General features: G+C 41.5%; 2 protein-coding genes across 2 annotated transcripts; one reads left to right on the top strand and one right to left on the bottom strand.

Moving 5' to 3' along the window:
- Nucleotides 1-34,250: 34,250 nt before the first annotated feature.
- On the top strand, nucleotides 34,251-51,104 carry DLD (dihydrolipoamide dehydrogenase). The gene is made up of 14 exons (XM_048501221.1): nucleotides 34,251-34,466; nucleotides 36,247-36,319; nucleotides 38,315-38,394; nucleotides 39,644-39,712; nucleotides 40,996-41,065; nucleotides 41,794-41,894; nucleotides 43,664-43,807; nucleotides 44,456-44,557; nucleotides 45,712-45,902; nucleotides 46,550-46,720; nucleotides 47,432-47,621; nucleotides 48,323-48,460; nucleotides 50,473-50,562; nucleotides 50,670-51,104. Exons 1-14 carry the CDS (start codon nucleotides 34,428-34,430, stop codon nucleotides 50,733-50,735), a joined length of 1,524 nt encoding a protein of 507 aa, XP_048357178.1. The 5' UTR covers nucleotides 34,251-34,427; the 3' UTR covers nucleotides 50,736-51,104.
- Nucleotides 51,105-54,938: 3,834 nt separating this feature from the next.
- On the bottom strand, nucleotides 54,939-126,759 carry LAMB1 (laminin subunit beta 1). Its single transcript, XM_048500033.1, has 34 exons — nucleotides 126,459-126,759; nucleotides 126,287-126,387; nucleotides 123,251-123,423; nucleotides 118,575-118,710; nucleotides 111,816-111,889; nucleotides 108,065-108,253; nucleotides 107,915-107,978; nucleotides 104,551-104,753; nucleotides 101,927-102,047; nucleotides 100,087-100,275; nucleotides 98,646-98,825; nucleotides 97,888-98,000; nucleotides 96,940-97,019; nucleotides 93,797-93,932; nucleotides 92,763-92,921; nucleotides 91,411-91,538; nucleotides 91,119-91,239; nucleotides 89,922-90,126; nucleotides 87,889-88,032; nucleotides 87,354-87,585; nucleotides 86,357-86,520; nucleotides 84,842-85,066; nucleotides 81,718-81,935; nucleotides 80,669-80,765; nucleotides 71,809-72,178; nucleotides 66,866-67,050; nucleotides 65,585-65,820; nucleotides 63,311-63,514; nucleotides 62,789-62,933; nucleotides 59,699-59,906; nucleotides 59,319-59,460; nucleotides 58,252-58,428; nucleotides 55,538-55,697; nucleotides 54,939-55,244 (listed from the first exon to the last, which is right to left on the bottom strand). The coding sequence occupies exons 2-34, from the start codon at nucleotides 126,321-126,323 to the stop codon at nucleotides 55,111-55,113; spliced, it is 5,349 nt and encodes a 1,782-aa protein (XP_048355990.1). The 5' UTR covers nucleotides 126,324-126,387; nucleotides 126,459-126,759; the 3' UTR covers nucleotides 54,939-55,110.
- Nucleotides 126,760-128,289: the final 1,530 nt, after the last annotated feature.

Below are 128,289 nucleotides of genomic sequence, written 5' to 3'. Positions count from 1 at the left end.
CAGACAAATGATTAACCCTGTAATGAAAAAAGAGTATTTCAGTATAATCTTTATATTGTGAAAAAAAATTGAAAGTTATAATAGGAGTGTTTGTGTATATTTTAGATTGTTGGAAAAGGCTTTCTACCTTTTGGGGGGTGGGGATCTAAAAGACTACTGGCAGCTTGCTGAAACTACCAGCCAGAGCATATTGAGTAATAAAAGGCTAAAGTTTTGCATGAGGGGAGGGAGGCGAAAGAGGAAGGAAAAAAGGTGGCAGCAGCTGAGGTGGGATGGAGAGAAACGAGGAAGGCAGGCAAGAGCCCTGGTTGTTGAACTAGAGAAGCCAGCCTTGTCAATTTCATTGGATTCATTGCTCCAGTCTACTGCTCCTGATGTGAATTTTTTTTAAAGCCAGTGGGGAACTTGATCATCCTGAAATAGTGGCCAATAGAGTGGGAGGTAGTGTGGTGTGGGCAAGAAAACCTAAGAAAATTCTAACATGTATGGATCTCCTTTGCTTTTCCCATGAAAGGAAAAAAGTCACAGTTAAAGAGCTTTAGAAAACCATGGGGATTCTCTGATATGACAGCAGGGTGACTGCTGGAGCGGGGAAATTTGTACATAAATGAGAATCAAACCCAAAGAAAATATATGCTCAAAGCAAAGGAGATTGCATGTGCATAAATGGCCTCAATCTTTAGAACCAACTGTAACTAGGATTTGATCTTGGTTTCTTTTTTCTGTTCTGTTAATTTCTATTTATAAAATTTAAAAAAAACATAGGAATGCACAATTGATGAATTGAGAGCTGTGATGTCACAAAAATGTGTGCATCTACGAAATCTACTGTCAGTCCTAGATCCCAGAATTACCTAAGGACTTATGAACTGCTTCATCATTTATTTAGGAAAAGTTACAATGAATTTTGCACCAACAGTTATGGCTGTTCTTTGCAAAGCAATCACCAGGCATGTGGAGATCCAGTGAGATGTAACATTTTTACTGGCTGTTGTAGGTTTTCTGGGCTGTGTGGTCATGGTGTGGTATTTTTTGCTCCTAATGTTTCACCTGCAACTATGGCTGGCATTTTCTGAAGCATAATCACACAATATTATGCACTGTTATGTAATACAATGAGACACAATATTATGAAATACTGCAGAAGTTAAGCTAGGGTGATAGGCAGAAAGAAGGATTGAGACTGGGGGACTTGGGCTCAAATTCTCACTTAGCCATAAAGTTCAATGGGTGTCCTTAGCAAGTTGGTCAGCCTTTCTCAGCCAAACCTAAACTGTAGAATTGCTGTCACTCTCAATTATAAATATGACAAATGGGATTGTTGAAAAAAGCAAAGATGAGGATGTAAGAAGGAAGAGGTAGATACCCTAATCTTAAACACACAATGGGTGTAAGGTTGCCAGCTGGAGATATCCCAGAATTACAACTGATCTTAGACAATGGGGATCAATTCCTCTGGATAAAATGGCAGCTTTGGAGGGTGGATTGTCCATCCTGTCTCTAGTTCGTTTACTGTATCAAAATGGATGTGGAGGTCTTGAAAGAGCAACAAGACTTTATCCGCAAAATAATTTTCAAAACTTCACCAAATTACTAATATTTTAAGGTTCCATTGTAAGGAATTTAAGAGACCTAATTACCCTGAGTGTGAGCTAGCAGATGCAACAGAGGTTGTTCAAAATTCCTTTTTTGCAGCCTTCACTATCACCTCACAAGATTTCCTATATGTCCTATAAGAAGCTCTTGCAGTTTTGTTGCCAAACTTTCTCTAATTATCTAATGCTCATTCCGCACATGCAGAATAATGCACTTTCAAACTGCTTTCAGTGCTCTTTGAAGCTGTGCGGAATGGCAAAATCCACTCGCAAACAGTTGTGAAAGTGGTTTGAAAACGCATTATTTTGCAAGTGCGGAAGGGGCCCAAGCTTTCATTTCATCATCCACAGCTTCCAGGTATACTAGAGTGCTAGGTTCATGTGGAGGTGAAGAGAATGTTGGGAAGTAATCTCATCAATGGATTCATGACAATTTTGGCAATTTTCTGCCAGCACATCTAATGAGTCACCAGGGGGTATTGGATCCCACAGAGCATTCTGGAAACCAACTGAATCCGTCAGTCTCTCTGTGTGAGCGTAAACCTATTCATTATGTATGCAGGGAAAGGCTGGGAAACCAGATAGCCCTGTGAGGATCGAACGAACGAACGAACGAACAAACAAACAAACAAACAAACAAACAAACAGCCTTCAGGGCAAAATGATCTGACCATGGCACCCTATCAACAGTAATCAGATCTACATCCACACATACCAAAGATCAAATGCAGCGTGTGGTCAGCTTGATGTGCTGGATCTGATACAACTGGAGTCCTGGGCTGCCTTGGAAGACACAAGATCCAAAGCCATATCCACATTGATATTGAACTCTCCCAAAACTATCAGTCTGATAACCTCAATGCTCAGCCTGACAAAACCTCTTGACTGGAAATCCACTGGTACACCAGCAGAATAGCCAGACTCTTTTCAGCATCCTGGACCAGGCCAACACAATGCTGAAGATTGTTGGGACAGGGATTGTCCTAATAGAGAAAGACTCCAGAATGAGTATTCCTCCCCTGGGCCCTTTGCCAGTTGCATATGAATGCTATAGCTCAAGAACAGTGACATATCCAACAATGTATTAATACATTCTTAGAAAACTTCAGGCTGATCAAGTATTTGAACCATTCACTTGTCACTGAATATGGCCCTACAACCAGTGGTGGAATTCAAATAATTTAACCACCAGTTGTTTACAAGCACCATTTTAACAACCAGTTCTGCCGAACTGGTGCGAACCTGCTAAATCTCACCACTGCCTACAGCTGCACTATAGCAATCATTTGGAAAGAAGGACTGTGGGTCAGGCAGGGTCCCAAGTTCAATCCCCTGCATATCCAGTTGAAGGGTTTGGTAGCAGGTGATGTAAAAGACCTTGGTTTGAGACCCTGGAGATCCATTGCAAGTCTGAACAATAGTCTGATTCAGTATACAACAGCTTCATGTGTGTTGACAACTGAAGTGTTTGGTTCACACCGGAAAACTTGATGTTGACAACTAGCCCCAAACTCCAGACTAACTGGGTGAAGGGGCAAGAGGGCACAGCATCCAGTGATGTACATGTGCACTCTAGTCTCCCTTGTCCATCTAGTGCTCTGTTCTCTACTGTACACCAGCTCTGGGATACTCATTTCAGATGTGGACAACCAAAGATCTGCTTTACAAGTATGGTGGTGACAGTCTTTCCCCAGAAAGCTGTGTGCGTGTGTGCACGTGTGCGTGCATGTGTGCGTGGGAGGATTGATTGTAGTTCGTATGGCCATGAGTATCAAGGCTACTCAACCACTGGGGCAGGGGTGGAGGTTAACCATTGCTTCCTGTCCCCTGCTGTTGAAAAAGCTGCTTAGATGTTGCCCTTAGTGTCTTAAGAACACGAGGCACATACATGTGTGAGATGCAGGCATAAGAGAGGGTTTTGCAATGTATGACTATGCAAACAACTTATTCTCACTGTTCTGATCATTGCCTAGCATGGAAATTTCCAGTGAGTGATAGAAACAAAACAGGGCCTTCCCTTTGCCTTCAAGGATTTAGTTCATTTTATAACACGATAGAAAGTAATAAACATTTGAAAGTCTGCAGTTTTGGAACAGCTGATTATAGAATAGGTTTACAGTACAAGGCCACCAAAATTTTATTTGTTTTCTTCAGTGACATCTTAGAAATACTTGCCTTCATTGGAAAATTTTCCTGATGTTTTTGAAGGATAAACCATACTCAGTTACAGCTATAGATGTAGATTTATGCCACTAGAGAATATCTTGCATTCAATGACTTGGTGGTGGTGAAAAGTGCTATCAAGTCACAGCTGATTTTGGCAACCTCATAAGGTTTTTAAGGTAAGAGGAGTTTGGCAGTTTTTTGTTGTTTCCTTTTTCTGCGTAGAGTGAGAGAGTTTTGAGGGAACTGTGACTGGCCTAAGGTGGCCCAGTAGGTTTCATACAGAGAACATGGAATAGAACCAGGGTCGATTCCCCACGGTCAACTAATCGCGTGATACTCATGCGAAATATCCAGGTTTCAGCAAGAACTCCCCACTGCTTGAGTGGCGAACAGGGATTCATCCCATTTCTGGCACTCATTCTCCACCTTATCCCGTGTCCTGGCAGAACCTGCTTACAAGAACAACTTTTTCCCTTAGCACGCTTTCAATCCAGTTTCGTGGGGAGGAACGGGGGTCCAATCTGTGTTTGAAATTCCCGCCGTGGAGCGTGACGCAAGTCTAGCAACCAATCAGCTCTCGGTGGGCGCTGAGTGATAAGCACGCAGCCTCTTCCAAGTTTTGATTTCGCCGTTGGTCTTGGTGAGAGATGTTAGCATAATGAAAAACCACTTAAATTATTAACTGTTCACCCTTCCAAATGAGTGAAAACCCGCTTAGCGCCTAAACGCTTAAACGTTCATCCTTGCAAATGAGCGAACCTCAGGTTAGCAAGTCGCAGGGAAAAATTTCCTGCCCCGAAAAGGTCCCACCCCAACACGGCATGCCAGCCAATCAGGAGAGACCCGCAAAGGAAATTGCGTGGGAGTGGGGATTGCTACATTTCTGGGATCCAAGATAGGCCTACATGTCTTTGCTGAAGACATGCTGTGATGGGGAGGTTGAAACCTCGATGAAAAGGTGCTGTTTCTTTACAAACTTGGTTTGATCTAAATAGAATTTCCCTGTGGGGAATCGACCCAGGTTCTCCAGATTAGAGTCCGCTGCTCTTAACCACTACAGCACACTGGCTTGGATGCAGCAGTTATTGCCACTGAGGGAAAAGCTTATCAGAGCAGGACCCTTTCTGTGCTGCTTTTAGGGGGCAGAGGCCGCACAGGAATAGCATGTGGCAGGTCAAAGATCTACAGCAGGAGAGGGAATCAATAAAAATTGCCCCCCTTTCAAGTGGCAGAAACGCTCTTCTGAATCCAAGCTGTCATCTGTTCTTTCTTTGCTGCCTTTGTCTAGTTTACACACACACAGACGCAAGCGCGCACGCACACACACACACATTGAATGCTGCTGCTTGTCTGCACCTAATCCTCATTACCCACACACCCTTAAAATTTTTAAAAATTGGTGAGATAATCACCAGCTCTAATATTCCCAGCAGAACAGTGCTTTCTGCCAAATTAGATGGAGGCAGAGCAGTTTATAATTCCTAGATTCTCGGTGTCATTTATTAAAGAGGGTGGCTTTAGACATAAGTTACATTAAAGTTGCCCTCCTATGCATATATAAAACTGACTGAACCTCTAAATAAGAAGGCATAAGTTTGGCTGTGTAAAACCCACCAATTTTATATTTAACACCCCCTCCCCTTTAAAAAATCTGGAGTTTATGATAATCTGCCAGGTGAGGAGGACTGTCATATTGGACCTGGGATGCCTTCCTAAGGGAGGGTCTGGCCATCTCTGCTTTGACATGGGCAGTGGCGCACTGACTCCTTAAAAAACTGACTCTAGACTCAAAAAAACTGAATAATTATCATTCAGTCTCAAATGTACTACTCTTGATCAAACAAAGGTGATTCAGTCTTCATGTGGAAAAAAAATGTGAATGGCCAGGAAGGTAACATCGATTCATGACTAGAAATCAGGATAGATGAGAAATGTGTTGAGGGTTTTTTAAAACACTAAATCAAAATAGATTGACTGTTGACACAATGCTGTCAGATTCAGTATCTCAGCATGAGACCAAGTAACAACTACTAATGTAGTTACATTCGCCTTCAGAGGGGGAAATTTCTCAAAGATGAGGGGGACAGTGCGCAGGAAGCTGAAAGGGAAAATCAAGAGAGTCAAAACTGTCCAAGATGCTTGGAGGTTATTTAAAAACACAGAAATAAAAGCTCAGCTGGAATGTGTTCTGTAGGTTAGGAAAAGCAGCACCCAGTCCAAAAGAAAGCCACCATGGTTAACAAAGGAGGTTGAGGAAGCTATCAGAAAAAAGAAAATGACTTTTAGAAAATGGAAGTCCAGCTTGACTGATGAAGAATACAAGAAGGAACACAAATGGTGGCAAAAGAGAAGCAAGTTAGCTGTATGAGAGGCAAAAAAGGATTATGAAGAATGCATGGCTGCGAACATCAAGACAAGCAACAGACAGTTCTTCAAGTACATCAAAAGCAGGAAGGCAGCTAGGGAAGCGGTAGGTCTGTTAGATGATGAAGGAGCAAAAGGTGTGCTGAAGGGTGACAGGGAGATTGCAGATAAGCTGAATGAATTCTTTGCATCTGTCTTCACCCAAGAGGAGATGAGGAAAATTCCTGCACCTGAACCAAGTTTCTTAGGAGGTGAATCTGAGGAACTAGTGAAGATAGTGGTAGACAAGGAAGAAGTTCTGGCAGCCATTGATAAACTAAATCTACCAAATTCCTTGACCCAGATTGCATTCACACAAGAGTTCTTAAAGAGCTCAAGCATGAAATTGCTGATCTTCTCACTTTAATATGCAACTTATCCCTGAAATCAGCCTCCATCCCTGAAGACTGGAAGATGGCCAATGTCACACCAATCTTTAAGATAGGGTCTAGGGGGGACCCAGGAAATTACAGGCCAGTCAGTTTGACATCTGTTCCTGGTAAATTAGTAGAATCTATCATTAAAGATAAAATTATAAAACATGTAGAAAAGCAAGACCTGCTGAAAAAGAGTCAGCATGGCTTTTGCAGAGGCAAGACCTGCCTTACAAACTTACTAGAGTTCTTTGAGGGTGTAAACAGGCATGTGGATGAGGGGGAACCAGTGGACATTGTCTACTTGGATTTCCAAAAGGCTTTTGACAAAGTTCCTCACCAGAGACTATTGAGAAAACTCAGCAATCAAGAAATAAGAGGGGAAGTCCTCCTATGGATTAAAAACTGGTTGAGAAACAGGAAGCAAAGAGTGGGTGTAAATGGGAAGTTCTCACAATGGAGAGATGTAGGGAGTGGTGTCCCCCAAGGATCTGTTTTGGGACCGGTGCTCTTTAATCTATCCATAAATGACCTGGAAGTAGGGGTGGGTAGCGTGGTGGCCAAGTTTGCAGATGATACCAAAGTAGGTAGGGTGGTGAGAACTGCAAAGGATTGTGAAGAGCTCCTAGCGGACCTTGATAAATTAGGTGAGTGGGCTCCAGTGAAATGGCAAAATGCAGTTCAATGTAGCAAAATGTAAGAGTGATGCACATAGGGGCAAAAAATCCAAAACTTCACATACATGCCAATGAGGGACAGCGCTATAGAGTCATAGACCAGGAAAGTGGGATTTTAAGTCTTAGTTGATAGTTCCATGGGAATGTCAACTCAATGCATGGCAGCTGTGAAAAAGGCAAACTCTATGCTGGGGATAACTAGGAAAGGAATTGGTAATAAAACTGCAAAGATTGTCATGCCCTTATATAAAGCAGTGGTGCGACCGCACTTGGAGTACTGTGTCCAGTTCTGGTCACCACATCTCAAAAAGGATATTGAAGAGATAGAAAAAGTGCAGAGAAGGGCAACAAGGATAATTGAGGGACTGGAGCACCTTCCCCATGAGGAGAGGCTGCAGCATTTGGGACTCTTTAATTTGGAGAGGAGATGTTTGAGGGGGTGTATGATTGAAGTCTATAAAATTATGCATGGGATAGAAAATGTTGGCAGAGAGAAATTTTTCTCTCTTTGTCACAATACTAGAATCAGGGGGCATACATTGAAAATGCTGGGGGGAAGAATTAGGACTGATAAAAGGAAACACTTCTTCACGTAACGTGTGATTGGTGTTTGGAATATGCTGCCACAGGAGGTGGTGATGGCCACTAACCTGGATAGCTTTAAAAGGGGCTTGGACAGATTTATGGAGGAGAAGTCAATCTACGGCTACCAATCTTGATCCTCTTTGATCTCAGATTGCAAATACCTTAGCAAACCAGGTGCTCAGGAGCAGCAGCAGAAGCAGAAGGCCATTGCTTTCACCTCCTGCATGTGAGCTCCCAAAGGCACCTGGTGGGCCACTGTGAGTAGCAGAGTGCTGGACTAGATGGACTCTGATCTGATCCAGCAGGCTCTTTCTTATGTTCTTTGACAGGCTCAGTATATATTTTTTGTTTTCAATGGTTTTCCTTGTAAAATAGTTCATGTATATTAATTCACTAAAGTAATATGCATCTATTTTCTTACCAATCTTCCTGTAAAATACTTGAATCTCTTCTACAATTCTAATACTTGTAAATTTGCAGATTATACAATCAAGAAATATAATACTACTGTGTGCTCCTTTTTTACCCTAAGACCATTCTTCAGCATTTAGATGTTAAGCTAATTGATTCTACAGCTAATTCAGAACTGAACTGTAACCATGTGGTAGAAAGGATGCCACCTGCAGAACTGGATAAACCATGTCCCAAGTTTATCTTGAAGGCCATATTATATTATATGAACCTGTTTCCCAATATCTTCTCAAGCCACTTATCAACTCCCTCATTTGCCTATCAGTTTCTGATTAGTTTGCAGAAAGAGAAATATGCAAGACTTCTTTTTTCTCAGAACATTGCTGCATGAATCACTGTATTTTCCTGGAAAATATACCTCCTCTTGCCAAAATTTGTTACAGTGTTAGATGAACTCCTACTAATGTCTAAATCAGTGATGGCGAACCTTTTCGATACCGAGTGCCTAAATTGCAACCCAAAACCCACGTATTTATCGCAAAGTGCCAACATGGCAATTTAACCTGGATACTGAGGTTTTAGTTTAGGAAAAACAGTTGGCTCCGAGGCGTGCGTTACTCAGGAGTAAGCTTGGTGGTAGTCGGTGGCTTTGCTTTGAAGCAACCGTGCAACTCTTCCAACGGGTGAATCACGACCCTTGGAGGGTTTACTCAGAAGCAAGCCCCATTGCCAGCAACCAAGCTTACTCCCAGGTAAAGGATTGCGCTTTAGTTTAACAGCGCTTAACAGGGTGACCTACACTGCTTCCTCAAAACTAGGTCTTAGGTTTAATGCTAATAATCGAGTCCAGCGGCCCAGGTCAGCCTAGATGCGTGGAGGGGGCACTCTGCTTGCGCGTGCCCACAGAGAGGGCTCTGAGTGCCATCACTGGTCTAAATGATCAGGAAATCCAAACGTATCAGAGGCTTACATAAATCAAAATGCTGCTTGCAACTGACTGGCCCAAGATGTATTTATTCTGAGGATCATCACAGGTTCACCCCTAGAACATTTTTCATTCCAATGTTTTTTCAGGATTAAAAAAAAAATAATTAGGATGTTTATATGTTTATTTTCCAATTTAGTAGTTATGCAAAACAAATCACCTTTGACAACATTAACCGATAGGCAGAGTCATGCAATGGTAAACTACCTCTGAACATATCTTGCCTTGAAACATCTCTTGCCTTTGGGGTCACTATACGTTTGCTGTGACTTGAGAGCACAAAAATAGTCTTCTTCAGTGGTGTACCTAGGGACTTGAGCCCCAAGTGTCGTCTAGGTTACACGGGGGGTGGGGGGGGCGTGTTTGGCCACCTGCCCCTTCCTTTCCCTCTGCAGGCCAGGAAGGCAATCCGAGGCACCACAGATTGTGCATTACTGCCTACTGCCACCCCCTCCTCCTGTGCCCATACCCACCAGCTGCCTGCCTGCTCGCTGGCCTATTCAGTCCACCTGCCCAGCTACTCATTCACCACCTGGGCTGCCATTCCTGCTCACTTGCTTGCTTGCTGCCTGCCAAGCATGACTGCTCGCTTTGGCAAGGCTGGTGCTGGCCTAAGTACCTTGTACTTCCTAACAACCTTGGAAGTCTATTAAGGGGTTGGATTGGGGCTGCAGCCCCATAGCCTCCTCTCCTCTCCAGTCACACAATTTTCTTGGCAACTTCCCACTGCTCCAACCTAAGGGGGAAGAGGAGTGAAAGCCGAGGCTGTCTGCGTCTCAACCTCCATGCCTCCCTCCCACCTGTTTGGGCCAAACACTTTGGGCAGGTACGGGCACAATTCAGGGGGAGGGCACAATTCTGGGGAGGTGGGGGTGCAATTTTAGTACTTGCCCTGAACGCCATTTTCTTCAGGTATGCCACTTGCCTTCTTTGATTTTTAAAAGTGGAATAGTGAAATTTGGGGTCAGGTTGATGTTAGCAATATCATGTTACAATTCAGGGGTGCCCAACCTATGGTGCTCCAGATGTTCATGGACTACAATTCTCATCAGCCCCTGCCAGCATGGCCAATTGTGCCTTACTGCTACATAATCTGAGTAATTTCAAAATTTTGTCGTACATCTCTATTTTAAATATAAAAATAAAATAAACACTAAGGTCAAATTAATTGAGTAAATGGGACAGATGACCATGTATATTTTAATACTTTTCTCAAAGCCAAGAATGATGCCCAAAAGTTTCAGCAATAATTGACACATTTGATGCATTGAAACAATATATCTGCTGTTTCCTATTAACTTACTTAAGGACAAAATCTGAATAATGTAGAATGTTAACTGAGTGACAGGATAATCCCCTGAGCCGCAGTGTGTCCTTGCAATCAGGTTGCACTGCAACTTAGGACAGCAAACGCAGGTGTCTGCCTGAACTACAAGGTTTTTATCTCTGTGATAAAATGAACACGAGTCAAGGAAAATAAGGGAAAAGTCCACAAGCTAAATTTAGCTACAGAAGGGAAACTTTCCAGAGGAACAAAGAGTAAAGCAAGTGCCTAGGTTTTGATGTCAAAAGATACTACAATCATTATACATCTTGGAGCTTACTATGCTGGTTGCTTCACAGCAAAATGACAAATATAGTTGTGAGATATCCAATATCAGCACTTCCTCTGCCGCATTACTTTTAAAGGTACAGTAACCTTTTACACATAGCAGTTGGGGAGGCAAATTGATGGACGAGATCAGTACTATTGTGGTGCAATGGTTAATACATCAGACTAGTATCTGTGAGACCCAGGGGCGTAACGAGGCAGCCCTGGGCAAACTGTAGCCCTGGGCAAAACCTGAGTTGGATGCCCCCCCCACCATGGGCGGCCACTCCACCACGACCAATTTTTTTTTGCACCAGGACATTGGTCCCTGCAGGGGGTGCATTTTTAGACATGTCTGGGATGTTCCTGCAGGGGGCGCATTTTTGGATGTATCGGCACCACAATTTCGAAGAATTATTATCCTGGAAACTGTCGCATATGGTAACCCCAAGTTTGAGGTGCAGTTTGAGTTTAGGAGGTCTCAAAGTTATGGACCCTCAAAGTGGGTACCCCATCCCACATTCTTTGCTAAGGAGATGGGGCTACCCTTTGAGGTTCCATAACTTTGGACCCCCTAAACCAAACTGCACCAAACCTTGAGGGTGCCATCATGACAGTCTCCAGATGATACCCTGAAATTTTGGCCACAGCATGATACGTCCAAGAATGCCCTCCCTGCAAGAACATCCCGAAATTTGCCCAAGAATCTTTGTTCTGCATTGAGTTTTCTGCATTGGTGTCAATGGGGGTTGCAGGCGGGGGGGGGGGCACATTTTTGAAGGCACAGTCTCAAAACTTTCAGGGTCTCATCAGGAGACTGCCTCGAGTTGATTCCCTCTCAGGTTTGGTGCGAAGTTTGGTTCAGGGGGGCCAAAGTTATGGACCCTCAAAACTGTAGCCCCCATCTCCTATTAGCTCCCATTGGAAACAATGGGGGATAGGGGCACCCCCTTTGGGAGTCCATAACTTTGGGCTCCCTGAACCAATCCTCACCAAACTTGGGGGGTCGCATAAAGACAGTCTCTTGATGATACGCTGAAAATTTGGTGCCGCTAGCCTAAAAACTGCGCCCCCTGCAGGCCAAAAATGGAAAACCACTAAAATACCCAAAAACGAACCCAGCATTTTGATGCCCCCCACAAGGTGATGCCCTGGGCAGCTGCCCACCTTGCCCAATGGGCATTACGCCAGTGGTGAGACCTGTCAGTTGCAAAAGCTTAAAATATTAATAGGTGGTATGAACCTCCAAAACTAAACCCTTTATTTCTATAACTTAAAAGATCTATCCAAGGAGACCGGAGAGATCACTCCAATCATGTTTACTCAGTGCTGCTCCCAGAAATGCAGAGTTGCCTTAGAAAAAGGCAGCTGCTCAGTGCAGTTCCCCACTCCTCCTTTAAGTTTTGATACAAGTTGCCCGGTACCCTGATGTCATGATGTTGTTTGTGTGATCCTTCTCCCAAGCCAGTGGCAGCCAATGACCTAGAGTGTGAGTGAGGAGAAGCTACTCAAGATACAGGGAAGTTATGGAGATGAATTGAAATATAATACATGGATACAACTTTTGCTGCCACTCTTGTGCTTCTTGCTATATTGAATCAGTCCTGAAATCAATTCCTCGGCAAAACTAACTCAAGCCATTCTAAAAATCTCTTGCCAGGATGTCCAGTAAACAAATCAATACAGAATTGCAAATTTTATTGTATAGGGAAATGACGAGTATCCACTGTACATGTCTTAGCTAACGTTTAATGGCTGTTGCCCCTTCCCATAGTGGCTCCCTTTCCAGTTCCGCCCTTGTCTGGGCAGTGTCAGCTGGGCTCATTCCAATCCCCCACCCTGATCAGCAACTCTCATACCATTGCGTGGTAATTCACATTGAAGCCTTTTTTCTTGTTAATGAGTCGTGAAAAAATACCTAATAAAAAATTGCAAAGTCGATCAGTTCATTTTCTTTGCTACTCTGTATATACCAGTTGCTTGTATGACCGCTTAAATTTTAAAAATGTAAACAATATATTTCTACAGTTTTACACATATAAAGTTTTACACGTATAATATCCACATATACAAACTGTGCAATAAGAGCAAAATATTTGGAGAAAAAAACACTGCAATCATTCTAAAGAAAGTTTTTGTAACAATGTTAAAGAGAATTTTAAAAAAATATAAAGAGGCATCTAATGTACATGTGTTGGTACAAAATAATAACAAATATTAATACTGAAAAATGCAGTAACATTTTACAAGGTGAGAAGCAAACCTGGAGGGTTTTTTTAACCAGACTCAAGACAAGAAGTTTAGCAGGGCAACCCTAAACAATGTTCTACCCTTCTAAGTCCATTGATCTGCCCTCCCCCCACACCTGTGGTCTAGGCTAGTTCCGGGTTTGCATGGGTGTTGGGCAGTAAAGTATTACTGGGCTTACTTGACCTTTGATATAGCTCTCTTCTCCTCTGATAACATCTGTTCTATTTGGCCCTTGTTTGGCTTGGCCTTTTCTTCTTCAACCATTCCTTTTTCCATTTCAGTTTCCTTACTCTAGTAAAGAGAACTCATACAAAATTATTCTTTCTCAGTTACTCCTATTACTTTGTATAAGACCACAGAGAAGAAAATATGGCTTCCATGATTTTGTTTAGTGCAATTTTTTTAAAAAAACTTTTCTATCATCTTGCCCAATGCAGTGCTTGCAGATCTTTTCCTGATGAATCTGTGACATGCAGAAATTTTTTAAAAAATTCTCCTTGTTGTTCACTAATCTTCTGTTAACAGAGGGGGAGTGTGTGTGATTAGTGAGCAAATTGTCCCTTTGCTTCTTCCATCACCATAAATTAATACAGGTGCCATTTTCCACTTTACTATGGGATGAAGTTATTTCACAGTAGGGGTGGGTTTCAGCACCTGCACCACTGTGCCCACTGCTGGTGCTGGCATGACCCAGGTGCAAAGAGGCCTGGATTGGACACGCTGTGCATGGCACCCAACTTGGTCATGGCTGAGGTGGCTAACTGGGCAGAAAAGTTGGTTGCTGCGACCTGGGCAAGTGGTACAAAGGGGAAACTCACCCAGATCAGGTGGCAATGGGACTGAGCCGAGCAGTAATAGTTGTTTTGGGAGTTGGTTATGCAGCAATGAGACCAGGGGGACAAGTACATTACTTGTCTGGATGATGGCAGTCTGGTGGCTTCCCTCTGCCTTGTGGTAGCTCATTTTCAGCCAAGTCAGTCTACTGAACACCACCCCAATGGTCAGATCTGGAGGAGGAGAGGCCTCTCTCCTCCATCCATTGATCCACTGGGACTTAATCTTTCCCTGAGCAATTGTGATTGCTTGAAATAGGGAAATAAATGTGATTGTTCTTATTCATGACTATACTAATATTGGCTGGGATCCATATGCAATAAAAGGCAACCGCACACTCAAAGACTTCGTGGGATTATGGATTAAGAAACAAAATAACACTCTGTGCCATTTTACAATCTGCCCCTCAGTTTCAAATGGGGATTGTCACATGGCATGGAAGGGGGCTTCTTATCAAAAAATGCAGATCCAAGTCTGCATGGGACATGCAGAAATTCTGGTTTGCAGGTCTGTGGATCCCAGCCAACATGAGGTGATAGGACTTTTATCAGAGATTTCATAGCATTCAACAGAACATAGTGGAGTTTTCTTTTTTATTAGCTGTGCAGGAGTTAATTAACTCTTCGTATTGACTAAACTTTGATATGCTGAGTAATATTCTCCGAGATAATATGCAAAGGCATTTTTTTGTGCAGATCCTATTACTTATATTCCAAGTGCCTTTCTAGTCTACATGTGGCACAGGAGTAAAACAATTATTATCATTGGGAACTTCTCTGGCAGCAGCATAAGATACAAGCTACGCTTCTGTTTTCCTTCCTGTAGCAGATAATTAACCTTGAGCATGTCCAGAAGCATGAATCTTTTGGCAGAACCAAAGAACTTTGAGCCCTTGAGTCTGAGCCTCAGACAGTCTCCCTTGGGGAAAAAAGCTACAGAAAAATAAACAAATAAATACTCTGTGGTTGAAATATATCTAACCATCCAAAATTTTTGGAGAAAATTATATTTTTCTAGCACTTGGATGCAATACATTGCAAAAACACAGTCATATGAATTGTGTGGAATAGAGTTGCACTATAGTTTAAAAGTGCTCCAAATGACAAGGTCACGGAGTAGACATGTGCCAGTCATCTTCAGTGATAAGATAGGCCTGAGCCAAAAGGTCTACATGATACTCCTAACAAAATCACACTACTGTGAAGCTACTGAATAATAATAGCATGCGGATTGCACCATAAAGTCATGGTCTGGAAACATCCAGGCCTGATATCTTTATTCTGAAAGAGGCTCTGTCCCTTTCATGGGTGTAAGAGCAACACTCACACAGGCAAAACAATACTTGCAAGTTTCTCCCATTATTGCACCCCTGTTCTCAAGAAAGATCTTGCCATCAATTCTTGTGCAATTGTTAAGGCAGCGAGGCTCTGGGGAGAAGAAAAAGTGGTAACCCCAAACTGTGTTAGGTAAAATCACCAAACTGGCTACTGAGGCCAAGTCCTATACACAATGAACCTGAAGAATCAGTTGCAAAGGTGCCATTTGCATGGAAATAGAGAAGGTCAAACTCTTGTTTACTGTTTGCAATTGTGACCTGATGATGTGGAAATGAGGGTTGCCAGCCCTGAACATGCACTAGGTGGGAGCCTGGGGGTGGGGGCAGGGCGGGGGGAGAAAGACCAGGGAGCAACCTGATTAGCATCATGCCAACCTCATAATTTCACTTCTGGCATAAACCAGAATTGATGTCATTGTGTCTGTGTTATGCTCCAGGATTCAGCAAAAATACTATGGCGGATTCCGCATGGGCCACAGACAGTGGTGTGAAAACGGTGTAAAAGGGTTTTAAATGGTGTAAAAAGGTTTACACCATTTTTACACTGTTTTCACACAGCTGTTTTTGGCCCATGTGGAATCCGCCTATAGTTTCACTGTTGCTGGATTCCCCCATTCCCCTTCATTACCTTTTAAACAGTAGGGAGGCAAAACCAGGAGATCTTCCTTTCCAAGTTGAAGCACTTAGACTATCAAACATCTGTGGAAACTGCAAGACTGCTTCATCTATATATATAAAAAGCTAACAGTGTGTTTGTTAATGACAGTATACCTCAGTAACTGCTGGGCCAATTCCTCTGAAAGTTCCCAGCCACTGAAGTCAGCCAGGTGAGAGTGTTTTTAGATGTTCACATACCTGAAATTCACACCTGGCCCAGGTAAAACACCTTTTTCCTGGCGCTCCATGGTGAAGGACATGCAGCTGCCTGTGTGTAACTGTCACCCTTAGAATGTTCGTGCAGCTTAGAATGTTCACTCAGATGGCCAGATATGAGCAGTGAAAACAGTACATAGGCAATAACTCGAGTGGAAGTGAAACACATACACACACATACACACGAGGGAGAGGGAAGGGAGGGAGAGGGAGGGGTGGCATGCAAGGGAAGAGAGGGAGGGAGAGGAAAGGGATGGAGGGGGAGGCATGCAAGGGAAGAGAAGTGAGAGAGGGAAGAGAGTGAGGGGTGGCATGCAAGGGAGGGGAGGCAGGGGACCCAGCATCTTGATATGACCCACCCACCCTAGCAGAGGGAAAGGAAAGTGAGGGAGGGGGAGGGGTGGCATGCAAGGGAAGAGAAGTGAGGGAGGGAAGAGAGTGAAGGGGAACATGCAAGTGATGGGAGGGAGAGGCCAGGCACCCTAGATTCCCTGAATACTGCGGTTACAGTTAAGAAAACCAGGCACGCATTACTCAGGAGTAAGCTCAGTACAGCAACCGTGACATACTTTGAATGGCTGAGTCGCGTGTCTCAGAGGGTTTTCCCCGAAGTGACACCCATTGCCACCAACCAGGTAAAGGATCATGATCAGCCAGCCTAGATGTGTGGGAGGGGTGCCTTTCCATCCCCCCCCCCACAAGGAATGCAGGCACACACATCACTGACATCGCACAGTATCAGGCTGCGTGTTTGCATGAGCACGTACTGCTGGCCTCTGCAATTTATTTGCTGCTACTGTTCCTTTCCCATTTCACCACAGTAAGCCTCAGCAATGTGTGGCTGGGCCATGCTAGTTTACTAATATGGGGGAAAAGACAGTTGTGCATGATAACTAGAATGGCAGACATTCCTAAATTTAAAGAGTTCGCAACTGAAAGATTTTGTGGCATGGATCAGTCTTTCATGTGTCATGTTTATATTTCATCCAGATCTTTTTGGATATCTGAATATGTTTGCATATTTTTCAAGGGCAGTATGACATTTCCTGAGGTTGAATGTTCATACTTTTCAGAGATTATGATGCTAAAGGATTTTCACAGTCATAAAATGTTAGAATTTTATTAAATTCTTCAGCGGGATAGGATAAGGCAGGGAGAAATTTGTTGAGAAGGAAAGAAGCAATCTTATATACAAATATTAAGAGGTTCTTAATAGTACAGCTCAGATGAATGTAGCTGTCTGATAAGATGTCAGATTGTTACAGATTTCTAAATTATTTGAAATTAGATAGACTTTTTTATACAGCATTGATTCAGGGCTTTTCCACATGAGTCATTTACTACGGATTTTGCCGCCAAATGCTACATTTTTTTCTTTTAATTCTGCTTATTTTTTCCCTCTGTTGGTTTTGGAAATGTTTTCTATTAATTTTTCCTTTGTTGTTTTCCCAAGCACTTCTACAACTAAGTCCCCACCCCCATCTATCTATCTCCTAGCTAGCTTCCCTTGAGCAAGCAATCATGTTGAAATGGTCTTTATTTCTCTGCCCCACCAAACACCTAGTCCTTCTCCATGGCCCATTTGGAGAGGTCTAAACTCCCCTCCTTCACCCATTTTCTCTCCCCTCTCCTTCTCCGTTTTCAAAAGGAGTTTTTTTAATTGTATTGTCAAAGGCTTTCATGGCCGGAATCACTGGAGTGCTGTGTGATTTCTGCGCTGTATGGCTGTGTTCTAGCAGCATTCTATCCTGACACTAGAACACGGCCATACAGCCTGGAAACCACACAGCACTCCAGTTTTTTTATTGTCTTTGTCATATCGAACTAGTGATGTAACATTTAGGTAGAGATACACCTAAGCTGTATAATTGGATCAGCTTTGTCAATTTCATATAGAACTTGCAGTGGAACCTTCAGGCAAAGATACAAACAACCAGGGTTAATTTGTGGGGGGGGGGCTTTGGAGGGGGGCTCTTATGTAATGTTAGGGCATAGACACAAGCCAAATCCATTGTATCAGTTTTGTTAAGTTCATCTCAAGTTAGAGGTGGAAGGTTAAGGTGAAGATTATGTCTGCAGTTAGGACTAACTTAGGAGCAAGTGAAATTGACAAGGGAAGTTGCTTTTGCTTTTGATAAGAGACCATCACAGTATGGATTGTGTGTTACTGCAGCTCCAATTTGGCTGAAACGGTAGTCTTTGTGGGCTGCATGTTTCTGTTCCTTCAGGTGATGGTGGGGTGTGGGGTGGGGGACAGGAATGAGAGACTAGGAGCCAAAATTCCAGGATGTCTGTTCGCCTTAAGATACCCCTACATCAGTTAAGTCATGTGATTTATTTTTATGGGATTTATGGGTTGACTCTGGGTAGTGTGTGTGTGTGTGTGTGTGTGAAAGGGGGGGGGGAATGAAATTTATTTATGGTACTTACTAGTTGTGTTCTCCACAAAGCTGTTCGAAGTGGCTTACAATGTGATCCGTGCAAACATACAAACATATTTAAAATGTATAAAACTATAAGAGATCCATGTTGCATAGGGGCAACATTTAATGGAGATCAGTGGGTTGCAGTGGGAGGAGTGAGCCAGAAAAGTTTCATGCTGCCATTGAAAAATCTTGCCTGGCTCCAACTGCATAACCATTAGCATCAATAAAATTAATAAAATGGCATGATAAAGGAACAGCAGTAGGTGCAATGAACCCTTACCGTTCTGCTTTTCATTGGACTAGTTACTGTGAGAAATTGAATTTTGTATTGTAGTATTCCCCTCATAGTTCTTTTCTGGAATCCAGTGACACATCCATTGACACATGTTGCAACAAAGGCATGATGAGTACAGGAAGGATTATCATCTTCTGAGGATCAGGACGCCTAGATGGTTGGGATTGGAGCTGCTGGAGTTCCATCTCCCTCAGGATGTTTCAATGCTTAAAACTGGTGCCTGTTTCTTGCAATTAATTTTGAGTAAAGAAAGGACCTTTTTTCCTATAATAGTAACCAAAGATGGTTCTTGAATAAACATAAATGCCTAGAAGATGTTTCATCACTAATATTACTGATTATTAGCTACTGGTTACCAGATAAACCAGCATTTCTGCCTATTGGTTCCGATCAGATATAACCTAGGACAGTAGTTTATATTAAACCATGATTTGTAAAACAATTATATGGTTCACAGTGAATCATATGATCAGCTGCAAAATTCTTATGCAGATAGAGTGAGATTTTAAATGTCGAGTCTATGTAAGAGGTATTTTGTCTATGTTCTAACATTTATGATGTCTGACTGGTGTATTTTGGCCATGTCAGTACTGGAACTGTAATAGACTGAAGTGGTTTGCCTGGAAAGATCCTTGCTTCATTGCCTTGGCTCTTTCCCCCTGCAGAAACGCAGCTGGTATCCTGGCATTGCAGCAAGGATGGCACCAGGGAACAATCCAGGACTGAGCCAGAATGATCATGTTTGACCAGTGGCGTAGCTAGGGAAAATGGAGCCCAGGACAAAATCTGAGTTTTGCGCCCCCCCCCCCCCCGCATATGGGTAGCGTCCCTCCCCCACCACGACCAAACAACATTTTTTTGCACCAGGTCATCTCAAAGTCACCATCACATTATAGAACATGCCCCAACACACAAATCTGAACACACCCAGGGCTCCCTAGTTTAAACAACATTGAAAGTGATGCTATTTTTTTGAAGGGGGGGTATCCACCCTGAAACAGCATCACTTTTAATGTTGTTTAAACTAGAGAGCCCAGATTCTCCTTTTAAATCCACCTTAAAGAGAGACTCTGGGCTCTCTAGTTTAAACAACATTGAAAGTGATGCTGTTTCAGGGTAGATTTCCCACCCATCCACCCCAAACAGCATCATTGTCAATGTTGGTTGTTGTGGGTTTTCTGGGCTGCGTGGCTGTGGTCTGGTAGAGCTTGTTCCTAACGTTTCACCTGCATCTGTGGCTAGTGTCTTCAGAGGTGTATCACAGAGAGAAGTCTGTTATACACTGGTCCAGACTTCTCTTATAACAGACTTCTCTCTGTGATACACCTCTGAAGATGCCAGCCACAGATGCAGGGGAAACGTTAGGAACAAGATCTACCAGACCATCACAATATTGTGCCTGTAAAAACTCCACACAACAAGCAGTTGAATCTGGTTGTGAAAGCCTTCAACTATACTTTCAATGTTTTTTTAATCTAGAGAGCCCAGATTCTCCCTTTAAATCAACTCCAAAGGGGGTGGATTTAAAGAGAGAACCCGGGGAAAATTTGAGGGTGCCTGTCAGGAGAGCAATGTTTAAGCTAACAGTACCAACATTTTAGGCTATCTTTACGAGACTCTCCTGATGAAACCACCCAGGTTTAGTGAAGTTTGGTTCAGGGGGTCCAAAGTTATGGACCTTCAAAAGGGTAGTCTTATCTACAATTAGCTCCCATTGGAAACAATGGGGGATGGAGCACCCCTTTTGGGGGTCCAAAGTTATGGACCAAACTTCACCAAACCTGGGTGGTATCAGCAGGAGACTATCCTTATGATACCATCTAAGTTTAGTGAAGTTTGATTCAGAGGGTCCAAAGTTATGGACCCTCAAAATGATAGCCCCATCTACTATTAGCTCCCATTAGAAAAAATGGAGGATGGGGTCACCCTCTTTGGGGGTCCATAACTTTAGACTCCCTGAACCAAACTTTACCAAACCTGGCTGGTATCATCAGGAGAATCACCTGACGATAGCCTAAAAACTGCGCCCCTTGCAGGCCAAAATTGAAAAAATACAGTAAAAAATACAGAAAGCCACAAACGAACCTGCAATTTTTGTGCCCACCACAAGGTGGCGCCCGGGGCACTTGTCCCCGGATGTCCCCATGGTAGCTACGCCTGTGTGTTTGACCCACAACTTACCACAACTAAGACTAGTTAACAAACCAACTTCATATCCTGATTTGACAGATGCTTACTTACAAATCATTGTTAGTGGAAAACCTCACATTCAGACATTCACTAAAAATAGCTAATTTAATTAAAGAACAGGTTCGGAAGAGTTTTGAGAATGGATTCTAGTGTGTACAGGTTTCTCTGGGTGAAATGAATACATATTTAAAGCCTAGCTGGGTTTGCCTTGGTGATAGCCTGCTCTTCCATGCTTTACAGCTATATTTGCTAATCAACAGGTATTACAGTGTCTCCATGGTGCCCTGTATCTCCAGCAAGCCACTACTGAAACTCCTTCTTGGGAGTGGTAAATCTCAACGTAATGCCATAGACAGTGGCATGGATCCAACCCCCCCCCCCCCCCCAAAAAGCCTTCCCTCTAGCCTAAGGAGATTTCATCTGTCTTTAAGTGGCTTTTCTGTTGCAGGAAGAGCCAGCTAAATTGGAGGAAGGTTCATTATGCTTCCAGTTTTGCTTGGCAGAGAGGTGGTAGAGGGCTGAGATCCTCTGCATTGTCTTCAAGCAGAATTGCATAAGCTGTAATGAGTACAGGGCCTTAGTGCTTTGGGAAAATTCTCATGTTCATCTTCTATTGCCTTACATATTTGCGGTGCTGTGTTGAACCCAGAGTCTCATTTTTCTTTTCCAGTCTAGTAGTCATGCCTACTTGAAAGCAGAACTTGCACCACCCACTTACACAGATCAAGCTTGCCTGAACCAAGCACCAAAAGTTTCCATTTATCACCCCTCCCACACTATCGTTAATATGTTAACTATGATGCTTACCGCACCTGCAGGGGACTTGTTATATAACACCATGGGAAGCTAATTCAGTTCTGAGGCTTTTAAGTTTATTGATCTCACTGGCAGAGAGATAATAATTAACATCAGTTCTGTAGTAAAACTGTGAACTGGTGATTGTAGCTCAGCTTGCAGGGTTAACAGCACCTATTATGTTTGTGACCCTTTCTGCTTATTGTCTCAGGGTGGGAAGGAATGTTGGATGTAGAGTCAAGATCAGCCTGATGGTATGAAGGCCAGGTGTATGCGAATTTCACTGTATCCTTCAAGAGGGCTAGTGTGGTGGCTAACTGTCAAATCAGATATAATGGCAGCAGTACTCAGCCCAGTAGAAAGTGGCTATGTAAAACTTTAATAGGGTCACATGAGTGAGTTACTTCCCCTCCAAGGTTGATTTTCCTGAAGTGTCTCTCCTCAAGAGCTTTCCTTAGCAGCTGAGCTCTGGTACCAGACATGATCTCAGCTTGGAATGAGGAAAGTATTTGGCTGAGGAGGGGAGAGCGAAAGGATTTAGCTTGCTGTTATGATTAGTATGCTACTTTACCTCTTTCAACTTGACCGAGGCAGAGTTCTGGTTAAATACACCGGAAGTGCTGTGGCCATGCCTTGCTTGCCCTAAAGCATGTATGCTGGGAAGTCCAGTTTGACCTCCACCTCAGGCAGAAACTCACCTCTGTGGTTTTATTAAACAAGCCACTTTTGGCTCCTGTACCCTCCACATGAAGACTGGCCTTACTGAATAGATGAGCTGGCCCTTTTCTAGCCATTCTGCAGAAGAAGAGGAAAAGGCCTAATTCTTCTGCTGCAAAATAGTTGGCTGTTGATGAAGGAAAGGGACTTTGTGTTTGGCAAGTCTGACAAACTTTCCCCTGGCCATTCCTCTCTTGACCTCATCAATGGCCAGGTATCCTGCAGAAGAGGAAGATGGGAGACCAAGGCCTTTTCAGGGAGCAGTTATAAACTGCTGCTGTTTTTCGATCTTAATAGTGTGGCTTTCTTCATTTCCTGCTATAAGTTGCCTCTGGACACAATAGGTTAATACTAATGATAAGTTAGATGAATGAATAAAGTCTTTCAAGGCTATGGTAAATATTACAAGCAAATGTTATGAATTATTGAATGGCACTCTGGAGAGGAAACATATCAATGTCCTAAATAGCAGCCTAAAAGATACCCTGGAGAGTCACTGCCAGTCAAAGTAGACCATACTGACTTTGCTAGTCCCATGATCTGGTTCAGGCAGCTTCTTATGTTCAAGTATTAAAACAGACATCAATTGACTCAATTCAGGCATTATGTGAAACCAAGGTTTATTTGAGCTATGGTTAGTTTGGATTCATATTGGAACCAGGATTCATATTACAGATAATCACTCATGCCCTGGTTTACCTTGCCTTCTCTCTTTTGCTTGAGAGGGCATCAACAGAGAACAAATCAGGATGTTTATGTTCATGCATTTTATACACAACTATAGTGAAGACTCATTAAACCAGTTTCAGATTTTGGCTTCAAATCCTGATTTGAGAGGCCCTAAACAGTGATTATGGAATTGCCTCCATTCAGACAATTCTGTCACCATAACCATGTTAAAATGTTGTTAAAATATCTTTGATTCCCTGCTTTGTTATGCTCAGCCACCACGGCAAATCAGTTCTCCTAATGCTGTTCCCCTGATTCATCTTTACCATTCATCAAAACTCACTTTGCACAGTTCATCTTCTGCTAATATTTTGATTTGTCACAAGATCTTCAGCTTTTGTGCTGTGCTCTTCACTCCTTGGCTTTTTCTTTTCTTTTCTTTCTTTTTTCTTTCTAGTCTTTTTTAGTTGCTTGCCCTATCTCAATGATCGCTCAATATCTCTCAGGTCACCTCTCTTCGAAACTTTTCTATCTATAACCCAATGTGGCCAAACTGTCTTAATCAGTATGTAGGATAACAAGAGCCAAGTGTGATCCTGAATCAGGGGTTGGATTGTTTCAGCTCATGCTCAGCTCAGGTGCCAAATATTGTTACATGAATTTTCTCAACAATCTGGAAAACAATCTGTTGGGATTGTTGAAGGCTTTCACTGCTGGATTCAACTGGTTGTTGTGGGTTTTCCGGGCTGTATGGCCGTAGACTAATGTTGAATCAGCATTGAATCAGCATTGTTGAAACGCCATTAAGGATTTCGATTCTGATTCAGAAATCATCATTCTCCTAGCAGATACAGGCATTGCCACGGGAATAATGAAAACAGAAAAAAGAAAAAATCAGACAACTTCTGGATCCCACAACATACCAAAAACTGAAACAGGACTCTACCAACAAAATCACCAGGAAAACCAAGACTTTGACCAAGAAACTCCTCAGTTCATCCCAACACATGCCAACATCTATGCAGATCTGACGCTCTCCCTCCTAGAGTTTTTGGACTGCCAAAAATCCACAAGGACTACACTTCGCTCAGACCCACTGTGAGCCCCATCGGATCCCCTACATATTATTTGACAAAGTTTTTGGCTGCACAATTACAAATCCATGTTGAAAACACACTACATTAACGACTCAGCTCATTTCATAGAAAAAAATCAGGAACCTCAAACTCAACTCCAATGACAAACTGATCAGCTTTGACGTGCTCTCACTATTCACCAAGGTCTCCATAGACACCATCACACTCACCAACCAGATTTTCTCTAAGGACATCAAAGCCCTGTTTCAACATTGCCTTACTACAAGCTACTTCCAATGGGATAATGAGTTCTACGAACAGAGAGATGGGGTAGCCAGGGGTAGCCCCTTTGCCATGTAATAGTAAATTTTTACATGGAACACTTTGAAAAACAAGCCCTGGAAACAGCACCAAAAAAGCCCACTGTATGGTTTCATTGTGTGGATGACACATTCACAATTTGGAGCCATGGAGAAGAAGAACTAAATAAGTTTCTGGATCGTATTAACAATATCCACCCAAACACCCAATTTACTATGGAAAAAGAAAATGAGGGGAAACTACCATTTTTAGATGTCTTAATCATCCGCAAACCCAACCAACAATTGTGCCACGTGGTCTACAGAAAACCTACACACACTGATAGATATTTACTTAAAAACTCCAATCATCACCCAGGACAAAAAAGGAGCACAGTACAAACTCTGGTAGACTGTGCAAAAAGAATCTGCGAATCCCACCTCCTTCAAGATGAACTGAATCACCTAAACTGGGCTCTACAAGCCAATGGTTACTTTACAATAGACATCAGAAGAGCTTCAAGACCAAGAACAAACCACAGGAATGAAGATAAACAGCCACCCAAGAGAAGGTACTTTTACCATACATCAAAGGGAATCACTGATCGCAGGGGTGGCCAACCTATGGCACTCCAGATGTTCATGGACTACAATTCCCATCTGTCCCTGCCAGCATGGCCAGTTGGTAGGGGCTGATGGGAATTGTAGTTTATGAACATCTGGAATGCCATAGATTGGCCACTCCTGAAATAGGGAAACTTATGAAGAAACATAACCTCCAAACAATTTTCAGATGCATCAAGAAAATTCAACAAATCTTACATTCAGCAAAGGACATGAGGGATCCCCTAACTTCTGCAGGAGTTTACCGCATACCTTACAGCTGTGGACAAGTCTACATAGGGACCATGAAACACAGCGCCCTGACACAAAACAAAGAATGTGAAAGGCACTGCAGACTAATTCAGCCGGAAAAATCAGCAGTAGCAGAATATGTTATAAACCAAGCTGGGCACAGAATGTTATTTGAAAACACAGAAGTTCTGGACCACTCTGACAGTCACTAAGAAGCCACGGAAATCCACAAGCACATGAACCATTTCAACAGGAAGGAAGAAACTATGAAAATGAGCAAAATTTGGCTACCATTACTTAAAAACACTAGAATCAAAACAGTGGTTAATGAACATCACCCAGACTCAGGATGCCTTTCTGCAGGAAGCAAAAAAATGGATTGTAAATGAGTACTTAAATGCCCAGGCAAACTGCTATGCAAATGCCCTTACTAATTGATTATGCCATTTGTGTTTCATACAAATGCTAAAATGGGGGAATTTTCCACTTAACACATGCAAATTACACTTGCTAAGTGCACCGTTAACACTTCTAACAATTGCAAATTGTTCTTTCTCCCACCCTGGGTATCTCACAGGTATATATACTCCACTTGCTTTACGGCCACCAGATCCTCTGAAGATGCCAGCCGCAGATACAGGCGAAGCATCAGGAGAAAGAACTACTGGAACACAGCCATACAAAACCCACAACATCCTAGGTTGTGTTTGTATATGTAAAACTTAATCTTATTCTTCAGTGTAAGTAATATTGCTCTATAATGCAATTTTGAGGAAGATTGAGACAGATTTCTTTTACACTGGAAATGAATGAACACTGACACCTTGTGGGGAAGTGTGCTATGCAGCTGGAATAAACTAAAAGATGAATGGCAAATAGGTTATCTATGTTTTTGACCATATATTTTAAGGAATGTTCATTCTGTGCTTGGAAGTACAGAATCTTTTTGAGCCATCTATTTCTATGCTTCAGTGTTCCTGAATTGCAAGAAATATGGAAGTAAGCACAGAAATATGAAGCATATTAAAAGATTTCTAATACATATAATGTACACAGTATGCAAGCTGGTTAAGAAAAGAGGACGGAAAATTAGCTTTCTCAAGCTAATTTATAGGAGATTTTACTGTGTAGTGTATGGTCTCCCCCATGATTCTCTAACAGAAGTCAAGAGTTTATAGCACAAATGAGCAGCTGTGTGGCCAGTGATTTTTGGCACACTAGGTACCACATCAAAAGCCTTGGACAGCACTTGAACCATTTACGTATTGATAATCTCCATCTATCAATTACAAAAGGCCACATTGCTTGGATAAGTACATATACAACGGCAATACATTATGACAGCCTAGGTTCTTGGGAAGAACCCAATGCATGCGGAAGGCCAGCATTGACTGATGACCTGGCGGCTGTGGTTTCTTTATCATTCTAGTAATAATAGTGTATTGTCAGATCATAACTGACTTATGGAGACCCCAAGACCAAGATGACAGAAATGATTTGCCATTGCCCTCCTCTGTGTAGCAACCCCAATATTGTTTGGTGGTCTTCTTTCCAAGTACTAACTGGCTGATTAGATTGAACTACTAGGACACTATATATATAGTAACATTTCCTAGAACGATTTTTTAATTTCTTAGAACAATTCTGGTTCTACTTAACACTGTTTTTTCCTCTTCAGTACAACTTGAACTAATGAAGCAATGTGTTTGCATTCATAGTGACTTGCAGTCTGTTCAACTCTGACACATAAAATACATTTGTTGATGGGTTATCAGTGTACCGTTTGTGCTGTTAAGTCACAGCTGACTGTGGCAACCCCATAAGGTTTATGATATAGTACAGTAATTAAAAAGGAAGAGGTGAGCATTCTGTACTCCATAGATGGGAAGAATCGCACTCTTGAAGAAAAAAGCAGATATTCAAACTGTTTCTACTGCTCAGCCAACTTCAGCAACGTCTATTTTGGACAAATTTTATTTGCCAGCAGGTTTGTATGTTCAATGACAGGCAATCCTATGCATGTTTCTTGAAGGAAACAAACTGGTCCTAATAGTCAAGAAATCCTCAGTCTTGTTGAACCTGCTGAGCTCCTTAGTCAAGGGAGAAACAGAATTTCCACCTCAAACGGTGATTCACAATAAAACAAAAGTGCAGTGGCATCTTAATGACTAACGTTTATTCTAGCATGAGCTTTTGTGAGTCAAAGTTCACTTCATCAGAGGCTATATGGAAACATCTGCAGATTTTAAAACGGAAAATTGCTGAAGGAGGGAGAAGTCAGCGCAGAGAAAGGCTTAGTGTTAATACTGTCATAGGTCTTGCAGGTGAGGTTGTCCATGCAAGGGAATGAAACAGATTAGCTTATTGCATATGATGGATATGTCAAGATGTTCAGCCTCTCACTGGAGTTCAAATAAAGAAGGAATAATGAGGAAGGATAAAACAACCAGAAAATAACCAGTAGTCTGAAGCATAAGATAAAACAACCAGAAAATAACCAGTAGTCTGAAGCATAAGATAAAATAACCAGAAAATAACCAGTAGTCTGAAGCACTCCTCTGCCCAAACCGCCCCCATAGGATTACGACAAAAACTAAAAATCCCCATCCCTTCCGGGAGGGCAGGTGAGTCAGTTTGCCCCAAGGCATTGAAAAAAGCCAAGGCCACCGCGTGCTGCCATATATAGGTAGCTTGTTCCACCCTAATGTCCACGTGCGTCAGCACAACTATTGCTGGGTGGTAAGGCACGGCCGTTCGGCTACCCAGGGACACACATGCTCCTCCTCTGGAGCTCTTACCACATGCCCTGCCCCTTGTCGCAATTACGGGCCTAGTTGATTCTAGTGCCATGATTTTTGAACAAAGAATAAATAATTTGAACACTGAAGAAATCATTTGGAACTGGTTTATTTAAACCATGGCAGGCAGAGCCTTGCTCTGTCCTTATCAACTACTATATTTTCAACTAGTTTCAAGATTTAAAAGGATAGTCAAACAGTAAAAGGCATAATAAGCAATGTGAAAGAATTTGAAAAGATGATAACCTAGCAAAAAGAACACTTATTGACACAGAAACGAAACAACTCCTAACTCATCCTTGGCTACATCAATCCCCATTGGAAACCTAGGAAAATTTAAATTTTAATGAAATGACAACCGGTGGCTTGTCAAACAAATATAAAATTGCTTCAACAAATTAACAGACCTTTAATTTAAACAGAACAATTGTATAACAATTAGAGATAAATCATAGCGGGTGTGTTTGTGTGGTGTCATCTTTTAGGAAAGAAAATGATAACTACAAATGCACTGTTTTATTCTTTCCAGAATGTGGATTTCAGCTTTTCTCGGAATAAACAATAGCCCCTCCTTTGTAAACATTTTAGTATTCTGCTATGTGTACAAAATGTAAAACAATTTTTTGCCGGAATTCTAGCTACTGGCTATAAGTGCATTGTTTATACCTAAATATGCCAGTCATTCATGATATGTAGTTGGAAATGAAATGTACACTATAGTCTTGTCTGGAGTAGATGTTAGGAAAATAACAAGAATAATGTATAGTTTAAAGTTTAACTTTTAGGTGCACTGGTTTTTATCCAGCTAGCAGTAGTTTGGGCCTCTGTTGTAAATATGTTTTTAAAGAAAATATCCGGTTAACATAACAAAGCTGTTATTTTAGAGATACGGGTATTAGAATTCACTTAAGCCCTCCTGAGTAACTTACGGAGACATCTTGTCACCTGTGCCTTCCTCCCATGGTATAATAATGCCAATGTTCTTTGATCAGCACTTGATGGATAAGAACCATATATTCTGTTGTCAAAACAGCTCCCTGATTCCGAATAAACCAACTATCACATGGAGTCAAGCTGACACCTGAATGACCCTGTTCCCTCATTTTCATGTAAAATTTCTACCCAGGGGAAGTACGAAGGTGCATCTTTTAGAACATGGGTTGTATAAAGGTTTTCATATGTGTTAGCATGTGCTCTTTTATTTCACCCTACCTCTTCCCTCTTGAGTGAGAGAGAGTGTGAGTATATATATATATATAAAATTTTGTATAACTGAGTTGTGTGTGTGTATATATATATATATTCACACACACACACAACATATATATATATTCACACACACAACTCAATTGTACAAAATCTTCAGTGCCTTTCAAGAAAAGCACTCAAAACAGTCACAATTACCAACAGTGCCCAGTGAATAAAGAAAAGTGAGAAAGTTCAAACAATTAATAATGCAGGGCTTCTTTATCTCATCTGTTCTTCTGCATAAGTTGTAGCTGCTAAAGGTATTTCTTCAGGTTGGGCCTGTAAAAAAATTAGCAATTCCCTCAATTGAGCTGCTCGACTTCCTCCTCCTGTTGCAGGCTGGATCAACTGAGGAGGGTGTGTTCTTGCAGTTGGTAATATGTAAGCAAGCTTACCAACTGCGCATGCTCATTGATTTCCTTTTCCCCTGGGCCCTAAGATCCAACCGAAACACAAATACTGAAATGGCATGGGTTACACATGGTTAGATGGATGCATAGTTTTAAGGAAGAAATGTCTTTCCAACAATGGAGAACTTTATGGACAAAAATATAACATTTACAGCTAGTCAAACATTAGAAGAAAATTGGTATAATATATTTTATCAGTGATATATTACTCCAAAGGATATTGAGAAGATGGATGAGAACTATAAAGGAAAATAATTGGAAATGTAAAGAGGGGGACTTCACTTTTTATTATATAAGGTGGGCATGCAAAAAAGTTTTTAAAACTGAAAACAAATACATGCCAAAATTCATTAAAAAGCTTTTGTGCATTCACCCAGAAAACATTCAAGTATTTTCGAAGGGTTGTTCAGATGCATGATAATGGTGGCCAGAGTAACAATCCCACCAAAATGGGAAGCAGAAGAGTGCCCATGCTAGGACAGTGGGGAAAGTAAACTGAATATGCAACAATTGCAAGATTCACAAATTATGTGAATAAAAGAACCATTTAATAATTTCAGGATAATTGGAAAGCATACTACTTACATTAATTGTAATTTAATTGTAATTGTTGCGATATGGTTTCTATTTTTCCCTTCTGTACTATTTTTACTTTGAAAAATAAAACCTTTATTTTAAATAATTAGCTAACATTAACTAAGGGATATAGAATGAAATCTCTGACCCTGATGATCCTGTCAGAGATGACAAAATGTTGCTTTTACACAAAAAAGGTATCATTAAATATTTTCCTAAAATGTAAGACTATAGTATTTTCACAGATAAATATATTTTAGTGCACAAATATAGGCATTATTTAGAAGTCACAAAGACTATAGTCTTCACAGAATTATAATCTAGTTTTATAAAGTTCATATATAGTGTTTACACTTAAATACTAGAAGATTTTAAAAGGTATTTTTATATTCTTAATATACTCTTATAACATGTTTAAGAAAAGTCTGTAGAACAACTTGGCTTCAGAATAAAGAAAGTCTGTTAATTGGATGGAATGCAGGAGATTGGAGTATCCCTTATCACAACCTATTTGAAATTAAGAGTGGTGAAAAAGAAAGATGGGTGTATGGTACTTACCAATAAATCATGTAAAGTTTGTTGACTAATTGTGATACAAGATAAAGCACACCTGCTCTGAGATCATATCCCATTTAAAAGCTGGTAATGAGCAAGACAGAAGAAGAGGTCAAAAGTTTAGAAGAAAATAGTTTGTAATCAAGTTGTTATATTTGAATGCTTTTATATTGTAGCTAAATAATGAAACTTAAAGATATGTTAATCACTCATGTTCAATATATGTATCCTAATGCTGCATATGTAATGAATCCTGCTATAAATGTTATCCTCTCAGTTTGAAGTGTAAAATAGCTAAAAGAGCTTGCTTCTCTAGACCCTAATCAGTAGGTACTACCGTGTTTCCCCGAATATAAGATAGTGTCTTATATTAATTTTTGCTCCCAAAGATGCGCTATGTCTTATTTTCAGGGGATGTCTTATTTTTCTGTGTTCTGTTCGTCGGGCATGCTTCCAAACAAAAACTTTGCTATGTCTTACTTTCGGGGGATGCCTTATATTTTACACTTCAGCAAAACCTCTACTATGTCTTATTTTTAGGGTTGTCTTATATTCGGGGAAACAGGGTATTAAGCAGAAATTCCATTCAGAAGCTTCTTAAGACCTCTAGCTAAAGTCTTTTTCTAAGATGCTTCTGAAGCCTGGTTTCAATAGTCATAAACAGTAATGGAACATGGGTTCTTGTGCCAAGCAGACACCTGCTGATAAGAGGGCCCCTAGCAAGCTTGGGATAGTGTCTTCAAAGCAGGAGAGTGGGTTGATGAGACCTGAGTTCTTGTGCCAAACGGGCACCTGTTGATAAGAAGGCCCTTAGATGAGCCTAACAACCTTGTTAACTGGTGATGGTGTCTTCATAGTAAGATATATATCATGAGGGGTTGACAACTAAGAAGAACCGAAAATTAATTACAGGAAATGACCATATAGAGATGTATTAATTGAAGGAGATACCACCTGGTATATGACATAGTATGCCTAGATGAATTGTAATAGGCTATGGCCCTCATCTCCTAGCCAATAGAGAAGTGAGGGAGGGATTGGGTGGTCTTGAAAAAGCAATATAAACTGTTGGAGAACAAAGGAAGGGTGTGCCTACTACTGGGTGGACACCCGATCTTGCAAGACCATAAACCAATAAAAGCGTTGTTATCTGCTTCACCAACTTTGTCCAGATTATTTTGAGGGTCCTTGGACCCATGTTTCTAATAATCCTGGTTAGTACTTGGAATGGGCATAACTGGGTTACTCTACCAAGGCAGGCAATGGAAACACATCCTAGACTAAGGCAAGCCTCAGCTTCTACCCTTGCCTTAACCCTAACCCTATTATTTTTATTTAATTTATTTTTGTCACAATTTTGAGAACAATTTATGACTGAATAAATTAAATAAAAATAATAAGTTAGGGTTAAGGCAAGAGCAGGGGCTCAAGCTTGCCTTAGTGTTACGTGGAGTTCTAGGGCGCAGTCCGAGAATAAGGCTGTGGTGAGTTTCAGGTTTCTTGTTTTTATGACAATTTTGGGAGCAATTCATGACTGAAACAATTAAATAAAAATAATGAGTTAGGGTTAAACTTAATGCAAGGGCAGGTGCTCAGGCATGCCTTAGTGTTACGTTGAGTTCTAGGGCTATGGTCAGTTTCAGGTTTCTGCCCTTGTGTTACCGCGCTGCTCAGGGTAACACTTTCCTTGCTCTAGAGTATCCCGCTCTCGGCAGCGCCCAGGAACCCAAGCAAGACCCGACAAGGCTCGGATATATATAAAAGAGATTTATTGAGATGCTGACCTAAGTGTCAGCACCTCCCTTCTGCACCAACACTGCGCTGCCTAGCAGCCTTGCAACCCCTTAAGTACACTTTCTCCCGTCGGGAGCCCGGGAGAACCAAAGACAGCCCACCACCATTCAAAACAACCAATCATTCATTTGCAACATGCAGGAACCAATCAGTGTCCGATATGCATCCTCTTCTCAAGTTTCAAGCGCCAGAGCAGGGCGTAGGCGATGGACGCGGTCCACTGGCGGGGGACACACAAAGGTTTTCTCCAGGTGTCCGGGGTCAGGAAGCCAAGAGCGATGACGTGAGTCCCCTTATCTGCCTGCTGACGAGATTAGGCAGGGCAAGGCGCTTCAGCTGAGGTTTCCCTTTGTCCGTGTGCATCAGGGGACTTTACACGTGAATGGGATAAGTCCGGGTGGGGCAGAGATGGCTCTCTGCCCTGGGCCAAGGAGGTTCCATACAAGCACAAATACAGGGAAACTTACAAATCCTATTTCTACCTAATACAAATCAGTTCCTACCTAAACAAATACAAGACAGAAATAAATTTTCCAATCGTTTTTAGTTCAGACATAGTCCAGGAGCGGGATTCTCTCCTGGCTCCGCTATCACTTGCCTTAACCCTAATTTATTATTTTATTTAATTTGTTCAGTCGAATCGAATACCTTTAATGGCATATAAATAATTCAACATCAACATGAACATCAACACCACAAGGTAACAACAGCCTTTACAACTTTGGGCGATTAAAAATAATGGCATAAATTTTTTTAGCCACGGCTTCCAACAACTCGTAGCTGTGGCTATTTAAAAGATATATAACCTTCTTGTTATCTGTAATACCTTCGTTCCCTTGCAAGAAAGGAAATTTGTTCAGTCAAAAATTGTTCCCAAAATTGTAACAAAAACCCGATGCTGTTTGGGGGGGTGGGTGGAGAATCTTTCCTGAAACAGCATCACTTTCAATGTTATTTAAAGTAGGGAGCCCAGAGTCTCCCTTTAATGTGGATTTAGAAGGAGAATCTGGGCTGTCTAGTTTAAACAACATTAATAGTGATGCTGTTTCAGGGTGGATCCCCCCCCCCCTTCAAAAATAGCATCACTTTCAATGCGGTTAAATCAGGGAACCCTGGGTGTGTTCAGATTTGTGTGTTGGGGCATGTTCTATAATGCGATGGTGACTTTGACATGACCTGGTGCAAAAAATGTGGTTTGGTCGTGGTGGGGTAGGGTGGCTGCCCAATTGGGTTGCGGGCGCAAAATTCATATTTTGGCCCCGGGCTCCATTTTCCCTAGCTATGCCTCTGCAGAATGGTATAATACAGCTGAGGTGGAGGGACAAGCTTTCAAGTGTGGCTGGCTCCAGCAGAGCAAGGATCAGAACTCCTGCGCCAGGACGCTGCCTCCGCCAGGGGGCGATCTTGCAGCTGCCTCACTGAGCGGTTTTCCCGTTTTCGTTTGCGCAGCTCCTACTCCAGCTGCACCCGGAAGTCGCCTCCATCCGGGACGACGAGCCCTGACTTTGAACGGGACCGACCCTCTCTTCCCCGTCCTCCCCTTGCTTAATGCGCCTGCGCGAGCCTTAAGAATCCTTGTGGACGGGAGGGTGGACAAGCGGGAGCCGCGGTCGCTGCAGCCTGAGGCGGTCTGGACCGGGCAAGATGCAGAGCTGGGGCCGGGCCTGTTGCTTTCTCGGCCAGGTAAAGGCGCGGCGGGTCAGCGGAGGCTGGGCGGGAAATCGTACTGAGAAAGAGAGAGGAGTCGCAGGCTTCCTCTCCTCGGGGGCCTACCTGCCCCGGTAAAGCGCTCTCAGGCTGCCTCAGTTGCCCTTCATGAAGGCCTCGCTCCGACTTTGACCTCTGACATAAGTGGTTTCTGCACAGCGTATTTATTGGTTGCTCCGGCTTTTCCGTCTCTCTCTCATCGGCCTGTGTGTCACGCCTTCCTGAAAGGAGGTGCAGTGGCAGCCCGTATTCTCTCTGGGCTCCTGTGCCTTTAACGGCAGACAGCAATGTGACAGGTAGTGCTTTTCATGTTGGGAATTCTGCCTGTCACGCACAGTAATTCCAGAAGCCGGTTGGAGCGCAAATTGAGTGGCATTTTAAAGGCTAACAAGATTATATTTCAGCAGAAGCTTTCCTCGAGTGCCCTTTTAGGTGCAATAAATCTAAAGTATAAATAAATAAATGTAGAGGATACGCTGAGGCAGACCTTGTATGTAGTATATCCCTCCCTCCACAAATATGTGTAAAGTTGCATTTGATGAAATGGTCCCAAGTTTCCCAATCTTTGCTGTGCCAGACTAAAAGTGCAGCTCTGTGCATAGTAATAAGGAGCTGCCTTACTAACCCATTGCAGATGAAATGAATAGGACTTTGAAGAATAACAAGATTATTCCAACAGAGTAGAGGCCACTTGTTCAGATACCAGGAGTGCATCCTCACAATACTGTGTGAAACTGATGAACTTGAATGGGTTAAGAGATTTCATACTTCTCCCTGCACCCTGGGATTTCTGTTTCATTGTAGCTGTTAGGTACCTTAGCAAAAGCTGGGATTCCCCATCCTTTACAAATGTTAACTCATGAACAGGCTCTATATTTTTCTAAACTAGGCTTGAATGTTATGAAATTGAAATTTTATCTTGTGCATTCTGCATTTTATGGTCTCTTGACCCTGCAGTTTGTATTTTTCTTTTCATGCGCCTTGCATAAAATGTCTGCCCAGTGAGGAGCCACTCACTGCATCTCAAGAAGCAGGGTCTAGTCTTTGACAGCTTCTGTTGGAATAAAAAATGCATCTGTTCTCTAAAGTGTCACAAGAATCCTGTTCGTTTTTATTAGGAACCATGCCATGAGAAAGGGGAAGGCAGCTGTTAGTAAAGAACTAACAGTTGGCAGTCACACCAGGTACAAAATATGAGTATGATTCTGCTCAGTGCCTGTGAGTGCCACGGTTCATGCTGATACCATTCCTGATGCCCCTGAACTGTTTTTAGAAATGGGGGGGGGGGGGGCTTGATTGGTAGGACACCTGATTGGCCACTGGAAATCCAGTTGGCTGGCTAGATTATAATAACATTGTTTGAGTGGCAAATGCCACTGCATTATTGGTTTTATTTTCTCTCCTACCCAGTGTTTTCTTTAACCCCCCCTTTCCCCCTACACTTGGTTTGGTCTGCCTTTTATGGCAGAATTCCAAAGCCCTTCACAGGCTTGAAAAGGTTGAGGACCCACGAGTTTGTGTTAAAAGCCAGACCTTGCGATGTGATAAAGAAATAGCTGTAGAGAATTGGACATAATTAATATTTGAATAATGTTGTTCTCACTTAGCTTTAAAAAATTACTTTTGTTCCACAAAATAACATATTTTTAAATTTCTGTAGAATGCATGTAGACTCTGAAGCAGTCAGTTCTACCATATCATGTACAGCGCCTTCCTTTGTTGAGAACTGAGCTTGACTTTCTTCTTTTATCACCAGAGAAGTAATTTTAGTCGGATCCATGGCCTACAAGTTGTTTCCTCAGTGCCTTTAAGGACTTACACTGATCAAGGTAATTGTTATTTAACCTTAACTTACTTGCAAAACTCAAAAAATGGAGTACTTATTAAAATGCTTTTGTTCATAAGCCCACAATTCTTATCCCTGAGGTACGAAAACATCTGTTCTAGTGCATAAAATTGTGGGAAGTCCAGAGATGGCTTCTGAATTTACTTTATATTTTGGAATGCAGATACTTGTACAAAGAAAGTGCACTGTCATTGGCTGAGAAGAGTTCATCCATGTGAAAGCAGCTTTGTTGAAGGCTTGAAGGCTTTCATGGCCAGAATCAACTGGTTGTTGTGGATTTTCCAGGTTGTGTGGCCGTGGTCTGGTAGTTTTTGTTTCTAATGTTTCACACTCCTCTATGGCTGGATGTGGCCAAACATTAGGAGCAAAAACTACTAGACCCTGGCCACTTGGCCTGGAGAACCCACAACAGGCAGCATTTAGAAGTCTAACAGCCCAATCCATAGCAGACGGGTAGGGGGGAAAAGGTGAAAATCCCCCATAGTGAAGAATAGAGATATGCCATGAAAATCATGGCATATCTGTATCTGCATAAGGCAGTCGATGAGGCTTTGAAGGCCGACTAAGGCTGGGCCTATCCCTGGCCATGCTAGTGCAGCATTTTGTCCGGTAGACCTACGTGACAGAGCCAGCTTCCAAGTCTGGCGCAATGGAACAATGCGGCACCCAGCTGCCCAGGTAAGTTTCCCTCCATCAGTGCATTTGTTCATGCATTTCTACTGGTGCACTGTGCGCTGGCTCCAGAGGGTGATTTGGCCTTCCCTCCTCTGGATTGAGCTGCCCGCCTTTCTAACAGATGAATGCCAAGTAGAGATAGTCCAGTCTAAGCCCATTAACTTCTGTGTAAATTGCTGCTTCTGTGTGTTTTGAAGGACAAAAGTGACTTCTAAATACTTTTCTCAATTAATGTGTTGTCTTTGCATTTTGGTCTTGTGTGTATGTCATTGACATTTTCTCCCTAAGACTGTATGATCCACTTTTTAAACATTTTCCCAGCAAAAATTGGCGAATTGACTTTAATATTATAGGCAGGATTATTAAAGTAGTGGCACAGCTCATTATATCAGGAGAGTTGTTGGTTGTAGTTGTGGTTGTTTGCACTTGCAGTAAATTTTTTGTCATTTCAATGAAAGCTGATAAATAAAATCAGTTGCAATTGCAGACCATCAAGTTTAGATCTTTATATTAACTTTATATTACCTTCATATTGGAAAATATGAACATCAGAATGGCTGGTTTTAGGTTCTGAAAGTGGTGGAATTTGATAAACTCATTCATAAAATATTGAAACCTTGTAATTCTGAATGATCTGTCACATAAATAGACTTCTTTTTATAATTTTTGGACTGTGGACTCTACCTGTCTTAATATGTAGCACAATGAGTTGGATTCATTGAGCCTTTTCTGATGGACCAGGTCTCTTAACAGAGCAAGGCTTCACTTAGTGGTTCAGAAGATCTAACCCAATATAACTGTATTCCTTACAAGGCGTAAGGGAGAAAAATGATAACTTGCCATTTGGTGCATAGATGCAAACAATCATCCAACCTACAGTGTTCCTAATCCAGCAAGTGGTATGTGTACATAAACCTGTTTTATTGCACAGAGGGCACTGGTGTGATATTATTTATGTAAAGCATTTGTGCCCTAAAATGGGGTCAAGGTTGCTTACATGGAGATTTAACAGTATCCATAAAATAATATCAAAAACCAAAATAATGCAACTTGTGAAAAAGGTTTTAAAATTGTCAGTAAAATTAGCACTGTTTGGTCTTCTGTTGAGATTTTTTCCTTGATTTAGTTGGAAATAAACTGGGCTTCATTCCTTCTTTAATTTAAAGGCTAGGTTGCATTATTTTTCTTAATTTTTAAATATATCTGTGAAATAAAGTTAAACTTGTAGAAACTAATTAATTCTTTTAATACAAGATAGTTTCCAATATCCTTCGAAAAACATTGCACCTGTTTTTTCTGTTAGTTGATGCTGATGTTACAGTCGTTGGATCTGGTCCTGGGGGTTATGTTGCTGCTATAAAAGCTGCTCAGCTTGGCTTTAAGGTGAGGAAACACAGTAATATACAACAGGTATTGTAGCATTAATCTAGATAATCTTGCCAAAATTTCTTGCTGTTATATCAGAGGGCAAGATATCCGTTACAAGCATGACAGTCTGAATTTGAAAGTTTCAATTGCAATAAATGGAATACAGGAGCCTTTGCATGTATTTGGGAAAGAAATTTTTTTGCTCAAATAAATCTGTTGTGCATCTTAAGGCTAAGTGCCAAATTCCATCATGTAGTGGTGTATTATTTTATAGGCTGTAATGCCTAGAGTGCCTATAATATAGGAGTCCTGTGGCACATAGTGGTAAGCTGCAATACTGCAGTCAAAGCCCTGCTCATAACCTGATCCTGATGGAAATTGGGTTCTGGTAGCTGGCTCAAGGTTGGCTCAGCCTTCCATCCTTCCAGGGTTGGTAAAATGAGTACCTGTTTTTCTGGGAGTAAAGTGTAGATAACTGGGGAAGCCAGTGGCAAACCACCCCATAAACAGCCTGCCTAGTAAACATCATGATGTGGCATTATCTCAAGGATCAGCAATGACCTGCCCGCTTGCACAGGAGACTAACTTTTCCTTTATAATGCCCATGAAGGAGTCTGTCACCTGTTCCCTCAGTAAGGGAGTATGATTAAATTATTTCTGTTTTGCCTGTTCAAAGGAACAGTAAATAAATGGTTATCATAAGAACATAAGAACAAGCCAGCTGGATCAGACCAGAGTCCATCTAGTCCAGCTCTCTGCTACTCGCAGTGGCCCACCAGGTGCCTTTGGGAGCTCACATGCAGGAGGTGAAAGCAATGGCCTTCTGCAGCTGTTGCTCCCGAGCACCTGGACTGTTAAGGGATTTGCAATCTCAGATCAAAGAGGATCAAGATTGGTAGCCATAGATCGACTTCTCCTCCATAAATCTGTCCAAGCCCCTTTTAAAGCTATCCAGGCTAGTGGCCATCACCACCTCCTGTGGCAGCATATTCCAAACACCAATCACAATGAATTTAAATAGCCAATGAATTTAAATAGCTCCACATTTAACCATAAGTGCAACATTCTCTGAACTGTTCTCAGCATCAATTGTGAAAACTTCCTTTGTGATACATAGCATATGGAAACTGCTACCCACAAATAAAATATTCAAAGTGACAGGATTATTACAGGAATGTACTGAGAACCATTTGATCTGAAGTGTGAAGATTATAAACAAAACCATCTGTAATTTTATAAAAATGCCTTCTCTTTTAAATTTTAGACTGTTTGTGTGGAGAAAAATGAAACATTAGGTGGAACTTGTTTGAATGTTGGCTGTATACCTTCCAAGGTGAGTACTGGTTTCTCACATTATTCAGGATCTCCACTGAGGTCTGGATGAAAGTATAACAATTATTGTCCTGTAAGATGTACTACAGGAACTTAGGTACAACCCCCCTCCCCCTTGGATTGAGTTGTGGATTGAGAAACTATATTAAAAATCTCTATTTTTAATCACATTATACCTGCTTTGATGTAAGAAAAGAGATCTAATTTCTGATTTAATGGATGTTGATTTCAGAACCTGGTAGATAACGTTGCTCATAACCATCATTATGTTACAAGTGACAAATACTTGCTGCTCTGAAACCTGCTCCAAGGTGACTTCTTAAGACTGAGTGAATTTGGAGGGGTGGCAGCCCAGTTCTGGGAGCTGCTGTGGTTTCCTTTGTGTCTATTTACATCCTGACATATATGAATTCTTGGCAGTTCACAAGCAGGCTACTGTTGGATGGTGCATGCCTGTGAAAAGCCCATGTGGGTTTTCAACCTACTGCTTCCTGTAATCTCTTATTTTGATGTCCTTCACTTATGATAAGGAGTCAAAGAAGGATTGAATGCTGGCCTGGGAGAGGGAGACTGAATTTTAGAAAATTAGTCACTATGGTTGCCTAGAGTTGCTAATTAGAAAGAAGAAGAAGATTTGGATTTCTATCCCCCCCTTTCTCTCCTGTAGGAGACTCAAAGGGGCTTACAATCTCCTTTCCCTTCCCACCCCATAACAAACACCCTGCGAGGTAGGTGGGGCTGAGAGAGCTCCGAAGAACTGTGACTAGCCCAAGGTCACCCAGCTGGCATGTGTGGGAGTGCACAGGCTAATCTGAATTCCCCAGAGATGCCTCCACAGCTCAAGCGGCAGAGTGGGGAATCAAACCCAGTTCCTCCAGATTAAAGTGCACCTGCTCTTAACCACTACACCACTGAAAGAAAAAGAAGATGAGAATGGTTTTAACATCTAGAAATTTAATTTCTGAATCTTCTTGAGTTGGAGTTTTTGTTATAAGTGTGCATTTGCATACAAATATGCATAGGTACATAGATGAAACTTTGAAGACTGGTGCACATGTACATGTGTTCTTAGTTATTGTCATGACCGGTAGCTGAATGTGTAAACTGGCTCCATTGGAAAGTATTTAGGAAATGCAAGATAAATCTCCAGAAGTGTGTTGATATTAATCTGTGATGGCGCATTCACAAATGTATTTGATCTTATAACTAGTACTGATGTCAAACACATGAATGTTGGCTGTGTAGATTGCTTCTAATTCTTTCATTTGTTTGTTTTTGGGGTAGGCCTTACTGAACAATTCACACCTCTACCATTTGGCCCATGGCAAAGACTTTGCTAGTAGAGGAATTGAAAGTAAGTATGTAATAGATCTCTTGGTATGTCAGCAAGATGTTTGCAGTGATGGTGGGAATCAACTTATGCTAGCTTTAATGGTCATTGTAAGGCTCAATAGGCAGAAAGGAAAAATCACATTAGAAGAAGAAGAGTTTGGATTTATATTCCCCCTTTCTCTCCTGTAGGAGACTCAAAGGGGCTTACAGTCTCCTTGCCCTTCCCCCCTCACAGCAAACACCCTGTGAGGTGGGTGGGGCTGATAAAGCTCCGAAAAGCTGTGACTAGCCCAAGGTCACCCAGTTGGCGTGTGTTGGGAGTGCACAGGCTAACCTGAATTCCCCAGATAAGCCTCCACAGCTCAGGTGGCAGAGCGGGGAATCAAACCCGGTTCCTCCAGATTAGAATGCACCTGCTCTTAACCACTACGACACTTCTGCTCCATTACTATTATTTATTTTGTTTTTAAATATATAAAAGTACTGTCCAGCTTGCTAGTTAGTAATGATTCTTCACAAGGCTTACTGTCTGTGTCTCCATCTGTGGGGTGAGGTTTGTGGAGTTCAGAAATGGGGCTTTTGCAGCAGTAGCACCTTCAGCTGTGGTATCTTGCCCAGGAGGTTGGGAGATGATCTTTTACCATCTAGCTTGAGGATAATAGTCCTGCCAGATGTTCTTTTCTGTGCTTTGGGGCTTTTATGTGGAGGCATGCTTCTTCATCGGTTGATCTTAAAAAAGAACATTTATAGTTACAGGGCTTCGATTGAATTTAGAGAAGATGATGGAGCAGAAAAGTGGCGCAGTGAAGGCTTTAACAGGTGGAATTGCTCATTTGTTTAAACAGAATAAGGTATGTTTGTCCTGTGAACGACAGCCGTTTGCCTAATGACTGGTTACAGATAATGGAGATAGAACCTGTTCGTCAGCTAAAGTTTTACTTATTTGAGGCGTAGTCTATGTGGATTCTTTCCTTTGTTTAAATCGCTGATCAGGCTGCCAGAATAACAACTGCCATTAAGAATGATTGTGATTTTGGATATGAATAAAGAGGTAAATTAGTGGTAAATGCTATGGGAAATTGTCCCTTTTGGCTGTCTCTTGTCAGTTCAGACAATGATTCAGGCTGAGACCTAGGCAGGAAATCATGGAAGTTTTCTTCTTCTCTGAGAACTAAGATTAAGCTGCTTTTTGGCCATGCTGGCAGGGGCTGATGGGATTTGTAGTCCATGAACATCTGGAGAGCCGCAGGTTGCAGACCCCTGAGTTAGATAAATGGGATGGTAGGCAAAACATATGCTGGTCAGACTGTTAGACCTAGCAGTTTGAAGGTCACAAGGAACCAGAAGGATACATTCTGTCTCATTAGCACCCACACTCATGGGTAGGAGAAGGTGCTTGCATAATTGGATCTGATGCAGAATGTCTGGTCTAACTGGGAAACTCACCTGAGTGGTTGAGTCTCTTGTTTAGCAATATAGCTGATTGGTCAAGTTACATCATTTGATATACATTTGATTGATCAAATAGAATCATGTCAGTGTGGATTGTTGAGCATAAAGGAAAGATCTTTCATTCTAATTTTGTCTTTGGCCTGTATTACATCTGACTTCGGGACACTTCTTGATTCTACGTGCGACATGCTGCCCAGGGCTTTTGGTTTGGACTTTGTATTTTGAAACCCTGTTAAACTAATTCTTGCTTGGAAACATCTGGATCTTGAGCCAGTGCTTGTAAAAATGCGTTATTATTTTATCCTTACTGTTTACTTCTTTTTTTATTGTACATTCCGTCACAATCTTGAATTAAATAACTTTAATTATATTTTGTGGTCTCAGGTTTTGGGGCTTCAAACTGAATCCAGTACTTTAGCACATATTGGCTACAGCTACCAGAATAACTGTTTTGGGGCGCTTCCTTGTAAGCATCCTGCCTTGCAGGGCTGACTTTCTTGTTCTTGGACCCAATGCTAGAACTTAATCCCTTCGTCTCTGGCTGACAGGGTAGTACAGGGACTGATGATAGCAGTTACCCTGTGGTGTGAGGATTCACACTTTCATTTTTTTTAGTATTGTCTTGCTCAAACTGGCCTCTTAAATAGGACTTTAGACTTAAGGTCCTTTGCCAGAGAGGCAGACAGTAAACTCTTTGAGCCCATGAGTCTTTCAAAAACTATAGTTAGAAAGTTGCCCTGGTTTGACTCTGAATGTAAGTTTGGGTTGATAGCTTCCTGTCAAGAGGGGAAGGATATCTGTCTGTCTGTCTATGCAGTCCCCGAAGTGTTTGCTTGGATGTCTACACTTTTCAATGCTTGTCAGATTTCTCAACCACACCTTGGTTGCCATCAGGTGGCTAGCTTTGTTTCTGGTAGGCGACAGTAATTTCATCATATTTGTAAAAACAATTGTCTGGTTGTTCTTTTTAATAACTGGGGCCTCAACCAGACTATAATGAAATGAATTTTTGTTTGGTAACTGAAAGGAATCTTTATGATGGTATCTTGAAATGTCCTACTGCCTTTATGGATAACATTTCAAATTCTTTTGGAAGGGTGCGCTGATGTATGTTTGGGGTCACAGTAAAATATTTCCCAGAAAAGTAAATATGTTTTCTTTTGGAAAGGTGACACATGTATCCGGTTTTGGAAAAATAACGGGGAAAAATCAGGTCACGGCAACTAAAGATGATGGCAGCAATCAGGTTATTAATACGAAGAATATTCTCATTGCTACAGGCTCAGAAGTAACACCTTTCCCTGGAGTTACGGTATGTCTTGACTTTGCATCTTTTTTCCTAATAGTTATCTGCTATGTATTTATTAGTTGAACTTTTGTCTGCTTTTCAGTTTAAAAAAACCTTGGCTTCAAAAGGTTACAGCATTTAAAAACTGACAGAATTGTCTATTAAAATACAACTTTAATGAGATCTTGGCACAGGAATGTTGTCTGAGTGTCTGGTTGCTGCCTAGGGTTGCCAGCTCTGGGTTGGAAAATACTTGGACAATTTGGGGGCGGCCCTGAGGAGGGTGGGATCTGATGCCATAGAGGCCACCTTCCAAAGTGGCCATTTTCTCCAGGTAAACTGAACTCTAGCCTGGAGAGCGGGTATAATCCCAAGAGATCTCCAGCCACCACCTGGAGGTTGGCAACACTACTGCTGCCTCCTTTATTCTAACCTTTGTCGCTCTCAGCCAACTCCAAGCACAATAGATGGAGGTTTTCAGATATGATTTTGGAGTTTCTTAGATTTGATATCCTTTCCTTTCTTGTCTCAGAGGCTGAGCTCAGAGTGGCTAAATTTGTAACATGTATAGTAACTCTTAGATGCTAGATAAATCAATGGGATTTTGTATATGTTATTGTATAAATGATTTTTGTATGAAAGGGTAAATTTCTCTCTTTTCCAATTGTTTAGATTGATGAGGACACAATTGTATCATCTACTGGTGCATTATCTTTAAAACAAGTCCCTGAGAAAATGGTGGTCATTGGTGCAGGAGTCATTGGTGTGGAACTGGTGAGTAACATGCCTTACTCTTTTTAAAAGACAAATTTTCCTGTGTCTATAAAATTTTGGGACCTGTTAGTGGCTTGTTTTGGGACCTGCTAGTGGAGAGCAGCAGTGGCGTAGTGGTTAAGAGCAGGTGCACTGTAATTTGGAGAACCGGGTTTGATTCCCCGCTCTGAAACTTGAGCTATGGAGGCTTATCTGGTGAACTAGATTAGCCTGTGCACTCCAACACACGCCAGCTGGGTGACCTTGGGCTAGTCACAGTTCTTCAGAGCTCTCTCAGCTCCACCCACCTCACAGGGTATTTGTGGTGGGGGTGGGTGGGAAGGGAAAGGAGATTGTAAGCCCCTTTGAGTCTCCTTACAGGAGAGAAAGGGGGATATAAATCCAAACTACTACTCCTCCTCTTCTTTTTCCTCCTCATCCTCCTCTTCCTCCCCCTCCCTCTCCCCTTGTTTGTATTGCTCTGGGGCTACCAGCAGGCTTGCAGGCCAGCTGGGATTGAGTGTAGGTACTGGTTATATGGCCAGGTTTCTTTTATGGGTACCACTTTGCACAGCAGCTGTATAGTCCTTTTTCAAACGGCCTTCATTGCTTAACTCATAACAGCCATGGGTTTGGCCTAGACAAGCTGGTGATGCATCATACCATCAGTATCATCATTCTGGGTTGCCATGTTGCATATCCAGGTTCCCTGAGTGGTCACAGCTTTCCCTGTGTATGTTTGCACAGGCAGGTATGTATTATGGATTCAGATGGCATCTTTGTAAGCTAGTTTCCCCCCAGAATTTTTAAGGAATTATTTTTCAGGCTGCATCATCTTGCTGAAAAAACATAAATAACTGCTATGAAGTACATGGGTAATTCTTGCATCTTGCTTCGTGTGCAAGTAGCTGATCTGTTGATTAGATGTTGCATTTCAAGTCTTAAGAACTTGACAAGTCAGTAGAATTGTCACTGAAGCACATAGATATTCTGTAGACAGTAATTTCCATAGTTATTGCTACCCTGTTTGAAAATTCCGGTTGCCGTTCTGTTTGTCCTTGGTGGCATTGCTGCTAATTAATGAATGTGTAGGCAAAACAACACTTAAGTTCAAAGTTGCAGTCTTCCCTTATCTGAAAGTTCTACTTCTTAATCTTGGCTTGTGTTGACCACAGGGCTCCGTATGGCAGCGCTTGGGGGCTGATGTAACAGCTGTGGAGTTCCTTGGCCATGTTGGTGGTTTGGGCATTGATATGGAGATTTCTAAGAACTTCCAACGAATTTTACAGAAACAAGGGCTTAAATTTAAACTCAATACTAAAGTTACCGGTGCAACCAAGAAACCAGATGGAAAGATAGATGTTTCGTAAGTACTAGCATGCCAGTGTTGAACTATTAGCAAAAGGATACCCTTTCCCTGTGAAAACCACAGTAAGCCAGCGATCAGAATGGGAACTAGAAACATTACAGAGATCTAATTTCCTAACATTTATGGCTGATTCTTAGGATACTTAAAATGAAAATATATTTCATTTACTCCATCTCAGTGGAATACAATAAAAACTTGCAGTCTTTCTAACTATGATTAAAATTTCATCATGGAAACTGGACATAGTAAAATTTATATTGGCTTGATCTAAACAACTGCAAGTGTGACTCTTATTACTGCAAGTGTGACTCTTATTACTCTTATTACATGATATATCTTTTATAGCATAGGTTTTTGTGATGAAAGCCAGTGATTTGTTCTGATTCTTAATTAAACAATTAAGCCATGCTGGTTCTCAGTTTTATGAATTGATGTTACAAGGTCACTACTATGACAAGAATGCAAAAACATCTTGGTCTAGTATGGCTTAACTCTACAATAGCTAATAACTCTAAATAACTTCCTATTGGATCTCATGTAATTATTTTATATTATTAGAAGAACTGGGGTCAGAGATGCCTGATGCATTAACAGTTATGTAGTATTTATGTTTCCCAGGATATTGCTGTTCTTTTGTGCCATAGGATTGAAGCTGCTGCTGGAGGCAAGGCGGAAGTGATCACTTGTGATGTCCTTCTAGTGTGTATCGGCCGGCGCCCTTTCACTAAGAACCTTGGCCTGGAAGATGTGGGTATTGAGCTAGACAACAGGGGTAGAATCCCAATCAACAACAGATTCCAAACCAAAATTCCCAAGTAAGTCAAATAATAGAAAGGTCTTGACAGCTTGCTTTTGGTTTTGATTTCACATGTCGTTGTTTAGAAATTGGGAGTTTGAGTGTTAAATTAACTTAACAATTGGTAATAGATTGAGTGTAAGAACATACTTTGATGTGAGAGGCTTTATAATTTGTCAGATCAGTTGCTTTGTGCTTTTCTTATGCTACTCTGCACTGCACTTTACAGATTGAATGCACTGCTAGTAAGAATAATTTATATTTGCCGCAACAGCACAAAAAGGGCAGTATGAATAGATCCATGCACACCTCTTGTTTCCTGCAGGATAAAGGAAATTTGTAACTACATACTTGTTTTGTCTTGTTTGTTCTGTCCTAGAAAATTAAAAGTCTCAAGTGAAGGTTACATAGAACAAAGATTGGACCTTTCAGGATTCTGATTTTTGTTTACTTAGCCTCTTCCAACTACAAATGTCATTCATTCATATCTCCGGAGCTCTCAGGGCTTGTTTTGCCATACTTAAGCTAGGAAAGATTGAAGGTAACTAGAAAAGAAGAAGACCCAACATGAGATGGATTGACTCTGTAAAGGAAACCACAGTTCTCAGTTTGAAAGTCTGCTAATTATAAAGGCATTTTAGAGGACATTGTTTCATAGGGTCGCCATGGGTTGGAAGCAACTTGATGGCATTTAACATACACATTTAACTTGGTTTCATTTACCTGGCAGTATCTACGCTATTGGTGATGTAGTGGCTGGACCGATGCTTGCTCACAAAGCTGAAGATGAAGGGATTCTGTGTGTTGAAGGAATGGCTGGAGGTGCTGTTCACATAGACTACAACTGTGTACCCTCAGTAATTTACACGCACCCTGAGGTCGCCTGGGTCGGCAAATCAGAAGAACAGCTGAAAGAGGAGGTACCCTGCCTGCTTTCTTTCACTCACAGTGCAGTTGTGGAATGAATATGTACAGTTCTTACTTGGCTTGCAGATCGAGTGACAGCTTTGCTGGGTCTGTTCTATTTTGTTTTTGTCCATATATCTTGGTTGTTGGCTAGATTTTGTCTTCAGTAGCAGTTCCATATGTGATTTGGGGTGGAGGTGGGGAAGTTGCTTGAAAATGCAGACTGCCATTTACAGAACTGACATGGCAAAAAGGTAGAATGGACCTGCAGCCAGGCCCACTTTAGCTTGGGAGATGGGATGCAAGAGCTAAGTCACAGATTCTGCAATCCTTACCCATGTACTCTTTGGCCATTTTAACTGAACTGCTGCCATTGCTTTCAGGGGGATTTTGACAGATCTGTTTCCTCCCATCTCTAGCCTGATACACGGCAGCACAGACACACATTTAGGCAAGCTGGAGGTGGGGAGCTAAGATGATGTACCCTAGAGAAGAATGTAGTCCATTCCATGAATTTCAGTCCACTAGGTAGTTTTTGCAATGTAAAGGCAGTCAGGTCCCACCTCCACCCTGAAGTGGTTCACCTCATAGGTGGAGGTTTACCTTCTCAGCAAGAGCTATGTTTTCATAGTGGGGTCCACTGCAGGGAAATCTCTGGCTCACTGAGTTGGTTTTCCAGGTGCAAACTTACAATAACCCATTGTAATTGTTTTAGGGGGTAGAATACAAGGTTGGAAAATTCCCATTTGCTGCAAACAGTAGAGCGAAGACTAATGCAGACACTGATGGCTTGGTCAAGATACTAAGTCACAAGTCCACAGACAGGATGCTGGGAGCTCATATTCTAGGCGCGGTAAGTATGGGATAAGAATTGTTCTAGTCCTGCTGCTGCAGTATTTTGAGATTTTTAACTTCTGGAGTTAAACTACATAGTCCTGAGCTGTGTGTTCCAAGCACCTAAGGCTTAGTGGCCCGTTCTGTGAATTTGAAATAGTTTTGTGCCCTTGGGATCACTTCTTGTACATCTCTGATGTTTCTCTCCTGTAACCTATTCTACTGCTTTTGGGTTCTCTGTATACTTTCATATTTGCATTTGCAAGGAAAGTACTTAAATTTAAAAATGACAACAACAAATTATGTATTCATAGGTAGATGTAAATAGATACATCTTTGTGCAGCATTTGAATATTTTGTAGGGAAGACACTTTTGCTTCCTGTTATGGGATGTATTATAACCATGTTGTTTTGCAGCTGAGTTGTGTAAGAGAGGGTTCTTGGTATAATTATGGGTTGAGGAACTTTCATCCCTCTCTTTACTTTGTGTGTAATGTGTTGGCAGAATCATGGCCCTGACTAGTAGTGTGTAATTTTTAACTAGGAGTTAACCTGTACATCTAAGAAGCTGACATGTTCATTATAGAACATGTTGTCTGGGCAGAGGAAAGTCCCAGCAACCACAGGATTTTACATCAGAGGTCCTCACGTCACAGTCCAATGACAGATTCTACTGTCCAGTAATACAGTCCAAATGCAAGAACAGAAGACAGTCCAAGGTCTCAGCTCAGGGTCAAGCACATGTTATATAGGCAAGGTCCAAAAGCAATCCAAGGGTTAGGTAATAAGGTTTCATGAATCAATCAAAAGCAAGTCAAGCAACTAGTGGGGCTGTCAGCAAGGCTGCAGAAACATTGATCCCATATCGGCTCTGGCTTCACTGCAGCCTTTTATAGGGTGTTTTCCAGCAGGTGCGTCAGCTCCTTTACTAATGAGGAGTAGCAGGGGTCAGATCCTACAATCTGTTAGTGGTTTCCCTGGTGTTCCTCCAGCAGAGGGGAGGCCTTGGACTGCCAAGTGTCCATTCCTGTGCCTCGTCCAAACCTCAGCCCTTGTCCTTTTCCTTTCCTGCTCTTGGGGTCCTTCAGGAGGCTGTGCTGGATCTGGCAGTAGGTGGGTCCTTGCTGGAACCTTCTGGCTTGAGAATCCTGTTGCCTGAGAGGACAGCACTGGTCTTAACTCAGAGTCTCTTGGGGGTGGGGGTTGAGATATCAGACATACTGGAAGGATCCATCAAGGCAGGGCTCGGGGATGGACTGTCTTCCCTTGAGGACTTATCTTTCCACATGAAACTGGGATATCTGTGACAGATGTGTCTGTTCTCTGAAAAAATATCCAGCTAATGTTCTGCTGATGGGGGAGAAGAGAGGGGGTAATTTTTCTAATTCCTCTCCCCTCCTCTTCCCCACCCCTCCCCCTCCACCCATGGGGATCAGTTTGTACGGTCAAAAATATTGCCTTCCAAGCTGGGGTAGTGCAGTTGTGTTAGCCATAATTAGAAAGGTTTCAGCGCTCTACATAATTTAACCCTGTTCATGTTTGCAATTAATTAAAGCAGAATAAATTATGCAAGGTTGTCGTTAATTAGATCAACTAATACAAATCTTTTGATGAATTTAAAAGATGGCCCTGATTAATGAAACAGTACTAAATATTCCTTAGTATATTTTAATATAACTGTTGAATGGAATTATGGGAAGTAGATTCTACTGTAAAAGAGGCAACCACCCCTCTACCTTGCTGTCCTAGAGGGGATGGTGCCAGGTGCAACATTATCTAAACAAAAGATGGGGGGGATTGTTTCATTCATGCGAAAATTTAGTAAGTGTCAAAGGCCAGAATCTGTTGGGTAAGATTTTTTTAAATCTAGTAACAAGCCTTAACTTTTGCAAAATGTGTGTTAAATTTGCATAACTTATACAGATATGGAAAGATTTTCTTGCCATAATGGTTTTACTTTCTAAAGTAAGCATTGACTCTAATTTTTTTTGTCCTGAGTGTTTTTTGTTTTGGTTGCTTCCCTGTTTATAGGGTGCTGGAGAAATGGTGAATGAAGCTGCTCTTGCAATGGAATATGGGGCATCGTGTGAGGATGTAGCTAGAGTCTGCCACGCGCATCCAGTAAGTGAATGCAAAGTTGATTGTTTTGTGGCTTAGTTAAGGATCCAGCTGATGGTTGCTGCAGGTGTCATCTGTCCTCTTCTAACTGTTTTTCTTATTTTCAACAGACGGTATCTGAAGCGTTCAGGGAAGCAAACCTCGCAGCATCGTTTGGCAAAGCTATCAACTTTTAAAGAGAAAAGAAATCCTACATGTACAAAGCACATTTTCTTATGAAAACTGACCGACATCTTTATGGAACATTGAGTCTTTTGAATACTTCCAGGACTGAATTAAGTGAACTTTTGTTTAAAACGTGGCATATTTAAACGAATTAGGGGTTTCACCCAGCAACTGCATATACAACATGCTTGTATTGTTAGCTTGTGTGTATTCTGCAGAGGACAACTACTGCAAAGACATCTTAAGGTTGTGGACTGCTGAAAGGTTCCATCTTGTATTTGGGTGAAATATACTGGCTGATACTCTCCCGTTGTTGCTCTGTCATTGCTAAGGAACTCAGTGTCATGCTTGCACTTTAAAATACACCACTGTCAAACTTTGCAGTTGTGGTACTGTAGTACAGATGTCTCCCAACTTTTTGAGTCTGCAGGCACTTTTGGAATTCGTGAATAGCATGGTGCAAGTGACCACACAATGGCTGCCACAGGAGGCACAAAATGTCTGCTGCACCTTAACTTTGGTCACAGTGAAGATCTGAAGCAGTGCTTTTAAAAGTCTGCACACAGCCATTCAGAAGCCTTGCTGGGCAAAAGACCCATCTGCCCCTGTCCACTTTCTGAAAGCACATAGGCAGCAGAAAAGGAGTTCATGGACTCCATTGGTGCCATCAGGCAAACCACTGGGGATCCCTGCTGTAGTGAAAGGGATAGCTGTGTATTTCATACACCATAAATTTTTTGTTATCTTGAAGTAAATCTTGAATCATGCCATAGCGTAGAACAGAGGACTTTTAAGATACTTGCATAAAACTGATTGGACTGTACGAATATACATTTGTATCTGCATTTTTCATATTGAAAAAGCCTCAGGTTTAATGAAATTGTGCTAAATAAAATCTAGTCTTAGAAAAGAAAAATTGAGTGGAAAAACAGTTGAGAAGAACTCTTTATTATGGTTAGTTTCACTTGTGAAACTTCTCATCTTCATTTCAAATTGCAAGTGAGTAAATAGTGTCACTGAGAGGTCTTAATATGTTAGGCTGTTTCCGCACAGCCAAGGGAGAGAGCCTGTATCGGCATTAATCATGCCGATGCAGGCTCTGGGGCCGTTCGCACAAACGGCCCCATGGGCTGCGCAGCTGTTGGAGCAGGGTCCGCACAGCCCCCTTGCCTCCTGCTGGCAGCCGTCGCTCTGAGGATGGAAGCCATTTGCAGAAAAACTCGCTCCCCGAGTGAGTTTTGAAAACACAGTTTGGGTGGGAACAGCGCCGCTGCATCAATTTGGCAGCGGCGCCTGTGCGAAGGGTCCCCGCCAAAACGGTGTTTTACCGGGCTGAAGGCGTTGCTTTCTGCCCATGCGGAAACAGCCTTAGAGAAAGGTGACAGTTGTATTTTCCTTCATAGAAGAAGAGTTGCTTTTTATACCCCGCTTTTCTCTAAGAAGTCTCGAGGCGACACTTGTGGGATGGGGTGAGGCTGAGACTGTGACTGGGCCAAGGGCACCCAGCAGGCTTCTTGTGGAGGAATGGGAATCGAACTCAGTTCTCCAGATTAGAGTCCACAGCTCTTAACCACTTCACCATGCTGACTTTTTACTTGAGATTCTGCTTCCCTGTTCCTCCATGGTGTGATCCAGTGAAAAGCAGAAAGTGGCTAAAACACAGGGAATGCAAGTTTGCTGCAAGAAGTGAATTGATTTTTAAAAGTCACATGAGTCTAAAATACCCAGTCCTAATGGGGGCTGCTTCCTGCAGCTAAGCATACTTTACTGCTCCCTGAACCTAGCTTTCTCTGACTTCTTTTGAAAGCCTATAATTTGGTATCAGGTGTGATACCAAGAGACTATAGGAATGCAAGATCTGGAAGGAGGGAGATTCATGGAGTGACATAGGCAGGAATGGCAGAGATGTAATTGTGGTTAATTCTAACTCTTGAATGTTGTATCCCCTCTAGCTAGTAAAATTAGATGCCTCTAATTTTTAAAGAAGTGAGCCTCAGCTATCAGAATTTGGGGGACCAGAGCTCTAAATAACACAAAATAGTAACTGCTTAGTGTTTTCATTGTTCAAAGAGCAATTGAACCTATGGTAGTTTTTGCCTCCAAGTTAGAGATGCAGTCTGACTGGGCTGATTCCCATATACTCTTCTGTCATGCTTTCCAACCTGAGTGTTGTAATCATCATGACAATTTGTGACATTCCCCACCCCATTGTTTGCTTTTAAGGAAGGAAATGCTGATGTTTAGAGTGCAAATGTGCCACACTGCCTACTTCTGGTTGTGTGCAGCCTGAGAACATCAGGCCAAGGCCAAGGAGGAGCACTGCTTAGTAGAAGAGACTGTTTCTTTTTAGCAATAGAAGGGGTAGCGACCATTTGCCCTGTGGAAGTGCTTGTTCCTTTTCTTGGCCTTGTGATCCCCAATCTTTGGTAGTTGGCCCTCTGTGCTCCACGTGTAGTTGCAGGACAGAGCCAACCTCTCTTCACTGAGATCATGTTCCTCTAATATGACGATGATTCATGTTCTTGCTTGCTTGTTAGGTTCCATACTGAAGGGAGGTGGAAAAATTTATTTATTTATTTTATTTATTTATTATTCAATTTTTATACCGCCCCATCCCCGAGGGGCTCTGGGCGGTGTACAACATCGTAACTAACAAATGTAAAATAAACAACTAAAACTGTAAATTTGATATGGTACTTGACCCCACCCTTTCCATACAACAGCTCCTTTAACCAAACACTGATTATTTGGGTTTTTCAGTCATATCAGCCATTTCTAGGATCCCTAAGCCTGTACAACCATGTCATCTTCAGAGATCTGAGAACAGTTAACCTAAGAAAGGAGGTGGGGTATCTTCATCACCAACGAATAATCCAAAGGAATGAACGATTCCAGAACAAGGGGTCATCTAAAAGTGTCTCATGGTAAAGTAATTATACTGAAAAGTTGCTGCAATGATCTCTCTTATATCAGGGTATTTCTTGAATAGTCATTACGTTTGCTCTTCATGTTCACTGTTCTTTAAAAACTTATCTGAAAGTGGCTTTCTCACCACTCCATAAATTCTAACAAGGACACTAAAAATGGTTTAGCAGAGTCAAATGCATTCTTAAATAATTTCACCGTGGAATAGCAACATAGTTGAAGCCTTTCTAACCATTCAGGAAGGATATTCCCTTCTCTAAAGTCCCAGTGTGAAGTATATGGCTTACCCCTTTCTTTGCAGAAATAAGGGAAGATATGTGTGCAGTTTTTGCTCAGATTGCACAGGAAAGTATGGAAAAGGGCTGAAACAGGACTGGAGCTGACTTGGTCAATCCTGAGCACACATGCCTTGGCAGGCAGCTGCAGAAAAAAAAATGCTTGCATTCATCCAGTGTGATATCTAGTTGTGTGAAAGAATCCATCTCTCCAAGCATGTGTAGAATGCTTTTTTTGTCACCAGTGGCTAAGAACTGCTAAGCTCCTGTCCTCAACTTGCACAAAACATGCAACTAGGGTTAAGTTTTTACATGTGCAGCCATAAGACGTTTCATTTGATAACATTTTCTATGTATTTCCTGCATTGCACGTTACCTCACCTTGCTCAAAAGCAGTTTGATTATGGTTCAAATCAAAACAAAAAAAGTAGAATCTGCTCTGATTTGCTACATTTTGTCATGAGCTGCTTCAAGGAATGGATCAGTGGGCAAAACCAGAGGAGATCTGGAACACTAAAGGCCCGGAGTTTAGCAACTAGGATTTGTTTCTAGGTGGTTACTGGTTTTGAGGGCCAAGTTATCTGTTCGTCTGATACTACACCAGACTTTATGGTCATTCTAGAAATAGAACATTTGCTAATCATTGTTTAAGGCGGCGAGAGCAGGGGGATAAACCCTGGAAGAAAACATTTTGTAGATACCAGAAAGACTCATGAATGGCAGCCTAGCTCCTCAGCCCTGTTCTAGCACATTTGCTCAGGCAAAGATGGAACTGCTCCTGAACTTACTGCCTCCAAATCTTTAATAATTCCATGGAAATGTATGTTGCTGTAAGTAAAGGCCTTTTAGCACAGAAAATTGGTCTGAAGTCTGAGCCCAGAGAATGTAACCCTCTAAATCAAAATTAACTTAAGTCCCATAATTTAAAGCTAAAATTTTATTAGAGTATTTTAAAAATAGATTAATCAAATTCATTTGGGATAGTGAAAGTATAATCAGTTAAATGAATCGTGCTTTTTACGAAAGTACTGTTTTATTTTATAAGCAAGAGAAAAGTTCTTTGGTTTTTTAAAAAAAGATATTAAAACTGGTATTCAACCTGATTAGATTATCCATTTAGGATGTGTAAACTTCAAGAGGGCACGAAGGCCTTTCTTTTCCTCAGGTATTCCTTCTTCCCGAATTACTAACAGGTACTGTAAACAGCGACTTTTTGGCTAATAGCTTGCAGAAGGCCACGGACTGTTTCTTCCAACTGTACCAGCTGCTTGGCCTTTTCTTCCAGGACTCTTTGGTTCTGTTCATACGTATTTTCCAACTCTGCAATAAAAAGAGAGTCAAGTCATTCTAACAGCAAACTATGAGTGTGGGATAGTTTGGGGGTGATATAAGCAGGGAAATTGGAAGCAGGTCTCCTCGTATGGGCTGCCTTGCCCTTAACAGTGGGAGAACCTTGTAATAAAGAATAAGAACAGCTGCTTCTGATCATGCTTAACTCTGATGTTGAGGAAATGGGGATGGGGAAGCACAACGCAGAGCTGTAATTAAGAACACATGACTGGTGTTCTTGTTTCTGGAACATTTAAAAGTCTCCTTTGCTTTTTTTTTTTTACCTCTGAGCAGCTGTAGTTTGCTGTTTGCTTGATCTAGCAGTGTTTTTGCTTCATTCTGCAGTGCTTCTGCTTTCTTCCGGGCGTCTGCAGACTCCCCTGTTTTTTTGGCAATTAGGAGCTCTACTGTTTTATACTTGTCATTGACATCGTTGTCCAAGACCTGCAGGGTAAGTTTTAGACACAAGATGGCAGTATCAGTCAGCAGATGCAATAGGCCTTGTGCATTCTTCATTGCTATGATACTCTGACTTTTTAATTAGTACCACACTGTAATAATGATCTGATCTACAGAAGGAAGAGGGGTCCAACTATGAGCAGGCTCTGTGGAATGCGATTTCATATTTTCAAAGTATCTTTTCTCTTTCCCTTTGTTACTCTTTCTCCTGTGAGAAGAAAAATGTACTAGCTGTGGTGTGCTATTCCCATTCTTTCAAAGTCAATGAGAATGCTGAGACTCTCACGACTAATGTCAAATGTTTGTTTTGTTGTTAGTGGCAATGGTTGACCTTTTAGCTAGAAAATGTTACAGCCGTTTTAAATCTGTTTTATAACTACATTCCAGACAGGAGGCTATAATTATTTTCAAGCCGAAGAAAAACAGCATAAACTCTACAGAAGTTTTTTTTTGGGGGGGGGGATACAATTTAACTTTTAAAAGAGTGTATGACAGATGCAGATCTCTACTGGAGTCAACTTCCTCTGAGGAGACAGACAAGTACAGTGGTACCTCGGTTTTCGTCGATGATTGGTCCGAAAAGAATCGACGAAAACTGAAATTGACGAAAACCGAGGCACCATTTCCCATAGGAATCAATGTAAATCCAATTAATTCGTTCGAAGCACTCCAAAAAGTGCAGCGGAGCGGATTGGTGAAGCTTCCACAAAAAAACCAGCGAGGGAGGGCGAGAGGAGAGCTCCTAATTTGGGCAGTGACATCAGGGGTTTTCGTGGACTTTTCGTCAGTTTCAGTTTTCATTGACTTTTTCTGGGCAATTTTTTCTGGGTTTGAAGAAGAAAACCGAGGCAATCGACAAAAACCGAGACAAATTTTGCCCAGAAAAAGTCAACGAAATCCGAAACTGACGAAAACTGAAGTCAACGATAACCGAGGTACCACTGTACGTGTTTTCATAAGCATTCATCTTACACCAGTGGTGGCGAAGACCTATATACGCGAAGGTGCCCAGAGGTGTACTCAAGAGCCTTCTCTGTGGAGCGCGCTTACAGAGTCGTAGCGCCCCCCCCCCACATCTAGGCTGGCCTGGGCCACTGGACTCAATTATTAGCATTAAACCTAAGACCTAGTTTTGGGGAAGCAGTGTAGGTAACCCTGTTAAGCGCTGTTAAATCCCAGATTTTCATGCAAAGAACTAAAGCGCAATCCTTTACTTGGGAGTAAGCTTGGTTGCTGGCAATGGGGCTTGCTTCTGAATAAACCCTCCTAGGGTCGTGATTCACCTGTTGGAAGAGTTGCACGGTTGCTTCAAAGCAAAGCCACCCGACTACCACCAAGCTTACTCCCGAGTAACGTACGCCTCAGAGCCAACCGTTTTTCTAAACTAAAACCTCAGTATTCAGGTTAAATTGCTGTGTTGGCACTTTGCGATAAATAAGTGGATCTTGGATTGCAATTTGGGCACTCAGCCTCAAAAAGGTTCACCATCACTGTCTTACACCATGTGTACACACTGCCAGAAAGTCTGGGACCAGCAATTTTTGCTTATATAAAACAAGAAAAGAAGGCAACTAGAGGAAGTTTATAAATTGTGTGGTGGGAAAGGCCATCAAGTCACAGCTGATTTAGGACAACCCATAGGGTTTTCATGTCAAGAGACATTTGGAGATTAGTTCTTTTACAGTTTGTTAATTTTAGTTGGTTTTATTCAATTATGTTATGACTATAATGTTTTACTTTGTAAAATACCTAAAGCAGATCTGTGGGAAAGGGGTGCACAATTTTTTTCCTGAATAAGTAAACGCTGCCATTCTTGGCAATCTGCGCATTGACATAACTTCCTATTCATTCCTGGTAACACAGTGTCTCTTCTAAAGTTGTCATTTGAGCCCCTCACAACTGGTTTCTAGCCACACAACACACAATGAAGTATAAAAATGTATTCTTTTTGCTGATGGTTAAAAGCAGAATTCAGGTCCTCTGCCTCAATAAAACTAATATTAGGTTTGCTCACTGAATGCGGAGGTGTCAGATGCTTCCCATTCCCTGAGAAGTTACCAATAAGTGTCGGAGCCTAACTAACAAATCTGGACCAAGGATTCAATTTTTAAAGAACAGTTCTGGGCTGCCTCTCTGCAGAACTTGCTCAAGGGGGCTTAGAAAATAAAACAAAACACTAAAACCAGAACAAAGGTTGTTAATCCATAAACTACTTTAAAAATCCAGCTTTAAAAAACCTAAAAACAGTATAGAACACTGAATGGCTTCAAACAAGTCTCAAAAAAGAGTCCTTGGATTGAAGCAGTCCATAAAATGAATGTTTAAAGGCTAACCCCTTAGTTAAAGCCTCCAACAGACTCAATGATGAACCTGGCCTTTCAGTACGGTCCCTGATCGTTTGAGCCAACAATGATCTTATTATGTTTTCTAGGCCGTGCAAGTGAATGGGCAAGAATTGCAGGACAACTTGGTAATGGGAGCAGATTTCCTAATTTCAACATTTTAAAACCCTCCCAACCCTCAAGGAGGAAAGTCTTACTTTTTTAACATCTCCGGTAGTTCGATTGACAGAAGCAACAGTTTCTTCAACGACCCTAATGTCCGCTGAATTTGTAGCAGCTTTTCGCCTAAGCTCTTGCACATTCTTCTCTAGTTCAGCAATGCGCAAAGTAGCATTAGCCAGGGTTTCTTCTGATGCTGTGGTTTCAGATTCAATCTAAAAGACAGTACAATGAGATTAACACAGTTTTCTTCATAATTTCATTGTGTTTCTTAGTGTTCCACAAAGCACATTGAAACGTTTACTGCGATGCCTGTCAAGTACAACTTTCTCCATCGTCCATCTTAGTTTAAAAGGAGGGAAGAGAAATCTCAGCACAGCAAGAGCATAGCAAATATGACCACTCTGGCACTGAAAGACCTCCTCTATGCCCCTCCAGTTCTCTTGCCTTCAACTCATCTCTCCAGAGCTCTTTCACGGTTGTGAAGGGGTTTTGGTTCCTTGTTCACCTGCAAAGTCATCAACAATCCAGTAATTTGATTTTCCAGTTTCTATAAACTTCCTATATGAGGCCATAGCAAATTGAAAGGAACAATCAAATATTTTCATATTAGCTAATTACAAATGTAAACAGGGCAAATCATGTGATTATTACTAGAAGAGATGAAGGAGTGTGTGTGTATGTGTGTGTTTGTATGGGGCGGGGGGTTATGCTTTTTATTTATACCCTGACTTTCCTTTTGGATCAAGGTACCTTTTCTGCCACAGATGCTGTGGTTCAAGTGGTAGAACATCTGCTTGGCATGCAGAAGGTCCCAGATTCAATTCCACTTAAAGACACCAGGCAGTGAGGGATGTGAAATACATCTGCCTGAGAACCACTGCCAGTCTGAGTAGACAAGACTGACCTCGAAGGAAATAATTTACATTTAGCATTGTTTGCAGAGTCTGGGGTGGCCTTGCACCTGATGTGGAAGAAGGGGCAGACTGCACTTCGCTTTAGAATCTTGTATGAAAGCAGACTGCCTACGCTGTACTTGCTCTGGGAGCCATACTTCAGCCTTTAACAACTGCTTCAAAAACAGGATTGGAAAGTGATAACTCACAGAGGTAAGGAGGTCTTGTGTTCCCTGGATATCTTCATCTGCTAGTTTGATGGCCTTTTCGGCTGCATTCTGGGCTTTTCCAGCTTCTTCCAGAGCTTCTTTCACCATGTCTGCGGTGACTTTAACATCTGTTGCACTTTTACTAGGTGATGCAAATTACAACAAAACCAAAGTTAATATTCAAAACAAGGATTTTTTTTTGCCATTTCAGTAAACTTGAAATGGGCTAAGCTTGTCATTTATGTCTAAGCCCTTTGTAGAATAAACCATTTAGTTTCATACAACAAAATATTTAGTTGCATACAACATAGGACAACTTTTCTTTCCAAGTCTAACTGATGAAAGAGAGGCTTGCTATCAATCAGGATGTAATAAGCTACCTTGCTTGCTTAGCTTCATGCAACAGTGCCCGGGCCCTTGCAATATCTCCAGAGCTCTGCTGTAGGACAATCTCAACATCAGAAAGGCTTTCCACCCGTTCCCGAATATTGTCCGCCAGGGCCTGTAACTGATCTGGTGTGCTGGGCATCTCCATGTTGAGCACTTCATTAGCAACTGCTTCAATGCTGTCCAGATCAGCACTGTCTTCTGTTAAAAGATCAAACAAAAAGAAAACAGTATGACATCAGAAGACTGGCAGTTCCTCTGCTGTTATTTTATTCCATTCAGGAGCTGGTAAAAGACAGTGGAATTCAATTATGTAGGAGGCCAATTTTTTTTAAGTGGAAATGTTCACTTCCCAGACCTGAAGAACTTTAGCTTTGATTAACAGAAAATGTGCTAGAGAAGGAAGGTTCACCATGTGATAAAAGGGAGACAAATCACAACAGGGCACCACATCAAAAAAGTTATTGAAAGAGGGCCTATGGCTTAGTGGGAGAGCATTTGCTTGACAAGCATAAGGTTCCAGGATCAACCCCTTCCATCTCCAGGTAGCTGGTGATATAACTCTGGAAAGCCACTGCCAGGCAGATTAGACAATACTGACCTTGACAAACAAATGGTCCGACTCAGTATAAGGTAGCTGCTGTGTTCAATGTGAGAATCTGGCCCCAAGCATGAAGTGAATGTTGACCACAACAACTTACCAAAAATAGCTGGCTACCTTTATCTTAGGATGCAAGTAAGATGTGGGTTTAATTACCCACATTTTGCCACCTTGCATTCAGCCTATTTCAATACTGGGCTAAGCAACAGATCATGAAATCAGATCATAAATACTAAAAATTGGGATAAATAAAGGTATTCTCTGCATACACATGCTCTTCAGTCACTTCACTGTGCAAAGAAGCCTGTGTCAAAAACACAGCCCTTGCATAACACACAGTCATTTTCTCTCACCATTTGTTATATAAACAGTTTTTCCATGACATATTTTGAGCCAGCTTCTGTTCAAGGCATAGCAGTGGTTTTCTTCCCTGTTCAAAATAAAAGTTCTATACCTCCTTGCTATTGCTTCATCTAGTCCAGCTTCACTTGTTTGCAGTTTGACACAAATATGCACACAATTTCTTTTCTGGAGAAACCCAGATACTTTGGAATTAGTAACTTTTCAGCAAAAACATTACACCACTAAGTTCACTTCAGTATTTGCAGATTACAGATCCCAAGGAAGAAATACTTTGAATGTTGGTATTCAATTGGAATAGTTTTCCTGTCTCCAGAGGGTAATAGTCACAGGAATTTAAGTCATCCTAGGAAAGCTGCCCTGATGTTATAGAATGGTAAAAAAGATATTCCACCAAGCTATTTGGACCCTAAAGAAAAGGAAAACATGCAAAAAGACCTAGAAAGGAGGCATAAATACTGTGGGAATCAGCAGTCAGAAGCCAGCATCAGCTAGAAGATGATGTGAATTGGTGGATTAACATTTCAGCTGCTCTCCCCGTCATCTTTGATAGCAACTAACAACCCCAATGTCTCAATATTCTACTGGGACCTAACTGATGACTGGTATCAAGTGAAATATTGTCTCAAAAAGTCTGAGCTGCCCACCTCTCTGCAGTCTTTGGAATAGCAATTAGGATTTTCTAAAGTGGGATCCTTTCATTAAAATTCACAGAAGAAATAAACTAACCCAATGGACTACGTCAATGGTGACTGAAATGAAAGGAACGTTCAGTGGCTGACAGACCTCTCCCTCCAGTCCTTTCCTCCATGTACATGAATTCCCATGTACACATGGTGTTATGAATTTTAAGTACAAGCTGCTTTGGCAGCCATTCTTTCTGAGGCATGCATAAGCACAAGCAAATGACCTAGGAAAACAGCAGGAAGGAGCAGCAGACCCTAGAGCAGTGGTGGCAAACCTATGGCATGGGTGCCAGAGGTGGCACTCAGAGCCCTCTCTGTGGGCAAGTGCAAACAGAGCCCCCCCCCCCCCACATCTAGGCTGGCCTGGGCTGCTGGGCTCAATTATTAGCATTAAACCGAAGACCCAGTTTTGGGGAAGCAGTGTAGGCAGAGGTGGGATCCAGCAGGTTCTCACAGGTTCCCGAGAGTAGGTTACTAATTATTTGTGTGTGCTGAGAGGGGGTTACTAAGGGGTGGTGATTTTGCCACGTGATTTTTGCCTTAGTTATGCCCCTCCTCTCAGCAGTAGCGCGCAGAATTTGAAGCAGTCTAGCAGGAGGTGCACCAGCGTGCGTGGCAGCCTGCGCCTGCGTGCATTCGTTTCCCACCCAAGGACTGGCACAGCGGCTGCGTCCTTGCCACAGCCCCACCCAGGAATGCCCCGCCCCTGGAATGCCCAGCCACGCCCCCATCATGCCCCGCCCAGCTCCATTGGCGCTACGCCACAATTTGAATCCCACCACTATGGGAACCTGCTACTAAAATTTTTGGATCCCACCACTGAGTGTAGATTACCCTGTTAAGTGCTGTTACCCCACTGATTTTCATGCGAAGAACTAAAGCACGACCCTTTACCTGGGAGTAAGATCGGTTGCTGGCAATGGGGCTTGCTTCTGAGAAAACCCACTTAGCATCGTGATTCCCCCACTGGAAGAGTTGCACGGTTGCTTCAAAGCAAAGCCACCGACTACCACCAAGCCTACTCCTGAGTAATGCACGCCTCGGAGCCCACCGTTTTTTCTAAACTAAAACCTCAGTATTCGGGTTAAATTGCCGTGCTGGCACTTTGCGATAAATAAGTGGGTTTTGGGTTGCAGTTTGGGCACTTGGCCTCGAAAAGGTTCGCCATCACTGCACTAGAGCCTACTGGCAGCTAAGAAAGGTGGGAGTGGTGCAGAAGGATGAAGGAAGAGAAGGCAAGAGGACTATGCAATCTGGGAGAGAATGTGGGCAGGAGTAAAGAAAGCTGAAGTGCACCTATAGATTTGAAATAACCAGTCAAACCTTTGTAGGCTTCTGCTAAAAAATCAGATGCCTTGAACTGATGGCTCAAGGAAGAGGATATATTCAGAACAGAGAAGTTATCAGGACCCCAATCCTATCAAAACAGTCCTTACTCATCAGAAAGTCCCGGATCTGCTTAATAAGGTTCCTCAGGTCCCTGTTGCTTCGATCCACTTGCTCCTTGGTTGCATTGGTTTGTAGCAGAACTTCTTGCGCATTGCGTTTTGCTTCATCAGCCCTCACTTTTGCTTCAGACACCTAAGTGGATTCAGCAAAATGGACCTCTGTTTACAATTTCTAACAAAAATAACTCCCCCACAAACCACCCCCAAATGCCAACTGAGAAATCTGTTGACACTGAAATTGTGCAAGAAATGATATTCTCATAAAATCCAATAAATTCTGAAATGATTGAGGTATCCAAAACACCAACAAATCCCTTGCACAGCCTGAGCTACTGTAATTATTTTACAGATGTGACAATCCACATCCATTTATGAGGGTGCTTGACTGAATGTGGTATAAATGGAATGAACTGTTTTATTCTTTGCTATCTAGACTTGCACAAATGCTTTGATATAGCTTGTTTCCATTCTGATCATTAGGATCTGAGCTGCCTTTATTTTTAAAGTTACCATTATAGAGAGCAGTTCGACGTCTTCTAGAGCAACAAGTATGTCTCTGTCAAAATCCATGGCTTTTTGCCAGGCATTGTGGGACAGGGTAACTAATCCATCACAGCCGGGTCCCCCGCATTTTTTCTTTCCATCCTCAGTTCGACAGCCCAGGCCGCCACACTTTGAATCAGAACAGGAAGCCCCGGGGGGAGTTCCGCATGTCTGCAACAGACAGGATTAGATAAAAAGAAAGAGTCAAGAGGTTATCAGGATCAAAAGCATTACCATCAGCACAAACCAGAATGAAATACAGTGGAAATTACATTCTGGAGGGGACTTTGAAAATATTTTAAGTTTTCTCCAAGCACTGCTTTGAGCTAACACTTAACAACATTCATTCATATCTTATGTAACAGGTATTTTTATGTATCATTGCTGGTATTGCATTTACCTCTCAACTGGTGTTTGTAATAAATGCATCATCTATTCGTTACAACATTTCCTCCCATGAAAGTGTGAATTTTTCCCCCCTAGGATACAACCAGCAACATTATTCTTCAGCCAGTTTTGTTTAAACTATTCCATAGAATACCCTACTAGCATCTTACTAAAGCAAAACTAAACAGGAATCATGTGGCATCATAAAGACTAACAACGTTTTATGGTCTAAACTCCTTAAACTTACTATGAAAAATCTGTTACATTGCTAAGGCTCCAAAGGACTCCTGTTTAGTTCTGCTGCAATATACTTTCCTCTGCATTTTACTCACTGGTCATATAGCTGTTGACCTAGGTTTTCCAAGTCAGGTGGAACCCATAAAGTACAATGACACCATTATGGTTCACTTACTGGAGTGCCCCTCACACTGGGGCTGTATTGGATGATGGGTGAGTAGGAAATGTTTCTTCTGATATCTATGAAATGTTGGGACTAAATTGACATTAATCCCTTGCAACCTGGAAATGAATTCAGGTGTCCCAGGAGTGTGAGATGTACGTTACTTTTTGCTGTGGTTTGACTGTTGAATTGCAAACACAAGAGTGTAAAAATCCACTTGAGGACCCCCCTCCCACGAGAATTAACACAGTTTACATCTTCTCATGCTTCTCTTTCTCGGGCTTTGGCATATAGTCATCCCAGTTTTTCTTGTAGCCATGCATGATATCAGCTTTCCCAGTGGAAAAACTTGAGTGCTGGATTAGAGTTTGGATGATGCAGATTCAAATTCTCACTCTGCCCTGGAAACCTACTGGGTGACCTTAGATCAGATATTCTCTTTTTCCCTGACGTATCCCATAGTTATTGTGATGGTGACAGTGGGAAAAAAGGAGAACCATATAAGCCATCCTGAGCTCTCAGGAAGGGCAACATTTTTTTAAAATGTGGTTGGTAGATGAGTGGAAAGCTCAAACTATAAGAATTATTGTATATAGAAACCAGTCCATTTTTCTGAGTGAAAAGGACTTACCATTCTAGATTATGTAATTATTTTAATGGGATATGAATACACAAAGCTTGTACCTAGTGGAGCAGAAAGGTTTGGGACAAAGCTGTCAGATTCAGTCTTTTCCTGTCTCCTTCTACCACCCAGCTACTTGTCTCAAAAGACCTCTTAGGAGGGTTAGGTGACAAAATGCACCAGTGTACAAGAGAGATGAGGATTAAATTTGGGGAAATTTGGTCAAAATGACCTCCTTCTCCATCGTCCTCTGGTAGCTTGCATTGGATCTGGCCCCAACATCTGCACTAGAACTGGTGTTGTCTGATGAATTGATATCTACAGTATCTCTAATTAAGGTTTTCTATAAACATGATACATCTTTACTGTGCCCTTTCCATTTTTGTAATCCACTGAAATCTCCCCAGCACTTCTGAGCCAACATCAAGACATTTGCAGGCAGCATCTCCCATTTTACTACTGTCTTCTGCCCCGATTTGTCATAGTCTCCTTTTCCTTTGCTGCAGCATACATACATAAGCCTTTATTGGCATAATCAGAAGCAAATGCATAGCTAGGTAATAAAAGCAAAAGGCCCCACAAGGACCATAACAGATACATGCTACTGGGAACTCTTAACTATCTCCATAAGGAAATTGGCGACCTCTTCACAAAGACCAGGGTCCGAGTTATTCAGCAATAGAGATAACCTAATCAGATCAGGCAGCCCAGATTGGAAGAGAGAATATAAGTTGGTATATTTAGATCTGATTTTATCAAATCTGGTGCAATGCAAGAGTTGGTGGGCCAGGGTTTCAACCACATTTGCTGCAGCCACTGCCCAGATATTCACCTTTTCAGCCACTTCTGCCAGATCCAGACTTTGCAATTTCCCTGCGAGTTCATCCAAGAGTCGAGAATGTTCCTCTTCCTTAGCCTCAAATTCTGTTTCATTGATCAGGCTTTCCACTTCCAGCCGCAGTTCAGCTGACTGCTCTATTATGCTGCCAGGAAGGAGAGTGGAGGCATTCACTCTCTCTTCTGCAGTCAGAGACATTTGGAAATATTTGGTGATGCTGTCTACGGCACCTGCAGAAATCAAACAGTACAATTATCAAGACTGTTTAGTTCTGTAACACACAATGTGAACCCTGAACATGCAGAGAGTGTCCAGCTGAGGACAAAGGCTGACCCTTCACAAAGCTACAAAACAAAAACTGTTATAGCTGTATTCTTGGCTACAGTTGGCCTATGTGTTAGGGTTATTTCACAAGCTGAATGCAACATGTTCTTACTCACCCCAGATATTACTACACGGTACCCTTTTCCACACTGAGCCAAAACTCAGCAGAGCACATTTTGCATATGCAAGGCCCCATATTCATCCTCTGGCATCTCCAGTGTAAAAGGCTATCAGGTAGCAGGGCTATGAAGGGCCCCTCTCTTTTAGAGAGCTATGCAATTCAATTGTGGCCCTATGTTTATTATTTCTCACCAAGTACTGTGGATTATTACTACATGTATCTCCTGTATCCTATCACTCTGCTTCACCAAGTCTGAAACCTTCCACCAATAGAAATGCCGAGTGGAAGAAATATTTATGTCAGAGGAAGAATTCTTAGACTGAAGGGAGGCCTCAATGAAAGAATCCAATCAGGAAGAATATGGATAGAAATTACGCATAACCGGGAATCACAAACTCCCTCTGCAACCTTAATTTGTTTAGTAAGAATGAGAATGGGAAGGGTCATGGCTTAGCAGTAGTGCATGTGCTTGGCACGCAGAAGGTCCCAGGTTCAATCTCTGGCGTCTCCAGTTAACAGGACCAGGTCATACATGATGTGAAAGACCTCAGTCTGAGATCCTGGCTGCCAGTCTGAGTAGACAATGCTGACCTTGATGCTCTGGTTCAATGCAAGGCAGCTCCAAGTGTCCAAATATGGATCACAAATGAGGGATCACAAATATGGATGACAAAAGAGGGTTTCCACAATTAGTGTTATCTCATTGATTTAACTAGGAAAGCGAAGTACAGCCCTCAGGCATGCTCACCTTTGGCTAGCTCATGCCCTCAGCTCTTTCACCCTCCCCCCCTTATTAAAAATCAACACAAGAGCAACTTCACAACACTGACCCCGAATATCAGAGTTTTTCATTAACTCCAGCTGTTCTGCAATTGTCTTCACAACATTGTCTACGTTCTTTGCATCTGACTCTAGGTCATTCAACTGATTGTCCACACTTTTGCTTTCTGATGCCACCTTGGATAATTTTCCTTCTATTTCTTCTATCTTTTCTGTAACATCTGCTGTTAGTTTCCTGTGAACCAAAGACATTTACTGTTATAGAATAAGAAACACCGACTTCGAATTTTTTTAAAATCCCTAGTGATAGGCTAATTCCTTCCTTCCCTCCTTGACAGTTTGATCAATTGTTTTATTACAACCTCTTTAACCTAAAATACTGCTTTATCACAAAATGCCGTTTTTATCACTATTACTTTACAAACACAAGCCAGGAAAATGTTCATGAAACAGATGTATTGTATGAGATTTAACTTGAACTGGAATCCAGAGGTCTGATGTAAAGCCCTTCACTGCATGTGCCAGAGTGCTGACTGTTAGAATTCATAACATAGATACCAAATGGTTTTTTAAACAATCTTTTTTACAGACTACAGAGCTGGTTAGTTGAGGGGGTGGGGAGAAGGAAACTTGCTCAATAGATTCTTTTCAACACTCTGTAAAACACAAAATGAAACAGAAATCTGAGAGCTGGCTGCGTAGTAGGTTTAGCTGCTTGCATGCAAACTACATTTCATGAGAGTGGATATAAGCAGTTTCAGAGTGAAGGGCTCAGGTCCATCTTTAATCAGTCCTTGGAGGTCTGTAAGTTAATGTGAATTTATTTGCACATAGTCAGCCCTAGAACAGAGTAAATACATATGAATGTATTTCTGTGTGATTATTATAATGAAAATCTTCCTACGGCTCTGCTAGCCCTTTTGCCCTAGGTGTTGATAGCCTTACTTATTCTTTAGGGCAGTGATGGCGAACCTTTTCGAGACTGAGTGCCCAAATTGCAACCCAAAAGCCATTTATTTATCGCAAAGTGCCAACACAGCAATTTAACCTGAATATTGAGGTTTTAGTTTAGAAAAAACAGTTGGCTCCAGAATGCCAGCACCTAGGGCTTGCTCTTACGTGTAAGTCCATAGAACTCAACAGATGGCTTTTTGGCAGCAGGGAGGCTTTGTTTATTTTTTGTTTCCCTGCACAATGGAGAAGCTCCCTTGGAGGTGCTGGGCTGGCACCATAGTGACGTAGCATCTTGCCACCAGAGGCTCTGAACTGGGCTGTAAGGAAGACGAAAGCTGACAGTTCCCCTCATCTGATCAAACATAGTAACCAATATGTATGGCATCTCTTTAGGGGTAGTCATTTTTTATCCAGATTTGGTAGACAAAAGATTCAACTGTATTATTTACTTCCATACATCATTTTCACCTGCTGCATCTGAGCTTTCCTAACAATTTTCTCTTAGTACCTATCTGAGAATCTACACTATACCAGTTTAGCAATAAAAAAGCTCTTTCACTTTTTATCCTTAAAAATAACCCCCACACCACTTGCACTGGAATCCATGCACATCCATCTATCATGTGAGAAATGAACAGCTTCTCAAGTTGCTTGCAAGCACTGGTTGTGTCCTAATTAACAAACCACTGGCCAGGAGATACATGACAGTCAGTGATGTTAGATGGGAAATTTTATGTCCCATATATAAAAATATAATCTGCTTACCTACTGTTGTGCTGCAAATCAATCAAGTTAGATGGGGTAAATGTGGGATATGAAGTATAGATATACCTCAGTCCTTATACATGCTCCAGGCTTGTACATTGTGTATTTGCCTTTTTTTGCTAAGACAATTTAAATGTTCAAATTATTTACTTAAGTTTTCCCAGAAAAACCATATTACTGATGACAGAAATACCTGCATGGTTAATGAGGCCTGGATCCTTTTTTCTGAATCTTCACCTAATCCTTCCTTTGTCTGCTTGTGTATTAAAATACCAGAAGTGTATTAAAAAACCAGAATAAGAAGTCCTTATTCCCCTTTTACAAGATTATTCTAAGAGATACTTCACTGCAACACAGTTGAAAAACTCTTCAGCCATTCAGTGGGGAAGGGACACTGCACTGAACATGGAGGCTTTGGTGGATTGTTTTGGCTTTTAAAGACTTTTTCAAAAAGTGTATAAGCAACGCATTTTCCTTTGGATTTCTTTATGAGTATTGTGTAAGTGCATACAGTTCTTCTGAAAAATCAAAGCAATTAATAGTATGCTTGAGGAGAAGAATAGATAGGCTAGAAACCTAAAACAGGGTAGGAGAAGAAACCTATGTTGGTAACACCTGGGAAGAGCTGCCTTTCCTTGCACAATCTAATCCAGGTAGGATTTGCTTATAATTTGGTAGCACTTAGAGAACAATGAACTTTTCAGATAAAAAAAGTTCTGCCAGTCTTGAGAAACACCACTTGAGCAAGTCTGTGCTGTGCCTGACTGCCAAGCCCCAGACGTTGAGATTTCTTTGAAGTCATAATTTTTCTCTTTAAAAATTGCAACAGTACTTTGCAGATAGTGAAGTACAAATCAGGGTGGGTTCAACTTCTGTCTAGACACTTTCAGCAGTATTTCATTCTGGCATTAACACTTTCAGGCAAAATGTATAAGACAGGAGAGGGGTGTTAAAGCTGCATTCCAAGGAACCTATAGGTGGTTCCTTTGGAAGCTGTTCATAGGTTCCTTGGTGAAAATATCAGTAATAGTGAATGAGTTTCTCTGGAAGAATGTTCATAGACTACTAGCTATTGTCTTCTACAATGCACAGCCTCAGGAGAGCACTGTGTGTATTCTACAGCTGCTTCTAGGTATATTTTATTCTGTCCTTGTTTTCAAAATGGAGTGCTGTTTTTGGGTAGCATCCATACAACATCCAACAGCCATATAGCATTCATTTCCCACTATGGTCTCCCTTTCATCAGTACATTATCTCTCAAACTTGATTTATTACATTTTTTTCTGAAATAACACAGTTCAAGCATGTTAACAAAGTCTGGATGGGAAGGTATGCATTTTCAAAGACTCAGCCCACATCAGTCCCATTTTTCTTCTGTCAGTTGCTGGACTTGCCATTTTCCTGCTTACCGCTAGATGACCTTTAGAACACTTAAAAAAAAACCATAAACACCATGAATGGCCAATAGGGAGACCTGACAATGTTCTGTAGGGAACCACCCACCCCTCTCAGAGCTCTTTGCAGTGAGCTCCACAGAGCCCAATGAGGCATCCATAAAGAACAGAAAATCATGAGATAGTACTCCACAAATCATGAGATAGTACTTCCCGTAACAAATTGTGTTCCTCTGCCCATCAGGACAGTACTGAACTTAAAACAGATATTCTGGATCATTGCTGGTCCCTGTTCAGTGGATTTTCTGATAAGCCAGTTTTGAAGGGGCCTCATCCACAGTTGAGCATGCAAGACTATGGCTGACATGGATACATACAATGAGGCCTAGCAGATTCTGGATCTTAACCACTCTCTTAAACTTGTTTCTCTTAAACTTGGTCACAAGTGACTGAATGACTCTAATCCTGCTGTAGTCAATCAATGCCTATGGCAATGAGGTAGGATCTCTGATGTTTAGGAGAGTCTAATGATTGGCATTGAGGAGAGAGCAACCAAAGTCAAGGAGATCTTGACCTGAATGTCAGTAACGGATGAACCTGTCTCAGTGGGGACTGTGTTGCTCAATGCCAAAGTGAGAACACTTGTTGGCAATATGGACATGGAGTCAAGGACCAGCAGATCAGAGACTGAAGTACAGATTTGGTCAGAGAAGTTGTTTTGCACTATCCGTGTTGAGGTGATGGGGTCAAAGAGCGGTGACTTGGGTAGAGACTAATGATTGGTGTATAACCCCTTCAGAAGTTGATTTGCACTTTTGGACAGGGAATTGACCTCTTGTGCTGTCAAGTGTTTTGACTTTTTCTTAGCCTTTTTAACAGGGGGCTCCAAAGCAGCCCGCTGCTTGAAGGCCACTGGGCCAGAACCGACGTAGGTGGCAGTGAGGTTGACAGGGAGCAGGCTCTCCTGGGTTGTTTATCCATTTTTTCAGGCACATCCAAAAACTTTCCCCAGAGTCACTTTAAGCTTCAACATTTGCTCTGCATAGCCACTGGAGTAAAAAGCTACAGGTGCACTAAGTGGCCATACTATGGCCTTCTTCAAAGGACATAGGGCATGGTCATCATTTTGAACCATTTTAGTCCCACAATTCTGGCATTTTTAAAATAATGCCATGGTGCTGCTAAGATGGCAAAGTTGAAGAAATCTTCTCACAAATAAGAAGTACTTCAGAAGGAAGAGTTGGAGCGAACACGTCCTCTCTCCATAGCACCAGAAAGAGAACTGGGGGAAGAGCGCTCCCACGTCCCTCTGTCACGTGCCCACTTGGATGGGAAGAGTCACTGACTCTGGGCACAAGATGGAGGTGAAGGGGTAGTCCTCCTCTGGAGCTGAGCTTATTAGATATTTTCAGAAGTTCCGTTTCTGTGGCTGGACTGTGCATGCAGAGTCCCAAAAGAGACTGCACAGAAGTCACGAAAATAGAGAACAGCTGAAAAAATTAAGTTAACCTCACTTGCCTCTCAAGTGACTGCTGCAAAGCTGTTAAGCATACTGAAATGACAAGAGACATCAACAGACTACATCAGTTTAAAAGTCTGGAAATGGGGCAAAAGTAAGAAGGTCAAATCTGCTGCTGTTATTTACAGGCTACAATGACAGATTTAAATTTCTGTCCTGTATTGGGGGGGGGGGCACACCAACAATTGTGACTCTGTGTTAACTGCTAACAGACTCACAGTTTCCTTCTAAATTTTTCTATTGTCACTGTAGGGGAACTCTACCCCCCCCCCCCATACTTTCAGTATAACTCTCATTAAAAATGCTGCATAATGTTCCCACTGGTGGAAAAAACGGGGCACATTTATAAAATTTTACTTACTCTGCTTCCTCAAAGAGATTTGCGATGTTCTTAAGAGGCTGAGCTGCTGGATTTTGAGCAATGATACTTTTAATCTCATTCAATTTTTCCTCTACAGAGTTGAGTGTCTGCTGGTAAGGACCGCTGACCCCTGTGATTTTCAAAGCCTTTGCTCTCTCCAGGAATCTCTGGGTCCTATTAGTCAGCTCGCTAATGATGATATCCCAGAGAGCAAAGCACTGGTGGCATGGCGCACAGTCTGGGAAGGTGCCAGAATAGCCTCGGGTACACTTATCACATCGGAGTCCCTCAACTGCGTCCTTACAAATACATTGCCCAGTGGTGCGATTGCATTGGGGGGTCTGGACGCCACGGGAATCACAGTCACAAGCTGAAAGAGATGAAAGAAAATGCTAACAAACAGAAGATGGGTTTCAGTGACCAAAATTAGTTAACTCTCTTGAAACTTTATCCAGTATTTCTGCAGATATGAACTTGGAACCCCTTTCCAAACTAATGCTACATTCCATATAGTTTAGCACAGCAACTAATACCTATTTGGTAAAGGATTAGAACAGAGTGAATTCTAACACTGTGTGCACTGTGATGCAGTACTGAACATGTGAACTTGCACTGGGAAGGTCTGAAATCTTTTCAGTTGTTTCTACTATCTGCTACTAGCTCGAGGACAAATATGAGGACCATTTAGGCTGCTCTGCTTTTGGGGTTTTATGCTTCTGAATTTTATTAATTGGTTGTTACGGCTTTTGATTTTAATGATTTTATGCTTCGTGACTTCATCTCTATGTTGTGAACCACCTGAGCAGATCTCTTAAAAGGCAGCAGGTCATCTATGATCACTGCAATTTTTGGCTGTAGCTCCAGATCTTTTGAATGGCCTTTCCTAACAGGGCAGTAGGGCATCATGGAGATGATAAACAAATAAATGATGAAAGGCTGCCTTGTTTAGAAGGGTGCAACAAATACAGACACAGACACATTCAGGCAAGTATAATGCAGATCTTAAAGGGTTAAAATTAGAACTCTGTGTGATTAACTGCAGGGAATTGGGGGGGGCGATACACACAGGAATGTTGGGAGGAGTTCTGCAGAGTTTTTGCTCAGAGAGAGGATTGAGTGATGACAGAGCTCTGTGGAGGGGTTCTACTCAGAGGAGGTTGAACGAAAGCATAACCAGACTGCTCCATTCTCTGGCAGTGTCCATAAGGCTCTGTGGATTAGGGACTAGAAGAGCAGAGAAAGCAAATCTGTACTTTGTCCCTGATTTAAACCAAAAACACATTAAAACCGACACAGGGATATTTGAGTTCTCTACAGGGAAAAGATCGATCCATCGATCCTTCCATCCCTCCATCCTTTTATTTACATCTCGCCCTTCCCAACAGGGCTCAGGGTGGCAGCAACATAGAAACCAATACAAAATAAAATAATCAACAAAACAATTTTAAAACAGATTTCTTGCCCCGACATGCTTCCTCTTGCCCCACGCATGCTTCTTGCTTTCTGCAGGGAAAGAGAGAGCACTTCTGGTATGTTTTTTCACGCCAAAATGGGGTGAGGGCGTGGAACAGCTGGCAGCGGGTAATTGGTCAAAGATGGTGTGGGGTCTGGAGACCAAGTCTGATGAGAAAAGTTTGAAGAAGCTGGACATGTTTAGCCTGGAGAGGAGATGATTGAGAGGTGATAAGATTGACATCTTCAGGAGTTTGAGGAGCTGTTACATAGAAGAAGGAACAGAATTGTTTTCTGTTGCCCCAGATGTTGGACCACAAACAACAGGTTGAAATCGAATCAAAAGAGTTTCAGGCAAAACATCAGGAAAAACTTTCTGACAGAGTGGTTCCTCAGGAGCAGGTGGGTTCAACTTCGTTGAAAGTTTCAAGAAAAGGCTAGGTGGCCATCAGTCAGCAATGCTCATTCCATGAACTTATGCAGATCAAGAAAGGGAGGGCAGGAAGGGATGAGTTAGTGCTTGGCTCCATGGTCCTTTCTTACTTGCACAGAATAATGCTGATTGCCACATAGGGACCAGGAAGGAATTTTCCTCCAGGTCAGATTGGCCAGGGAATCTGGAAATTTTTTTGCCTTCTTCTAGGAACCGAGTGGGGTCAATGAAAGAGTGTGTGTGTGTATGTGGGGGATAGTATAGCTGTGAACTTCCTATATTGTGCAGAGGATTAGACTAGATGACCATTATGTCCCTTCCAGCTCTATGTTTTTATGATACATATGATACATAAATCTATAATGAGACTTGTAAGCCATCAATGCCTCCCCGTTACAATAGGCTACTACTATCCAGGCTTCTTTCTAAAATATATCAGCAGCTTATAAAAATATGACTTGGTCCTGAGGCGTTGGGATGTGCAGAGAGAATATATGAGGAATGCAAATCTTTTGGAATTGTAGTTACTGAAACATATTCCCAGTTCTTGGCAGCCATTTAAAAGAACAATTTGCTGTAAACAAAAAAAAATACTGTCCTGGAGAGCAGTTCCAATGCATAGATGAATAAATGTACACACACAAATATGCTGTCCTGATGTTCAACTTATACTGGTAAAACTTAACAAAATGGCTTTTTTGTTCTCAGAATTCTACTCCAACACAAGGGATTTTATTTCCATCAAAGCAACTTCAGTATTCCCACAAAGAAATGCAATGGAATGTAAACCCCCTTAGGCAATTCATTCCTCTTTGAAGGCTGAGGGAGGGAAGGAGTCACTTAACCCTTTCCAGAAGTAACTATTACTTCTGGGAATGGGGCACTCAAGATAATTATTAAAATTCCTCACAGGCCTGTAACAAAAACAGAGGCCAAGAGCATTTAACTTCCTTTCCTTGAGGCAGCTGGTATGAGATTACACATTCAAACCATTTCAGAACATCAAATTACTTGTTCCTGGAATAAATCAATCAATGGATGCTGACACACATATATATGATTAACTAACTACCTACCTAAGGTACGTCAAGAATGACCACTGTTTGAGGTATGTCAAGAATGACCACTGTAAGCAAAACACGTTGTTGCCTGATCATTTACAGTGTGTGTGGAGGCAGTAACAAGGAAAACATAGAATTGAAAAAATTGAATTGCTGTGATATGTATTTCAGGACTTGCTCTATGGCCAACCTCTGCAGCAGCAGCAGCAGCAGCAGCAGCAGCAGCAGCAACAACAACAACAACAACAACAACAGTAGCCTTTGTAATTCAGTCAGGACTCTAACTGCTGGTTTCCAACTAACCTCGTCAATAACAATACAATACAATACACCTTTACTGGCATAACATGTTGAGGTGTGAATAAACACGAATACTGAATTTGAAGAAAGTTATGCATACCAGTGTCACAGATCATTTATATAAATAGATAATGTGAATTAAAAATTTAGCAGTTAGTTTGGTTATAAAACAAAAAGTTTAAAAAACAAAAGAATTATGAGTCAAGGTATAATTCAGTTAAGATTAGAGTTTAACATATTTGTTGCAGATCCCTCTGTTCCTTCGCTCTCAGAAGTCATTATCTATCCTACTGCAAGCCATTCTAAGCAGGATCCATGTTCCTTAGGCTCTATCTTAAGCACATGTTGCTGAACAAATGGGAAAAGCCCTGGACACGGAGAACCCAGATAAGGGATAATGTCTCAATGCCCTGTTTACTCACAAGATGCAAAAACGGTATGCATTTATATGGGGTAGGGTACATGTCACTTAATTAAGTAAAATGTAAACCCTAGTCCAGTTGCAAATGCAAAAAGAAATGATAGTATGCATACTGTGGAATGAGGACTGTGGTAAGGAGAACTAAATGAGACTGAGTAAAAAAGCTGTTTGGATCCAGCCCAATGAATTTTTAGATAAAGGGATAGTATGTGAAAGAAGCAGTGGGAGTGACTGGCACATATTTCGGAATGAGTATCCTTCCTTGTTGGAGAAATGTATAAAAAGCAGTTGATTGCTACTGAAGCTTGATTGTAATAAATAAAACATTCAGTAAAAAATCGTTCAAGACTTTTACCAGGCTCATTTTTGTTGTAATTTATTTGGAAAAATAAAGTATATTTTGGGAACATTCTTAATTATCTTTTAAATCTGCTGTTACTGTTTTAGACTCTTTTTAAAAGATAATTTTATTTTAAATGGGTACTGTTCATCAAAGACCCAACCTTTTCCAGCGTTAATGACTCATTAAAAATTAAATATCTCAAACAGAAATGTAAAAAAATTACACAAAAACAACACAACTTTGCATAAAAATTAAAAAGAACACAAAGCTAATGCATTCATGATATTAGCATCATTAGGAAGATATCATTAGGAAATAATGATATTAGCATCATTAGGAAATAATAAAACAGTTCAGGAACACACAAATATGTCTTTCTAGGCAGCTTTTTCCATTGTTGAACTGACCTGACAGCTCCATCAGGGACACTTTGTATACACAGTATTCTATTTTGGATATGAACAAACTATAAAAGGAGACGCTTGCTTGCTTGTAAAAAGTTTAACAGCAGCCAAGCTGAGATAATGAAAGAATCTGTCTGCATTCAGATATTATGACAAACCTTAAATAAAACAGAAGATTGTTCGCATTGTGCATGCACAGCTTTCTTTCTGTGCTTACATACTTTTCTCTCCCCTGCCCTATTTGCAGAGCTGGATTATACAAGCTCCAACAGGCCATAAAGTCCATATTCAGGTGCCTTAGCAAACTGATTCTTATTTTTCCTACAAAATTCAGGACCCTTTTCTTCAGATGAATCCCAGTTTGCCATCCCAGCTAGATGTGGATGGGTGTACATGTGTGGGTGTGGCTAAGAATCCAATTTGCCAAGGCATCATCATTTGGACATTAAAGCAAACTGGAGCTTGAACTAACCAGGAACAATGAAGTGCTCTTCATTGGGTGGCCCTTGATTGGAGGAGGTAGGGGTAAGAAGAACATGTGAGGACAGTAAACATGTTGTATGTGGACCTGATTTCAATACACCTCAGTTTCATTAGGCTTTGTCTTGATGTTTTGATGGAGCCTATGTCAGCATGCTACTACTTTTTTTTGCCGTCAAGGTGCATCTGACTAATGGTGACCCCTGGTGTGGTTTTTAAGGTAAGAGACATTCACAGTGGTTTGCCATTGCCTACCTCTAAATCATGAAACTGATATTCCTTGGAAGTCTTTCATTCAAATACTTGCCAGAGTTGACCATATTTACACCTTTTAAAACTTTAAGTAATTATGATAATATGATAGTCAGCATGGTATACTGGTTAAGAGTGGTGGACTCCAATCTGGAAAACCAGGTTTGATTTTCCATTCCTCCTCATTAGTGGCGGACTTTTCTATGGCGAACTGGATTTGGTTCTCCGCTCCTACACAAGAAACTTGCTGAGCGACTGTGGGCTAATCACAATTCTTCAGAACTCTCTCAATTCCACCTACCTCACAAGGTGTCTGTTGTGAGGAGAGGAAGGAAAGATGTTTGTAAGATGCTTTAAGACTCCTTACAGGAAAGAAAGGGGGAGGATAAATCCAATTGTGTTATCGCCTTCTTACAAATGTAGTAACTATGCTGGAACACAATGACTGCAAACCTTTTTCTCCATCAGTTTTGGCAACACTTGAGATTTACAGTTCAACATGGCAAAGAATGGTATTCTTACCGGATGTTCTTAAGTAAATCTGTGTTATTTTAATTAAAAACCATACTCTGGAATTTCTTGGCAATACGCTTATAATTCTAAATCCCTGAATGGCTACTGTTAGCGTGTCTTCACACAGACTCATTCAGCATGCTCTTCAAGGAAAATGAGGAAATCTGGGGGATTTGGACTCTTTAACAGCAAAGTCAGTTTTGCTTACAGATGTAAAGTTCTGGTCTAATTCCAGAGCTATCCCCTACACACAACTTTGTTCTGTATTCCAGCTAAGCCCTTATGTAATGGTGCCAAAAAGGACTTTTTGTGCCTTTTTATGTAACCATATCTACTCCATTTTTATTTATGGCTTCTAAGTACTCACATAAAAAGTAATCCCATTCAAAAGACAAAATGGAGTTTTCTGATACAAAACTGTGACTATGATCTGAGCTTCTGAACTTTTTAGAAATTGGCAGTATACTTAGTGATTTAGTAAAGGCTGCTAGAGTATTTGCTGCTTACATCAGAGGAACATGCACCCGCATTAGTGCAACCATGCACCACTTCCAAAGCGCCATTCTCCCCCACTTCGAATTACACTTTTATTCTATGTTATCTGCCCTGAATCCCTGTGAGAAAGGTGGACTATAAGTAATGTAAACAGATCACGAACTTCCCTTCATCTTCTGATAACAATACAGAAAAATAGAAAATACTGCTGAATACATTTAAGAGGCCATTATTCTGTAATACAACTAGATATACAGTAAAATTATACATTCAATTAACATCTAGCTTGTTTTTAAAAAGGGAAACCTATGCTCAGTGTAAGTGCACAGAGTTCAAAAGAGCCAGTTAGAATGTTGGACTAGGATCTGGGTTGTAACAAGGATAAACTGGAGGAGAGGAGAACCATGTAAGCTGCTTGTGGTGCCCACTGGGGAGAAAGGCAGGGTATCAATGAAATAAATAAACTCAATGAAGGACAGACAAATACAGATTAAATGAGTGAATAAAGAAGATTTAAATTTGTACTAGGGTACATGAGGTGCAAACTGCTGATTTTTTTGTGGGGAATTACGGCCCCTCCTAAGGCTTGTAAAATACTAGAGGATATGTCATCCCCATATTCTTTCACTAACCTCAGAAGTGTAACCTCTCCGGCCGTGTTTATTTAACAAGTGGTTTCTGCATACACCCAAATACAATATTCCAGCAGGAATTCCAGGAGCACTTCCATGTTAGTCTGTTACCACAGACACAAAGCAAGTCTTGTGGTTCTTTCAAGAATTCCCTTGCAGAGATGTACCCTTTTCTTTAAATCTCACTAATGGAAAAGGCTAGAGACTTACTTAAAACAAAAGCTGGGAATTCAGAGCATCTCCCTGAACTATCTTTACAGCCAAATACCAACATATCAATATTTTAGTGATGGTTTAAAAAAAAGAAACCACTCATCTTTGTAGGGGAGAAGAGGGAGTAGTAGTAGGACAAAGAAAACTGACAGAAACATTATGCACAAGGAAAAAGGCAATTCAAAATCAGCCCCCAGAAAAATATGGGGGTAAAAGTGGTCTCACAAGAAATGGAAGCTGAGTTGAAAACTTAAGGCCCAAAAATGCACGCTGAAGTCAGGGAATAAACTGAAGCAGTGTATAGCCAGGAAAAAAAATGTGAAAAAGCCATAAGAGATTTTACTGTGGGAAAATCTTGTGTGGACCAAAAGCTACTTCATCCAATACATCTGAGGCTCTAGAAGTATCCAATGAACAATGTTCTAGTTCACAAAAGTTTAGGTCAAAAATGTATTGGTCTTAAAGATTTTCTAAAACTAACTTTTAGTCAACTGTTAAGAAAAACAACATTGCACTTATGAATATTAGACTCTGGAAATAATCTCTTTCCCTATGCCACTCAGTCAAGAGACATAGAATGTTCTAATGTAACACGCAAAGTGTCCTGGTCCCATCTTATTTAAAGAAACATACACAGATTGGTTAAAGAAATGATGATGTTGATAGAATACCAGAAAATGGATTTCTATTACTCTGCAGGACCATATATGTTCTTTTCTCTGATTTTAATAAAAAATAATTTTAAATACCAGTTCCAAGTTCATGCCAATCTGGATAATCATCTATTCCACAATGTGGCATGTTTATAATTATAGACTGGCACATTGAGTCCAGATTTCTATAACAACCTGATTAATGCAGATTAGTCATTCTTGCCAACCCTAAAAAGTCTGAATGTTAGAGACTTGTCATTGATGACATTTTCTTCTACTCCTACATACAGCAGTTTACATTACCATATATATGGCAGTGGATGTTCATGCAGAATAATGAATACAGGAATATGTATACTTGTAGGAAAGGCTACATACAAAGAACTCTTAAAGTCATTTTCACATGCATCTTTTAGAAGAGTTAGTAAACATTTTTAGTTAGGGTGCTGCAGTGGAACTCACTCTGTGGATCTCAAAGAGCCACATTCATGACAGTGTCAGCCTAAATAACCACATTAATGCCCATCCTTGGCATGAGGCTGAGACAATTCAGCTCACCTGCTCTTCTAGCAGTAGCTATTTCAAGGTGAAAACTACAAGCCAACTTTGTCCCAATGGCCAAGGGCTTTACCCACTGTGCTGGAACACAGGGCTGGTGACACATTAAGGAACAGGGCTCAGAAGAGTCACAGGGGATCTGCCAAAGAGTCACATACAATTCCCAAGGCATGGAGTTTCACTGGCATATTGGACAGCTAGTGCTAGTCTGGTTGTGTTTGTAGAACTTGCATCTCTAATTTTTAATAATACGATACTATATGTGTGCTCTGAAATGGCTCAAACTACTGATAGCAACCAAGCTTCAAAAACCTACTTTGCAACCAGAGAGTCTAAAATTAAACTTACTTTCACTAAAGTAGTACTTGAGAAAAACCGGCCAAGATCAGCGAGCTTCTTTGTTAAGTATTGTTCTTACAAATATTGCAAGTCTAGGAAAAAGACACTGCTGAATGCTCTAAAGAATCTTGTTCAATCTTGTTCCTCAAAGCTTTGAGTATTAACTGCTTCAACAAAACACTGCTTTGTTTCCTACTATGTGCACAAGCATATGAAATCTGGTTATCCAGACTACAAATTATGCAAGAAGTTACAATAATGGATAGAAATATTCCTTCAGAGAGCATAAATAATGACACCAAATGGCTTACCTTGGCACTCCACACTTGGGTCACCCCAGTAAAACTCCTGGCATTCACTACATGTGCGCCCTCCGAATCCTGGCATACACTGACACTGTCCAGTAAACTGTTAATGCAGAAAAAGGCACAGAAATATATCTTTTGCCAGATGAACCTAATGCAAAAACGTTCTTGAGCCATCACAATACTTTGTCATCTGGATAATCACTGCACTATAAGTATTATCAGAAATGCTAACAATGTGATTAGGGTGTTATTCGTCATCAACCTTAATGAAATCACTCTGCCTTCTTCAGGACAGAACTTTCTCTGTAACTAGGAGATCAATGGACTCAAAAAGCTCACATACACTAATCAACCCTCCTTCCTGATTAACAGAGTAATACATCCACCTTCCCCCTATCAATGAACTCAAGTACAGTATTCCAGACAGCAGGCACAATGCAGAAAAAATGCTGCCAGAGCAAGTGGAGACAGGTGACTCAAGCAAATAAGTCAAACCACATTATGAGATATAAAGTGCAGAATTATTCAGGGTAAAATTACAGGTGGTGGCATTCTCATGTCTGCCACAAGGACACTACAGCTATTTCAGAGTCATTTTAAAATGCTGCAAGGCTCTGATCCTGATTGGGCCCATAGCATGGCATTCATCTCCCATCCACACACTTTTTCAAGTGCTGAAACGTGTGTGGGGGGAGAATTTTAGTATTTGATAAGATGAAGGAGAGAGGACAAGAGCTTCTCAGCTTGCTGCACTGCAGAAAGGGCCCTTGAGGCATTTTAAAATTACTTTAAATTGGCAACAGCATTCTTGTGCCAGTCTTGACGATATCATCACGTCTAGCTTGGCCCAGAGTTATTTTTCACATTGGGGGCAAAACCAGCAGTATTCTCAGCTGAAGAAGGTGAGCTATACATATTACCTTTGCTATACTTCACTGGTAACTGGGAGGAGGAAGGTATATAAAAATCCAAGCTTCTCTTCTAGGGCCCTCACACTGTCTGGTCTAGCTCTGATTGATCTATGGTAGCAAAACATCTTGCCTACTTCTTACCTCGTTACAAGAAGAGCCAAAGGAACGTTCAGTATCACAGTCACATGGTTCACACCCTGTGCCACTGGCTAACTTCCACGTGTTTGTAGCACAGCGGTCACAGTTCTGTCCAATCACATTTGGAAGACACTGGCATTGGCCTGTTTCTTTTTCACACTCGCATTCACTGGTGCTGTTGCAACGTTCACGTACTGTTCCCAAATAATTGCAAACACACCCTGCAGTGAAACATGGTGAAAACGAATTTGCTGCAACATGCTTGGGTGAAAAATAATTCAATATACATGGAAATTTAAGATGTAATTGTACTCTTCCAACTTAAACACTCTTTTGTGGACATTAGCCCTTCCAATTAAAGTGGTCAGCTTGTTCACTCTATTCTGTGGGACCAACAATTTACCCTTTTGATCTGTGAGGTAGGAACTCAGGTTCTTCACACATAAGCTTGTTGCCCTGACTATTGGGAAGTGAGGGGTTTTTTCCCACTTCCCACAGCATATATTTATTTATTTTATTTCAATTATACCCCACTTCTCCACTGTATCCTCACAACCATCCCGTGAGGTTGCTTAGCCTGGGTGTGTGTGATTGTTCCAGCAAGCTTCCATGGTAGAGTATGGTCCAAGTCCTAGGCCTACACTCCAATTTAATTAATTAATTAATTAAATTTCTAATCCTCTCCTGCCCTTATGGGTTCCCCTAACCATTACAATGTCCATCTTTCCCATGATCTTTCTAAATCTGTTTTTGTTGTGATGTTTTTGAAAAGATAGCAGCAAAGCCCAAGTGGCATCCATGTGGATGGGGAAATCACATCTGCCCAATCCTACTCATAACAGCATCAGTTTCCCTGCCCAATTGCCTTGCAGTTTTCCCCGGTGTTACCAGGAGACTTGTGTGCTGCTTTAATAAAAACAAGTATAACTAGCGGGGCCCGGCCACGCGTTGCTGTGGCTTATTGTGGAGAAATGGGAAAGGAACAGTAGCAGCAAATCAATTGCAGAGGCCAGCAGTATGTGCTCATGGAAACGCGCAGACTGATACTGTGCGATGTCACTGATGTGTGTGACTGCATTCCTTGGGGGGGGGATGGAAAGGCACCCCTCCCACACATCTAGGCTGGCTGGTCACAATCTTGTACCTGGGAGTAAGTTGGGGTGGTGGCAATGGGTGTCGTTTCTGAGTAAACCCTCTGAGGGGCGTGACTCAGCCATTCAAAGTATGTCACAGTTGCTTTACCGGGAAAGCATACTCTGTTGAGTAACGCAGCCTTGGAGGCCAACCTGGTTTTCTGAACTGTAACCTCATTATTCAGGGAATCTAGGCTGGCTGGGCCCTCCCTCCCCGCCCTTGCATGCCACCCCTCACTCTCTCCCCTCCCTCACTTCTGTTCCCTTGCATGGCACCCCTCCCCCTAACTCCCTCCCCTTTCCCTTTGCTAGAGTGGGTGGGTCATATCCAGATGCTGGGCCCCTCCCTCCCCTCCCTTGCATGCCACCCCTCACTCTCTCCCCTCCCCTAACTTCTCTTCCCCTACTGCATGTCTCTCCTCCTCCGTCTCCTTCCTCTCCTCTCCTCCCACCCTCTCTCTTCCCCCTTTGCATGCCACCCCTCCACTCCCTTCCGTCACCTCTCTCTGCTAGGGTGGGCGCGGGTCATATCCAGATGCTGGGCTCCACTCCCTCCCTCTCCCTGTGCATGCCACCCCTCACCTCCCTCTGTCCCCTCCCTCACTTCTCTTCCCTTGCATGCCTCCCCCCTCCATCCCTTCCCTCTGCTGAATCTGTATGGGAGTAGGTGTGTTGTGTGGTAGTAGTGGGTGAGGCACAGAGAGTGAAAGGTACCTGCATGTGAGGGGGGGGGGAACCCCACCTGATGTCCTCACACAGCAACGTGCAGGTGTATGTGTTTCTACGCGTCCCACTCAAGCTATTGCCCTATGTATCTCGTTTTCACTGCTCATATCTGGCCATCTGAGCGAACATTCTAAGGGCATGAACATTCTAAGGGTGACAGTTACACACAGGCAGCTTCATGGCCTGTTGCACCAGGAAAAAGATGTTTTACCTGGCTCAGGTGTGTTGTCTGACAGCGGGAGGTACGTAAGAACACAGTTGGGGGAATGAGTCTGTGAGTGTCTGTGAAGTGTCTGTGAAATTTTTAGAGCAGTTGGGGCAGCAGGTGCGGGGTTATTCTTGAAGCAACAAACACATGGTTCCATTTATATACATATAGATTGTCATATCTATATGATGTTCTATAAGCGAGATAGAGCAGATTTCTTTTAAAAGCCTTCCACTGGCGTAAGGAGAAATGGGCACTCTGAGGAACTGGAGTATGGAAAATGTGGGGAAGTCCACCATGGGGAAGCCCCATAGCCACAGAGAGAAACCAAACATGCCCATTGCATGTGGAGCACAACTAAGAGACAAGCATTCAAAGGTCGTATCATTAGGAGAAGCAGAACCCAACCCCATTTCTTTCAGTGCCTACAATGAGAATGCTACTGGTCAGGGGACTACTCCTAAGGATAAAAAAAGTGAAGGAAATGATGTTAATTTTCTTTCGTGACTAATTCCCACATGGGATATCTGCCCCTTCATGCACATGACAAATTCAGGCAGGAAAAAGGGTGCTTCGAATATTTTTCTCTTAATTAGAAGCGCATCCTACTCCTTGCCCAATGCCAAAAAATCTACTTCTCTGGCCTTTCCCATAGTAAGAGTGATTCTGAAGACAAAGAGAGAAACAGCAGGAAATGGCCAGGCACTTTAACTAGACAAGAAGGGAACAATGAGTACTATCAGGAAAGCCTAATCTTTCACAAATGCCTCAGTTCTTCAGGATATGCAAAAGCTAGCTATCTTCTATCTCCTCACTACTGAGTCTTTTCATTTAATTGCAACCATTTCAAAACCCAAGATTACCTCCAAGTAATTAAGTTCTGTGGTATTAGATTAAATCAGATAAACCTCAGCATCTGCAGTGAGTCTATTCAAACAAAGTCTGAATTCTGTATCGCTCTTTCTATTGGCAGATTCATGGCATTTGGCGTGCTAAGAAATACCCTAAAACTTAAAAGGAGGTGATCAAGGGTCAGAGGCAAAGACCTTCTGTCACTTACTTCTACAGTCCTGCTGAAGGGCCCGTCCATAATAGCCATGTTTACACAGCTGGCAGTTTCTCCCCTCTGTATGATACAAGCACTTCAAGCACAATCCTGACTTTTTGTCACAGGCCTCGGGATCAGTCAGATCAATGTTGTTGTTACACTGGCAAGGCCTGCAAGTCCCTCCGACTTCCTCAGGGTTTCCAAAGAAGCCAGAAGCACATTCACCACATCTGCTCCCTGTCCAATAAACCAAGCAAAGAAATTATTCACAATTTTCAGCTCACAGTATAGTAAGCTGTTGAAGGAAAACCAAGCAAACTGCTGAGAAACAAGGCATTAAATCACCATGAACAAGGATATTTTAAAAAAGGCATTTCTGGTCAAATTGCAAGGACAAACAGAGGGAAACCCAATCCTTGGCTTGTGCTTAGCAGCTAATCTCCATGGGTTGGGGTAAGTACGGAAAGTCAAACCATGAAGGTTGCCAATACTTTAGATACGACCTGGCAATCTCCCAGAGTTACTGCTGGTCTCCAAACTACAGAGATCATTCCCAAGGAAACAACTGGCTGCTTTAGAGAGTGAACTGCCCCACAAAATAGTCATGAATTTCCCAATGGAGTTGGCAACCCTAAACCCAGGGCAACTGTGAGTCTTGAGGGCTGCAGTAGCCACTATTGCTGTGTCAACAGGACCAAGATGAAGAGCTAGAATACTCATTGCTTTCCTCAGCCTCGCCTTTTTCTCACTGCTGAAAAGAGCTGCAGGCTAATTCTATCCTCGAATTTCATTACCTGCCACTATCTTGACACTTTTCTCTACATTTTTTGTGTACTAGCTTATCACTCTAAAACGGTTACTGCAGTTAAATGTTCTTTCCTGAATTCTGGTATGGACCTTGCATGTTTGTAAACTGCTTTGGCAGACAATCATGCCCAAAAAGTTTAATAAATGTTTAATCAATATTTAAAGTATTTAATAAATATTTTCCCCTTTTCAATACCCCTTTGACCTAGAAAGGCCTTTGCGTCACTTTATATGTTACCAGCCTTGACTGGTAATAAAATAGCTGAATTCTACCCTCTTCCTCAATGATGGCCCAAAGTGGCTTATTCTGTGTTCTCTTCAGTTTTATTCTCATAACACCTCTGTAAGTTAGGCTAAGTATGTGACTGTCCCAAAGTCACCCAGAGAGCTTCCATGGCACAGTGGGGATTCAAACCTGGGTGTCCCAGATCCTAGCTGACACTGATATCTTTGTTTTTTTTATTTTCTTGAACATCTAACCTGAGAAAAGGAGTCCTGAGTGACTCTGGTTGATGTCCTACTACAATGTGGACACTAGCTGATTCAAATATAAACGTATTATTTCCTTGCTCTGTGGTATCAACCTGGTTGCTAAGAATTTTGACTAGGATACATCCTATAAAAAGTTGTCCTAAGGCACTGACACATTTTCTTCCATTCTCTCTCACCCACCCTGAACACAGACAAATAACAGTCACTTGAATTCACCAGGTACTTTACCTTTGTAGCCTTTCTCACAGACACAAACCACCTGCAGTGTGACAGGATCCTGGTAACAGCCACTGGCAAATTGGCGGCCAGTTTCTGGTCCATCTGGACAAGGGCAAGGGCGGCAGTGATCTCCAGATCCCAGAACAGGATCACCATAATAACCACCAAGGCACCTAATTTTACAAGAAAATATCCATTAAGAATACCAAAGGAATACCAAACACAAATCTGCATATCCATATGGCACAATGGCAACTGATTGCATACAGAGAAGTCTATGTTTGCCTGTCTTCAAATGCTACTCAACACAGTCTGAATAGTCCTATTTTCAGATGTTTCACTTGGCTCTTTACTGATGTTTGCAGAAGAAATGCCCAGTCAAGCCAATTTCATTTTGCATAAATACACTTTCATTCACAAGTTGACATATATTCTGGAAAGTATTGCAGACAGACTTTTTTGGTGAGGAAATTCAATTACAATACTTTTCAGCACAGAAATATGTGTTGGATCTAAAGAACAATGAGGAGAAGGAAGATAACAACTGGTGCTATTTGCTAAACAAGTGTTGATGCAACATATCATAAGCAGATTTTCTAGAAATTCTCATATTTTTCCTGTGAGTGAGGATTGCCAACTCTGGATTGGGAAATGCCTGGATATTTAGAGGGTGACCACGGGGAGGGTACAGTTTGCGGAGGAAGCTCATTAGGGATGTGGTGCCACAGAGCTAACTGCATCTGTCTTTAAATTTGTCCCCAGGAGTTGCCTTCCACTTCAGGAAAGTCACACTACAGGTGACAACATGTATCTCAACCAAAGAGTAGTGAAAAAGACTGGAAGGAAATGGAATAGAATGGAAGTACTGAAAATGGCTTGCAGTTATCGATGCACCCAACTTGAAAAACGTGCCATGCAAATGCCCCTATGCGCCAACATGAAGCTTTGCTTATCTGAGAAGGACCTTCTGCAGGTGCTAATTTGCAAATGTCAAAAGAAGCAGTACCTTTCACAGTTGTGTCCAGAAGTATGATCCTGGCAATTTAAACACTGCCCACTGTATGGGTCGCAATCATCTGCATGGCCATTGCATTGGCAAGCTTGACAGTTTGGAAATCCCCAGTAACCAGGTAAGCATCTGTCACATATACGGCCATATATCCCATGGAAACAGTGGCACTGTCCAGTCTCCGGGTGGCAGAAAGGATTGACAGAAGCTTGGACATGACACTCACATGCTAAAAAGAACACAGAGACAATACCTGAATGAAATTAAAACTGGACCCTCAATCACAAAGTTATGTCACTAGGACCTGAATACGAGAATGCCTTAATCATAAAACATTTGGAAGTGGTTTTTACCTAAGTTCATAAGGACTCTTACATATTTACTGAAAAAGGGCTTTTCCCCCTTCTCAATGGCAGTTATATCTTTCCATAAGCAACACCAGTACCTTGATAAACGATATATTTCTCTCCAAGAAGTTCAAATTCTTCCCTGCCTATCTGCAATTCTGAGTTAGGATGAAATAGCTACCTACCTCTGCATCCACTAGGTCCAAATCCAAAAGTGCCAGGAGCACATTTGTCACATCTTCTTCCTACCACATTTGGCCGACACTGACATTGGCCTCCATTAGGATCGCACACAGAACTTAACGAGCCTTGAGGATCACATTGGCAAGCTTAAAAATAGAGAGGAAGAAAATAAAAGTCTGGAAATACAAAAGGGTGGAATCTAGGCAACAAAACCACTGTGACAATTACTGATAATAATGGACTAATGTTTACAGCTATAGTATGGTAGACCAGAGGCGTATCTACAGAAAATCGAGCCCAGGGCAAGAACTTATTTTGTGCCCTACAATCTGCACAAGCATCCGGCTGGTGAAAGGGTTTATGCACCTGCCTGGCCCTTCCCCTGCCCCCACCAAGAGGAGAACCAGGGCCTCCACTTCCCACCCTCTCAGCCACAACTCATCAGTGCTGCTCCTGAGAGGGAGAGAGAGAGAGAGAGAGAGAGAGAGAGAGAGAGAGAGAGAGAGAGAGAGAGAGAGAGAGAGAAACATGAAAAACAGAGGAGAAAGAGAGGAAAAGAGAGACAGAAAAGTGAAAGAAAAGAGGGAAAGAGAAAAAGAGGGAAAGAAAAAACAGGGGGAGAGAGTGAGAAAGAGGGAAAGAGAAAGAGGGAGAGGCAGGGGTTCAGAGACGTGGAGGAGAGTGAATGAATAGAGGAAGTCCTGCTGCACCTGGCGCGGCTCCCCATGGTCACCTGCAGGGGAGGGAGAGGTGCTGGAAGGCCGTGCACAGGCCATTTGCCCTCCCAGGGGTGTGCTGCAGGCATGGCACCAGGTTGGTCTGTGAGGAGTGCATCAGACTGGGAGCTCGCTAAAGCCTGGGCAGAGGCCCTCCTGTCTCCTGCTCAACCCCTGGGGGACTGATCACCCACTGACTCTTTTGCCCCCCTCCCCCCAACTGAAGGCAATCAACCAGCCAGCCAGCCGGGGAATGTGCCAAAGGGAGCAAGACGCAGCTACCAACCAGCCAGCCAGCCAGCGAATGTGATCAAGAGAGTGGAGGAGAGGTGAGCAGGCAGCATGGCTCACTTTCTCATGCAGCTCCTGCTCCTGGTTGTGCTGGAGATGCAGGACTTGGGAGAGAATAGGATGCAGGTAACAGCATCCTGAACACTGGCCTACCTGGCCCCCACTTGCCCTTCTGGCTTGTGGGAGGTGGAGTGGGGATGGTCAGAAGTGCCCCCAAGTGACCTAGGTTCACAACGCCTGGGTTGAGAGTTGCCCCTGCCCTCCCAAGATACGCCCCTGTGCTAGACATTAGTGATGCAAACATTATATTATCACTTTGGACTTCACAAGCTGAGATTGTCTTACAGCACATTTCAGTGACTCTTGAACTGTATTTAAATGTCATTATTTTATCCTTTTACCATCCCACTGAGGTTGTTTCAATGAAATTTGAAGCTGCTGTTTCTATCCTGCTGCATGGTTTGATTTTATTGATTTCATTTTGTTTGAACATAACTGTCATTATTGTAAAGCACTTAAAGCCTATTGGGGGGGGGGGTAGAATTGGTCAATCAATAACTTAAAATAAATAACGATGAGTACAGGGGTCATGATGATGATGATGATGGCATAATAATGATGAAGTACAGGCCTTTTAAGACAAAAACTAATTAGAGTAGAAACAATGCCCAGGATTTAGAGATGTTAAATAGCTGTTGGATTAAGGAGGGATAAAAAGTAGAATACATTAGAGCTTTAAAAATTTTTAAATCTATTTACTGAACTGGACATTATTCGGGATTTAATCATGCACAATTTTTAATGAATTGCACCCTATGCTCCCTCTAAGCACCTTTCTTCACATATGGCTAATGTTTGTTTATTCAGCTGCTCTGTTTTCTGTTCACATGCTGGAACTGAATTCCACCTTCAAAGGTGCAGCTGAGTTTTCCAAAAAGGAGGCAACACAGTTTCCTCCTAGTTATCCCCAAGTCCGCTATGAATCCCACTCTGAACTACCTTGCTCTGCATTAATTATATTTACTTACACAATGCTGTCTCATGCAATAGCGCTGAGATGCTAAAAATCATATTCCTGCAAACATCAGTCATAGGTGTTTTAACAACACTCCTGCTGTTCTCCAGGCACCGGTATCTCTGAAACGTTTCCCAGGCACTGTTAGTCATCACATCATCTCCTCTTCCTCCAACTGTGAATATGTCCAGTGATTTGCAAAAAGGCATAAGGACAAGCTGGGGAATAGAATGAGGTTAAACACAGCAGGATTACTATTAAAATCTAATCCTTGATCTTGTACAAAAGCCCACTATGTTTCAGCCAAATACACAACAGAGCTTAATTTAAAATATCAGATTGTAGTTTATTTCTTCATGTGTAATTTGCTTTTCCCCACAAAGTCTCAAGTTAGATTACAATTTTTTAAATCCAAACACAATAAAAACTATTTACAAACAATCAAAAACTTTAAAAACTATATCAATATCTCTTCTGTAGAAATTCACTTCTAAAAGTTCTGTTGTACAAACTCAGCAGAATTATACCTGTATGCAAGTCTTCCTAACCTCTCTGGGTCGGTTATTCCACCACAACAGAGAATACGCGGGAATGGACATTTACTACTCTTACTCATTTGAAGGGCAGCACCTTCAAAAGATCTGGCTCAGTTCAATAACATATGGTATCTATTACAAAGAATGCAATCCAAAGACCTCCTACGGGTCCCCCCCCACAATCTCATTTTTTGCACTACAGTGGGAGCAGCTCTTAAAACCTTGACTTGCATTCAAGTTACGAGAATTGTGTAGTTTGGAAAAAAATATAAGTTTTTAAGCAAAAATATCAATTACTTATAGATTTGAGCAACAATTACAAAGAAAAAAAACCCATGGGCAAAAGCCATGTTTTCCCATTTATGCAATTCTGTGAGATGTGGGAATCCCTGGAGGGTTTCTGTTCTCCACCTCTTCCTTCCTGTAAGCATGCAAATGAACAATAAAGAATGCCAGGCCTACAGAGCTATAGCCATTACCACAAACATGAAGAGTTTTTGTCTCTTGTGGATGGATCAACTGACCTTCCTTCTCTCCTATTCCACAACACAAAGCCTTTATGTTAAATAATCATGCTAATAAGAGAAAATGGATCACACCCTCAACCTCTACATATTTCATAAGCATATTTTTTTTACAATAAAACAATGCAACTGAAATTACACTGCACTTACTGAGTCAATGAGAGTGTATGGATTTTCCACCTCTGTATTGTAGGAGTACTGTGGCAGCTCCAAACGAACAGTGTAATTTAATCCCTTTTCAAAGCATATTGGATGTGGAAGGACTACATATCTGCAATGATAACAAAACACAAACACTGGAAAATGACCTACTCTAAACGAAAATAAAAATAGTATTCAGGACGAAGTATACAAGAAGCAGTGGATTAGCATTATTTGGAATCCATTTTACCTCCCAGCTCATTGATGCACCTTTATTGTATTAACCTGTCATTCAACTCACCTTGAACCTGGAGATAGTGATACCTCTTGGTTATCATCATCAGGAATTGTATTACCACATCTGCTGCTGCTCGGAATCGTGGCTGGGCGAAATACAGTGATAACGGCTTTCTCCCACTGATCTGGTAACTGGGGAAAGAAATCAGTCCACACTAATATACAAAATACTCAAGGTGCTCTGCACAGATACAAACTGGTTTTGGCCTCCACACTGATGCAGGACCTGGGTTACACAATAAAGTTCAGCTGTGGCAATCTATGGCAAATGGCCAATGTAAGTGGCTTTTTATCATGGGCAGCCCTGTGGGTAAACAGGTGGGTGAAAACCTGAGGGGAGGAAAGGAAGAAAGGAAGTTTTCAGCTTGAACAGTTTCTGAAATAAATCTAAAGAGTTCCTGGGATCCGCAAGATGGCATCCACTTTTATCATTATAACCAGTTACTTTACCCATTATTCTTAATATACTCACTTTTCAACTTTACAGGTTTACTGCGTTAAAAAAAATCCACATTCTAAAATAAATACCACACCACCTTCAAATACTAAGTTTAGAAACAATATACCGATTTGAAATGTTTGTTTATGCAACCACTAAATAGATTGCCCAGATCTGCACAACTGGCCCCTTGCAAAGCAGGGTGTCACAGTTCCCATTATAAACTTACTAACACTTGAGAGTTTCTTGTTTCTCATGTTTATTGTCTCCACATCTACTAATACAGACAGACAATTAATGATCTATTCATATTTGGGATTAGGTACTTCTTAGCAGACATTACAGTATGTGTAAATATTTAGACACTAGACAAATAAGCCATCTCATCCTACACTAGTATATTTTCAAATATCTTGAAAAGTCATTGGCTTAGTCGCTAACGGTGAACAGAAAATATTTACAGAATAGATCTCTCCCCCTTTTAACTGCACCTTCCTGTCCCCGCACCTACACCAGGAGTTGGGGTGCCCTTAAGAACAAAGTGGGATGGAATGTAGGATGCTACAACTGCAGGGAGAACCAACAGCTGAAACCACCACACTCCCTTCTTCAGAAAGATTTTGCTCTGTTTGTAGAATAGCTCACGCAGGACCAAGGGGTGTGTATGGATTTCTATCAAAGTTGCCCCTGGCAGAGCCCAAAGATCTACAGAGTCTTGGGAATGTTTTAGAGAGAAATCAGAGGGGTTCAGGAAAGGAAGAATGGAGACATCCATTCTGTGAGCTCATTCCATTAACAGTTTTACAGATTCCAACTGAGTTATTTTAATTGGTTCTCTCAAAAAGTATCACACAGCTTCATTGTCCATATTCAGAAGAAGCACGATAAAGCCAGGGATCTACAAGGCAATTAGTTACCTGTGGTTCATAGCGAATCAAAACATCATACTCCATAGAGTATGGAATATTGTCTATGTAGAATTCCAGATATGCTCCTTCAGGAACTCTGGCAAATCCTATTCCAGTCCATGAAGGCGTACGCTCTTGAGAATATTGACGCTCAACTATGCTCACTCCCTAGAAATCATGGAAAAATTATTGTATTTTTGGGCATTTGTGTTCAAGGAGCAAAAAGACTTAAGCAAAGGAATGCTACAAACAACATGCTATTTGGTACATAGTTTCTTTGGTACATTCATCTCTTCATTCATCTCTGTTTCTCTTTCAATTTTGTCCTCTCTCTCCTTCTTCCCACAAAAACATGTTATGTTACTGCTGGTATGAGCCAGTTTTGGTTTAGAATATACCAGATGAGGGCCAGTGGTCTACAAGAACCATGTTCCCAACTCTGAGTCTATAAAGGAAGATACTGGTCCTAGCCACTTACACTTGAAGTGTATATATGTTGAGCAGCCTATAGAACATTGTAGACAGGATCCCCTAATATTCCTGTCACTGCACATTATTAAGGGGGCAATCCTAAGCAGGCCTCTTCAGAAGCAGGCCTCTTCAGAAGAAAACTCAGGTTATTCAATGGGTTTATTCCCAGGAAAGTGTCCTTAGGGATGCAGTCTTAGTATACTTACTAAGGCAGGTGAGGACTATTTGTGCATTAGGTATTTATTAATTTTTACAAATTTCATACTGCCTTTTTGCCCAATCATCCCAATACAATTCACATTTGATCTGATCAGTTTTTGATGATTGGTGAAGACAGTGGCAAAGCACCCCATAAAACAAAGTTTGACTAGTAAACATTGTTATGCGACATTACTCCATGAGTCAGTAATGACCTGGTCCTTGCATGGGAATTACCTTTACCTACTATGCAGTCAACAGGTTAGAAACAGAGCAGAACGCATGGAGATTACAGAATTTTGGGAATTACAGAAAATTCAGAAAACACCCTGTGGTAATTATCCTTCCACTGGGCTCTAAATGCTGATACTTACAGGACCAAAGATGGTTTCCTCTGCTTCATAGACATAATGATCTAAAGAAATAAAGTAATAACCCGGTTCCACTTCACTGCATTGTCGGCCAATCATATGAGGCCTGCAAAGGCACTGGCCAGATTCACTAGAACAGCTGAAATAGAAAATGAATTTAAATTACAGGTCTCCTAAGAAAAAAACTGAGCAAAAGTAGATAGGTAGGCAAAGCTGTAGAAAATAAGTAAGCTGGAACACAGCAAGATTTCATGGTAGGAGCCACCAACTATAGCAGCAGCATAACTAGCACAAATTACAGTGTTTCATTGCAACAATGATTGTTTCTGCAAGCAGATACCTAGTCCAGATTTCAGATACAAGTAATTTTTTTAATACAGAAGCCAGCTGAAAACTTTTGAGGAGTAGATAGATTCATGGAGGATAGCTCCATCAGTGGTTCCTAGCCACGGGTTATAAAGGAAATTTCCACAGTCAGGGGAAGTAAACCTCTGAAACCCGGGGTCAGGAGGCAATATTGGGGGAAGATCTTGGCCTCTGTGCCCTGCTTGCTGGGCCTCTACAGCAACTTGTTGGCCACTGTGTGAAACAGGATGCTGGACTAGATGGACTACTGGTCTCATTTAGCAGAGCTCTTCATATGTTCTTACAAATAACAAATTAACAGTGGAAAAATTCCATGGAGGGGATACCTACTGATATTAAACATTCTCTTTTCCTCTGAAATTATTTTGGACTAAGTTCACCTTTGATCAATGCCTTTAGCATTTTTAAATACACATTCATATATAGTGGGAACACATTTACAAAATACTTTGAATTGTCTGTAATATGCTTTGTTTATCCCCAATATAAAACTCTTTCCACAAGTTTAATTTTATTTTACTCAGAAAACTATTTGCAGAAGAGCTAAAAGAAGCTACAGTATTTTCCAGGATCTCCCCAGAGAAATAGTTCTCAAACAATGGGAAATTAGCCATTCCTGAGTTGTCTCAATGGAAAATCCAGGAAGTTATTATCCAAGACAGATTTTAACAATTATGGGAAGCTTCCGATGTTTGAGACAATGACATCATGCTCTGTAATGCTTTCTTGACTGTTTTCCAGTATTCAAAACCACAAAACAGACTTTAAATCCACTTGTGCATTTCAAAGGCTTGTCAAGCTATCTTGATATATGCAACTGAGAACTTGTGCCCAGTCATCTTGCTTGTAAATAAGAATTTCCCACTCCTCCAAACAGGCTGTTGTAAAATTTGAAAACTAGGTAGTAAAAAGCAGGCATCTCTATTACAATTGTTTTAAAGCAGACACACTTCAGGATGAATGAACCCATTCTCTCAGGACAGTCAAAAAGGAAAAGCATACTGCCTTGGTTTCAACTACTCAGTGATACTCATTTTCAGAAGGTTTTGCCATCACTGCTGCCAGCGCATTCACAGGCCAGGCAGCGGCATAGCTCTACTGCTAATACAAAGTCTTCTTAAGAACTCTGCATCTGATACCTGCATGGGGAAAAAATAATTTAGGAGCAAATGATCCAGGATATAAACATGAGCCTGGTATGAATGTGTTTCTTTGTAACAGCTTCAGATAGATGGCAGCTTAGAATTGCGGGACTGAATTGCAGGGAAGTTTTATTGCACTCAGGCAATAGGACAAACAGCTAAGCCAAGTGGAAGTTAACTGGCTAAACCAAATTGGGAAAGAAAAGATGCAGTATAACTCCAGATTTCCTGGGTGCTGGGGATAATCAACAGAGTCCTTTATCTACATGCTCTGCTTGTGAGTTTTATGGAGACACCTGACTGGCCATGGTGGAGACACAATGTGGCATTAAATAGACTTTTGCTCTGATTGAACAACAACAAAGCTTATATTCTTTTGGCAGAGTGTTTTATGACTCAAATAAATCTTTAAGTCAAATAAGTCTTCACTATTCATAAGTCTAGGATCAATAAATTTTTTTTGGATCTTGGGAGGAAGGCAAACACATGTTATGTGTTCATGAGGCTGATTTGAATGAAATTTGCATGTTTCAGTGTTCAGTTACATATTTATAAAACCAAAGATTTTATTTTATTCAAACTTTCCCTTTTCACATGGATACCAGAACTAAGCAGAAGATAACGTCAGGTAAAATACAGAGTCCCAAGATTCTCTGTACTCCTTAACACATGATACTATTGCTTGGGAGTACTTAGCTCTTAAGATATCTTTAAAAACCCTACCCAAGCTGGGCCCTGTATTCTGCAACCTTCTTGTACAAGCAGCCAAATCCAAAACAGCCTTGCTGAGAATGGAATTGTAATATCAGTGTTCAGCTCTGCAAGAAGTTGCACAGTGAGGCAGGGATAGATCCTTGTTTTGACATTTCTAAGGGAATAGAGATGGGCATGTTTCTATCAAGATACTGGGCAAATTTATTATATTACATCAAGCCCTGATATGTTGTGAGTCAAAAAGCATTTGAATATCTTCAAATGTGCAGTTGTCCTTTCATATATTTGTAACTGCTTCTAACAAAGACAGAGATGCTTTACTGTGTGGGCCAACACCTTTAATAATAAAAGTGTCCTTTTACAGCTAAGGCATGGTGGCCATGATTGTGAGCCTCCCGTTATAGTTGGTCAGACCAGAGGCAAGTCATTCATCTCTATCTTGACCTCTGTAACAGAGAGACAACATCACTGGCTCACTGTTGTCAGGGTTACTGAATATGTATTTCAAACAAACAAAACATCTCAAGAAATGGCTTGGATCCTAACAATTTCCATGGGGAAGCAATGTTTGCCAATTCCTCTTCCTGCAGCAGCCAAGCATATCCCCAAAATACTTCTCCTGAGGGTCCCTGAAATACCTACAGTGCGGGAAATCAGAGATCACATGAAAATTGCCCTCATGGAAATTTTAAGCAGGATCCAATCCAAGGATCCTCTGAAGATGTCAGTCACAGATGCAGGTGAAACATCAGGAGAAAAAACTATTGAAACACAGCCATACAACCCAGAAAACCCACAACATCCTAGTGATTCCAGCTGTGAAAGCCTTTGACAATACAGGATTCAATCCATTATTATAGTTTTAATAAATATAACCAAGGTGCATATGTGCCTGGAGCAAACAGTTCCAAGAGTGAGTCTTACTTATTGTTCAGTGCTCCTCCTTGATCACAGTCACATGGTCGACATCCATCCATATCATTGCTCAGCCCCCAGTGTTCAGGCTGCAAGGCAAGAACAGGCCATTATTGGTAAAACTTCAAGAATCATGAGCACCGACAGCAGAACCATTTGCTTTATAAGATGTTACAGTTTCTTTCTCCCTCTAATCCACTATTCAATATTAATTTTAGAGCCTTCAGTCCATACATAAGATAAGCAGAGGGTCTGGGTACGAGGGCGCACATGCCTAGACCAGAACCATGCCTCTTCTTTCAAGGTGCACTGCTAATTGGCTGATCTGCTGTGTAGCTACAGGAGTACCATGCAGGGCTTTTTTCCTGTAACGGCATCTCACTACGTAACGGCATCTCACTTTCTCCCTGAGCCTTGCCTGAAGTCTACACTAATTCAGCCACCATAGTGTAGTGATTAAGTGTGGCAGACTCTAATCTGGAGAACCAAGTTTGATTCCACACTGAAGCTTGTTGGATGAACTTGGGTTTGTCACAATCCTGTCACAATCCTTTAAGAACTCTCTTAGCTCCACCTACAAGGCGCCTGTTGGGGGGGAGAGGAAGGCGATTGTAAGCTATTTTGAGTCTCTCTTAGGTAGAGAAAATGGGGTATAAAAACCAGCTCTTCAACCATCACAATGAAATGTTTCTGTTCATTCACTTTTTATATTAAGGGGTTGAACTCTTAACAGCATTTTTCTCGTGTGCTTTCAGCCTGAAAAATGAAATGGCTAATGTATGTTTTTATTATGCTTTATTTTGTAAACTGCCTCTGCCAGGTTCCCTGGAAAGGTGGAACTCATTTTTTCTTACAGTACCTAATAAACAAACAGGTTCTGGACTGCTTCAGTTATGAATGGTGTCTATTGCTTTATCTGTAAAGATTTTCAATGAAGTTTTAAACCAGCCAACTTACCAAGCATTCATTACAGCGTCTTCCTGTAACAAGACGCTTACAATAGCAGCTTCCGGTCTCTGAGTCACAAGGATTCCCTCCAGGATGTGTGCCCAAGGGATTACATGCACAAGCTATATTAGAAAACACAAGCATATAAATTGGAATCCATGTGCGATACTTGTCATTTGCACAGCATTTAGTGCAAACAATTTACTTCTAAATCATCCCCTCACTTCTCAGGCCATTGACTTACTGGTGAATTGCTGTACATGTGTGACCCCCTCCCTAAGTAAGTAATACAAAAATTACAAACAGTAATATGCCATCAGTCAAAATATAGTACAAAAATAAAAATACAAAATGTAGAATTAACAAAAAAAAATCGACTAAGTGAGCCCATACTCAGAGAGGTAAAGAAAATGACAAGGGCAAATCAATACACTTCAGAAAAACAAAACCCTCACCAGTGAGCCAATATATCTGAAGTGACTCAATTTAATGTTATTTGTAAGATGTTATTAAATTTAATGCAAGTAAATGCCAAATAGCCAAGTGCTTCAGGACAATCTCAGTGCTTTGAACAAAACAATGGATATCTGCATTTTTCTTCCTTCTATATTATCATAAAAAACAAGGCATTAGACTTCTTTTGTTTTTAAAAATTAAAGCAGAAAATTGAAGGAACTGCAATAGACCTCTCCAAGTTAAAAAATATCAATTAATAAAAGATGTACGCAATTATCTGTTGACATTTGTGCTTTTCATTTTTTACTTACACTGACAACCAAGTGGATTGTCTCCACTTAATCCAAAAAAACCTTCTTTGCAGATATCACAGCGTTCCCCTTCCACAAATAATTTGCACCTGCACTGGCCAGCAATAAGTCCAGCAGAGAAGTCAGTATAGCGATCGCATATTCCACCATTCTGGGAGCCAATCGGATCACAGTTGCATGCTAAAAGTAAAAAGCAGAAACACTTTAGTACACAAACTACTGGAGAGAGGGCTGGATTCATGACCTTTCCCCCCAGCAAATGGAAAACGTTTCTGGCAGAGAAACAGAACTTCCCTGTCTCCCTTTTCCCATTGCAGCCCTTTGATCTCTCCAAAGTGCTGCTACTGCTGGAGGACAAGGGACACTCAGGAATGGCATAGGGGGCAAGTGGGGGAGGGGTTACAGCTGTAGGGGGAGTTGGAAATTACATTAGCAGAAAACTGAGTCTGTATCCAATCCAGAGAACATACTGACAAAAATAGTACCTGGAAGAAGTTTTGGAATGGATAAGGACTAACAACTTGAAATTGAATCCTGACAAAACAGAGGTGCCACTAGTGGGAGGAATGTCCAGCCCAGGAGGTTGGTTATCCCCTGCTCTGGAAGAGGATGCGCTCCCCCTAAAGGAGGAGGTTTGTAACTTGGGAGTGCTCCTACATCCTGGCTTCTCATTGGATAAATAAGTGGCAGTAGTGACCAGGAATGCCTTTCACCAGTTTCAGCCGGTGAGCCAGCTGCAGTCCTTCTTGGAGAAAAAAGATCTTGCCACTGTAGTGCATGCTCTGGTAACATCTAGATTAGATTACTGCAGTATACTCTTTGTTGGGTTGCCCTTGAAGTTTGTCTGGAAGCTTCAGTTGGTACAGAATGCCGAGGTCAGAGTGCTGACTGGAATGGGTTTTAGGGACCATATTTTTCTGAAGTCTTCTTCCAACTACACTGGCTTTCTGTTTGCTTCTGGGCTCAGTTCAAGGTGTTGGTATTGGCCTTTATTTTCATTGCTTGAACTTGTATAATAATCTGAATGCTGGTCTAAAACCACTGTGTACCACCACTACATTAAATTTCTGATTATCTTATACACTTCATACACATCTTTCTCCTCAACCACTGAAATAAGGGGATTAGTTTTATGAAAAAATAGCCTTTCTGAAATATGCAATAATTCCCCAAACACTTCCATAGCTTTCAGAACAAAAATGAAATAATAAGCCTTCACTATCACAATAATTCATTTCATTTGTTAGTTTGTATAATGCCACCAATGAGAAGACAAACTGCTGCCATAAAGATTCAACATAAGGGAGACAAACATGAGGGAATAGGTGAGAGATAACAGGAAGAATAATACTGAATATTAGTGTGAGAAAGAGAGAAGTAGATGATCTTTAGGGTGATATTGATTGTGTTCTTCATCGGGACAGACCACCATTGTACTTACATTCACAAATGTTGGGGTCCCGGATATCTCTCTCTGGATGTTGGAAGTAGAAAGGTTTGCATTGCTCACAATTACGCCCCACAGTGTTATGCTGGCAGTTGTCACACACTCCCCCGCTGCTATTTCCAGTTGCCAGGTACACAGCCATATCAAAATGGCACTCTACAGAATGTTCATTGCAGTTGCATTCTAAGGGGGGGGGGAGGGAAGAAAGATAAATTTCAGGTGATGGTCTGCTTTAAAAAAATAAATGATTGTGTTTTTTAAAGTAACATAAATGACTGAGCTTATGGTAGCAGTCTAATTATTAAGGTAAATCTGTATTCAACCCTACAGAACCTTGTTGTTCCTTCCAAGCTACTTCCTGTTAGGGATAAAGGAGAATGAATTAGAATAACTCATGGTTATGGTTGCACAAAGAAGGTCTGATTTGGTGAGAGAATTTTTACTCTATAGAGAGAGAGAAAGAGAGAGAGAAAGAGAGAGAGAGAGAGAGAGAAACCTATAAACTCCATTATTGCCAACAAGAGACTTCTTTAAGGCAAGAAGAACAAGCACAGAGATGGAAATAATGGAACAAGCACAGAGATGTTTTCAGCTTCATTTGGGAAATCCACTGATTTCTACCTGATCTGCCTGCTGGGTGAGGCCAATCATATCCCACTGGTATTTTAAAAAATACTGCCATGCTTTGGTAGACAGACCAATGGTCTGAATTCGGGAGAACAAAAACACATCTGTATCTTACTGGCACTAAATCTGTGAATACCACTTTAAAATTTGAGTAGTCAGCCAATTTAACCATGACAATCTCCACTTCCATTTGGCATTTTGGGATGCAAGCCCTTATCAGAATTCTCTTTAAAATCTGTATTGTCGAAGGCTTTCACAGCCGGAAACACTTGGATGTTGTGAGTTTTTGGAGTTGTATGGCTATGTTCCAGTAGTTTTTTCTCCTGATGTTTTGCCTGCATTTGTCGCATCTGCACAGCCATACAACCTGGAAATCCCACAACATCCTATTTTAAAATCTGTTTGTGAGCTGCATCTGAAGCGTTCTGCCCATTTCAAATCATGCCACTCCTCCCGCCCATCCTTTTTGCTGACTTTGCACTGTAGCTTTAGCTCTATATAACAATTCAAAACTTTAGTGTCTGCATTCAGCAAGCACCTGAATGTTGACGACATAGCACTGAACTGCTACATTAGTCTAGCACTACAGTACAAAATTTACAACATTAAAGAAAAACAAAAAACAAACAAACCCCAAAGCTGAAATGGAACCCTCTGCAAAAAGGGGTAGGGGAAAAGTGGCACTTTCAGAAGCACTGGAGACATTTCAAACATCGCACTATGGAGATTCAGAAGCACAAAGAATACCTAAAAATGGAAGAAATTAGTTGTTGTTTTTAATAAAAACTACCCTGTACAGCCCCACTTTGCAAATAGGGCATAAGCAACTTGTTGGAAAAGGTAAATAAAATTAATTAGCAATTAGGACCTAAAAAGGATGTGGCTAAAATGATATTAAAAATCCATTAGCAACCAGCAGCTACAACAGATTACCAAGGCTGTTTGACAAGGGCCTAAGTCTTTATTACTGCAGTTATGCAGCTATGCATATTAAAAGATGGTCTTATCTTTCTCATTTGTAAGAACACTACTTCTCAGAATAACAAAGCCACTCTAAGCATAGGTAAGCTCTTCTAAGTCAATGAACTAAAAGGATGTAACTGCTTTGGATGGCACTATAAGTACGAAATGAAGAGAAACTAGAGTATAGAATGGGGCTGTTAATACAAGAGATTTTCCGTTTTATATTTTAATTTGCTACACTTACTTTTGCATGCATTGCTGTTGCGACCTTCAGCAGGACGCCATGGTAAATCGTGATAAAAGTCCAAGCACTGTTCACAGTTTAAGCCTTTGGTGTTGTGCCTACACATGCAATGACCATGGACCTTTGATTTAAAAAGAGACATTTAAATATATTTATACAGAGAGATACAACTATTAAAAAGATAATTGACTTGGTCATTAATCCTGTAAATATTTAATCAATAAATACAGAAGCTCCCTTGAGGAAAACTGATGGATGAGACTGAGAAGTCTATCTAAGGCAGTGATTCTCAACTTTCCTAATGCCGTGACCTTTTAATACAGTTCCTCATGTTGTAGTGACCCCCAACCCTAACATTTATCCATTTTACAGATGGAGAACACTGATGAAGAGAGTCTCAGGCAACCCCTCTGAAAGGGTCGTTTGACCCCCAAAGGGGTCACAACCCACAGGTTGAGAACCGCTTATCTAAGGCAACTCCCAGTTCCCAAAAGTGGTCAAATAGATATCCTACAAGCAGAGGAAGAAGATAACAGCCCTCACTCACTGTTGCCCTTTAGTATATGGTGGCATCACTGTTGCCCTTTGGTATATGACGGCATCTTATCTCTGCTTAGCTACCATGCCTAATAGCCACTGACAGAATGATCTTCTGAGAATTTGTGTAAATTCTTTTAGAACTATGTGAGGCCCCTTTCAGATTACTATTCTAAACTTGATGTCACCCACTGATGGCCTGTTTCCAAGTAAAGCAGCACAGAGATGGGTATTCCATACAGTTCAATTCAATCTGCGAGCCATCTCTAAAGTGTTCTAACCATTTCAAACAGCACTGCTTCCCCACTGCCATCATTTTCTGAGGCACATTTTTTCTCAGCTTTTAAAAAATGTTCTGAGATCTGTGCTATAGCACTATAGCAGCAATACGACCCAATACATCCAAATACTGATGATATAGCGCTGAATTGCTACATCACCAGCATTCAGATGCCCTTAATTGCTACAGCACTATAGCACAAATCTTAGAACATGGGGGGGTGGGGGGAGCCAAGGAAGAACATGCTGTGGAAAAATGAGGGGGAAATGATCCAAACATTTAAAACAGCACATTGCATAACTTTTCAGAAGCACAAGAAAGAACTAAAAATAGGAGAAAGCAGTTTTCATTTTTTTTAAAAAAAAGCTGAGTGCCGGAATGCCAACAGGACACAAGCAGCTTTGTCTTAAAAGGTTAAAAAAAAAAAAAACCATTAGTGCCAGGAGCAAAAATTTTCTGTCTGAAGTGACACAAAAAATCCATTAGCAACCAGCTGCTAAAACAGATTATAAGGGTAGTCTGAAAGGGGCCTAAGACAATGGCTCCCACCATGTTTTTGCCAGTGAACACCACAAATTAATTATGTAGTGTGTGAAAAAATATTTTCTTCTGTCTGTCCTTTTATTATATGACTTCAAGTTTTATTCTTATGAAAGCAGAAAGAGACTCTCTATCCAAATTCTCCACTCCATGCAAAATTGTATCAAATTTACCCATAATAAGATGGCACAACCTTTAAACATTTTCATTACTCTTTTCTGAACCTTTTCCAGTTCTATAATGACCTTTTTGAGAAAGGGCAGCCAGATTTGTACAAATACAGCCACAGTATGGTTTTATATCAAGGTGGTAGGATGCCTGTAGTTCTATTTTCAATGTCTTTTTCAATAACTTCAGCAAAGAATTTGCCTTTTCATCACTGCTGAACATTAAGCTGACTTTTCACTGAAATAGCCACAACCTCCCAACCTTTTTCTGAACAAATCACTGACAATTCAGATCCCATCATTGTATATGTTTGGAAAGCAGGTTGGTACAGTGGCAAAGAATTCACATTCAGCCAATTTGACAACACTAATCTATATTTCTGTAACCTCATGGCTGAACTGTTGCAAAACACTCTCTGGCTCATTCCACACATACAGAATAATGAACTTTCAAACTGCTTTCAGTGCTCTTTGAAGCTGTGTGGAATGGCAAAATCCAATTGCAAACAGTTGTGAAAGTGGTTTGAAAACGCATTATTTTGCATGTGCGGAAGGTGGCCTCTGTTGCGCTGCCCAACCAGAAAAGCAATTGGTTCAGAAAGCAGCAACCCAATTACTGCCAGGAGCTAGACTACCTTGCTGTCTGTTGTTAGGGTAGTACACCTGGCAACATCTTGTGCCTTTTCCATCCTTGCTCCAACCTTATGGAACAGGTACCCTGAGGAAGAAAGGGCAATGCTGCTTCTAGATATTCAGATAGCACTACAAGACTACTCTGTTAGGGCTTGTAATGTGGTATAGACTACAGTTTTCAAAGGGGAGGTGATTACTTCAAGTTTTATCTTTTTTATTTGACACTTAAGTCACGTTGAACTAATGGAAGGTTGGGCAATATTTTAATTTTAAAATTAATATAAATATTAAAAAATACGAACAAGTGGCTTTCAAAATAACATAGTGGCTAAGTCCATGTGAGACCAGGTTTTGGTAACTTTGTTAATGGTATTGCCCAAAACAGATTATTTATAGAAAGGAACTCATTAGTGTGAACCACAATGGGTTAAACATTGTATTGCTGGCAAAGTAATATGAACACTTACCATTCCCTCCACCTCTTCATCATGTCCATTCACTGGTGCACACTCACTGGCATGCCCATAACAGAAGCAATTCCCACGAACCACCATGTCGTAAATGGCATAATAATATTTTTCTCTGATTTCCATTCTTGAGTCCAGAAGGTTGTCTCCCAGTGTATGTAGTTTGGTAAATTTGATTCTTAAGTTTGTGATCTTTAATAAATCTGAGATGATGAAAGAAAAGAAAGCAGGCGTGTTTTTGTTTTCATCATAATGAAGTAAGATACATAACAAGCAAAGAAACTGAGACGAGTACTAGCTGTCTTTGATGGGAGCTTGTGGCTGGGCTGCAGCTTCTGTATGAAGTGGAGCTTGGAATCCTGCACAACAGCCCACTGAAATAAAGACCCAAACAGAAACATGTACAAATGTTAGTGACCACTTACTTCAAATTACACTGCATTAACATAAACCATATTATTAGGGTTGCCTGCCTCCAGATGGTGGCTGGAGATATCCTGCTATTACAACTGATCTCCAGGCAAAAATCACCATGTTGGAAGGTTGACTATCTAGCACTGAAGTCCCTCCTGTCCCCAAATCCCACCCTCCACCCTCTCCTCCAAAATCTCCAGGTATTTCCCAACCTGGAGCTGGAAATGTTATATATTATGTGTCATGTATCAGGGTGGAAAGAAAAACAGGAGGGTCCTCTTTATCATCTTTTGTGTTGTTGATACATAACACCTTATTTTGGCTGGCTCAAGCACTGTGGTACTTATGCATGTTGTCATTTTTGATATGCCTATTAGTATTATTTAATAAACATTTCAATTCTGATAAGAAGATTTTATTAATATGATAAGTGTACTGCTCAAATGTAAACAGCACATAGACAGGAACTGTTCTCTCTAACTGTTCCTGAAAATCACTAAGTGCCCTAACTTTAACATTCTTGTAGAAAGGCTGGAGTTATGTGCTATAAATGTAAAGTGGTAAGCAAATATTCCATTTACATTAGTTTTAATAGTGGAGCCTCTAGGAGAGGTAAAGAAACAGCCTCAAACAAACACATACATTGAAATGGAGGTAATTCAGTCAGAACTGCATCACCTACTTCACCCTGCATTACAATGCTCTGAAATGGAAGAGTCCAATTAAGCTGAAAAACAAGCATTCTAGCTCCAGGGCAATTTGCCCCCCCAACCCAACAAAAAATGCAGCTTGTTCAGTTAACAATGCTCAGACTAAAAATATGACTTAAAATCATAACAAGTATTTATATGACATTGTTGGATACTGCTGGCTTTTTAATTCAATCTCAGTCAGTTCCCCTCAGTCCCTGTTCTCATAGCTTTTGTCCATCCATGTCCCATGATCCTCAGCATAGACTTTTTGGTACTGCTCCTGCAACAGTGGAAAAGTTGGATCCAACTCATTTTTCTCAGATGCTCAATGTTGTAAAACTTCTGTTGTTATTACAAGTCCTTATCTGGATAGCTCAGGCTAGGTCAGCCTCATCAGATCTCAGAAGTTAAGCAGACTAGTCCTAGTTAGTGCTTGGAAGACTACCAAGGAAGACTACGGTTGCCATGCAGGCAATTGAAAACTACTTATGTGAGTATCTTACCTTTAAAAATCCATTTAGGGGCCCCAATCAGTTGGCTGTGTCTTGAAAGTCCTTTCTACACCACTAATGACAATGATGACCACTATTATTTCATCATGTACATGGGAAAGGAGAGGATGATTGAACAGCTTACCTAAACCCCCGGAGAAGGTCATAACTAATGTAATAAGAGTTACAGCGCAATCCTAGGAAGAGTTACTAAGATCAGTGACTTAGAAGGGTGTAATTCTCCTCAACCTTAACAGTGATACTGCAATCCTAACAGCTTAGCTCTCAACATACTGTATTATGTTAATTCATGCATTTCCTCTAATAGGAAAAAAACACATGGACTTTAACAAATTAATCCAGCAGTGAATTTTCAGTTGCAGAAAATGAAAATCCTTTAAAAGTAATTTTAAAAGGGGGTGTGCGTTTGTGTGTGTACAGCATGCACATCCTTGTTCATGATGTATTTTATTTATTTATTTTATTTATTATTAGTTTTATATACCGCCCTCCCCTGAGGGCTCAGGGCGGTTCACAACAGGTATGTCTGAGAACAATTCAGCACCTCTTCATCAGTTCTTCAACATGAACAATACTAGTTCCTCTGATCCCAGTAGGGAATTCTGTTTGGTGTTAAAGGGAAGGCAATAAGATTTAGTCTAGACCCGTGGTGGCGAACCTTTGGCACTCCAGATGTTATGGACTACAATTCCCATCAGCCCCTGCCAGCATGGCCAATTGGCCATGCTGGCAGGGAGCTGATGGGAATTGTAGTCCATAACATCTGGAGTGCCAAAGGTTCGCCACCACTGGTCTAGACCTTTAAGGCCTTACGCGAGCTGGGACCCTCATATCTTCGAGACTGCATCACCCCATATGTCCCGGAACGGCCTCTCCGTTCAGCGGAGGCCAATCTATTAGTGGTCCCTGGCCCCTCAATGATGCGGCTTTACAGTTCTCTCCACAAGGGCCAGGTGCCTCCACGGACCCTGGCCCTCGGCCTGAGTGGAACACCCTCCCTCCTGGGCTGTTCGGGACCCCACGGGACCTTTAACGAGTTCCGCATGAAGTCCTGTAAAAGCGGAGTTGTTCAGCACCAGCAGGCCCCTTTGGGGGTCCAGCCGCTGAAACGGTGCCCCCCCCCCCCCTAGTCGGCTCTTACATCTGGGCCCATCATCTGTTGTGACTCGCCGCCCTCCACCTCCCTTTCCCGGGGAGAATTTTAAAAGTGGGGTTGGCGGACGCCTTTTTATTGTTATTGCTGTTTTAATGGTTTTAATAATTTATTTATATTTATATTTTGTGTTGTACACCGCCCAGAGCCCTTCGGGGATGGGGCGGTATAAAAGTTTAAGCAATAAACAAACAAACAAACAAACAAACAAATAAATAAAGAGAGGAAATAAACCAGCCCATACACCTCACCACAAGACTACAAATTTTGGAATCCCACTGCACCATTTTTCTTGAAATTATAAAGTGAAAGAGAAGCTGTGCTATCAGCAGAATGTTAAAACCTGAATATGAGAGATCAGCATTCAAATACCAACCCAGTCAATGAATTGTTGGCTGGTCTTGTATTGGTCACTAATTCTCAGCCTTAGTTCTTCATCTGCAAGATTTATTATTATTTTTATTACATTTGTACCCCACCCATCCCTGGTCAGAAGACACAGCTACAATTCTCAGACGTATGAAGGAACGATTGGGAAGTATTCTGTGCAATTATTACAAATTAAAAAGAGGGAAAAGAAATGGCATACATACTCTGAATCCTTGGACTGTACGGGTCCTCAATTCTAAAAGCAGGATCTAGAGCACGAAAAATTACCTAGAAAAACCATGTGGATTCATGAGGAACACAGAAATTATTACATTATGCATAAAAGCAGATCCACTGTACATAAAACTACCAACCTCTCCCTCTGTCGAAGGCTCAATATCAGAATACCGGGAATCACAAATCACATCATCTACTTTCTTCATTGGTCCAGAGTTAACACCCGGGAAAGAATTCTCACAGTCATAGGCAAAATATCTATAAACTTGCCAAGCTTTCCCAAAATCTGAGGATCTTTCAATCACCATTGCAGATGGACGAAATGTCTAAGAATGAGAAGCAACAATGGAAAGTTGGATGGAATTTTCAACTACATATTATTTGGACCTCTGCAAATAATTATTTTAATTTTCCCAAGTCCACCTTATTTTGCTTATCTTTTTCCTGTACACCCCCCCCCACCCACCCACCCACTCCACCCCACCCCACCCCACTTCATACAACATGGACTATGCACACCAATCTATAGCAAACGTTTAAAGTAACAATAAGCCTCTTGTAAGTGCAGATGTTCACCAGGTCAGCACATCCACAGGCCAATTGACATGTTAATAATGACATTCAGTCACTCAGGCTGCAACAGTGCAAGGCACACCTGCACCCTCAGAATCTATCAAAGACATAAGGATAATGTTGCTTGGTAGATATGAGTTTAAAGTAAAGGCAGGGCAACATGTATAAGTAAGAATAAGGATGTCCTTGTCGAAGGCTTTCATGGCCGGAATCACTGGGGTGCTGTGTGGTTTCCGGGCTGTATGGCCATGTTCTAGCAGAATTCTCTCCTGACGTTTTGCCTGCATCTGTGGCTGGCATCTTCAGAGGATCTCCTGTCAGGAGAGACTGCTGCTAGAACACGGCCATACAGCCCGGAAACCACACAGCACCCCAAGGATGTCCTTATTTAGTGATATCTATCTATCACAATCAATGACAAAACATAACTATGATCAGGTTGTACACAACCTGTGAATCAAGATGTGTTCTAAAATAATAAGAGAAAAAGATGTCCTTATCTTTTGCTTAATCTTTTTTTGCTTTCACAGCTCAAAAGGTAAGGTTTAGGGGACTAACACCTCTCCCCTGAAAATCTTTTTGCTCTTGTGAAGAATTGCCAGCCCTGCATTAGGAAATGTTTGGAGATTCTGGGGGTGGAGGGTAGTGATCAAGGGGTTTAGGCAGTGGGATCCAAAAATTTTAATAACAGGTTCCGATGGTGGTGGGATTCAAATAGTGGCGCCACTACCGCACACACGCACCTCCAGTCCCTATTGGGCAGGGAGGTTGCTTTAGTAACCCCTTCTCGGCGCTCAGAAAAAATTAGTAACCACTTCTAGAGAAATGGTGAGAACTGGTTGGATCCCACTTCTGGGTTTAGGGAGGGGAAGAAACTCAGTGAGATACAATGCCATAGAATCCACCCTCCAAAGCAGTCATTTTTTCCAGGCGAACTGATTTCTGTTGTCTGGAGATAAACTGCAACTTCGGGAAATCTCCAAGTCCCACCTGAAGGCTGGAAACCTCAAGAATTTGACACTTTGCTTAAAATCTACAGAGTTGCAAGGCTGGAAAACAGGCTGAAGATGTCAATCATTACATACAGTCAAGTTGCTCTTAAAGAACTCAGTGCAACACAGGAGGGAACAGAGACCCATTGCAGTAAAGCGATTACAGCATCAGACTAGAACTTGGAAGACCTGGACTCACATCCCCCCCAGCTTTTCAGTGACTTTGAGCCAGTCAGCATCTCTCAGCAAAACAGACCTCTCTCAGACCAAACAGAATATTAGGTATGCCAACCTGCACTCTCAGAAGGAATAGTAAGCCAAAAACATGACAATTTAAAAAACCCATGAGTGCTTGGTAAGCCCTGCGAACCCCCATGAGGGGGGGAAAGGTAAGCAATCTGCCAGCATGATATAGTAGTTAGAGTGCCAGACGAGAGTATGGGAAAAACAGGTTCAAATCCCCAATCTTCCAATGGAAACTCAGTGGGTGACCTTGGGCCAGTAATTGTTTCTCCCTATCACACAGGGCTGTTGTTCCAAGCATAATTTGGAGGAGGGATGCTATAAACTACTTTGGGGAGAAATGCAGGGCACATGAGAAAATTTTTTAGTGAAAATTTAAATTTCATTAAACATTCTGATTATGCTGCTGGCACCATAACAATGGAAAGCAAAGAAGAAATGTGATCCATCTGTTTTGAAGGATTCTACAGGCAGAAAATTAAAACTAACCTTTTAAAAACGTATTTTTGTAAATATATTTAATTGATTAATCAGCTACAAAGTAGGTAAGTACAATCTTATCTAAACAGCATTAGGTACTTATCATTTATAATCAATGACAATGTTCTCAATTGAAAAGAAAAACTTTCACCAGGTCCAAAATTTAATCTCCAGATTACTTTTGCATAAGTTACGTTATTTAACCTTAATAAATGCAATCCCAGCAGATTCTGAAAAATTCTCAGTACAGCCAAACTATGATGTACTTCCCCAACAAAATATATTTTGAGCCATATGGTACAACTGTCCTGCCAGGACATCTGCTTAGAAGGAAACAAAAGTACTTTGTTTACAGATGCTCATTTTTCCTCTAATGACATAGCAGCCAAATGTAAAGGAGTTCTAAAGCCAATAGTTCTTTTTGTCTTAAAGAATCCTACTGTGAAGGTTGGGACACTGATAGCGTGATCCTAAGCAGTTACATCCCAAGTCCCTTGACTTCAATAGAAGGGTGTAACTCTGTTTAGGATTGCACCATTATGCAGCCCTATGATGCTCAGCACTATCTCAAAGTTGCACTGCAAGAAATGCAAGCAATACAAAGGAAAGGGACAGCATAACTTCCAAAGCACAAATTTCAAGAAATATTTATGCTGCCTTCTTATTGCTTCTTACAAATGATAATAATTTCCAAAAAGGTTAATGTGCCTTGCCAAACACTAAGGTCAGAATGAGGGCCTTCCTCTCTCTGCCTGCTCTGTGCCTGAGGTGCACTGGACACTGGATGGGTCTTTTTCAGTCACAGTGTTGTTTTTAGGAAATGTCCTCCCACAGAGGATTCACCTGGCACTTTTACTGCTTGCACTTCACAGGACAGCAAGAACAAGCCTATTTAGGAGTGTTTTGGCACAAGCTGACTAGCACTTTTATCTTCTTTTCGGAGGTTTTGTTCTGCTGTTGCAATTCAGCATGATTTAACTGACCTATCTTCAATTGAATTTTCATTAAAACGTGCTTTTATGGTGACTGTTAGTTACACTGAATATCTGTAAGATGGAAAAGGTTAACTTTTTTCAATAAACTAACATTAGCATGAAAAAAACTGACACAATTTGTACTTAAACAGAAATACAGCACTTCCAAAAACAGGGCAACTCATAATTTCTGCTACAGAGAACAAACAGGAAGGAGCACTGTCTTATCAGTGTTTGGGATTTACTCAAACCAGGCTTATCTACAGAAAAAGCTAATTAAACTTAATCTCAAAACTAACAACTTCATTGTCTGTTTTTGCTTTTGCATTCCAATAGTAATAGGACTTGAAAGAAAGAAAGAAAGAAAGAAAGAAAGAAAGAAAGAAAGAAAGAAAGAAAGAAAGAAAGAAAGAAAGAAAGAAAGAAAGAAAGAAAGAAAGACAGACAGACAGACAGACAGACAGACAGACAGACAGACAGACAGACAGACAGACAGCCCGCCCAGAAAATTAGGAATGTTGTTTTTCTTATTTTTAAATAGCTAGTTGTGCCTCTACCATGCACAACTAGTATTCGACTGAACAGTTGCTCATTTGTACATTGAAAGAATGTTATGGATTCTTTACCTTGAAGGTCATGATGAGATGAGTGAAATGGAATTCAGCTTCTAGATCCAGCTGGACAGTGACATTTTCCAACCCTACAGAACAAATAGAACAGATGGGATGTTGCACAGTAAACAAGATCATTGGTCAAGGTTCTAATTTTTCCTCTCAGGGGATTCAATCTGAACAAAAATTGGAGATGCGCTATTTTGAGTGACACTCCTACTTCACTCCATAACCATTTTTTCAGAGAAGCTACAACACTGCTTATATTCTTACTTCATTTACTTAGACAAAGCAAAAGCAATGCAATGAAATAATAAACATCATAATTTATTTTCATCTTATTTTATTATATTTCTACTCCACTCTTTCCTGGCATATACTGAGCTCCAGGTGAGTAACAACAAACGTAATATATAATACTCAACAAATTAAGAAACAAACCATTAAAAAATATTAACACTAAAAACTGTTTTAAAATTAAATTAGCCAAGATGGCACCCTATTGATGATCCCCACATCATGCCAAATTAAAAATAGGATGGGGGAATTATTCTTCAATAGAGTGAGATTTGTCCCAGGGGGTAATAGCAGAAAATGGATGAAAGAAGAAGGGAAGCACAGACTCTACCAATCTTATCCAACGGGGCCTAGCAATGAAAGGAAGGGAAAAGGAAAATGGAGATGGAAATAGGGAATGGAAGGAAGGGGAGGCCACCCGCTCTAAAACTCAAATATAGGCCTGGTAGAATACCTCCGACTTATAGGTCCAGTGGAACTGAACCAGGTCCTGCGAGGCCCAGGTCTTATTTGAATCAGAGGTCCACTAGGCCCTGGTTAAGGACAGCTGGATATTTCTCAAGCTAGGAAATAGTAGGAGGCTGTTGTCTGCTAAGTGTAATGCTCTTTGGGGGCTGTAGCAGGAAAGGTAGTAAGAATTAGATAATTCTTTTTTTAAAAAGAATTAGATAATCTCTTGTAGGTGAGAATTATTAATAATTACTAAGTTGTACTAACACAATTTTGGTATATAGACTGTTTTATGTGGTCAAGCAATAATAATAACAACTGCATACCTCTAAGTTTTACAGTCACCAGGACCATCCCCCTGGGACACTAAGTAAGATGGACCCTACAAACTGTGAATGGAAAGAATTCATGGAATGCATTACCCTCCCTTCTCCCTGGAGCTTTCCACATCCAGTGGTGGGATCCAAAAATTTTAGTAACAGGTTCCCATTGTGGTGGGATTCAAACAGTGGCGTAGCGCCAATGGGGCTGGGAGGGGCACGACGGGGGCGTGGTCAGAAATTCAAGGGCGGGGCATTCCTGGGCAGGGCTGTGGCAAGGATGCAGCCGCTGCACCGGTCCTTGGGCGGGAAACGAATGCACGCAGGCGCAGGCTGCCATGCACGCCGGTGCACCTCCTGCTAGACTGCTTCAAGTTCTGCGCACTACTGCTGAGAGGAGGGCGTAACTAAGGCAAAAATCACATGGCAAAATCACCAATTAGTTACCCCCTCTCGGCACACACAAACAATTAGTAACCTACTCTCGGGAACCTGTGAGAACCTGCCGGATCCCACCTCTGTCCACATCCCATGAAAATCTGGCCCAAAGGATTGGGGAACCCTGAAGAACACAATAGGATGCAGTGGGGCAGGTTGCAAATACACAACAAATAAGCATAAATCATTCTCTTTTCTTGCATGAAGTTTTTCAAAAATGGAGGCAGATCTCATTTAAGGGGATGTGTGTCTGGGGGTTGAATTGTGTCAATTCACCCTTCCTATCATATCCCTCTTTCTTAGGATCCCCCAATTTTTGAGAGCAGTTTTTCAAAGGATGCAGGAAGCAGAAAGAGGAGAGAGTCATTCTTTCTCTTTCCACTCATGGTTCACCGGATCTTAATGTTGGCAGCAATAGCACGGCAAGATTAGGAAGACTTCAAACAATAGACCAAGCTTAACAATCACCAAAATAAATCCATTCATAGTTCACAGGATTGAACCTACTGCCTCTGAGCACAGTAGAACAAATCTTCATATGGAGCATCTATGTGACAAACAATGCAATCCTACGCAAAGCTACTCCAGTCTAAGTCCACTGAAATGAATAGGCAGACTGAGGTAACTCTGTTTAGGATTGTACAGTAAAATAGTGATATTCCATTTCTTTTTGCTAACCAGTGCAATCCCTGCATTGCTAGACCACCTATCAAGCGGATGCTATCTAGCTGATTGAAATACATTCCTGGAACCCATGCAACTGCTTAAAATAACAAATTACTGCTGCTAGAAAGATATATGTAACTATCCTGCTATATCTATCTACTGCCATCTGTGCATTCTTTCCTTGATCTTTACTTTATGGCTTCACATGCTTTGTAGTCAGCTAGGCTTCCCCTGGTACCTCTGCCCCTTGAGAATTGTGTTACATCCGTTATCTCATAGGGCAGGAAGTCAGGTAGCTTTCTCTTACTATCTGCTGCCAATCTTGGGGTGCCTTAGCTTCAAAGACCGTTTTTCACAAACTGGAAGGGGGCTCTCTATTGGGTATAAAGGGGACTGTGAATGCCAGCTTCATCAGAAATGCTTTGCCAAGTTTGGTGCTTCAAAGCCTATTCAATAAACACTACTGATCAATACTTCAGAATCCATTTATTCACTTAAGGTTGTGAGACCTAATCCCATTATCACTTTCCCATCTCCCTTCATCACCTATGGGCTTGAATCTCACCAGGTGAAAGTGCAGAAGTTTTATTTAGTGCAATTTGATTTCATCAAAGAAGGTGATCATTTGCAGGCATAGGGGGTGGGAGAAAGAAGGTCTGAAATATATCTTGCACTGTGTCTTGCACAAATGGAAATGCAAACAGAACCAACAAGCTTATTCAGTGCAAGGACTGATCGATCTAACAATCTCTTGTTCTGTTGCTGCAAGAGCTCTTGAGAGAGTGGAAATGTTTATGGGATCCATTCCATGGTTTTCTCTTCATTCCTGTTAATGTTCTTGAGATGACACTCTGTAATCAAGTATTTACATGGTAAAGTGCTCTGGATGACTGTCAATGTTAGGTCATTTCTGCAGGGGCCAACATCAGCGCCTCAGGGACGGTATAAACACCGTCCCTGCGGTGCTGTTCGCATGGCGGGAAAACACTGCTTTCTTGACACGCTTAATGAGCAAGTCTTTTGGAAAGCAGTCCTGCCGGCACCATGTGAAGTGCACCAGCGTGAGGGCACCGCTTTTAGGAGCTTCCAGTTTGTTTTGTTTACCTACCTTTTCTCCCTGCGTAGCTCTGGAGTGGGAGGGACCTGCCCACGTTGCCCTCCTACCCCCAGGGGTTAGAGGGCAGCTTGAGTGTGTCCCTTCCTCTGTCCAGAGCTTCGCAGGGGGAAAAGGTAGGTAAACAAAACAAATCAGAGGTGGTTCCGTGCAGAGTTTCGGGACCGCCCACACAAGACCGTGCGGATCAGTCCCAAGGCTCCACCGGCATAAATTATATCGGTGGTTAGCTGCTGCTTCCGCCCATGCGGAAACGGACTTAGTCACAGCATCATGTTTATGATACCAAATGGTTCAAAAATTGACTGCCTTTCCTTTACTCTCATCTCTTTACCCGGGCTTGTCTCATTCTTAAAAAGATGAGAATTACAAAGAATTTTCAAGAGCAGCCAGCCAGTTGATTCTAAAAGCTCAAGAAACAAGGTGGTGCTCAGCTCCTGTTGGTGCTCAGCATATTGCATTCAAGGATATATTGCCTCTCTGCATGGAAGTTTTATTTCAATATTACAGTCAGAGTCCCCTGGCACAGAATGGTAAGCTGCAGTACTACAGTCCAAAATTCTGCTCACGACCTGAGTTCAATCCTGACAGAAGTCAGTTTCAGGTAGCCAACTCAAGGTTGATTCAGACTCCCATCTTTCTGAGGTTAATAAATGAGTACCCAGCTTGATGGGGGTAAAGTATAGACAACTGGAGAAAACAAAGACAAACCACCTCATAAACATAACCTGCCTAGTAAACATTGGAATGTGACATCACTCCATGAGTCAGTAATGACTTGGTGCTTGCACAGGGGACTACTTTTACCTTTAACTACTTTGAGTAAATTGAACTTCCATGTATAGAGATTGTATTACTGAGAGGCATAGGGAGCAATTCTAAGCAGGTCTATTCAGAAATAAACTCAATTTTATTCAATGCAGCTTACCCCTACGAAAGTGTTCTTAGGAGTTCACTGACAGAGATTCTACATGTTATTGCATCAGTCCTTGATGAAAAGCAGAGCCTGCTACATACAAGTTTACTTAATGACTAACATGCCATCAAGTCTCAACTCACGGTGACCCTTCCATGGCGTGCACAAGGCAAGAGATAGCAGTCTGCATAGCAAACTGTCTTCCTTGGTGGTCTCCCATTCATGTACTGACCAGTACAAACCTTGCTTAGCTTCTAAGTTTTCATGAACAAGCTGGGTTGTTCAGGCGGCTACAAGTTTCCATGATAGCCTAAAGATCCTTTAAAAACAAAAGCTTTGGAAAAAATAGGATCCTTATGCTCTGGCCAGTGAGCACCAGATAGTTTATGTTCCTCTTTCATAGAAAAATTATCAGTGAATACTGTGGGCATAAATTATCTGTACCTAGAACAGGACACTCAAAACTGTAAACAGCTATAGTTTTAACTAAAACATCAGTAATAATTTAAGTTAAAATTTTCCTGCTTCACATACACATGCTCAAGTTCAGTGCAATGTGAAGATATTTAGAATACTGAATAAGAAACACTAGAGACAGCTTGATTTAGTTGTGTAAACTAAGGCAGTGCTCCAAATATACTTCCTCAGAAGTAAGTCTCACTGAAATCAACAGGACTTATAACTGTGAGCTGAATTGTGAGATGTAAGATTCTGCAGCAGATTTAAGAATTGCTTGTAAATCACTTTTTGTAAGTAACTTTTTCCATGCAATTATTTGATTGCAGCTACAAAGTCCAATGTCTTTTACTGGCCAAATGAAATCACAGTATAAAATACTAATACAATTAAATCTCAGAATGTTGCCATTATCCAACAAAAAGATGACATTAGTCTGAGTAAGAAAAGGAGGCCTCTGGACAAGCTACAGAAGTAATGGCATTTTCGATTCTGTTACAGTTTTGCTGTAGACTTCCCAAAAGGTTTTGGCTAAGCCAAAGTTCAACTTTACTCTCAGTAAACTAAAACACCTTTGTCATAAGTGTTATAAGCTACAGAATCTCACTGCTTTAAACTTCTCCATCTCAAAAGCTCTTTCACTCATGCCCATTTCCTTGCAGCAGTTATGATATTAAAGGCTATAATAAATGTTTGCATGACCAAATGACAACTCAGATAACAAGCAGTGTTGAATTATGGAACATGAAGGGACCAAAAGAATATTCACCAACTACTTGCTCAAAAGCTGCACCATCTTCCAGAACAATCCCAAATTAAGTATGTCACAAGCAGAAAACAGTAACACAAACTCTCTTTGCTGGTTTAAACATTTAGGATATGACTGATGGCCCATCTTTGGGCAATACCCATTCAAGTTTGAAACGCACAATAACTATGGTACTGTAGCATAGATTTAGCAGGTGAGAATACTTATGTAACACTCAGGTACTTTTCTTCACATCACATGACTTGTGCAGTCATGATAAGCCTAGTACCGTAACATATGAATACCATAAGAGCTAAAACATTATTTCTTCATTCATGTAACTGTCACCTTTTACCATGAACTTTCCCAGGCAATACCCTGTTGAAAGAGCTTAACCCAAACAATCTGAGAACATCCACCAAGCCTGGAGATCCTCAAGACTTAGAACATAAGAACATAAGAACAAGCCAGCTGGATCAGACCAGAGTCCATCTAGTCCAGCTCTCTGCTACTCGCAGTGGCCCACCAGGTGCCTTTGGTAGCTCACCTGCAGGATGTGAGAGCAATGGCCTTCTGCGGCTGTTGCTCCCGAGCACCTGGACTGTTAAGGCATTTGCAATCTCAGATCAAAGAGGATCAAGATTGGTAGCCATAAATCGACTTCTCAAACTTGCCCCTCCTACAAACACCTTCACCCAATCTCTTCCCCAAAAGCCTGCAGATATCAACAAGGCTTTGAGCAATTGAGGCTAGTATGCAAGCATTCTCTTTCCTTCTTTTTGCCTTTACTCTTCCCTGTCCTAGTTCCCAAGAGGTGAAAAAATGAGAGGGAAGAAGACACAAATGGTGGGAAAGAAATTCCCACTGAGCTAAAAGGGAAAGCAGAATCTGTTACAGAAATATCTTAAAGGAAATGCCTTCTTTCACAACTACAATACTGAACAGTTCATTTTGGTAAATCACATTATGGCACATGCCTTAAGCCACTGTACAACAATGAATCAGAGACGTGAAACAGAATATTCTAAGTTAACTATTCAACAATGGAATGATGGCAGGTAAAACATTTCCTCATATGCCCACTTTCACCTCAGAGGAGAAAAAGATCAGGACTAGTTTGTGAAACATATCTTTCCCAATAACAAAATATCTTGATCTGTTGTCTTTTTCAATGTTTCGATGTTTATAAAAATGTTGCCTAAAAAAATAGCAACTTCCATTACAGGCTCTAGTTTTACCAAACAAATGCTGTTTATGTTCAGGACTCTAAAATTAGGAAGTGGAATTAATTACAAGGCAGAAATCATTATAAGCACGCAGAAATCAAAGCAACCTGTTTTGTTCTTGGGCGATTATCACCACAACATACCATTTTCTGACTGCCACCACAGTTTGAGCCGGTTTGGAGCAAAGGTAGTGACCACATTCTCAATACGGTGACTGTCTGGGTTGATTGTCTCATGGAATGGGTCCCGTGAATCACATATAAAACATTTTTTATCCTCCTGTAATTAAACAGATTATTCAATCAGTCTTGCAGAGGCTTTCATCCTGCTCCAAACAACCTGCTAAAAACACAATTCACAATGACTATTTGAAGAACTCCTGAGTATATGCCATCTAAACATTATTTTTTTATTCATCTGCAAGGTCTAAAACATCAGCTTTTGTGACTCTGTTTCATTTGATTCTTCATATGCCCTTCCTAACAGAGAAAGAGTCCAACATTTTTATCATTAAAGACTGAGGTGAAGAGTTCATTCAGCTTCTCTTCAGTCTCTCTATTCTCCTTCAGCAATTCTTAATTCTTCTGTAGTCCAACCAACTATCTAACTGACTTCCTACTTTTAATGAATTTGAAGAAATGTTTTTTGGGCTGGGGAGTTGCAACATTTTTAGCATTATAGTCCTCAAATTCTTTTATTTTTTCAGACATTAGTTTGCCCGATTGTGCTCTTTTTGGTTCTCTTCATCTCAAGACTGTTGCTTTTTAAAGGAAACCTTCCTGCTTCTATATTTTTCTTGACTCTATTAATGAACTCTATTAATGATTATAGCTGAATTTTTAGTACTGTTGTTTTAAATAATTCCCAAGTGTTTTGAACAGTTTAGACTCTCCTGACTCTTCATCCCAGTTTTCTTTTAACTCATCCGCTGTCTATGAGAAGTGTCATCTTTTGAAATTAGACTCAAGCAATATTAAATTTCTGGGCCTTTTCTATTTGTATTTCTGTTTAATTGGTTTGTATTATCAGTTCAATGACACATGCATCTTATAGAAGATTCTGGCCACCAAGCAGCATTAAATCTATGGTTGCTGCTTATTCAGTTGACTCTATCACTGTTCCAGGACATGGACATTTAAAGGATCTAGACATTTTCACTACAATCCAAAATTACATTTACCCAACCAGTGTGATGATGTATTAGGGCAAACTATTACAATATTTTCTCCTTTGGCTGCCTCCCTGATTTCTTCCTCCTCCTCAGGATCACAGATCCCTTCAGTTTCAGAAGGTTTTTTATATGTGCCCTATATCTTAGTACCAAGAACTCTAGCTCCCTCATCTTGTCTTCAAGCATTAGTAAATAAACCCACATATATTACACCCCTCTCATATTTTCTGTGTGTGCTTGGTCACTTCTTGTGGCCTATCTAAGCAGTCTTCATACCTTCCCATATGCCCAAGTTCTAGCCCTATCCTTACTTAGGTGGTACAAAACATTTACAACATCATCCCTAATGGCCCAATCCAGAGTGTGTGGAGGGATGTGAACTGATGTCTGCGCTGGTGGATTTGCATTCCTGGTGGATTTATCCCAGTGAAGGGGCAAATCCACTGATGGGTGGCTTCTGTGACCCAGCGGGGCATTCCAGAGGCACAGCTGGGGGACAGAGCTGATGTTAGTTGGCTTCCATCCCAGCTTTGCCTCCTGGAACACCAGAACCTGGGGGTTGGACTTATGCCCCCCTTTTGGTCCATTAAGCCCTGGGGAGGCCTTTTTGGAGGCGGGGGGAGCTTTTTTTCATTTTTTGCCTTTTCACACTTCCAAAAAGCCCTCTTGGAGGCAGCAGGGCTGCACCACCTCTGGATTGGGCTGCCTGGGATAAGTCACCCTCAGTCGAATATTTCCTAGCTCTTCTTAGCCTCCTCCAGAGAACATCTCTGCCTCTTTCCCTGATTTTTGGAAAAGCTATTTACAAATGTGTTTTGTTCTATTTACAAATGTGAAACAAGGACATTTCTTCTCTTATGGTTAAAATATATTTTCTACTTGATTATACAGTATCTACCTGTATATGCTATATTCTATATATACTACATTTTAGAAAAAGAGTGGCTTGCTTCCATTCAATCTTTCAGCTCTATGACAATTCTGAAGTTACTAGATTACATTAAGCAAGAAACTAGATGAGGAAACAGTCTAGACAAAGTTCGTAAAGTTGTGGTGGTTTTTCCGGGCAAAGTTCATACGATGTGCTTGGGAAAAAAATCTGGATGTTTCTTACTAATATATTTGGACTCACTGTGCACAGTTAATTCACTAACCATAATGCTCCTGAGTTGAACAAAAATCCAATTTAAGGATATCACAATGCAATCCTAAACAAAGTTACAGCCTTCTAAACCCACTGAGTTCAACACACACATTCTATAGTATTTCTATTTAGAACTGACCTGTAAATCAGTTTAGCAGAAAACTTTTCATATATTTGTAATTCAAAGGGATGTTGTTCTGGCTCTTTTTTCATCTTGATATACATGAAGACTTCAGGATAAACTATGAGTTTTGTTTATAAAACATTAACCTAAACACCTATACAAGTAGATCAAATTTGACTGGAACTTTATGCAAAGAGGCCCTCGTTCATACTGATGGGTACTGTGACGAGGATAGGTGGATGAGCCAGATAGTCACACTTGTGCCTCTTGTATTACTGCAGTTTAGACAAGCCTCACTGGGGCCATGGGCAACCTTGGGCAACCTCTTAAGTGCAATCCTAAGCAGAATTAATACCTCTTTAAGCCTACTGACTTGCCTTGGTAGACTCTGATTCAGAGACCTTTGCTCGAAAGTACAGTGGTTTGCTAGTTACAAGTACCTTGCCTGAACAAAGATAATATGAAGTGCAATCATTATACTAGAGGGTCTGTGTGAAAGTATTCAGAAGCCGTTAACACAGTAGATTCTCACTCAAAAAAATCCAGAGATGCAAATTGATTTCTCAAACCAACTTTCCTGAATATGAGCTCTTCTGCCTGCACTATACACATAGGTTTTTTAAAAACTTTTTTAAATCTCTGAGCCACTGCACTGCACATACTTCTATACTCTTTTTCACCAAAAGATTAAAAACAGAGTTGTATATTCATCCACCACACGCTGGGCTTTCTTTGTTATAGAATTCTCTGCTTGGGTCCTACCTAGTTCTGCTCCCCCTTCATTTGAATGCAAAAATAAAAACAAAAAAACCCCACCCTTGCGACTTTGTTGATGCCAAACATGTGATCAAAGCGGCCATGCGGGGCCAATGCTGACTGCAAGAGGGGTGCAGGCCCTGCCCAGGGGCATAGCGAGGGCTGTGCAAGCAGTTGAAGAGCATGTAATCCACGGCATGCAGTGAGGCTCCAAGCGGCACAAGCCCACCAGCAAGGGGCCCCTCCCAAACACACACCCCCCCCCAAGCAAGCAGTGGCAGGCACAATAACATAAGTATCCATCTCTCCTCTCCTGGTGGTGCAATTTGCCCTGCCTGTGCATGGCCTCACTTCAACACCCAGCAGAAAAGAAGGTGGTCCCGCACAAATGTTCTGAGACTGATGTGGCTCACTGAGATTATAAATACAGAGTATATAACATGAGCCAGGAGCTGTGAACTTCCTCTCAGGGGCTGGCCCAGAGACCACTCTACCAGCAACCCACAGCTCCCCTTGTCCTGATCCCAGCTCAGCCTTGTCTCACGGTGCTCCACAGGGGATAACGAGAGGGATCGCCAGAGGGCAGGGAGCAAAACAGCTTCCCCTCCTATCCTTCTGCCAAGCACTTCCTGTTCTTTTTAACTCCTCTCCAGAGGAAGACATGCCTGCTCCCCTCTGTCAGCCATTTTGCCAAGGAATAGTATGGTGTAGTTTTAAAAAGGTAAGTACTGCTGATAGTTGTTTGATGGACTATAAATGTTCTTTTATCAAAGTAACATGTTTAATAATGCATAGAATAATGGTTTTGACAAAGGAAGTGCTTAAAAATGAATGTTAATTCTCATATTTATTCAGAATTATTTTGTAATGCAGAGCCATACTATTTTCTCTTCTACCCCACCACCACTGACCGCACTTTAATCTTTTGGTGGAAGAGTATAGCACTGCATGCTGCAGTTGTTTTGGATATCAAAGTATCTTGGGACAACACAATCCAAACATACAGAAGAACAACTATGGCAGAGGATTTTTATCTTGCCTTATTGAAAAAAAATTGTTTCAATACTGAAAAAGATGTAACAGGCAAATGAGAGAATTTCCTATGACTTCACAAAAGAACACATCTTTTGTTACAGCTTGGAGCCTGGGGATAAAGTTTCATATTTTTCCCTAGGAGTGTTTGTATTTGAGGGGAAAGCCCCAAGGAGTTTGAGCTCAGAATTTTTGTTGGTATCGTAGAGAACTTCCAGGGAACAGTACTCACACTCATAATAATCCTGGGAGACAGTTGTTTGATGCATTTAAGGAGCAAAAGCAAACAAGAGCAGGAAACTGCAGGACACATGCAACTGTACAAACAAATCTATGCCCTAGGGATGTAGTCTGCTTCCTCTCAACCCGTAGGGCAGCACCAGATGTTTCTACTTATCTAGAGAGGGTGTGGGGCTGTTTAGACAGCCAAAGGCAGAAAAGGGAAGAGTAGGCAACTTGGTGATCAATTTTACTATAATGATTATAGAGACTGTAAAGGCATGGGAGGGGACAAATTTGTTTCAAAATTTCTGGGAATTGTACATTTCTAACTATGCTTAAATTACAGTAATCTCTGGCTGTATGGGCTTACCTGGAGGTGACTCACAATACAGTATGGTTCAGGTTTTTGGAGCCCACAGGTGGAGGTAACAGAAAGTTTTGAAGCTCGTCCAATTAGCAAGTCTCCGGTAGCAGGATAGCAACTCCCCTCAGCGCATCCATAACTGAATTCTGGTTCCTGGCCTACTGCAGTGGCCCAGAGACCTACAGATCCAGAAAGGGAAGCTTTTCAGTGGTAGCGGCTCCATATTAGTCAGCTTATATTTACTCCAGTTAGATCTTTTTTAAAGGTCACAACACAGCCACACTGTTCTAGATTTAGAACATCCATTACATATTATAGAATGGTAAAATTCTAGAATAGGCAATATTGCCTTATAAAATCCATCTGACATTTGAATTTGAAGCGTACACTTTATTTGAGTCATCAATTCCTGTCTTTTGACAGACTGAAAACATTCTTAATTCTATGACTATTGTGAAATTGACAAGGATCAACAACATCTAGCTTGCTTAAAGAGCAGCAGTCATAAAAATGACACTGAAATTTCTTCAGGCACACCGATTAAGTTATGCCACAGTGCCATGGTAGAACAGACAGAATGTTAACTGAATCATCCCATCATTCCAGGGCACTGCAGACAATCACATTTTATCTCCATGTGTGATGAGTGGGATTTTGTCACCACAGACACAAAATTGTGGAGTCACTTTGCCACACAGTCAGCTCTTGATTCAGCACACCACTATCAATACTTTGAAAGGGGCACATCAAATGGGAAGGTGGAACCAGTACCTGCCCATATTGGATCCATGAAAAGTAACTGCCACAAATAGTAAAGGGGTTCACACTGGGTTGAATCCACTGTTGGCATTCTGCCCACATGGTTCTGGGGGGCTTAATATCCTTGCTCAATTACAGGAGGAGGGAGTCTGCATTATTCCCTAATTTACATTTTGTAAAAGATGCTAGAGGCATGGGACCAGGCCTAATTTCTACACACACACACCAATTATCTGCAACATATATTTCATAATTCAAGGATTAGGTTGCCATCTTGTTGGCTGTGTTCCTAACACCTGCAAGATGGACAGGGATTCAACAGGTGATGCTCTTGATGCAATAGAGATACATGGGAAGAGAGTGCTTAACCTAGGGAATTTCAGTCTTTCAGCATTATGAATCTTGTTCCAATAGTAAATACTCTGGGTTTTAAACCAATCAGGGTAGTTTTTTGCCCACCCCCCCCCCCCCCCCGCAACTGTGCACTCTGGTGCAGTTATTCGGAAATAAATTTCATTGAGTAGAAACCAGTGGCTAGCCTGTGTGTGAAACAAGATGCTGGGCTGGAAAGAATGTTAGTTTGATGCAGGTTTCCTTCTTGTTGGCCTGCTCCAAATAGCTGAAAGATGGTCAAGAATTCAACAGGTGATGCTTTCCATGCAGTGGAGATGCATGGGGAGAGGGTGCTTAACCCAGGGAATTTCAGCATTACGAATCTCATAATGAATTCAGCATTATGAATAGTAAATATCCTGTGTTTTAAACCCAGTTAACGTTGGTTTTTTGCCTTCAACCCTCCATGACTCCACTCCGGTGACATTTGGAAATCAACCTCACTGGATGGAAACTAGTGGCTAGCCTATATGTGTACCAAGGTCCTAGGCTAGATGCACCAGATGTTAGTTGGATGCATTACAGCTGTTCTTAGGATTTGCTTCAGGGGCCTGAGATTTGCAGTATTAGTCTAACCACTTGGGAAAGGGGGTGGAGTTTCTCCCTGAAGAGACTGAGATAAAACAGGAGAGATTCGACTTTTGGAGGGGGAAATGGCCTTCTCTAGATGCCAAGACCGTCAACATTTTCCCTGTAGTTCCTTCTCTCTGAGTGAGGGGAACACAATCCAGCTGCGCTTGGGACCTTCCAGAGGCAGAGAACAAGCAGGCAATTAAAGCCATCTGGCGCCAGACGAGTTCTTTTTTTTGGGGGGGGGGGGAGGAGGAGAGCAGCACGTATGCAGGCTTACAACGGAGAGTTATGTTAGGTTCACCAACTCCAGGAAGGTACAGAATTAATCAAAAGTCACTTAAAAGGAGGTGCATTTGGAGGGTCGCTGCTCCGAAGAAGAGGGTTTTCTGGGCTCTGATAAGTTCAGGATGACTTCAGATGGAAGGTTTGCCTGTCCAGTTAGGGTGCAATATATTTGAGTGTACTGCCCCCCTCCCCAAATTCGTTTTTAATGACGTTTCTGCACTTCCCCATTGTCATTCGAATGCGCCTCCCTTTCCATCAACCGCACTTCGAAGGGGCTGCACGTTCTTCCCCGAGCCAAAATATTACATTTTAGTATGCAGACGAAATGTTATTCTCTAATGCACCAGATTAACAGGCGCCCTTTTTCTTCGCTGGATATGTAAATCACGTTTGCTGAAAAGTGGCATTTGGGTGGGTTGCGAGGCAAAACGCCCTTTCCAAAAGATGCAGCTGCAAACCACAGAACCTTGCCCCCACCTCGAAGGAAATAAAGGCTGACATTTACAGTGCAATCATATGCAGTTATTCACTATTAACGGCACAGGATTGTACCTTTACGCATGCATATACACGAGATTGCAGTCGTAGTCACAAATAAATCCCGTTCTGCGGAACGTTCAGGTAAACGGGCAAGGGACTATCATGATAGCATGAACTTTTTGCACTAGACAACCAAGGCGCTACTTTTAGGTGCCTTACGGTTACACATGCGCTAGTGCGACTGTACTGTGCCCCGAGGAGCTTGCAATCTCAAAATTTGGGCGGGGTGAGTTTAAAGACATTCGAGATAATGATTTAGGAACCAACCTAAACAAAAAACTAGCTTCCTAGACTGGCCTTGATGCTATCCTCTCCCCCCCCCCCCCCCGCAAGCAACAGCATTTCTTTTTTACAACTTTTGAAAAGGCTGCTTTGAATGAAACAAGCCCCAAGTTCTTCTCAACTCAGAGCTCGCTGCTGGCTGGGACATTCCAACTGCATTCAAACAATAAGGCAGGAGATGGCAAACTTAAAAAAGAAACGCTTAATTACCTAGAAAGCAGCCAAAGTACACCTGGAACAGCCCCATCGCTTTACTTCTGCCTGGGCAGGAGAAGGTAGCAACCGGCTTCGCCTTCCTCTCTGCAGAAGAACTGCAAAACAGACATTTAATGAACAGGCTGCATGCTGAAGAAATCGGGACAAGCAGCTCGCCCCTCCTTACCGTTTCGTGCCTTCTACTCCTTCCAGCTAGTCAGTGAGAAGCTTTGGAGAGGCGAAACTTCACCTCCGAGAGGGAGGCTCTCCCACGCAAGCGCCGAAGGGGCTGCAATCCCGCCCTCTCGAGGGGAGAGCGCCGGCTACGACCCTCGAGGGCCGCCCGCGACCGCCTGTCCTTTGTCTCCAGACCGGAGCTGTACCAGGGCAGTTGTTTACATCACCATCCCGCGAGCGCCTTCAGGTTATTTCTGGTGCAAATATTTAGATCGGCGCTTCACTTTGCTATACCCATCGGCTGGCTCTCACTCCAGGGGAATCGAACTGGAGTCTGGTGGCATCTTGAAGACAAATTTTTGTTCAAGTATAAATTCAAAAGAGGCGGGATATCTGGAATTCAGGAAGGAGGCATCTAACAGATGCTAACTACCTGAGCAAATAAAATTGAACAACCCTGCCGCATTTAAAATATACAATTTCCAAAGGAATTTTTTAAAAAGTTACGCAGCCCCTGAATATCTTGTAGTAATTTTACCATTTTAAATAATTTCATTTTGCAAGCAATTTATTCATTGTATTTTCTCCCATTCCAACTTCAAGAAGCTTGGGGCAATTTCCAGGGATTTCCCATCCTCGGTTCCCAACAACCCTGTGAGGTGGGTTAAATTGAGAGCGAATTACAGATTACATTAATTACTGAAGCACAGACAGTCCGTAAATATCATGGCAAGCAGGCACTAGAACTCCCTGGTTCTTTTAAACATTGTTTATAAAAAAATCTTTTAAACATTGTTTATAAAATAATCACAATTTTTCCCTATAAACAACAATTTACTCAAATTTAGTGGTTACAGTTTCCTTCTCTTTCTGTGCGTGGGGTTATTTGGAATTCATGCTCTCTGTATTAGCCTGCACATATACTTTGCACTGATTGTTTGGATAAGCTCTAAACTGAATAGATAAAACAGCAAGGTATAAAAAGTATGCATTGTTTTACAAAACATTCTCATGACCTTTCAGGTGACCTAATGCTTTGAAGGCCTCCTGGATCATGGTGTTTGAACACCTGGTATTAGCTTCCTTAGAATTCTTTCACACACAGTAACTCTCAGGATCCACAACATACTCCCTCCTCCCCCATTACAAATATTTCCTTTCCCTGTTAATTTCGAGGAAGTATCAACAATCCTAGCAGGAGATAAATACTTTCATCTTGCATAACATCCTAACTTACCAACATTTATTTACCACAGTACCACTTTCCACTCAGTAACACCCTAATCTCATTGCCTAATGATTAAGCCCATATGCCTCATTCTGGAGTCTGGGGAGTTTAATAATTAGGCCAAAGACGCTGAGGAGGAGGAGAAGCTGAGAAAGGGGAACTAGCCGATCACCCTCCCCCTCATACACACTTTCATTCTCAGAGAGATTGATGAGGCAAAAAAAACCCCAAACCCTTTTTGATAATAAATCCACTCCCCCTCACATGCAGCTACGCTAACATTTCATACTCCCATGCAAAGTCCCCAGAAAGAAAGGAAAAAAAATGCATCCATCCCATTTTGGAATGATTTTCAGTAGAACTATGTATGGACTGTATTGTATTCCAGTCTCCAATATTCATATTTGGAATCTGAACTTGGGGTTACATCCCCCTAAGTCTAGTGAACATCAAAATAACTTGGCTATCTTCTATTCGCATAGTCCCGTCAGCACCCAACTGCCTTCTTTGTGCCAGACTCTTTTTGGTGAACAACATTAAAATATATTTTAGACTCCCTCTTGCTATTTATGCTTGCATGTGAAGCCATTTTGGATACATAAGTATCCAGTTT

This window comes from Sphaerodactylus townsendi, linkage group LG06, assembly GCF_021028975.2.
Source record: "Sphaerodactylus townsendi isolate TG3544 linkage group LG06, MPM_Stown_v2.3, whole genome shotgun sequence".
NCBI lineage: Eukaryota > Metazoa > Chordata > Lepidosauria > Squamata > Sphaerodactylidae > Sphaerodactylus > Sphaerodactylus townsendi.
This window is presented reverse-complemented; position numbering and strand designations above follow the sequence as displayed.

Bases quoted from the DNA above. Each gene is read 5' to 3' on its own strand.
- LAMB1 (XM_048500033.1), bottom strand. From the start codon at position 126,323: ATGGGGCTGTTCCAGGTGTACTTTGGCTGCTTTCTAG. The intron at 107,979-108,064 runs GTTGGTAGTTTT...TGGTTTTTCTAG, and splicing joins AGCCTTCGACAGAGGGAGAG to GTAATTTTTCGTGCTCTAGA. The intron at 92,922-93,796 runs GTAAGTATCAGC...CATGATTTCTAG, and splicing joins AGGAAACCATCTTTGGTCCT to GGAGTGAGCATAGTTGAGCG.
- DLD (XM_048501221.1), top strand. From the start codon at position 34,428: ATGCAGAGCTGGGGCCGGGCCTGTTGCTTTCTCGGCCAG. The intron at 44,558-45,711 runs GTGAGTAACATG...TGTTGACCACAG, and splicing joins GAGTCATTGGTGTGGAACTG to GGCTCCGTATGGCAGCGCTT. The intron at 45,903-46,549 runs GTAAGTACTAGC...TTTGTGCCATAG, and splicing joins GATGGAAAGATAGATGTTTC to GATTGAAGCTGCTGCTGGAG.